This window comes from Apium graveolens, chromosome 8 (genome assembly GCF_009905375.1).
Source record: "Apium graveolens cultivar Ventura chromosome 8, ASM990537v1, whole genome shotgun sequence".
Lineage (NCBI taxonomy): Eukaryota > Viridiplantae > Streptophyta > Magnoliopsida > Apiales > Apiaceae > Apium > Apium graveolens.
This window is the reverse complement of record NC_133654.1, coordinates 206,594,065-206,738,243: the sequence shown is the minus strand read 5'-3', so window position 1 is coordinate 206,738,243 and position 144,179 is coordinate 206,594,065.

Here is a 144,179-nt window from a genome sequence, read left to right as displayed (position 1 = left end):
TAACTTTATTTTATTATTGAATATTATTTCGAATATTATTCGAAGGCGTATGACTCCTTTATATTAAATGAATATTATTTTGAATATTCATTCGAGGACTTATGACTCCTTTTATTTTATTGAATGAATATTTTTGAATATTCATTCGAGGACTTATGACTCCTTTTATTTTATTAAATGAATATTATTTTGAATATTCATTCGAGGACTTATGACTCCTTTTATTTTATTATCTGAATATTATTTGAATATTCATTCGAGGGCTTATGACTCAGTTTATATTTTTAAATGAATATTTTTGAATATTCATTTGAGGATCTATGACTCCGATTATTTGCTGAGATTTGTTCTTTATTTTATTAAAGAATAAGGTGTAAATAATCAAACTTATTTTCGATTATTCAAATAAAGATAGTACTTTCATATAAGTATATCTTTGGTTATTTAATACTCGTTTCAAGTATAAGTTTTAATACTTTTACTTCAATTATTTTTATAAAGATTATTCTTTATGGGAATATTATTTAAATAATAATATTCAGTCATTTTCTAAATATTCTGGGGACTGATTTACTTCATTAAATCAGCTTTACTCCAAACACTCTATAAAGTGTTTTCGAGTCTTCAAAATGATTTTTAAAAGATAGAGCGGATCCCAAAACTCATTTTTATATTTAAGATCTTCCTTTTAAGGGGATTTAAATACTCGCTCAAAACCTGAGGGATCCGGCTCTGTGGTGTGTTTTATATTCGCAACAAGGTTGTTGTTTTGTTAAATGAATTGATTACTTACCCAACACTCGGGAAGTAAAATTCTTGGAACAAGTTAATCCATTAACAGGCATCGCTTGGGAAATATCGGTGAGTTTTCCTTTCCAACTAGATACGACTTCTTGGTGGAGCCGTATCAACAAGTTCTACTTGGGGAAAGGGGGAACGAGCTTTACGTTTCAGAGTCATGGATTTCATCTGAACTAGGAGTGGCGTAAGTGGTCGAGTGGCGCCGGCCCAGCCTTATTATATTGGCCCAAATGGCCTGGAAGTTCCGCTAAGGCGGTCCATTCCTTAGGAGTTCAGTGTTCGGTTGACAAGTAAATCCGACAGGTTCTCCTCTACATGTAGAAAATGGTGGGGTTGTACTACTACGACTGATCATCGTAAGTGGTCTTCCTGGCGCGGCAAACTCCCGTAATGAGTTCATCATCCATTTGGATAATTCTGCAACACTACCCGTAGCATTTCGATCGAAAGGCTACTAATGGGTGGTTGCCGAAGCATTGACAGGGTCAAACATTTTTATTGGTGTATCCATTGAATGAAGTATCTCGTAACTTCATTTCTTTTCAAAATATTTCAAAGATCAAATATTTTCAAATTTTATTTGTGGTCTCATCTATGGGATGACCTCGTGAATTTTATTATACTTTGAACAGTGGTAGTTCAAGTAGCTTTATAAATGATATAAGTATAGTGAAGTATTTGGTAACTTCATCCCTTGTTTTTACTTATATCTAGTAAGTAATTATCTTACTCATGATAAAAGATTCTAGTAAGTATCCATTTAGATACTTATATTATTGTTATCACTATATATTATCTTGCGAGCTGTAAGGCTCACTCTTGCTTTATTTCTTCATCACACAACAACAGTTAGGAAAGATGGTCAGACTCCAGCAGACCCAGCGCAAGCGCGTGGGAAGCATCCCGCGTCTTCCCGATGATGTTGTGGCTGCTATAGCTGCAGAGGTAGATCCATTGGTAGATCAGGCATTCTATTTTGAGAATCAAATTATGTATAATTATAACTTATGGCAGATAATGGCAATTAACTGTAAATTTATCAAGTAATCATTTTGGGTTGTAATAACTTTTAAATTGTGGATTCAAAGACTTGATTTAAATTTCATCTCTGAGACTATAACGGGTTGTGGTGTGTGTTAGTGTGGGGTCACATCATAAGGTTATTATTATTAATTAAGTGAAGTGATATTGTGGAGAGAAAGACCGTGACGACCCGGATCCCCGACCCCGGATCTGGGGGTGTTACAAATCCCCCACCGGTCATCACCATGGCCTCATTAGGATCAAGCAGTTGTATGAAATTGGGCATTACGACGACTATGTTTACGCGATTACCAAGTTTTAAACCACTCCAAACAACCACCATTCAACTCACAACCAACAATACAACCAACCCTCATCCAAACCTTACTACATCAGTCCCCAAACCTCAAGATTTTCCAATTTATACATCGCCACACACGAACTACTAGCTATACTTAAGTTTCATTAACTATAAACAAGATTTCAACATCCAAATCACTACAAATCCAATCCAAACTCTAAACACACAAGCATCATGCTTCTCATTTACTATATCCATCAAAACCATCGTAATACTCAAAGTAAAGTTAGGGTTTGGAGGTGTTATACCTTCCTTAGAGTGATTACAGTAGCTAGGAAGTCTTAGGGAGCCTCCTACAAGCTTGATCTTTCCAAAGAAATCAAGAACCCAAAGTTAGGTTTTGAAGTTTCTAAAAGTCAGGTTAAAAGAACTGTCAAAACGAGGGTCTTACATTACTTATTTGGACAAAACTTGTGAACAAGAGTTGTAGGACATCTCAATACCTTTCCAAAGAGCTATAGAACATACTATTTGAGTGAGTATTGAAGGAGATATGGTAGTTTGAAGTTGCTGCTCTGGTTTTGGCCGAGAGCTTGCTTCTTTAAAATGAAAAGTCAAGTTTGTGTTATGATTTTTTTGTTTTGTTTCTTTGTTTATGGCTTGGCTAATTTTGAGGATTTACCATGGTAAAAAATGAATGGCTCACAATCAACCAACAACACACTTCTTTTTGTCATGCTTAGGTCATCATTCTTATGTCATCCAATTGCCACATGTCTCTTCCTTGTGGTTTGATGATGTCACAATCTTTGGCTTCTTGTACAAGCTTGTCTCTTGATCGCTTATTTGTTTTACGGTTCACTTAACTTTCGTTCTCGTTCGTCGTTGAGGGATCATATCTGGGATCTTATTACTTGGGTTTCCCTGAACCTTTCTCAATATTTTATATTCCTTTTTATGATCCCCTCTTAAAATCCTTGAATTTAAATCATTTTTATCCTGTCACCTTATACTCAATTCTTTCGGTATCTGGTGGATTTTCAGGAAAAAATCAAAGTGTTCGGATTTGGATTCTGACGATCTTTACATACACTTATTTACTTTATGGAGTACTAATACGATCTTAGAATTTCCATAACAGTACTCCTATATAGCGTGGTCTGATAATTTTCCTCAATCAGCATCATCAGCAAAAGTTACTATTCATCCGTGTTTCAAAATTTTCCAAAAATTGGGGTTATTACAGAAGAAGAAATGGTTTTTGACAGAGAAGAAAGGGCACGGGAAGGAAAAATCAGACTTGCTGTTGACAAAGCAGATCAAGTATACAAAAATATGCTTAAAAGTTCTGAGAGGAATAGATTGAGGAGTACAGATATGAAGATCTTACATAAAATAGCAGAAAGGAGAGCTCAAGTATTTCCAAAGATCAAGAACAAATATAAGTGGAGAAAATTTGTTGATCTCATTTGTAATGATAAATTGAGCTTTACTCCTGGAAGAATAAGGATGGATGGTTTACTTGGTTCTAATACCATAGGAGATAAGCATTCTTTGTTAGTACAAGCCAAGAATCTCAAGTTGATTGAACCATTCAAAGAGCTGGAATAGGACATCATGAAGCTAAACTCGTCAAATTAAAGTTGTTGAACCTCACACTTGCTGATAGTCCTGGTCAGGAAGTAACTGTTGATCATCTTGATAGACTTGAAGTTGTGAAGATTATTATTGATAAACATGATGGTTCTGAACCTAAACAGAATATCTTACTCTTATTGTAAAATGATCAAATTCAAGTTCTTTCACTTGATGAACTGATAATCATGTCTACAAAGGAATTGAAGTACATTCACTATTTTCTAAAAGTTGAAGATGAAACTTCAAAGTTATGGTCAAACATGATTCTTGACAATATCAGAAGAAGGGTACTGGGTGATTGTCAATATTATTTTGGATCATATATTCCTAAATACATAAATTTCAAAGGGCAAGAAGTCAACATGAAGAAAGAAGAAGTTGTCATTGAAAATGTTCTTACTCAGAGGCATATAACCATGAATCCTGATGGAAGAAAAACTTGATATGTGTCACTGGAAGACATGATGATAAAATGAGCTCAAATCAGAAATCTGAGAGCTGCTATCTATCAATTATCTGATAAAATAGAGTATGAGAAAAATTTGAAGATCAAGTTAGAAGATATTCTGTTGAAAAAGATTGATGATAAGAAATATGAAGATCAAAGTCTGAAACAAAGTAAGCTTTACACTACTTATTTTGTCTATCTTTTTTTTGGCAATAGACAATTCTATTAGAATTTATGATTAATCTGCAAAGCATAAATTGGGGGAGATTTTTGAGAATTGGCTAAGTCGAGAATCAGGATATGTCTAACAATCAGGATATGATAAATTGTTGTAATATGATTATCCATTGGAAGCTTCATTATCATCCGTTGACAATCTTTAGTCATTCGTTGATATATACAAATGATTATCCGTTGAAGCTATAGCATTTATCTGTTGATCAGGTTATCCGTTGAGAATGACTTGGAGGATAAGTCAGGACTGCGAGATAAATCAGAAGGTGTTGATTTATAGAATCGTGGTTGATTTAGGTATGTATAGAAAGTGTTAGAATTATACTATAACATATCTTGTAATTGACAGAGGATTGATTGTAGTTGTGTAGTATATAAACACATAATAGGTTACACATAATAGGTTATTTCTTTGTAAGAGCTGAACTCGAGTATTCGTATAACCTAGAAGCTCTTAAGAATATTGTTCTTGAGAGAGTTTTGTAACAGTTTATTAAAGATCAATATAAATTGTTATTTGATTCATCTGTTCTTATTTTACTTTCATAATACATCAATTTGTTTAGTAATTGTATCCAACCCCTTTAAACAATTACTTTACTAGGTAACACAAATATATTTGGTAATTTTCTCTTTATTTTATAAAATTCAAATTAATTAGGCTTAAATTAAGGTTTTTAGATTTTGAAGTGTTGGATGTGATTTGATGTTTGTATGTTACGTAAAAATGAATTCTGAGCATTTTGGTATATCGTATGCTTGATTTGGAGTTCAATAACATGTTCAAATGTGAGTTTAATCTTCGAATTTCAGAAATTAGGGTTCTTTGTGTTTGAATGTCCTGAATTGAAAATTGGGGTTTTTAGTTTGGATGATTCTAGGCAAAATCGAAGGGCATAAGCATGTAGATCGTTTAAAGTAAATCAATTCATGTATATAGTGCAATATCCGGGATATATCGTGTAATTATTTTTGCTATTATATAATTATTATGTATGTTCAGTATCTATTCTGTGAGATAATTGTTAAGTGTTATCTGTACTTGAATATTCAAAAATAATATTAATTAAGTATTTTAATTTTTATATGTCCAAAATAAAATATAGATAATTGTCATATCTTCCTAATTATTTTTATGTTGGTTTATGGATTTATAAGAATCATATGAAATTTCTAAAATCTTTTTCCGGGTAATTAAAATCTATTTTATAAAAACGGGAAGCAACCGGCGTCAACCGTTGTTACGTTTTTGGAACCCGAAACTCTTTCGAGAACTCCTTCCTAACCTAATTGTAATATTCCGAGCATATTCCATGTTTCGACTTTTTCGATCCGGCGTACGGTTTGTCCTGCGCGGGTCGCGGCGCAACATTTTCGATACAATATTCGTTTCGGTAAATCAATAAAACCCGTATTTTCGATAAATGGGAGCTTTTTTTTAAACTATCCCAATTATCACTTCGTAATACGTGTAACCAGGCGCTGACACCAAGACCGCAGTACAAATTGTACTGATTTGGATAATTATCCCGAAAACCGATACCGTTTGGATCAGTTTTTACAAATAAACGTACCGTTTTATATCCGGAATGATCCAACGGGATACTAATTTTCCGTAATTATAAATAGCCTTTTACCGTATTTTATTTCGTATCAAAATCATTTGCAGATAGATAATTATATAATTTTCAGAGAAAAGCCCTAATTACATAAACTGTTCTAAGAATCAAACAGCAAAACGAAGGCGTTACCGATCTCTGTTTTCAAAGCTTGAGTAACCAAAATGAAGGATTTGAAGTGTTCTATCAGATTCTGAGCTTTGTTTCACTGCAGAAATCAAGGTTATTTTTCTAAAAATTTATTTATTTTCGAATTTATTTTATTAAAAATATGAATTTTTGTTCGGATGATTGTTTGTATGATTTGATGATTGCATGTTGTAGAGCCTGTTTTCCTGATTATTTTCATATGTCATACGTCTGATTTGGAGTTCAATAACATGCTCAAAAGTGGGTTTAATTTTCGAATTTCAAAATTAGGGTTTATAACCCGTATGAATGTTCTTAATTGAAATTTGGGGGTTTCTTATTCTGTGATAGATTGATGTTGTGTTATAGTGGGTTGTGTTCTCTGTGAAATTTGCAATCTAGTCGTATAAGTTTCATGAACCAACGAGCTCTGTAGAGAAGGGAGTTGTGTTTTGAAGTTTTCCGATGTTCGCCAGAAACTGGAAAACTTCACGGCCAAATTCCGGCCAACTCAGGGATTGTTAGGTTGTTTTGATTGCATGATTGTATTCCTGGTAATTTGTAGATGTGATCTGGAGCTTGTGGTAAGGTGAGGAGGTCGGAATCGTGTTCTCCGGTGAACCCGACTGTTTTCCGGCGACGGGGTGTAAAATTGCAGTTTGGTCCCTGGACTTTTGGGGACGATAAAGTTAGGTCCCTGAAGTTTCCAGACTTTGCAAATTTAGGATTCCTGTTTATAAAATGTTTAAAAATCATATTTCCTATTTATTTTTATTATAAAAATTCGTTTTTAATTTCTGAAAATTCTAAAAATTATTATTTTAATTTTGAAAATTATTTTTAATTCATAAATAAATCTAAATTAATTAGTTAATTAATTTCAGTTAATTTATAATTGATTAATTGGTCAATTAATTCGAAAATTAATTATTAATTGATTTTAATTAATTATTTAATTAGATTTAATTATTTAAAAATGATTTAAAAATTCCGAAAAATAGTTTCGAGCTTTAAAATATTATTCTAAATTATTTCCAAGGCTCAATAATTATTCTAAATTATTTCGGAGCCAGAATTGGCCAACCGAACCCTGTTTATTAACCCGAAATTGATCCAACGACCCGTTTTAATTTCGAAAAATGTTTTAAAAATCATTTTAAATACCAGAAAGCCTATTTATGACCCGAGACTTCTTTATAAATAATATATCATTGATGACGTGATGTATTATGTGCTATATGTGACTTGTTAATTGACTATCGGTCTATATATTCGGTGTTTACTTGATTATTGCATAACTTTCAATCCGTTAATCGGATTTGGGTAAAACAAAGGGTAGATAGAAGTATGTGTTGAATAGAATTCCATGAGTAAATTATTGATAGATGCTTATGATATATGAACAGAAGAGGCAAGACGTAGGAAAGGGAAACAGGTAGTTGAGGCGTAAGACGCTTGTGATTGGAAGCGAGTGCAGTGTAGTAAGCTAATATCAGGCAAGTGTTCTGAACTTTCTTAAGATATTGTAGTATTTGATAGTCCGATTGATATTGCAAGTGCTTTGAAGCACTGAAACCTAAACTCTGATTCCAGTTATTGTTTTTGAGCCATAAACCTTATTCTTTCTAGACCATTGATTGTTGTATACCTAAACACAAATCTCAAGTATACGATACTACTCCACAAATACATGTAAATAAAATCCCAAACACTGAACTGAATTACTTGTACATTCAATCATTGTATCCTATGCTTTGAAAGCCCAAATCTTTGAAACCCTAAAATATTGATTCCTTTGTTATCCAATTCTTTCATTACCCAGCATCCAAGCTTTTAAATTGCCTTATTGATCCTTACAAGGATTGAAACCCTTTCATTGTTAAACATTTATTGTTGTTAATGATTTCGGTTATTGTTTATTATTGCATATTCTGTTATTATGTTAGAATTGGATTGTTTTTATAAAATTGTGGACCAGATTCGTGGTCAGACCATATAATGGTCAAGTTAGGCCAATGTGTGCCTTGGATCCAGTAGTTAGAGCAATGATGTGTGCCTTGCTCGGGGTTAGTGCGTGACTGATCAGCAGTCTAACCTTGGTTTTTAAATTAAAAGTATAGTATCCAATTCTAAATCATAATCCATTGTTCACTTGATATCATAACCATATTCACCTGATGATCATTATTCTCAGTTTTGTCATTGTGACTTGCTGAGCTAGTTAGCTCATTTGTGCGAAGTTGTTTATATTCTTTCCAGTTAAAAAGGAACCAGTTGGTAAAGAGGATCCCCAGTCCAGCGCGAGAGCTAGGGGTTCAGGTTGAGAAAGCGGAGCTAGTAGGCTTCTTTTGGAATAAGTTAAATTTGTAAAAGTTAGTAATAATGTTTAATACTCAGTTTGAGTTTGAAATAGTTGGGATTTGAACGGTTTGTAATATATTAGTGTGTTTGGCTTGTGTGCATACTTTAACCTGTTGCGGTCCGTGGTGGTTGGTAAGTAGGGTCACTGCATATATTATTATTATCTTTATTATTGTTATAAGCAGGTTATAATTAAGGTGTGTGTGTGGACCCCAAACTTCTGACCCGGGTTTGGAGGGCGCCACAGGTTTGGTATCAGAGCTACAGGTTATAAGTCACTGACACAAGCCTAGGTTGACGGGAATGGGTAGAGGGATAGGATTAGAAGTAAGGTATAGGATGATAGAACGTCGAGAGGTTGAGTGTTATGGTATAACCGTTATTAGTATAGTTTGCGTTATGGTACGAGATTCTTATATTACGATATGATTTCAGATAGCAGAGATGGCCGACTCTTTTATTCCCGTATCAGCTGATCACTCAGAGCCTTCAGTTGGAGCACCAGCATCGGATCCATGTCCTGTTATTCCACCAGCATTGGCTATTCTACCTCCACCGGTGTTGCAGCCCGTACCATTGTAGGCTATTCCACCTCCAGGCATGAGGCCACCTGTTAGAGGACCCCCACCAGCTGATTCAGATTCCACTGGGCATTCAGTAGCGAGTGCCCCATTCCAGTTTACATTGCCCCCAGTTCCTTATTACCGGTATGAGGCTCTTCTATTGGAGCGTGATTCCTTGTTGGCTCAGATTAGAGAGTTAGAGCATATCATTAGGACTACAGATGTTGATCGTGGTGTAAGGGAGCTTCGAGAGGAGATTCATGTGACACGGAGGGTTATTGAGGCTAGGCTACATGGAGCTACACTACCTGGCAGAGGCCCTGATGCACTGCTGGGCTGGGCTACTGAGGTGATGGAGGACTTTGAGAGGCTGGCAGGACCAGAGTTTCCTTGGAGTTGAGTTAGAGATTTTGAGATGGAGATGCTGAGCAGTGTTGTTATGATTATGTAGTATGGACAGTAGTGTGTAGTGTGTATCAGTAGACTTTTGAGTTGTATTTATAAACTAGCGATGCTGACTAGTGAGTAGGTTGTTGTACCCTTTTTGCTTTTACTTCCGAAGCATCTTTACGCTTGTACTACCTAAAACTTTTGATCTATATATCAGTACTTTTTCCTTTCCAACACTGTCATTTACTTTATTGCACCTGTTTTACTTTACCTTATTTATTGCACCAGTACACCCTGTGATACCATGTACCCTGTTTTCCATAACTGTTTATATTCTGTAAAGAAGCATGCAATTTACTTAGTTACAACTGTTTTCAAAAAGAGATATTCCTATTTTACAAAACTTTTCTTTTATACAAAGATTTGATTCAAAAGCTAAATAAATTGATTGATTCTTTACAGAAAATGCCTCCCAGAAGAAATACCCGCACCAACACCCAGAATGAAGAAACCAACAACAACAATAACAACCAAGATGATACAAACCAGAATATGAACCCAGGACCCATGGACCCAGCAATAGCCCAGATTCTTCAAATCTTGGCCCAACAAACAGTTCACCTAGCACAACAACAGCACAGACAAACCAATCCCCAGGTAACTTTCAAAACTTTCCAGGCAGTAAACCCACCAGAGTTTAAGGGTTCCTTAGAGCCAATTGAAGCAAATGTGTGGTTAAAGGAAATAGAGAAGGCATTTGCCTTGGTAAAAGTGAAAGAGGAGCAGAAGGTTGAATTTGCAAGTTACTATCTAAAGAATGAGGCCACCTATTGGTGGGAGATGGTGAAGATATTGGAAGGTACAGATATTATTACTTGGGAAAGGTTTAAGGAATTGTTTCTAGAAAAGTATTTTCCTCAGTTTGTTCAAGATCAAATGGAGCTGAAGTTTTTAGAATTAAAGCAAGGGAACATGTTGGTAACAGATTATGAGGGTAAGTTTGAGGAATTGTCAAGGTATGTGTCGTCGTATGTTGATACTGATAGAAAGAAAGCTAAGAGATTCCAGCAAGGCTTGAAGCCATGGATCAGAGGGAAGGTAGCTATTTTTGAATTGGATACCTATGCCGGGGTGGTACAGAAAGCTATGATCGCAGAGACAGAGAGTGAGATGTTCCAGAAAGAAAAGGAAAGCAAGAAAAGGAAAGTTGAGGGAAGTGAGGGTCAGTCACAAATAGGGAAGTTTCCAAATTTTAAGAAGGGCAAGTTTCAGCCAGGGAGAAATTTTAATTTCAGGAGACAAAATGCAGGAGACGGAGGCCAGGGCAATCGTTCAGCTAATGTGAATCAGCCGAATCAGTTAAGATTAACTTTTCCAGATTGTCAAGTATGTGGAAAGAAGCATGGAGGAGTTTGTAACAAGTTGAATGTGGTATGTTTTAAATGCAACCAGAAAGGGCACTACTCGAGGGAGTGCCGAAATCAGCCAGCAAGAGAGCCAGCAAATAAGGATCAGCCTATCCGGAATCCAGCAGTGAAGGTTCCAGCCATTGGATTTACATGCTTTAAATGTAGGAAGCCAGGACATATGGCCAGGGATTGCAAGACACCAGCCCCAGTCAGTAATGCATTAAGGATTATGGGATCTACCCCAACAGTGAATGAGACTCCGAGGGCTAGAGTTTTTGACATGTCGGTGAAGGATGCGATCCAGGATGCGGATGTCGTGGCAGGTACGCTTAATGTGAATTCTTTATGTGCCAAAGTGTTAATAGATTCGGGAGCAACTCGATCGTTTGTTTCACAAGATTTTGTTAGTAAGTTAAATTGTCCAGTTGGGTATTTAAATGAAATAATGACGGTGGAATTAGCAAATCAAGAACGTGTAACTGTTAACCAAATTTGTGGGAATTGTGAGATTGAGATTTCTGGTAGTAAGTTTTGTGTAGATTTGATACCATTTAAGTTAGGAGAATTTGACGTTATATTAGGAATGGATTGTTTATCTAAGCATGATGCTCAGATAGATTGTCGAAATAAGAAAGTAATGGTAAAAACGCCAGACAAAAGAATAGTAACGTTCAAGGGACAGAAGCAGGTAAAGAAGTTCTTAATGATGATTCAAGCCAAGCAGTTACTACGACAAGGATGTGAGCATTTCGTAGCATATGTGATCGACAGAAGTCAGGAGCCAGCAAAACTTGAAGATATTCCAGTTGTGAAGGAATTTCCAGACATGTTTCCCGACGAGTTACCAGGACTTCCTCCAGATAGAGAAATTGAAATTGCAATCGACTTAGCACCTGGAACCGAACCAGTATCCAAGGCCCCGTATAGAATGGCGCCCGTTGAGATAAAAGAGTTAGCAAAGCAATTGCAAGAGCTGTTAGAGAAAGGAGTAACCAGACCCAGCGTATCCCCGTGGGGTGCATCGGTATTATTTGTCAAGATGAAGGATGGAAGCATGAGACTGTGCATCGACTATAGGGAGCTCAACAAGTTGACGATTAAGAATAAGTATCCGTTACCCAGAATTGATGATTTGTTAGACCAATTAAAGGGAGCCAAGTATTTCTCCAAAATCGATTTAAGATCGGGATATCATCAACTGAAAATCTAACCAGAAGATATACCAAAGACAGCTTTCAGAACAAGGTATGGACATTACGAGTTTTTAGTGATGTCTTTTGGATTGACCAACGCCCCAGCAGCGTTTATGGACCTGATGAACAGAATTTTCAAGGAATATTTGGACAAGTTTGTTATAGTATTTATAGACGATATTTTGATCTATTCAAAGACGGAGGAGGATCATGCGGAACATTTAAGGACAGCTTTGGAGATTTTAAAGAAAAAGAAGTTATATGGTAAATTGTCGAAGTGTGAGTTTCGGCTACAGGAAGTTCAGTTCTTAGGACACATAGTCAGTAATGAAGGGATCAAAGTGGACCCGGCAAAGATCGAGGCAATTACGAATTGGGAAAGACCGAGAACACCCACTGAGGTAAGAAGTTTCTTGGGATTGGCAGGATATTATCGACGATTCGTTCAGAATTTCTCAAGAATTGCAACACCATTGACAAAGCTTACATGAAAGAATGAAAAGTTTATATGGAATAACAAGTGCGAAGAAAGTTTTTAGGAATTGAAGTGGAGATTAATTACAACACCTGTTTTATCACTTCCAGACGATCAAGGGAATTTCGTAATTTATAGCGATGCTTCTTACAAAGGATTAGGATGTGTTCTTATGTAGCACGACAAGGTGATTGCATATGCGTCAAGGCAATTGAAACCACACGAACAGAAGTACCCTACTCATGATTTGGAGTTAGCAGCTATAGTTTTCGCTTTGAAGATTTGGAGACATTATTTGTATGGAGAAAAGTGTGAGATTTTCACGGATCACAAAAGTTTGAAATATATATTTACCCAGAAGGAACTTAATATGAGACAAAGGAGATGGTTAGAATTGATTAAGGATTATGATTGCTCAATTAATTATCATCCCGGTAAGGCGAACGTTGTAGCAGATGCGTTAAGTCGGAAGGAAAAGTTAAATGTATTATCCGTACCCGAAGAGATATATAATGAATTTCAAAAATTGGAATTGGAGATTAGAATTTGCAAGCCTAAGGAAGCAAAAGTGTATGGTATGATTTTCCAACCGGAGTTATTGGAGAAAATAAAGAAATGCCAAAAAGAGGTAATGGATCAAGATATAAATAGTTTGGTAGGTGAGGAATTATGCATGCAACAAGATGATCAAGGTATTCTTAGGTTTTCTTCAAGAATTTGGATTCCACCAGTAACGGAGCTAAAAAATGAAATTTTACAAGAGGCACATAGTTCAAGATATTCCATCCATCTAGGAAGTACCAAAATGTACAGAGATGTAAAGAAGAATTATTGGTGGCCAAATATGAAGAGGGAAATTGCGGAATGGGTTAGCAAATGCTATACCTGTCAGAAAGTTAAAGTAGAGCATCAGAGACCAAGTGGATTGCTACAGCCATTGGAGATTCCAGAGTGGAAGTGGGAACATATTTCCATGGATTTCATAGTTGGATTATCAAGGACAAGGGCTAATCATGATGCCATTTGGGTTATAGTAGATAGACTTACCAAGTCAGCTCATTTTCTGCCTATAAATGAACGATTTTCGCTCGACAAGTTAGTTCATATGTACTTGAAAGAGATCGTAGTTCGTCATGGAGTTCCAGTGTCTATTGTATCTGATCGAGATCCAAGATTTAATTCAAGATTCTGGAAGAGTTTTCAAGAATGTTTGGGAACAAGATTGAATATGAGTACGGCCTATCACCCCCAAACGGATGGCCAAAGTGAAAGAACGATCCAGACAATCGAGGACATGCTACGTGTTTGTGCTATTGATTTTAAAGGAAGTTGGGACGAGCATTTACCCCTGGTAGAGTTTGCCTATAACAACAGTTATCACGCCAGTATTGGGATGCCACCTTATAAAGCCCTTTATGGACGTAAATGTAGATCTCCAGTATATTGGGATGAAGTAGGAGAATGCAAAATACTCGGACCCGAATTGGTACAGCAGACAAAGGAAGTTGTTGAAATTATCCAGAAAAGATTAATAGCCGCACAAGATCGTCAAAGGAAATATGCAGACCAGTCAAGAAAGGACATGGAATTTGAAGAAGGAAGCTTGGTATTATTGAAAGTATCACCATGGAAAGGACTAACAAGGTTTGGGAAGAAAGGGAAGCTAAACTCAAGATATGTCGGACCTTTTGAAATCCTAAAGCGTATTGGCAAAGTAGCTTACGAATTGGCGTTACCTCCGCACATGGAGCACATTCACAATGTTTTTCACATATCAATGCTTAAGAAATATAATCCAGACTCCAGGCATGTAATAGAATATGAGCCAATAGAACTTCAAGCAGATTTATCATATGTAGAGAGTCCGATAGAGATTCTAGAGGAAAGAGAGAAAGTATTGAGAAATAAAGTGGTAAAGTTAGTAAGAGTATTGTGGAGAAACCCAAAGGTTGAAGAGTCAACCTGGGAGTTAGAAAGTTATATGAGAAAAAAGTACCCTCATTTGTTTTCTTAGAGATTCTGAGGACAAAATCCTTTTAAGGGGGGAAGGATGTAATATCCGGGATATATCGTGTAATTATTTTTGCTATTAAATAATTATTATGTGTGTTCAGTATCTATTCTGTGAGATAATTGTTAAGTGTTATTTGTACTTGAATATTCAAAAATAATATTAATTGAGTATTTTAATTTTTATATGTCCAAAATAAAATATAGATAATTGTCATATCTTCCTAATTATTTTTATGTTGGTTTATGGATTTATAAGAATCATATGAAATTTCTAAAATCTTTTTCCGGGTAATTAAAATCTATTTTATAAAAACGGGAACCAACCGGCGTCAACCGTTGTTACGTTTTTGGAACCCGAAACTCTTTTGAGAACTCCTTCCTAACCTAATTGTAATATTCCGAGCATATTCCATGTTTCGACTTTTTCGATCCGGCGTACGGTTTGTCCTGCGCGGGTCCCGGCGCAACATTTTCGATACAATATTCGTTTCGGTAAATCAATAAAACCCCTATTTTAGATAAACGGGAGCTTTTTATTAAACTATCCCAATTATCACTTCGTAATACGTGTAACCAGGCGCTGAGACCAAGACCACAGTACAAATTGTACTGATTTGGATAATTATCCCGAAAACCGATACCGTTTGGATCAGTCTTTACAAATAAACGTACCATTTTATATCCGGAATGATCCAATGGAATACTAATTTTCCGTAATTATAAATAGCCTTTTACCATATTTTATTTCGTATCAAAATCATTTGCAGACAGATAATTATATAATTTTCAGAGAAAAGCCCTAATTACATAAACTGTTCTAAGAATCAAACAGCAAAACGAAGGCGTTACCTATCTCTGTTTTCAAAGCTTGAGTAACCAAAATGAAGGATTTGAAGTGTTCTATCAGATTCTGAGCTTTGTTTCACTGCAGAAATCAAGGTTATTTTTCTAAAAATTTATTTATTTTTGAATTTATTTTATTAAAAATATGAATTTTTGTTCGGATGATTGTTTTTATGATTTGATGATTGAATGTTGTAGAGCTTGTTTTCCTGATGATTTTCATATGTCATACGTCTGATTTGGAGTTCAAGAACATGCTCAAAAGTGGGTTTAATTTTCGAATTTCAAAATTAGGGTTTATAACCCGTATGAATGTTCTTAATTGAAATTTGGGGGTTTCTTATTCTGTGATAGATTGATGTTGTGTTATAGTGGGTTGTGTTCTCTGTGAAATTTGCAATCTAGTCGTATAAGTTTCATGAATCAACGAGGTCTGTAGAGAAGGGAGTTGTGTTTTGAAGTTTTCCGATGTTAGCCGGAAACTGAAAAACTTCACGGCCAAATTCCGGCCAACTCAGGGATTGTTAGGTTGTTTTGATTGAATGATTGTATTCCTGGTAATTTGTAGATGTGATCTGGAGCTTGTGGTAAGGTGAGGAGGTCGGAATCGTGTTCTCCGGCGAACCCGACTGTTTTCCGGCGATGGGGTGTAAAATTGCAGTTTGGTCCCTGGACTTTTGGGGACGATACAGTTAGGTCCCTGAAGTTTCCAGACTTTGCAAATTTAGGATTCCTATTTATAAAATATTTAAAAATCATATTTCCTATTTATTTTTATTATAAAAATTCGTTTTTAATTTCTGAAAATTCTAAAAATTATTATTTTAATTCTGAAAATTATTTTTAATTCATAAATAAATCTAAATTAATTAGTTAATTAATTTCAGTTAATTTATAATTGATTAATTGGTCAATTAATTCGAAAATTAATTGATTAATTGATTTAATTAATTATTAATTGATTTTAGTTAATTATTTAATTAGATTTAATTATTTAAAAATGATTTAAAAATTCCAAAAAATAGTTTCGAGCTTTAAAATATTATTCTAAATTATTTCCAAGGCTCGATAATTATTCTAAAATTATTTCGGAGCCAGAATTGGCCAACCGAATCCTGTTTATTAACCCGAAATTGATCCAACGACCCGTTTTAATTCCGAAAAATGTTTTAAAAATCATTTTAAATACCAGAAAGCCTATTTATGACCCGAGACTTCTTTATAATTAATATATCATTGATTACGTGATGTATTATGTGCTATATGTGACTTGTTAATTGACTATCGGTCTATATATTCGGTGTTTACTTGATTATTGCATAACTTTCAATCCGTTAATCAAATTTGGGTAAAACGAAGGGTAGATAGAAGTATGTGTTGAATAGAATTCCATGAGTAAATTATTGATAGATGCTTATGATATGTGAACAGAAGAGGCAAGATGTAGGAAAGGGAAACAGGTAGTTGAGGAGTAAGACGCTTGTGATTGGATGCGAGTGTAGTGTAGTAAGCTAATATCAGGCAAGTGTTCTGAACTTTCTTGAGATATTGTAGTATTTGATAGTCAGATTGATATTGCAAGTGCTTTAAAGCACTGAAACCTAAACTCTGATTCCAGTTATTGTTCTTGAGCCATAAACCTTATTCTTTCTAGACCATTGATTGTTGTATACCTAAACACAAATCTCAAGTATACGATACTACTCCACAAATACATGTAAACAAAATCCCAAACACTGAACTGAATTACTTGTACATTCAATCATTGTATCCTATGCTTTGAAAGCCCAAATCTTTGAAACCCTAAAATGTTGATTCCTTTGTTATCCAATTCTTTCATTACCCAGCATCCAAGCTTTTAAATTGCCTTATTGATCCTTACAAGGATTGAAACCCTTTCATTGTTAAACATTTATTGTTGTTAATGATTTCGGTTATTGTTTATTACTGCATATTCTGTTATTATGTTAGAATTGGATTGGTTTTATAATTGTGGACCAGATTCTTGGTCAGACCATATAATGGTCAAGTTAGGCCAATGTGTGCCTTGGATCCAGTAGTTAGAGCAATGCTGTGTGCCTTGCTCGGGGTTAGTGCGTGACTGATCAGCAGCCTAATCTTGGTTTTGAAATTAAAAGTATAGTATCCAATTCTAAATCATAATCCATTGTTCACTTGATATCATAACCATATTCACCTGATGATCATTATTCTCAGTTTTGTCATTGTGACTTGCTGAGCTAGTTAGCTCATTTGTGCGATGTTGTTTATATTCTTTCCAGTTAAAAAGGAACCAGTTGGTAAAGAGGATCCCCAGTCCAGCGCGAGAGCTAGGGGTTCAGGTTGAGAAAGCGGAGCTAGTAGGTTTCTTTTGGAATAAGTTAAATTTGTAAAAGTTAGTAATAAAGTTTAATACTCAGTTTGAGTTTGAAATAGTTAGGATTTGAACGGTTTGTAATATATTAGTGTGTTTGGCTTGTGTGCATACTTTAACCTGTTGCGGTCCGTGGTGGTTGGTAAGTAGGGTCACTGCATATATTATTATTATCTTTATTATTGTTATAAGCAGGTTATAATTAAGGTGTGTGTGTGGACCCCAAACTTCTGACCCGGGTTTGGAGGGCGCCACATATAGACGTGGTGTTAGATTCTGGAATCGAGTCGCTAGATTTTTGAGCTTTGTCGGCCGGCTTTAATGGCGTTTTTCACCGGAATCGGAGTTGCAAGAGTGTTGTTGAACTGTTAAGGCCTCGATGATGATGTTGTAGTGATTTCGAATGGATTAGCATTAAGAAACGATTGAAATCAGAAGGATTGAGGCCGGGAAACGGGCGTTGCTGGAAAAACGGGGTTGCCGGATTCTGCAGATTTCCCGGCGTGATCTTGGTGACCCGGTTCTGTGACCTGTTTACCCGCCTTCCCAACCCGGTTTCGATTCTGTTTTCCCCAAATTCTCAAACCAAAAACTGTTTCTGCCTTTTATTTTTTAAATATAATTCAAAAAAATCATATTTTAATTCCAAAATTCATTTTTATTATTTATAAATTCAAAAGTAAATCTGAATTACTTAATACTTAATTACTTAATTTTAATTAGTAAGTAATTATTTTAATTGGTTAATTAATTTAAATATTAATTGATTCAATTATTTAATAATTGAATTTAATTGATTATGGATTTAATTTATTCTTTTGATTCAAAATTTTCTGAAACTGGTTTTGAGGGATAAAATATTTTTCTAAATTATGATAACAATTGGTTAATCATTATTAATTGTTCCAAATTTATTTTCAGTCAATCAGACTTGATTATGTATTTATAAATTTAGTCTTATATCCATTTTAATTCCGGAAAATGTCTAAAAATTCTAAAAAAAATCTGAAAAATTATTCTGAACCCGAGACTTGATTTGATAATAGATGGGATGGGAAATATTATGTGATATGTGATGTATGCTACCTGTTTAGTGTGTTATATGTTGATAAAGTCAGAAAACTGTTTTAAACATTTTTTATTTATAATTCGGAGTCGAGTAAAACAAAAAAAAGGATTAAAGCATATAAAGTCATTTTTAATTTGATATGATAATATGACTGAGTCTAAAATGTGATTATATGTTGATAAACATGCATAATGTGGACATATATGATCTGTTTTCCTATAAAAGAACGAATATGTGAAGCATATGTGATAGATGATTTGAGTAAGATGATATTGTGTTTGAAATAGAATAATATGGGAATAGTCTAATAATTAGACGAGATAATGTCAGATTTTTGATATAATTTGTACAAGCATTAATTTAGAGAATATTGTGATTAAAATGGTTTGACTGTAAGATAGAGTCAAAGCATGTTTATGTGTTAACTGATAATTGGTAAGTTGGAAGGGTTATATATGTTGACTTTTGATTATGTGCTAAGTGTTTATTGGTATACGTGATATGTATATGTGAAGAGTTATAGATGCAGAGTTTGATAGTTATAGGTTAGAATCGATAGACTGTTTAGTGATTATAGTATTGTCTTATTCTCATAAAGGATACGGACGAGACGTGCAATACCGAAGACGTACAAAAGGTCCAATGGTGTCGTAAAGTGAATAAGGAGTAAGTCGAGAAAGCAATGATGTATTGTAGATAGAGTATAGTCAGAGGTTATCAGTGAGTTATGATATACATAGATTATGGAGTATGAAGTATGAGATTGAGCTGTGTTTTTGGAAATTTAAGGCAAGTTTCCTAAATTCTTTTCTTATATATATTGCATAGATTATGATGTTTCTTTCATGATAATGGTATCATGTTTATGTTGTGAACCACATCTAGTAAACCTTTACTTCTGAGAATGAAACCCATGATTTCTTTCTACCTTCAATTTTTGAAAATTCAAACACTTTATCATATCCTATGAACACATACCCTACGATACGATACCACTTCAAAATCACCAGATACTTTTCATTCAATGAATACACACCCATGTATACCTAATTTCATTTCATGAATGCCAAACCTTTGTTATTACAAGGTTAAAACTCTTGTTGCATATGATTTGATTATCAAATGTAAATGTTGTTTTAGTTAAATATTTTTATAACTGTTGATTATGATTCTATTTATTAAAATGAATATTTTTATTGAATTGAATTATTAGAATTGGATTATTTTATAAAATATGTGGACCAGATTCGTGGTCAAATGTAGGCCAAAGTGTGCCTTGGATCCAGTATAGAGAATAAGATTGTGTGCCATGTTCGGGCTTAGTGTGTGACTGATCAACAACCTAACCATTGGTTTTTAGTTAAAATGAGATAAGTCCAGTTCTATAATTCTTTGAATAATTGAATTTCCTAGTTTTCAATTGATACAAAGATTGATGAATCCTTGTGTATAAAACCCTGAGCTTATGAATTCTTGATAAATTATTTCAGGTCATTATTGCTATATTGGTACTTACTAAGCATTGTTGCTTACCATTGCTTTTCTTATAACCATTTCAGAAAGGCGTGAAGATGAGTTGCTCGAGTATGATAGCATTTAATGCTAAGGCTAGGCGAAGAGTATGAGTGATTAAGTTATCCAGAGGTCAAAGAAGGTATCCAGGGAATATGTTGAAGAAGGTTCGAGTTAGAATTATTTATTGAAATTCAGTTAAAAATCATGTTTGTAAATAAATTAGTAGTGATTCTTCTTATCGAAGATGGCTTGATATTGTAAAAGATGTTGTTTATTAATAATAATGGTTGATTCTAATTTCAATGTTGTAACCTGTATGTGATTCTATTTTTAGGGGGTTAAACTGTTTTCTTTTAAATTCTTTTCAAATGTTCAAGTTTTTAAATTCTTTGATTTTTAATTATCTTTTCAAAAATATAGGTTTTTAAAAGTATTTTAAAAGTATTTTCGTGTGATGACATTAAATTCAGACCCACGAATTTGAGGGGCATCACAAATTTCCTCGTATTGACGTGCATATACGGGACCCCGATCAAGAGCACTATTCGGTTGCTAAGGAATGAGCCTATTCTACTTATCAGGGTCTTACAAAGAAGCACGGAAAGGGAGGTCCTCACCATAGTTTACTATTTCATAGGGTTGAGTTTGATGGTGTTGCTGGAGATGAGGTGGTTTGGAAGCCATATGCTAGATTCGAGGTGCTTATGGACTAGGAGATGATACAGGCACATGTAGCTGGGTGTGGTCAAATGTCCCTCGTATGCTATGATATGGTTGAGTGGTAGCATCCGGATAGGTTGAGTTGATAATTTAGTTCTAGTCCCAGATTCCGCGGAAGCCAGTGAACATGCTTGGTTACAGGGGGCCTAAGGAGGCAACGTTTGTAGGAGAGGATTGGCTTTTTTGGTGGTTTACTTATATTGGCAGATGGGCTAGATTATGTTCAGACTTAGATGGGCTTGTTGATGACATAGTTGGAATTTCTTGTGAGGCTGTTTACATGGCGTGGTATGCTGATGTATCTCGTATCCGAATAGGGAAGTCGGATCTACACCCTTAGCAAGAGTACAAGACCAAGGAGTTGATTGATAGCCTCAAGGGATATGAAGTTCTATATGTTCTATATATTTTCAAATTTTGCATTACACGTATTACATGACACATTATCATATTTCATCCTTCACACATACTATTCTTGAGAAATTAATATTGAACTGTATGTTTTTCTTTGTGGATGGTTGATGGGCTTAATATGTTGAAGCAGTTGGATGATAGGATTTCTACAGAGTTTATGAAGGAGTTTGAGAGGATTTCTGGTACCTTCCTTACTCCTTTCATACGACTGATGAAGAAGATTAAAGAACCCGCATATAGACCTCCCGCATTTGAGAATATCAAATCAGATTCCATTGACGACATGACATTGTAGCCATTCCTGCTCAGGATGTCATTGACATGACATGGCCAACCCAGCATGTGTCTCAGCCTATATTGTATTTTATTGCTTTGATCCTAATTTCATTGCTGTCATGGTTTTTGCAGAGACTATTGGTTATGGTACATCCAGTCAGGGATGTGACCTTGCTTTAACCGAGGTCATACCTCTACCATTTAGACCGAAGCAACAAAATTACAGTGATTGCGGTATATATGTCATGATATTCATGGACTATTTCACTCAATTTTATAACTTAGCTTATGTAGCGAATTGGTCACAAGAGGAGGTGGACACCTTTAGGTATAGGATAGCGAAAGAGCTTAATCTTGGTAAGGCAAGGGAATATTCGGGATTTGTATGCGCAAACGTCAAGAATCTTCTAGGAGTTATGTTTATTTCTGATTCCTAGCACGTTATTTCTTTTCATATGGATAATATAGTTAGCTTTTCGGTCTCTTTATATTTCGATTATGTACTTGGATTTGACGTTACTTTTTAAATTTGGATAATATAGTTGTATTATGTAGTTGGATTATAAATTGCTTTTAAAATTTGTATCGTAGTTAGATTATGTAGTTGGAATTTATTTTTAATTTGTTTTCTGAATATTGATATTGTAATTAAAATTGTAGTAAGTTGATTTTGGTTGCGATTGAAGGTGGATTGGAGTTGAATGTTTGGTTGTGATTGGTGATGTGTAATTGGTAATGTTTGGTTGTGATTGGTGATGTGCATTGTAGTGGCTGAGGAGGAATTGCAGAGCCTGTTTTGATATATGCATGGTTTGGTTGTGATCGGTGATGTATATTAGATTGGCCGATGTAGAATTTTCCAGTACCAATCGCGGAGATTCCGTCCCGGAAAAATTTTCTTCTGCAGGCTGTAAACAGAGCACCAAAATAGAGTAAAAACAGTGCAATGCAAACAACCTTCTGCTAATTTTTTTTAAATATTGGAAGTTGGTCTTATACCAACTTAAAATTGTGGAATCACTTCCTGAAATCTTAAAATACATTAATAATAGTTTTTTGAAAAAAAAATATTTTATAAATTTTTACAATAAAATAAAAATCCTTGAAAAAGTAAACATAGTGTAAAAATAATAACTAATGACAAAAAAAATTCCAATTTTCCTAGGAACCAACTTTTAAAAATTTGAAAATACGTAAACATGGTTTTGCAATTTCAACATTTACGTTGGAATATTTCTATTATTTTAAATCCATTAAAATTATGTTATATTTTTTATTTTAAAAAATTCTAAAGTCGACATAGTTATTGACAAAATTATACAAACGTACTTCAAGTACAAAAAATGATGAAATATTTAGATTCACTTAATATAATGAAATAGTTAAAATCCACTGAAAAATACATAATAGTAGAACCCATTCAAAATTACATAATAGATAGAATCCATTGAAATTGCAAATTATAAAGTAACAAATGCTTGGTCCTCTAACCAAAAATTACTAGTATGTTAGAAAGACCTCCAGATAACCGGAATCGAGTAACTCCGTGAGTAGTATCCAGTGCCATGAAGCATGCAATATAGTAGAGCATAACGAAACAACTTTCATGGATATGCCCTTCCGTAAACATCCATTGGTGTGTGTTGCAGTCATTTCAAATGGCTACGGGAATGGTACTCGAGCCTTCATAGAGACGAAATATTGTAAAGCATGTCCCGCGTTCCCACTCCGTACCTCCTATTATATGTGAAACCCAACCCTTCATATATTTAATGCGCATTTGGTCCCTATTACAACCCTCACGAGGCCTCAACTTTTTAATATCGGCAATCCGACCACATTCAACAAGATTACCACCATCTCATCCGGATGTTTTCCATTGGCCATCAGGCATGTTGTTGCCCAAATTCAATATCGGAAGAAAGTAGGGCGTTGAATGAGAGATCACCAAGTATTGTTGTTCAATTCCACTCATCCAATGACATGCCTCGGTATAATTTTTTGCCCTATAAGCCTCATCATCGGGCGGGTACTAGTCCATTTCTTATTCCTCCACAAGGGGCGGCTCATCATTGTACATAAGGGGTGCTAACTCGCGAAACATCTCATCCATCTGACTAAAGGTTGGTGAGATTCCAACTCCCTCTCCCTCATACCATGAGTCGCTTGGTTGGGAGTCCGAGAATGCATTGCTAACATGGGATACAAATCATAACTATGATCGGAATTGTTGTCTCCACTATACTCCCTAGCCGTTTAACATGTACCAAAATAACATAAAAAGAAAGCAAAATTAAATACTTAATTACAGTTTCTTTTATCATGGCCTTCCTTCCCACAATTTGTGCACTTAATTCGAGCCATCTCTTTTTTATTAAGTGATTTTATGGGACTTTTGAAATGAATGCTTGTTTCCTTTCTTTAGTTTGGGACACAATAAGGTCAAGAATTGGTTCTTCTTGAGCATAAGGACTACTTGCATTGAGAGCATGATAATTGTTTTCGTAAGAATTAATTTCATAAACGATCATTCTTTCGAGAATCGGTATATATAGATTCATCACTTCGATGGCATAATCATACCATTCTTTAGATTTAAAGCTACTTGATAAAAACTCATGGTGAGCATTATCTTGCTATTAAATCTATCAGTTGGGGTCATCGCATAACTTTCTCCAATATCCAAATTATAAGGCAACACATCTTTTACTCTATTAGTATGCATTGTCCACCTCCAGAGTATGAAAGGATCGAGAATTTTCGAAATTCATTTCTTAGTGAAAACCGCTAATATGTGTCTACAAGGTAGGCCCGAATGTTCAAACATCTACACATACACATTCTTGTCAAGCATACATTGTCAAATGCAATAAAATAAAATTTTCTTCTCCTAGCCTCGTACATGGGCCTATAACAATAATAATATATATACATATCCCCATCAATCTCCCCATCTTCACAAGCTTTTCGGTCTTTTTAAATAAAGTATTTTGAAGCCTTAACCAATTCATCCTGAAATCTTCTAAACATTTCTTAGGCGTTAAGACAAGAAGCATGATACTCCAATGTGGTATGCATATTCATGGAATGCTTTAGATTAATCATGATATAATCTTTTTCCTTCTCCCTTGTGAATTGCCTTCCCGTTGTTTTTTTGGTATTCTCAGTGAATTCATTCGACCAGTTTCTGAACTCACATAATTATCAGAAAAAGAATTCATCCTCTTACTCCTCGATGTACTATTTTAAAACATAGAAAATTTGTTCCTAGTATATGAAATTATCCACTTGCTCTTCAATTCATATAGCCCCTGTAACCATTTATGCTTTTAAAAGTCATACTTAGCCACCAAGGATTCCCATCTAGCCTTAAAGCATCTTTGGCGAGGTATTTCTAAATACAATCATTAAATTCGTGCTTGAATTTTGGGAAAGATGAATAAATGAGCTAACATCTCAGGGAATTTTTGACTTATGTGCCAAAAACACAATAAATGGGTAGTATTCGGGAGTACATCCATAATAGCGCTTACCATAGCTTTTTTTGACCAGTAATTATAGTCATTGGATGCTTATTCCCTACACCTTCAAGCCAAGTATGAAGAATCCACTGAAAATTCATTGTGTGTTCATCCTGCATTAGTGTAAATCCAAAAATCACTGATTGATAACGATGGTTCACTCCAGTAAAAGGGACAAATGGCATGACATTTTTATTTGTCCGATAAGTCATGTCAAAAGCAGCAACGTCACCAAAAGTTTGGTAGGCCATTAAACATCTTGGATCAATCTATACAGGATACTTCAAACAATTCTCTTCATCGACTTGGGTCTTAATAAAATATTTAGAATCACACTTGTGCATCACTAATTTCAAACATTTTCTTCCTCTCGTCTCTTATCACATTCCTAACATGTTGAGCACGAAAACTAACTTTATCATTACCTCCATGAATGTTACCAATGACATTCATCACTTGAAAATTATGAACCCTTGAATCATAAAGAGTTTTAATCAAACCACGGGTAGCGGTGTTCACATGTCTTTTGCGTTGTACCAAATTCATCTTTCTAGGGTAAACAAGACCGTGATTTTATACCAACTTGAGGCTAGTTATCTCCCAAAGACTTATATTCTTTTGGTAATTCGTATACATTCTCACCTTGCACTCATTTTTAGAAAGAATCTCTCCACGCCGTTTAGCTTTACTATTTCACCGACAACACTTTTTCCAGAAAGTCTACAAACATATAGACGACCATATATATCTTTTTCTTCATTACGTCTATGGGTCGCTTAAATTATAATGGCAAACCCATTTCTTAAAGCATAAGCCCTAAACTTCATCCAAAGTTTGAAACAATCGATTCATATAAGGAATTCCATTACCATCCACATTTTCATACAAATTTGCACCCTCTACATTATCATCTTCATCATCACCCTCAACATTTTCATTTTTGAGCTCATCATCACTTTCTAAATTTTTCATCTTCCTCAACATCAACAAAATCTTCATCTAAATTAATAAACTCTTTATTTTTCCCAATATTATCTACAAACTCACCATTTTCAACAAATTGAGGGGTTCTAGGTTTTCCACTCATACTTAAATCATCAAGATGTAAAACATGACCAACATTCTTTTTTTTTTCATTTACGTTTATGAAAAAATATACGAGCAAATAAATTATCTACCATGACAAAATAAAAATTAAAGAGAAGAAATATACCTTAGATCTGAGAAAGTTGCTTAATTTTCTTCCAAAGATCGCCTAAGATTGGAGCTTTTGGGGGAGATCATATTGTGTGGTTTAACTGAGTATAAATGAGTAAAAAAATGGGGCTTTTTGGGATAAGGGAATAGGTCTCAACCGCATACAATATCCGTGGTCCGTAGTTAGGGGAAAAAAGTAATTTCTCCAGATGATAGACAATATTCGCGGTCCCTGTGTCTATTTTTTTAATCAAAACCGTTGGATGGTTGATCCAACGGCTAGAAAATCATTTGTTATATTACGGTTCCCTAGCAAACCGTTGTCAGGGACCGTCCCCCAATATTAAGGTCGGTGTTCCTTAAGCCATGAAAAGTGAATATAATGGGAAAATTAACAATATTCTATATATCTAAGCTTTATATATTGCTTGGTTGTCTAAAGTGGTAGCAATATGATAGGCCATCTTGATTCTTTCCTAGGTGATGCGTAGCAGTTGAACTCAAATGGAGGATCACAAAAACAAAGTTAAACTACCAGACGTCCAGACCTTTCTAGTCAGATTTTTTGTTTTTTTTTTTGTTTAAAAATTTGTTACTTTTCATGAATCCATTAAATTTTAGCTAGCATGAGGAGATTTCATGTTGCTCATTTTACATATGAAATCTTTAACAAATATTTTAAAATCCAGGACTTTTACAAATTTATTGAAATTTGAATACCTTGACATTTTGTTTGATTTTTTAAAATCCAGATTGAATACCTATAGATTTTGAAAGATAGTTTTTAATCTCTACTGAATACTCACGGATTTACATTGAATTATTTGAAATCTGAAATGAATATCATCAAATTTTAAATAATTGTTTAAAATTTATATTGAACCAAAATCTCAAACCAATGTACCCCACTTACTATATCTTGATATTAAAAATTTTAAAAATCTTTTAAATCTTGAGTGAATATGTACCCTATAGTTTTGAGCTAAAATATTAAAAAGTTTGAGCTACGTAGATGTATCAAGCCTAATATGACAGATGGAACTGCACATCAATCTAATACAGCAGAAGAAAATACCTATATGTGGGGTGTTTTGGACTAGCTTCCTGGATGGGATAGACATGCTATATCTTTATTTTAGTCCATTTTGTGCCATCACCCTTATTTATACATAGTTATCTCAAATTTAATCGTCAATACCTACTATCTATAGTTGTTATGGATTAAAAACTAATATATATAATTGTTGTATTTATTACTAAGGAACGTGAGCTCAAGGCCTTTAATGGCTGCTCTCGTGTTTCGTAGCTTAATTTTGCCTTTACGAGATGCCTACGTATCTCTGTGAATTAGAGAATCAAGCCAAAAAATGTAGTTCTGATTTGTGGGGTGAGACCCCTTATATAGATGTGGGAGTCCTTGAATTGGACTTGGTATAGGAGACTTGGTGAGCAAGTCTCATAGTTAGAATGGACTTCGGAGTCCTAGATAGTAGGAAACTGATTCCTTATCCTTTTAGGTCCCCTTGGGGCTAATCTGCAAGGATTTATATCCTTATCCAGACTCTTCTCAATAGCTGATTTCTCCTTTATTAATTAATTATGAAATTAATTAATATACAGGGTTTTTGGGCCTTCTTTGTTCCATCTGGCCTGATCTGGTCCATCAGGCCTGATCAACATGTTAACCTTTCTGGTCTGAATGTCATACATCTTCTTATTGGGCCTTGCAGCCCAAACTGTAATATTTTATTATGCAATCAGGATTTATTCATCCCTATCATTTGCCCCCCAACTTTTGAGACACCGTATAAGATTTCGCGAAAGTTAAGTTCGATTATTCCCTTACTGGGTATCGTTTTGCGTAAAGTGTGGAGCGACCTACACGTTTACAACGATTTACTTTTATTCCCTTTATTCAGGAATTATCTTAATTTTCAGGAATTTTTCCCTTGACTCCGGGATTTTTTCTTAATTTTCTGGATTTTTTCCTTTAATTTCTGGAATTTATCCTTATTTTTCTGGGATTTTTCAGATTTTCAGCCCTTTTTCGACCAGGATCCTAGTCGAAATTTCGACCTGGATCCTAGTCGAAAATATGGGTCAGTCTTGCAATTCTGGTCGAAGGAGTTCGACTAGGATCCACTGTAATAACCCCAAAATTTTGAACTTTTTGTAACCCTTATGAATAGTGTTTTTGCTGATATTTCTGAACAAGAAAACTTTTCATGCCACACTATGTAGGGGTTCTTATATGGATATTCTGAGATTTTATTGGTACTCTATATTGTATATAAGTGTATGTAAAGATCGTCAGAATCCAATTCCGAACACTTTGATTTTTCCCAGAAATCCACTAGATACAGAAAGAATTGAGTATAAGGTAACAGGATAAAAATGATTTAAATTAAAGGATTATAAGAGAGGATCATAAAAGGAATATAATGTATTGAGAAAGGTTAAGGAAACCCAAGTAATAAGATCCCGGGTATGATCCCTCAAACGAGAAATGAGAACGAAAGTTAAGCGAACCGTATAACAGATCAGCGGTCATTAGGCAAACAATTAGGAGTTAATCAAGGAGGTTAGGGATGATGAGGTCATCCAACCAATAAGAAGAGGGCAAGTGAGGGAGGATGACATCACAAGGTGACATAAGCATGACATAAGGGGAAGGAGGTGTGGTTGATTTAAAACCACACAAAGTTCAAGGTTAAAAAGGTAATTAACCAAAAACAAATCAAAAGCAACCAAGCTAGGCAAAACAACTCACAAACACAAAAATCATTTCACTTCTTCATCAAGAAGCTCTCGGCTTTTCTCTTCATTTCAAGGAGGAAAATTCAAAATTCAAGTTCCAAGCTTCCTTAATTAGTAAGGTAATTATCTAATACTCCTTATGCATAGATATGGCTATCCTATAAGTTTAAGCCTCCAATTCATTCTCAATCTTTTCCAAGAAATCAATGAAGAAGATAATGAATAGTGATTTCAAGATTTTTAACTTGATTTTTCTTGTTTTTCCTTTAAGATCCAAGCATCCCTAAGACATCTCAAGGCTTCTTAAGGCTTCTGAGCTACTCACATCACTTCAAGGAAGGTATAACATCTCCAAACCCTAGCTTTACTTTGTATATTAGGATGATTTTGATTGTTATGGTAAAAGAGTAGCTTGATGCTTGCATGTTTAGAGTTTGGGTTGGAGTTGTAGTAAATTGGATGTTGAAATCTTATTGATTAGTTAAAGGACTTAAGTATAGTTTTAAATTCATGTTTGAGAATAACATAAATTGGAGAACTTGAGGTGTTGGGGCTGTTGTAGTATGGTATGGATGGATTTTGGTTGTATGAATGAATTGGGGTTGATTGGTGGTTGAATTGGAGTGTTTTAAATTTGGGTAATCGCGTAAATATAGCCGTCGTAATGTCCGATTTACTTTAGGCTGTTTTTGTTCTTAACATTAGGACCCGTGAACTCACTGCTAGGTTTTGACCATTTCCATTATTAGATAGTTCATGTTACGAGCTTCGTTTTGATATGTACTTCGTTTGATTCCGATGTACGGTTTAGGAGAAACGGCCGTTTTAAGTAACGACGTTTCGCGAACGAATCATTATCCCTTGCCTTACTTTGAAACATAGGTTAAAGACCTAAAAGGGCTAATTGGAGTATGAAACATTTATGTAAAGTGTGTTAGGCAGTTGGTAAGACACTCGCGAAAGAATCTCCTTAAAACTCGTAATGGTTAATTTATTAAAAATGGTGGAGCCGAGGGTGCTCGAGCGACGTAAGAGAATCATTAAGCGCAAAGCGAGCGTTAGAGTCTAAATTGGTTAAAGTATAGATTTACAAGTGACTTTGGTTTAATTCCAACTTATATGTTGTTTATAGGTTACCAGACTCGTCCCAAGCCATTTATAACCCCCTGTCGCTCAGGCAAGTTTTCTACCCGTATAACTGTTGTTGTGATGTATATGTGTATATGCATGATCTTGTGATAAATGCATATTTGTTATTAGCAAATTCTTGCGATATATTGGAGCATGTAATATGGTATATATGCATGCATGTTTCGTATTCTTGATTTATATATCTATTGGTTGAAATGCTTATTAGTTGCATAATACCTATGCTAGAGATAAGCGGTATATGAGTATACCCTTAGTATAGGGGATAAAAAGGTGAACTTTTTCTAAAACCGGGAGGCGAGGCTCCCGAGTATAATATATATATATATGAATAGTTTTTAAAACTATTAATCGAATAAGTTTTATTCGATAACTTTATATTATTTAATGAATATTACTTGAATATTCATTCGAAGACTTATGACTCCTTTTATTTTATTTATGAATATTATTTCGAATATTCATTCGAGGGCTTATGACTCAGTTTATTTTATTAATTGAATATTATTTGAATATTCATTCGAGGGCTTATGACTCAGTTTATATTAATTAATGAATATTATTTGGATATTCATTTGAGGACCTATGACTCCGATTATTTGCTGAGATATATTCTTTATTTTATTAAAGAATAAAGTGTCGATAATCAAACCTATATTTGATTATTCAAATAAAGATAGTACTTTCGTACAAGTATATCTTTGGTTATTTAATACTCGTTTCAAGTATAAGTTTTACAACTTCTACTTCAATTATTTGTATAAAGATTATTCTTTATGGGAATATTATTTAAATAATAATATTCAGATATTTTCTAATATATTGGGACTGATTTACTTTATTAAATCAGCATTACTCCAAACACTCTTTAAAGTGTTTTCGAGTCCTTAAAATGATTTTCAAAAGTTAGAGCGGATCCCAAAACTCAATTTTTTATATATTTAAGATCTTCCTTTTTAAAGGGGATTTAAATACTCGCTCAAAACCAGAGGGATCCGGCTCTGTGGTGTATTTTATATTCGCAACAAGGTTGCGGTTTTGGTAAATGAATTGATTACTTACCCAACATTCGGGAAGTAAGTCCATCTATCGAGTCGGCATAAGCAACATGGGCTCAGTGGGCGTCCATGATAGTGTAAGTGGCTCAGTGGGAGTCCATCAAATGCGTAAGTGGCTGAGTGGCAGTCCAGCATAAGGTCCTATTGCGACCAGGGTGATGACCAGTGGGGAATTCATCCATCTACTAGTAGAAAAGGTTACTTATTGGTATCTTTGCCTGATCAGCAAGATATCAGGTTTATGCCAAAATTCTGCTTTTCCAAATTCATTGGATATTGCAACTCTGTTTATAATTTTCATAACAGAGGTTTTCAAGGAGTGTATGAAATGTATATATATATAGGTGTATATATATATATATATCGGGACTTAATGAAGTATCTCGTAACTTCATTTCTTTCAAATGATATTTCAAAGATTGAATCTATTCAAGTCTTATCTTGTAGTCTCATCATTGTGATAAACTTTTGAAACTGATTATAACTTGAACGGTGGTAGTTCAAGTAGTATTTGCGAAAGATATAAGTATATTGGGGTATCTTGTAACTTCCTCTTTTCAACTTATATCTGATTATTGATTATCTTATGCATGGCAAAGATTTTCAGAAAAACGTTGAGACAAGGTTAGATATATGAGATCACCTTGCAACGATATTTTTTATACAGTTATAAACGTAAACTCTATGTATATTATACAGGTCAGAGAATTTCAAAGATTGTGAAAAGTATATATGTATATATACTGAATATTTTGTGACTTGGTCGCATAAGAGATCAAACTTGGTTCATTTCTTTTGACCAAGACTTTTACGAGTACTATGAGAATGCTCATATATTGTTAATTATTCTACATATTATATTGGTGGGCTTGTTGCTCACCCTTGCTTTCTTCTTTCATCACACAACAACAGATAGAAAAGATAAACAGGGCCAAGCTCCCAATTCGCGAGCGGATAGGAAACGTTCCACAGTTTCCTATAGGCGTTGATGTCGTTGTAGCTGAGGTAGGAACTACCAATAGGCTAGGCTTTCAACTTTTGATGTACCAGACTTATGTATCTTTATCAATTTTAATAATGGCAAAGAAATGTAAATCTATTCAGAAACCCTTTTAAGGTGTAATGGCATATAATTTTGGAATAAAATGACTCGTGTTATTTTTGGATATTCATCTCTGAGACTATAACTTGTGGTGTGTGTGTTTATTGTGGGGTCACAGTACAGAGTAGTTGATTGTTTATTAAGATTGGGTGTTATTAAGGGAAATGGAACTCGTGACAACCCGGATCCCCGACCCCGGATTTGGGGGTGTTACAGAAATGGTATCAGAGCTAAGCGTTATAAACCTCAGAGATGATGTGACGTTAAGATAATAAGTTCATTAAGATAATAAGAACTCTTGCCAAGTTCATAGTCGGGCTACCTAACGTAGTACTGACAGTTAAAACCCTTATGGGAACCCTTATAAATATCATGATAGAAGTATAGTTAGTTATCGTATATGGTAGCGGGACTCCGAACCCTGAGGTTGAGGAGCAACAACGCGATGATGTTTTATTAGTTATTGGAGATCAGATTGTGGATCCGATAGAGCGTCCTAACACAAGACCGGATGATGTTCATATTGAGGATGTAGCGGTTGAGGATGTTGTCCTAGAAGGGATTATCGCTGAGAAAGATCCTGTGAAGGATCCTGACAAGAATGAATAAAGGACCACTAAGGAATTGATGACCATGGTTAGGGCAACTACCAGAGGTAGGATTGGCCGGTCACTACCAGAGGTTCGTTCAAGTTTGTAAAGATAGTAGCCCCTTTAACGCGGCTTACTCGTAAGACTGAGAAGTTCTAATGGACAGAGAAATGCGAGAACAGCTTTTAAGAACTGAAGCAAAGATTGGTGGCGGCCCCTATGATGGCATTGCCGGATGGAAAAGGAGATTTTGTGATGTGTAGTAACGCTTAGCATAAGGAATTAGGGTGCTTCTTATACAGCACAACAAGGTAATCGCGTACGCGTCAAGACAATTAAGGGAATATAAAAAATTCGATATCCCCACCCATGAGCTTGGGCTTGTGGCAATAGTTTTGCCCTAAAGATTGGAGGCACTACTTGTATGGAGAGAAGTGCGAGATTTACCTAAGCCATAAGTGCTCTAGTGCATTTTCACGTAGAAAGAGCTCAACATACGCCATAGGTGGCAGTTAGAGCTAATCAAGAATATTGATTGGGAGATTCTTTATCATTCGGGGAAAGCCAATGTGGTGGCTGATGCCCTTAGTAAAAAGGAGATACTCAAGATGATAATGTCTTTGGGAAAGTTTATAAGAGATTTTGAGAAAATGGAAATAGAAGTGAAGGTAATCAGAGCCGGTACCGAAAAGATGTTTGAGATTGCAATACAGTCCGAATTATCGGAAAAGAACATATTGTGCCAGAAAAAGTGATGAATGAAGGCAGAGAGCCAACAATTAGATAAAAGATTAATGCCGAGAAAGATGATAAGGGAATAATGAGGTATTCCTACAGAATTTGGGTTCCAAATATTCAAGAGCTTAAAGATGAAATCTTAGATGAAAGCTAGTTTGAGGAATAAGATTTAGAGCAAACCCTGAATGTGATAGTCAGGGAGGTCGCCATCAAGATAGAAGGAACCCATAACATAATGGAGTGGAAAATGAGGATTTTAACGTATAAGATAACCCCAAGTATGGGAGAAGGACGAAACATTTCATACTAAGGAAACAGAAAGTCGAGTAAGGAAAGGAGACCCGAGACGGTACTCGTATACGGCAATTCATGGACCTGTCTAAAAAGAACTTAGACTATTATCCCCAACCACCATCTTGAGGAGACAATGCGGTAGGAAATTCTTTTATGACCTTTAAGTCGCTAAGCTCTCAGAGTTCCAAGGAACAGGTTGACCCAATCGAGGCAAAGAGCCTGGCTAAAGGAAATACAGGAATCATTTGAGATTCTAAATGACTGACGAATCACAAAAGACTGTTTTTGTCACTTACCCTCCTAAGAGAGAGACCACCCACTGGTAAAAGACCAAGAAAGGCACGGAGCCAGAGGTCATAATAAATTGATTAAAGTTCAGACAATTGTTTTCGGTAAAGTACTTCCCAAGGTTATGGAGGTAGTGTAAAAGCTTTAGAGCCAGAACAAAAGCGGACGAGTATGATGAATTATGAACCTAAGTTGTAAAAGTTGTCAAGATTCGTTCTGAGGACATGAATCCAGAATAACGGGATGTTTGAAATCAATGCTTATGTTGTGTTGGTTCATGAAATAATGATAAGAGAAAGGAAAATAAAAAGGAATTGAAGTGGAAAGGAATATAAATGCAATAGAGTTTGAGGAATGATAAGGGAGTTGGGTTTGAGGAAACCCTAAAGACTCGTAGCAATAGAAATAGAGAAGTATGTAATCGTCAGGATGAGGGTGATTCACCATGAGTTAAAAAAAAATTGATGGTTGAAGGCATAAGAGATACATATATTTTATTCCCTGTAAGTTGGGAGGATCCGAGGAAACCTTGAGATAGTTCGAAGGATGAATAATAAAATGCGCATAGACTAAGGAGACAAGAAAGTAAGAAATTAGGAAAATTGGATGAAGGAAGTGACCTTCAAGAATGTGAAGTGTAAGACCGGTGGCTTGATACCCAGAAAGGGAGACGCTGGGTATGAAAGATATCCCAACATTGAGGTGACTATTGAGATAAACAACAAAAGTAAATAAGGAATTATTAAGAAGATGTTCACGTTGAACACGACCAATATCTTTCAGAACATCCTTGTTATCGTTACCAAATTAGGCAAGAAAAGCGGATAACCGTTGATATCTTTTGGAGGCCATATTGATTGACCTCATTTTGAATACAAATGTTATTGTGAAATTAGGCATATACTATCGAGGTGGGAATGATTGAATAAGACACCCTTATCAGGGATATATGACTTGATTTATCCATGGAAGGATGCATGTACCTTTTTAAAGGTGGAATTAAGGATAGAACATCGGTAACTTAAAACGAATCATAGGGGAATGCATAAAGGTTGGCATTTCACCCTTAATAGGGATAGTATGAGTTTTGACAGTATGAACTGGAAAGGATTAAGGTAATAACAACCTTTAAGAATCAGTGGAGAAATTTTTTCAGAAGTATATAGACAATGATTCTGGTATTAATAAATGGTATCTTGATATGCCCTGTATCTAGGGAATACAGGAGGAACAATTTAAGGATAACCTTAGAGGTTTTACAAGGAGAAAGGTAATATTCAAAATTCTCAAGAATAGAAATGTTGATAAAGGAAATGTGACGTAATTATAATGATGCCAAGTGGGGCACGTGTTAAACCACGAGAAAGTATGGATCGAACCAGTAATGGTCGAAATTGTTCAGGGCAATTAGGACCTAAGATAAAAGATGTTCTAAGTATGATTGAGAGTCAGTCGTGACAGTGATTAACCTCTAAAGATTGAGGCAATAACTTATAGAAAAATGGTGATATTTTTTTACTCATCAGATTTTAAGGAAAATATCTTCACATAAGCAGTGATTGAAATGAGGTAGAAAATTTATTTGGAGGTGGTTAAAATAACATTGACTGTAAGAAAATTTTACTATCAGGAAAAGACAAAGAGGTGGCCGATACTTTAAAGGTAAGAGGATAATTATAGGCTCTTGTGCCAAAGGAATACAGTGATGATGGTTAAAGCTGTGATGGTTGTATTATGGTTTGGAAGATTGACATTCCTTCTGATGACTGTGCAATACCCAACCGTAATAGTAGTTGGTAAAGGTTTAATTCGTGTAATCGCCATGAGCGGGCTATCTATCTCAGAATGTACTATCTTGAGATAAGTCATGAGTATGTTTCAAAAAGGACTAGAAGAACCTTTGAGTTAAGTCTTCTATTTAAGGCATATGATTAAGAATGGAATTAACCTGCTATCGTTGCTTTGATTGAAACTCTTCTGCAATTTTATCTGCTTCATGTCATGAAAGTACGTTAGAATTTGGAGTGTTCTTCATGAATTATGAATGGTGATTATGTTAACTCCTTAGAAGAATTCTATACGACATGTATGGACTCCGTATGGTTAGATATTAAGATTTCATGGAAAGTGAATGACGACAGTATGTCAGTGGTGGACCATAGTAATGCAGCAATGATTCTGCGAGTAATGAGCTGATTACAACCGTGAGAGTTGTATTGGAATGGATGTTGAGATTGAGTACCACTAATCGGGTCGTGTTGACGTATAAGTTATCTTTGATAGAAAAACTAGGTCGATTATTTACCTATTAAATATTTATTCCTTCTTATCAATAGAGAGTCGTATTACTATACGAGGAAGGTTGCAGTGCAAACATAGAATTCTAGTAACGATGATGTCTAGAATGAGATCCCAGATTCAATTTTCGATATCGAGGGAGTTTCAAAGGTGATTGTGTATAAGCTCGAGGAAGAGCATGGGTCCATAGAATGATGGACGGAATAGCGAAAATATTTAGGCATGTGAAATACGATGCTATAATACTTGATGTTGATATAAATACCTATATGTTTTATTCTCCTATGACAAACCTCTATAATTCAGAGGTAGATTCCAAGCCAGATATTTTATGGCAATAATTTTTTTTTTTACGTATATACAATTCCCTTCAGTTCGTTCTTTTCTTTTCTTTTCATTTCATATAAGCTGAGAAGAACAACCCTTCCAGAAGGGGAGGTATTGTCGAATGACTATCTATCTGTGTGATAGAAGCCTAGTAGGATACCACATGTTGTTTACTTGCTTGTCAAGTACTAAAGGATGGCCACCTTCTGTACTAACTATGCAATAGAACAAGTGTTCATGATCATAGTGATCTCTCAATAAATTCTTTTACTTCTATACGATAGATCAAGCTTTCGAAGATGGAGGCAGCTAGAGAGGAAGTGGTACCAAGTATGGTGGTATTCCGATTCTAACGCGTTCGTGATACTAAGGTTGACGCGATTATTAAAAGGTTATAGAATGCTAACGAGTAAAGGTGTAACCAGTATAATATTAGGAACGGAAGGTAGTAGCGATTACGAACTGGAAAAGAATGGGTATTGAGAAGCAAAAGCTCTAATGCTAAAAGCTATAATGAGAGTCTGTGCAATAGACTTGAAAGAATTTGAAATGATCACTTAACACGGATTGAGTTTTCTTACGACAATAGATCATATGTCAGTATTGAGATATCGCCTTATGAGATCCTTGAGGGAAGACAATGTCGATCTCCCTTATGTTAGGATGAAGTTGTAGAGCGCAAGATGCTCGGACCCGCAGTAGTCCAAAGGACCAGGGATATAATAGATCTGATCAGAGGACGGCTGGTAGTAACCCAAGATGGACATAAGAGGTATGTTGATTTGACTCGAAAGGACAAAGAGTATGAAATAGGGGACCTAGTAATGTTATAGGTATCCATTGGAAAGGATTGATGAGGTTCGGAAAGAAAGGAAAGCTAAGTCCACAAATTGTTGGACCCTTGGATATATTAAGACGTATTGGGAAGTTAGCATATGAGCTAGCCCTACCCCCGAACATGTAGCAAGTCATAACGTGTTCCACGTATCAATGTTAAGGAAGTATAATTCGGATGCCAGACAAATAGGGGCATATGAGCGCATAGGCATGCAACCAGACGTAACCTATATGGAGCAACCAGAAAGGGTTATAGATCGAAAAGGAACAAGTGCTTAGGAGAAGGGTTATCAAACTAGGCAGAGTTTGGTGGTAGGACCACAATGTGGGAAAATTTACTCGAGAGTTAGAAAGTGTAATGCTAAGAGAGTATCCCTATTCATTTTCTATCTGATTCCGGAATCCTTTTAAGGAGGGGAGACTGTAATAACCCCAAAATTTTGAACTTTTTGTAACCCTTATGAATAGTGTTTTTACTGATATTTCTGAACAAGAAAACTTTTCATGCCACACTATGTAGGGGCTCTTATATGGATATTCTGAGATTTTATTGGTACTCTATATTGTATATAAGTGTATGTAAAGATCGTCAGAATCCAGTTCCGAACACTTTGATTTTTCCCGGAAATCCACTAGATACAGAAAGAATTGAGTATAAGGTAACAGGATAAAAATGATTTAAATTAAAGGATTATAAGAGAGGATCATAAAAGGAATATAATGTATTGAGAAAGGTTAAGGAAACCCAAGTAATAAGATCCCGGGTATGATCCCTCAAACGAGAAACGAGAACGAAAGTTAAGCGAAATGTATATATATAGGTGTATATATATATATATATATATATCGGAACTTAATGAAGTATCTCGTAACTTCATTTCTTTCAAATGATATTTCAAAGATTGAATCTATTCAAGTCTTATCTTGTAGTCTCATCATTGTGATGAACTTTTGAAACTGATTATAACTTGAACGGTGGTAGTTCAAGTAGTATTTGGGAAAGATATAAGTATATTGGGGTATCTTGTAACTTCCTCTTTTCAACTTATATCTGGTTATTGATTATCTTATGCATGGCAAAGATTTTCAGAAAAAACGTTGAGACAAGGTTAGATATATGAGATCACCTTGCAACGATATTTTTTATACAGTTATAAACTGGAACTCTGTGTATATTAATATTAATATATAAATTCAAACAAAGCAAATATTAGTTATTTTAAATGTTACTATAAATCATATTGTAACTTTATAAAATAGGTGTGGTATGGGCTACTGAAGGGTTCAGCTAAGAATTTATGCATGAGTCGTCCATAAGAATTTTTCTGGCGTCCAGATGCCACAATATGAGTCAAACAATCTGAATAATAATAAATGAAACAATCCAGTTCAATTAAATTCATTCACTTGTTAACAAATGACCCCTAAATTACAATAATCCCTAAAGTTAATAACAGAGTCAATCAAGATAGTGCTATTCAATTTTGGAAGTGCAAAAAAAGGAAAAGTGCAAAAATAGGTAAAATGTTTAACATAATTTGTATAATTACTCACAGATTCTTGTAACAAGCCAGATCTATTCAGGTGACTGATAGATGTTTAATGCAAAATCAATAAAACCAAAAACCTAATTGCATTTACACAAATAGATGTCACAAAGTTAAATTTTTAGACCAACTCCAACAGATGTCTAAAGGTTCAAATTTAAACCGATTTCAGTTAAAATTTATCCAATAATGATCTAAATCTTTGTTCAAATTTGGATCGATGAATAGTTCCGGCCTAATTTGGACTGACACTATTTCGACCAAGATTAAAATAATAAATTTTAACTTTTCTTATTTAATTTATTACATATAATTTTGATTTTAGATATTTATAAATGTAATTAACTAATATTTGAATTAATTATTATTTATTTATATTTTTATATTAATAAAATACTAAAGCATAACTAAATTATTCGAATTAATTACAAGGACGCAGATATTTGTTTACATTGACATTTGAACTTTGAAATATGGGAAACAAATTGGCTTAAGCCAACTTAGACACTCAAGGAAAAGGAAAAATTATAACCTCAGGTTAAGGTTAGCTGCAAGCAATGTCCGAGTGCTCCGCAAACTTGCTTCTGCCTTTGGATCCATGTCCACACCATCTACTAAGATGCCAAAACTCCAAGCTTGTAACATACTCCCTACAAGATAGCGAATCAAAGTACACACAATATGTGATATTTTGATGCTTATTATAAATATCTAAACTAAACATATAATTTCCAATCAATGTGCATATTGCAAAAACTCTACTCTCTCATTAAAGTATATAGAATTTTCTATATTCCTGGCGCATATATGTGAAACTGGCGTAAAAATAAGTAACATTATAAATCTCTTGAACGATACATGTTCATTTCTGTATAAACAAACAAAAAAACATAAAAATAAAATATTTGCAAAATGTGACAATTTTAATGACTCCACATACGCAAACTAGGCTCCGAAAAAAATCAGCAAGAATTCCACAATCCCGTTATTAAAAAATCAAATTCGACTAATTAAGCTAACAACCTCAGATTCATAACCAAATAATCCAAAACTAAATACACCACTACAACAGATAGTAATTCAACATTTCATCACTATAACATACTCACTCTGTCCCTCCCAAATGTTTACATTTGGGTTGGGCACGGATTCTTGTGGTTCAATTATATTATATATTACTATTTTATTTGTATAAATTTTTATTTATTAATTTATACTACTATATAAATATTTATCAATATTCATTAGTTTTTTCAATAAATACAATATAAACATTGTCATTCAAATTTTTTTTACCAAACAACATCATTCATTCATATTCAGATTTGTTACGGTTCAGAAATCTCGACTATTCAAAAATTATCGTTCTAGATTCGTTAAGAAGCTATGGTTTGTTGATCTTCATCCATCAATTTTTAAACTACTCCCTCCGTCCCTTTCAATTGTTTACGTTTTTTAGAGAGTGTCCGATACGCATTTTAAGGTGCATATAAAGTATAGTTATGTAATTTTTTTTATAATTTTGTTTTTCTGAATAAAAATTAAAACATTCAACTTTTATTCAGAAAAAGAAAATTGTAAAAATAAGTTACATAACTATACTTTTTATGCACCTTAAAATACGTGCCGGACACTTACTCAGAAATGTAAACAATTGGAAGGGTGTGAAGAAGTATTTATTTTGTTGATTTTATTTCTAATTTTGGGAAGCAAGTTTTCAAGGGACATGATGTATGCATTCAGGATTTATACAACCTCGGGGAAGCAGGGTGCCCCCTAAAGGATAACACGATATATTTTTTATTATTAATATTCAAGTAAAGGTTTTTATGTATGCCATCACTACACCAGAAAGGGTATTTTCTATAAAGCAAATTTTACCGGAAAAATTTGGTAGAAGTATGCCATCACTACACCAGAAAGGGTATTTTCTATAAAGCAAATTTTACCGGAAAAATTTGGTAGAAATTGTTGTACCATTTCTTACCAACATATAATATGTTATGTATGAATTGCTCTAGATGGGGCCCATTTTTTATATAGGCAAGCAACAAAACATACCAATATTGGTAGGAAACACAAAACCTACCAATATTGGTAGGTTTTGATAGCATTTTATACCGGTAATGCCCCACCGTCGCTTAAATACGATTTATTTTGGTTCACGTGGTTTGCAGGTTATTGCGGAACCCGTGGGGTTTACCCACCCAGTGCGCACCCGAAGGGTAGCCGCTGCGGGTTCCTTACGATAAAAAAAATAAATTATAATTAATATTAAAAAAAATCATTAAATATGAAAACGTTTCAATAAATTAAAACTTTAAAAGTGAATTGTCATTTTATAATGAAAAAAACAAAGAAAAAAATTGAACAAGAAAATAATTATAAATAAAAAATTGTTTGGAAAACGGAAGAGCAGGATTGTTCGATGTTTGAGTTAGGTTTTATACTCATAATTTAGGGGTTGTTTAGGGTTACAGAATTTGACTTTTTTTAATAACCCAACCTTGCGGATGTCAAGATCTGTATTTTTAGAGATATGATCAACATTTATAATAAAATAAATATATTTTGTTTGCTATTTAACAGTCAAATTAGTTTGACCAGTATTTCTTACTATTGTTTAGTCCCATGTTGATATTTCAATTTTTTTAAATCTTTATAAATGATCCAACCATAAGGATATCAAGGTCGCCAACGATTTAGTCGAACAGCTTATATAGTAAATAAATAGAAGTGGAAGAGCCTTTGGTCGATATTATTCTATTGTTGCGGCTTCTGGTTGTTCATGTTATACTATTCATTAAAAAAACTAAGAGTAGCCCAAGGAATAAGGCCTATTTATATAAATGTATTTGATTTGCTATATTAATAGTCAACCAGTAGTTTGACCAGTTCTTTTTACTAGTGTTTAATTCTATATTGATTTGTCGATTCTTTTAAAAATTTAATGAATGATCTAACGGTATGGATGTCAAGATATATATATTTTAGTGACATGCAAAAAAAATAGAAATGAATAAATGTATTTGATTTGCTATTTTAATAGTCAACCAGTAATTTGACCAATACTTTTTACTGGTGTTTAGTCTCATATTGATGTTTCATTTTCTTAAAATATTTATAAATTATCCAACCAAACGGATTTCAAAATATATATTTTAGTGATATGACAAAAATTTTGGAAAAATATAAATTTATTTTGCTTGTTATTTTAGCAATCAACCAATAGTTTGAATAGTACTTCCAACTAATATTTAGTCTCATATTCAGGTTTTGATTTTTTAAAAAAATATTTATGAATGATCCAAATGTTCAGATGTTAACTTCAATATATTTTAATTATATGATAAAATTTTGAGAAAAAAAATGTATTTGGTTTGCAATTTTAATAGTCAATCAGTACTTTGACTAGTTCTTCTTACTAGCATTTAGTCCCGTATTGATGTGTCAATTTTTTTAAAATATTTTATGAATGATCCAACTGTATGAAAGTCAATATATATATATATATATCATAGTGAAATAAAAAAATAGAAATAAATAAATGTATTTTATTTGCTATTCAATAGTCAACTAGTACTTTGAACAGTATTTTTTACTGGTTTTAGTCTCATATTGATGTTTCCTTTTAAAAAAAATATTTATAAATGATCCAACCGTAGGGATATCAAAATATATATATTTTAGCGATATAAAAAAAATTTAGAAAAAAAATAACTTTATTTTCCCTTTTATTTTAACAATCAACCAATGGTTTGAATAATACTTCCAACTATTGTTGAGTCCCGTGAATGATCCAACCGTACGGATGTCAAGATCTATTTATTTTTAATAACTGCACTCACACTAAAAATTCAAAAAAATCGTTAAACCCCATTACCTCCCTATATTGGTTGTAATTTCACGAAAATTTTAAACATAAAGGCAAAAGCAAAATTTTTAAATTTAGAGCAAAACCCAAAAATTCAAAAACAAATCCAAACTCAAAACCTACCAATATTGGTAGGAAATGAACTTTAGTTTCACGAAATTTTCAAACATGGAGACAAACCCAAAAATTTCAAATATGGAGCTAAAACCAAAAATTCAAAATTTTCTCCAAATTCAAAATCTACCAATATTGGTAGGAATTGAACCTTAATTTCACAAAAAATTCAAATGTGGAGCCAAAACTAAAAATAAAATTTTCAAATACTGAGCCAAAATTAAACCCAAAAATTTAAAAATTTTGCCCGAACCCATAACCTACCAATATTGGTAGGAAATAGGTGATTTGAACCTATAAACCACTATCTTCTTCTTTTCGGTTTCAATTTTATCCACTTCACCAAAATTTTATTTTACAATTTCTCCATCTTCTTCTTTTCTTTTAGTAATTATCGCTATCTTATTCATTTTAACCATCTTCTATATATGTATGCATTTCAATATTTTTAAAATATTTTTAATCTTAATTTGTTTATGTAATTACTTCTTTGTTTTTTACTGAATGTATTAATTTGTATATGTGTGTTAATTACTACTAACATTTATTTACTCTTTTTATGTAGATTTTATATACTAATATGAAGACCGTTTTCAGCTATCCAAGTTCCTATGACTTTTGATAGATCATTTATTCATACTTACAAATTTAACTGAATTAGTGATGTTAATAAGACATTCTTATCAAACAGTTAAAGTATTACCAGATAAGTACTTACAGTAAGAAGGCAGGAAACACAAACATACCTTATACTCAAAGAAAACACACATTTTTCATACTTACAACAGTTGTATCTTAGTTGTAAAATAAGGGTTTGTTTATCAAACAACAAATAAATCAAAAACTTTTACTTTAATCCAAGAAATGTGTTTTAGTTTATAATTTTAAAATAAACCTTTAACTCTAGTGAATTCCAATGATTTATCAAATCCACATCATAAAACCATTTCAACTTCATCAAACACCAGTTACTCATTACACTAGATTCTTAATAGAATTTATATATATATAAGACATCATGAATCAAGTTGTTAACTAATCAATATATGAGTTAAGTTTGAATTTAGATACTTAATTTTATATTTATTTTTCACTTCAAATATTGAAGCCAAAGTCCACATGCACATCATTGTCGAATAATTCAAACACAACAAGAAATTATATTCGAATTCAACTTGACTATGTCACAAGTAATATACACAATAATCAAATCCAACTTAACCAAGTAATATCAACATAAATTATAAGCACTAGTCATAAACCACATCCCAAGTTCATGTTCTTAATTTGAAGAAAAATCAATTAATCAATCAATTTGAACACAGATTTACATGGATCGAAATGTGAACAACACACTTTAACATTATTTAAGAAACTAATTGATGAACGAATTCATACCTGAGCCTAAAGCCTGGCCTGGCTATTAGGTCGTACCTGGTTGACTAAGTCGCGGACTGAGTCAACATCCAATCGCCGATTTACCTCGCATGCAACAGTGTTTCATCTTCTTCGAGTAGTTTTTTTAATCTTCTCCTGTAATTAAACTCAACAATCATGTTAGGGTTACATAAAATTGAATCAAAATAGAATTGAAAGTATATAAATATATATATATATATATGAGTCGATCAATCTAATGTCCGATTTGATGATTCTCGTTCGACTTATATATAAATCATCGATTTTTATCATCAAAATCGTTTTATTTTCACCAACCCAAACAAGATTAATCATAAACGTATGTAACAAACTACAAATGATGATTAATAAGTATAGTATCTGTATGATTTCATCGAAATATATGGGTAATTGAAGAATTTTAGTTCTAGGGTTTTCGAAAGAGGCATGGAAAGGAGAAGAGGTGAGAGGATTCAAAAATTAGGGTAAAGAGTGAACCGTGTAAAATGACAGTGTACAAACTTTGTTTGTATATATATTTTATTGAACGGATGGTCAGGATTAACTAGGTTTGGGAATGCGGCCAGTATTTGAAGAAAAAGAACTGGGCTTTGGATAAAAAAATGGGCTGTATTAAAAAATGGATTGGGTTTGGTTTTTAAAAATAGATGTATATATAAATATTTGTAAAACGTATATGGGCTTGATAATGAATTGGGCCGGATAGAATTTTTGTTTGGGTCGGATACATATATAATAATAAGATTATATATATATATATATATATATATTTATATATAATTATAACCTATAAGAATTTTTTTATAAGAGCCTTTATAAATCTCACTGAGAAAAAATATTTACTCGAAATAGTTTTATTTTCCCCGTTAATCTAAGCTATTTAAGATTTCATTAAATCCGATCAATAAATATCTTTAATAAAAAATATGAATTTACGAGACTTAATAACTTGATCGGGAAAATATGTTTTTGTGAGATGGCTTAAATAAACCAAGAAGATAGATAATATAATTTCTTTTATTGTCTATCTATATTATTGATTCCAGCATTCCTAAATCCATACGGAGTTTAGTGAATCTTTCGAAATTCAATGGTTTCGTGAATATGTCAGCGAGATTAAACTTAGTATCTATATGAGTCATTTTCATATCGCCTTTATTGACATGATCACGTAAGAAGTGATGTCTCACATCTATATGTTTAGATCTTGAATGTAATACGGGATTTTTTCTAAGATCAGTAGCACTCGTATTATCATATAAGATTGAGATCACATCAAACTTTATATTAAAGTCAGGTAGTGTCTGCTTTATCCACAATATTTGAGAATAATACTTTGCAGCTGCTATATATTCAGCTTCTGTTGTCGAGATGGATACAGAATTTTGTTTTTTGAAAACCAAGAAAGTAGGCATCTACCAAGAAAGTGACAAGTACCGCTAGTACTTTTTTTGTCGACTAAATATGAATTTATTAAAAAATATGAATTTACGAGACTTAATAACTTGATCGGGAAAATATATTTTTTGTGAGATGGCTTAAATAAACCAAGAAGATAGATAATATAATTTCTTTTATTGTCTATCTATATTATTGATTCCAGCATTCCTAAATCCATACGGAGTTTAGTGAATCTTTCGAAATTCAATGGTTTCGTGAATATGTCAGCGAGATTAAACTTAGTATATATATGAGTCATTTTTATATCGCCTTTATTGACATAATCACGTAAGAAGTGATATCTCACATCTATATATTTAGATCTTGAATGTAATACGGGATTTTTGCTAAGATCAATAGCACTCGTATTATCATATAAGATTGAGATCACATCAAACTTTATATTAAAGTCAGGTAGTGTCTGCTTTATCCACAATATTTGAGAACAACACTTTGCAGCTGCTATATATTCAGCTTCTGTTGTCGAGATGGATACGGAATTTTATTTTTTGAAAACCAAGAAAGTAGGCATCTACCAAGAAAGTGACAAGTACCGCTAGTACTTTTTTTGTCGACTAAATGCCCGACATAGTCTGAATCAGAAAAACATACTAAGTCAAATGGTATTCCTTTTGGATACCAAAGACCAACATCAGTGGTTCCTTTAAGATATCTCAATATCCTTTTTACCGTGGATAAATAAGATTTTTTTGGTGCTACTTGAAATCTAGCACACTTACAAACACTATATTGAATATCAGGATGACTTGCAGTGATATAAAGCAAGCTACCAATCATTCCCCAATATTTCTTTGTGTCTACATGAATTCCTTTTGGATCTTTCGTTAATTTATCGGATGTAGACATAGGAGTAAAGATGGGTTTGGCATTATCCATTTCAAATTTTTTCAACATCTCTTTACAATATTTTGATTGAGAGATATGGATGCCTTCATCAGATTGCTTTATTTGCAATCCTAAAAAGAATTTTAATTCTTCCATCATACTCATCTCGAATTCTTTACTCATATTATCACAGAATTCTTTACAAAGTGCATCATTTGTTGACCCAAATATGATTTCATATACGTATATTTGTAAGAGCAGTACATCATCTTTTTCTTGCCTCGTAAACAAGGTTTTATCAGCCGTTCCCATCTTGAATTTATTTTCGAAAAGGAACTTGATTAACCTTTCATACCAAGCTCTTGGAGCTTATTTTAACTTATATAGAGCTTTATATAATTTATAGACATAATATGGATGGTTTACATCTTCAAAACCGGGAGGTTGTTTTACATATACTTCTTCTTATAATATCCCATTCAAGAATGCAGATTTCACATCCATTTGATATACTTTAATATTTTTATGATATGCATAAGACAATAGCATTCGAATTGATTCAGTTCTTGCTACCGGTTCATATATTTCATCAAAGTTTATACCTTCCATTTAGGTATATCCTTGTGCGACTAATCTCGCTTTATTTCGAACTACCGTTCCATTTTCATCTAATTTATTTTGAAATACCCATTTTGTACCAATTATAGAGGTATCACGAGGCTTTGGGACAAGTTCCTAAACTTTACTATGAGAAAATTAGAGTAATTCCTCTTGCATAGCAAAGATCCAATCTTCGTCTAATAAAGCCTCTTTCGCGGTCTTAGGTTCTATCTGAGATATAAAACTAAGATGATTCCCAACATTTTGAAATTGTGACCGTGTTTGAACTCCCTTCCTTAAGTCTCCAAGAACATTATCTAGTGGATGACTTTTTATAGTAGAAATTGCTTTGGGAAGTTCATTTTCCTTTGCGTCTATTTCTAATGGATTTTTATGAACGGGAGTCCCGATATCCATATTTTTGAATTGTTGAATAATATTTCAATATCATCTTGTTCAACATTTTCTTGGTTAACAAGATCTTTATATTCCGCGGGTGGTTTACTTTCATCAAATGCCACATTCATTGATTCTTCCACCACAAGCGACTTTAGATTAAACACTCGATAAAATTTACTATTATTCGAGTATCCAAGAAATATGCCTTCGTCCGATTTCGGATCAAATTTTGTAAGGTATTCTTTTGAATTTAATATGAAGCATTTGCTTCCGAATACTCGAAAGTAGCTTAACTTCGGAGTTTTTCCAGAATAGAGCTCGTAAGGAGTCTTTTGCTTTATAGGTCGTAGCAAAACCCGATTAAGAATATGGAAAACTATTGACATAGCTTCAGCCCAAAAATATTTAGGTCAACGATATTCATTTAGCATTGTGCTAGCCATTTATTGGAGTGTTCTATTTTTCCGTTCAACTACTCCGTTTGATTGTGGAGTATATGGAGCGGAAAAATTATGTGTGATGCCATGTTCATCACAGAAGTTGGTAAAATTAGAATTCTCGAATTCCTTACCATTATAAGTCCTTATATAGACTAAGATTTTATTTTGTTGATTTTGAATCCTTTTACATAAATAAGAGAAGGATTCAAAAGTGTCACTTTTAGCTTCGAGAAATTCCGTCCATGTAAATCATGAATAATCATCTATGATTAATAATGTATATGAGCAACCTCCGAGACTTTGTATAGGAACCGGACCGATAAGATCTATATGTAATAGCTCGAGATGTCAAGAGGTAGATACTATGAATTTTGCTTTGTGAGAGGCTCGAATTTGTTTACAAATTTCACAAGCTTCACAAGTATGATCTTTATGATAATTTAACTTTAGTATACCTCGTACATGGTCTTTAGTTGATATATTCTTTATCAACTTCATGTTGGGCTGTCCTAATCTTCGATGCTATAGTCATGGATCATCATTTATAGTGATTAGGCATACGCTCACTTGCTTGCTCATGTCACATGTATAAACATTTTTATTTCGAGGGCAAGTGAGGACCAACTTTCTGGATTTATCTAGAATTGAACAATGAGTAGTGTAGAAAATTACCTTGTATTCATTGTCTCATAGTTGAGTAATGGAGAGAAGATTGTACTTTAATCAGGTGACTAGTTGCACGTCGGAAATTTTAACTTTATCATTACTGATATCTCCGATGCCAACAATGTTTCCTTTGCTATTATCTCCAAATGTTACTTTCCCCGCGATGACCTTTTTAATGTTATTCAAGAGTGACTTATTTCCGGTCATATTTCTTGAACACCCGTTATCAAGGTACCATATGTCTTGTTTCGCGGCAATACAAACCTACAAAACCGATTAATTAAATTTATAGGTACCCTTTGTCTTGAGGGTCCTGGGGTTAGTACATCATACATAACATTTGATTTTTCATGAAAGAATCTAGGCATGGTATATTTATCATTAGGCACATAAATATTTGTAGATGCATAATGCCTAGTTTGAGGTTGATAATACCTAGAGCTATCATGAAATCTGGGTGGATCATGATAAAAAGTACATATATTATTAGCATGGTAATTATCATACATATTCTTATTATGAGGTTGTTATTTTCTAAATGCATTATCATTGACATAATATTTTATGTTTCTATTTTGAAACATGGGAGGTTGATGAGACCTTTATTGCCTTTGATCTTTATATTCCCTATTCTTGTAAGGCATTCATTTATCATCTTTCTTGTATGATTTCTTGTGAATCCATACATGTTTCCCCTTAATTTCACCATTCTTGAATTTGCAATATTGAACGGTATGTCCAATCTTGTTGCAATATGAACATTTATATGATGGTGATTCGGGTGAAGTCTTTATTGGTGATACAAATCTCCGAGGATTCCTTTTAGGAGGAGAATTCTTATCATATCCCAAAACTTCATAATTATATGAGGTTTTTTTATGCACCATTTGATCCAACATATTATTGCCTTTTGTAAATCTTTGAATGACAATTTCAAGATTTTCATTATCTTTCTTCAATGCATCAATCTTGTTGTTAAGGAATCTTTCTTGATTCTTAACTTGAGCTATGAGTTTATGATTTTCTTCTTTTAACCTTTGAGCTTCAATAGTAAGCTCATTGGTTTCTAATGGCTCTTTTTCTTTATCAAGATTGTCTTTTGAAGATGTTTGAACATTTGATTCATTTTGAATCTATAAGTTCAATAGATCGACATGAAGTTTATATATATTATCATTCAATTGAATCTTTTCACGTACCATCTCTTCTTCTTGAAGAATTAGTGATAGATTTTCCATTTCAAGATTGAGTATATTTTTTGTAAGTTTATTTACCTCAATCTTGATAAGATGGTTTTAAGTTTTTAAAGAGGTAATCTCATTTTATCTTGGACTCTTAAGTCCATCATCCTAGTATACTCTTTATTTTGAGTATGATGCATTTTTTCTATTTTCATTTTCTCCGACCACAATAGGTAAAGCCTTCTTTCAACATCTTTATATTTATCTTTATAGTCTACTACAAGTTTAATTAAAATATGCTTATTCATATCTATAAGGGATACGTTGGATTCATCTAATAATGACTTAATTTAGATGTAGTTAGATGTTACCTCTTGATTTGTAGTGGAGACTTCAGTTGAGGTAGTTTCGACACCGAGAACCATCAAGCATAGATTAACCACTTCTCACTAGCTTCCGGAGCTTCTTCATCTTCACTCAAATCCCAACCATTTTCAGCCATGAGACTTCGTCTTTTTAAAAGTTTAGGACATTCTCTTCTGTAGTGACCGGGTTGTTTACATTCAAAACACACATCTTGTGTTTCCTCCGGAGATGCATCTTTTGGTTTTGGAGGAGTGTATACGGGATGATTAGTGGAGATAATGGGATTACTATAAGTATTCATATTTTGATTGCCTTTTCCTTTGTTGTAGCTCGTTGACGGAAAATTACTCTTATATTTGGAAGAATAATTTTGAGAGTAATTTGGCCTTCCGTTAGAGTTAAAAACTCTTTGTTGATTGTTTGATTTAAGGAAGCCTTTTTTGTATCTTTGAGCTTTTCTTTGAAGCATACGACGAAGTTTTCTCGTAAGGAAATCAATTTCACTTTCATCGAGATCTTGGAGTTCTTCATTCAACTCCTCGTCGTTGTCATTTTAATCTATCAATATGGCCTTTAAAGCCATGTTTTTCTTTTTATCATTCACTTTTGGAGTTACCTTTTCCAAAATATTATTTTCCTCGTAAGCACGAAAAATTCCGAATAGGTTATCAATCTTATACTCATTTAGATTGTGCATCTCTTTTTATAGTAGTAACTTTGACTTTCCAACTTGGAGGTAGAGATTTGAGAACTCTTCTATTCTTTTCAATTTGAGTATAATTCTTTCCAAGTTTAGATAATTCATCGATAATACGAGTAAATCTTGTTTCCATATCGATGATATTTTCTCCTTCTTGGAGTTTAAAGTTCTCATATTCTTGGATCAATGTTTCCATCCGGGAATCTTTTATATCAGTGGTTCTTTCATAGGTTACCACTAATTTACTCCACATTTCTTGTGCCGACTTGAAAATATTTACTCTTTTATATTCTTTTTCTGCAAGTGCACTTGTGAGAACCATTTCCGCCTTCGAGGTTATATTCATTGTGGCTTCTTCCTCTAGATTATATTCACTAACCTTCTTTTCGACGATGAAGTCATCGACAGTTTTGGTAGGAACGCGAACACCATCTTCGATAGCCATCCCAACTTTGAATCCTTGAGACCTAGCATAGATGCGAAACCTCATTTTCCATGTTGCAAAGTTGGTGCCGTCAAACAGAGGAGGTCGTGAGCTTGACAGACCTTCACCACAACCAACGAGATTAATATACGCCATTTAGGATCACTTTTTATTGTGTCTGTAAATCTATAAATCACTTAACACACATGTTAAAAAGAACTGCTTTGATACCAATTGTAAGGTCCCGTAAAAGGGCTATATTAAGCTAAAAGAGGGGTTGAATAGCTTAATTACCAATTTAAAAATGATTATGGCATTTTAAAATAATTTATCCCTTTTTATAACTTTATCGAGTAGTTATGCAGTCTATATGTGCGGAAAATAAAGTGCAAGGAAAGAAGATGACAGAACCTCTAATAGATTCGCTCACCCCTACGTCCAGTCCCCGAGCTCCTCTCCCGGACTCGGGATTTTCCCTTATAATAAACCCGCTCCTTTAGTAGGCGGAAAAGCCTTTACACCTTTACAAATATTTATCTTGGTGGGTAATACACGGGTCACCACCTCAAAATAAATGTAATACCTACACAACTTATCTTAGACAATAACTCCCAGCTATTTCTTCAAAGTTGATGTAGAACCCTTGTGTAGACTTGGCTTCCTTAGATTTTGTCGGTCTTGGATCTTAGTGATCTGGTCTTGGGTCTTTTCTCTTCTTCACGGTGCAAATACTACTAACTCCCCGTTAGTACGTATAGGACTTGGGTCTTAGAACGAGAATCACCTAATGTCACTTCACCTCACTACAAAACTAATAAGACAATCCACAAAGCAACACGTATAGAGAAAATATGGGTTGAAATAGTATGTTACGGTACTAGCCCACAAAATAATATAATATTCAAATAAGAATATTAAATATCAACTATGTATACTTGAATAGAGATATAGAATAATATGTCAAGTATGCTTTCAATTACTCCGTCTTTATAGAATATATGTTTGTCGGAGTAATATAAGAAGTCTTTTATATATATAAGAAATTTAGCTTATGACTTCTCTAGTATTCTTCTTCGTTTGATTATGTATTTATAGATCGAAGAATACTTTAGATACAATCTCGGAGTTGTAACTTATCATTTTTAAGCTCGTAGGCTTAAGGATTTTAGTATACTTATATTTTGACAATTATAGAGCCAAAGTATACATTTAAGTTCGTGCACAATTTATAGGTTATATATAAGCCAAGATCGAGATAAAAGAAGTGCAAGTAATTGGCTTTGGATTTGTGCTTTTGAAGTTTAGAAGGATGATTACTAAGTTTATTATTTATCGATTTATAATCCAACGGAAAACTAAAGATGTTAGTTAGGATTATACGGTACTTTTTGTAATGATACTATATAGACACGAACTATGCATTGGCCAAGATCCAAATAAATGAAGTGCAAGTAATTGGCCAACTCGTGTGATTAAATCTGTCTTTGATATTTGACAAAATTATGAATCTTACTATTGATCGAATTATAATCCCGCGGAACATTAAAGATTTTAGTGAGGATTATACGATACCTTTTGTAATTATTTCTATATTCACAAAATATGTTGGCCATGATCGGGATAAATAAAGTGCAAGTAATTGGCCAACTCGTGAGGTTTGTCAAATATGAAATCTCACTCGTGAAGAGTTATAGAGATTTATGAAATCTCACTCGTGAGGAGTTATAGAGATTTAGGTACTTGTAATATATAGATCTTCTTCTTTATATGTTTCTTTTTGAAGATCAAGTACTTATTTGAATTCCAGTTCAAATCTTTGTTCCCTTTTCTTTGAGAACCTTCTTTATAGGAGATCTAGTATTAGAGCTTGAGATGAAGTATAGAAATTAAGTACAAAGCTCAAATAAAAGAAACTCAAAGAAGAAGCTATAAATTACCACTTTTGGAAAACGGTCGAAGAAGTTCGCCGGAAAAATTCATCGGAGGTTCGTCCGGATTTTGGTACTATATTCGAACTTGGGCATCCCTTCGGGAGGCCGGAGAGTGGTAGTGGATAAGCTCACTTGGTGGAATAAAGCTTGGTCGGGTCAAGCTAAGCTTGTATGTCAAAAACCTTGTATATATGTAAGTATATAAAAGAGAGAGAAGGTTTTTGAGAAGAAGTATGTGTTAGATTTGAAAGAGATGAAGAGATGATACTTCTTGAAAAAATCCCACAAACTTTGTGACTCTTTAGCTTGATTGGTATGAGGTTGGGTGGGGGTTTATTTATAGGAGAAGTTAGGTAGTTTGAATGGTGGAGATTTGAGGAAAATGGATGGTGGATGATGTAAGTCACATGGATTGATGACAAAAAAAGCAAAGTGTGTTAGTTGTGTTTCTTTTCAACTTTCCATATAAGACAAACAAGTTTGTGGAGCTCAAATCTCAGCTGATTTATTTGATTAAAAAAAATATTTCCCTTTTCTTTTAATCATTGTTTAATCATTTAATTAAGCATTAAGTACCATTAAATATGACCACCCCAAAAACTCTTAAATAAATACCATAAAAAAATATGATAATTATCTAAATATTATAAAATGATGTCCTGAAAGTTTTGGTCAACCTTGGTCAATGGTAACTAGGTCACATGTGGTCAACTGTGGTACCAATTATCTCGAAATTTGTGCTCGGACAAAAATTCTCGAAATGTTACGAAATTTTTACCATGTATAGAAAATACTATTTAAATGATCCATGCCAAAGTTCAAGTCATTCTAGTATGTGGAAGTATTTTATCTATAATTGAAACCGTTATGTCAGTCTTTTCTTCCGAGTAAAAATATCATGGGTCTTGAAATTAAATATATGGATCTTTGGCCAAAGTTTTGACTAGAATAAATACTTAAAATATATTTCCTAATATATAAAATATATTTGGATGGTAGGAAATATTTTTGAGTATTTTTGAATAATTTTCTCCGAGAAATGCTGATTTTACCAAACGTGAGATAATTACTCCAAGTATGCATCGAATGGGTTATAAAAATGGATATTAATATTTCAATCATTAATATTATTATAATTTGAATAAAAACTATTTTGATGGATGTAAAAATATATTTTGGAGCGAAGAGTAAAATATTTTTGATATAGCACGAGTCTTCTAAGGAATATTTCTGATATATCCCTTTTTCGAGCTTGTTACCTTATTGATGTTGCAACTGAGATCTAAGTTATATTATGTCCTGATATTTCTTATTTGATCGTATTGTCTTAGAGATATATTCCATAACGATATAATTTTGATATTTCAGAATAGTGGAATATCTCTTTTATATGAATATACTTGAAAACAATTTTGCTAGTTTGACCATTTTGACTTTGATTTGGATCAATTAAAGTCATGTCTTAATGGAGAGGATCTACGAATATTTAATTTTTATATTTAATCGTACAAATACCAAAATAAATAATATATCGAAGATATCCTTTCATGGTTTATGATGAATTTTTCAATTTTGGTTATTGTTATTTGCTTATGATTTAGATATTAATTTATGTACAACTTGTTATACATAGATATCAATAAAATAATTCTTTTTTTTAAAAAAACTGTCCAACATTCCTAACACATTCAAACCATTTTCTACCATATTTAAGTTAAACAGTGATAGGAAGTGGTTGGTAGAAAATGCTCATATTCATGCCTTCTAACATAAAACCTACCATTCGCCAATCAAAACTTATCAATTATAGTAGAAAATACTCACTCAAACCTACCAATTCTAGTAGGAAAAAGGTTGTGTCAATTGCCACATGGCAGGATACATGGATGGGTCCCACATGCCAACTCATCAATCTGACCCTATTTTGTATGACATTGCAGGTGATGTGGCCGATCATGTGGCATGCCAAATGGGCAGCCACTTGGAAAGTGGAGGCCATTTGAGATACAAACTCCAATTTCTACCAAGGAGCAATTCCGACCTGAGCATTTTCCACCAAGCCGTTGGTAGGAATTTACCCCTTTTCCTACCAAATTTGGGTCATTTCCTACCAAAATGTTGGTAGAAAATGACCGTTTTTCTTGTAATGCATTCTTAACACTCCTTTTGTTTAGTATACAGATAACTCTCTTTCAGATGAAAATTAGCTTTATAGGCTGCTGCTGTTGCACACTCTCTTCTGCATGTGTTACAAGTTCAATATGCAAGTTGAGAATGCTAATGTTCTTCTTTTGCTAACCAAGATCCACAAGATAAATTGATTATGTATCAATCTTTAATATCTTTTTCTTGGATCTTGGTCTAAATTTTTAATTAGTCTATTACTCTTATTAATTATATGATAATTTTGATTCATCCCAAGTCCTAATCCAATCGATGGGTCCCAGACAAAAATCCGGTCAAAGGATCGATGGATTTCTTTTAAGTCCTAAATATGTACTGTATCAAATCGCTTTACCAGTCAAAAAGACATTAGTTTTATTTAGTGGTTGATGATCCAAGTATAATATGTGAAATATTGTACTTCGTCCAAGTATTATACTTAGTGGTGGCTGGTGCCAGTGTAGTGTTTTGATTTTGTAACTAATATTTCAGTCAAGGGAGATATTTACCGGAGCTGTAAGAGAAGTTATGGAAAAAACTGGTGTAAGAACTTTGTACATAGTTCCTTGATTACATTTCTACTATCTTTTAGTAGACAACAATGTAAATAAATCCTTGTTTGTCATTTATAAAATCAAAGTAGTGGGCAGATGTAAGTGGAAGCTAAAAAATAAGGGTAATTATACAATATTCTTGTTAAAAAGGGCACATTAAAAAACTGCCAATTTCTCTTCTTCATGTATTTTGATATGTATAATCATGAATGATCATCTTCCCTTTCTCTTAAAATAAAATATACTTACACGCTTGTACACATAAATATATTTAAATTCCATATTCTTCAAAGCATGTCACTAATCTAATTCATATGGTTATTGGTTTAGTCACTTCTGTCATTGTCTTTTTTTATCAATTTGGTCAGCAAATGCATTATGTGAACTATGAAATACTTGGTCCGGTTTTATTTTCTTCTTATTTATTTCTATTTCTTAGAAAGCTTCACAATATATACAAATGCACTATGTGAATGTTATATTTCATGTCTTAATAACATTATGTGAATTTCTCGGGGACCAGTTGACGACACGGAGAAAGACTCCTATGAGGTTAACGATCATTGTGGGACTACAATCAAAAATATGTTTCAAGAATTGCTGCTTGTTCTCATGTTTATATGGTGGCTTCCATCTATGAAGTGAATGCACCGCTTTGTAAGTGTAATCCAATCATGGAAATTTCCATGTGTGCAATAATTTATCTTGCTGATTATTCTATTAGTATAGTTCAGCTTTATTAACAATTATCAATATAACTATATTACTATATTTGTGTAGTAAGCTTATTCTATTTATCTTGGAGGGATGGTGTCTGATGTAAGCAAGAAGGCTGCCTTGAAGAAAGCAGCTACAACGATTATAAAGAGTAAAAAATTAGTGGTGGCTACTATTGATAAGATTGTGTGCTTTTACAGAACTTGATATAATTTATGTTGATACTAGAATGTAATTTTTACTGAACTCGATTCATCTATTTATAATAATTCATGAATTTTACATTTGTTAATTTAATTTGAGTTTTTAGTCATATTATTCTTGGAATATTTTTATTTATATTTTAGACTTAAATATTCATTTTTTTATTATTATATTTTTGAAAATTGAAGGAAAATAAGCAAGAAAAAAAATATTAAATATAAATTTTTAAAATCTATTTAGGTGGGCCCCACATTAATGGGATCCATATGAGGTTATGTGGGGTCTACTATTTTTGTAATCAAAATAGGTATTGCAACTGCAACATGGCATTATATGTTGCTATAGGATGTTATTACAACATCTCTATGGATCTATTATAACATCCAGAGCTATGTTAACTTAGATATGTTTTGATATTGGTATAGATAGCTATAGTAACTAGCTAAGAGCCAAAATAACTTTGGTGTTGTCATAACCTTTTTTGGCCTATAGCAACATCAAATAGGGTCTATAGAGATATAATTTTGGTGTTGCAAGAAGCCATCTATGACGTAATGTATCTTAACCAATGATTTTCTTCACATGGTACTTACCTATACAGTGAAAATTTTTGTTCGTTAGATGAGTTAACCGCTTCGCGTGCGACCAGTTTGCCGTTAAAGCCTTTGTAACACCCCCAGATCCGGGGTCGGGGATCCGGGTCGTCACGGTCTTTCTTTCCACAATATCACTTCACTTAATTAATAATAACCAACCTTATGCTGTGACCCCACACTAACATACACCACAACCCGTTATAGTCTTAGAGATGAAATTCAAATAAGTACAAGTCTTTGAATCCACAATTTAAAAGTTATTACAACCCAAAACGATTACTTGATAAATTTACAGTTAATTGCCATTATCTGCCACAAGTTATAAAATATACATAATTGATTCTCAAAAGCAGATGGTCTAATCTACAATAGATCTACCTCTGCAGCTATAGCAGCTACGACATCAACGGGAAGACGCGGAACGCTTTCCACGCGCTTGCGCTGGGTCTGCTGGAGTCTGGTCATCTTTCCTAACTGTTGTTGTGTGATGAAAGAAGAAAGCAAGGGTGAGCAGCAAGCCCACCAAAATAATATGCATAATTATTTACAGTATATGAGTCTACTCATAATACTCATGAAAGTCTTGGTCAAAAGAAATGAACCAAGTTGATAACTTAATGCGATGAAGTCGCAAAATATTCAGTATATATATATATACATATATACTTTTCAAAATATTGGAAGTCCTCTTCCATGCATAATATACACAAAGTCCCAGTGTATAACTGTATATAAAAAATATCGTTGCAAGGTGATCTCATATATCTAACCTTGTCTCAACGTTTTTCTGAAAATCTTTGTCATTCATAAGACAATTATTAATTAGATATAAGTTTAAAAGATGAAGTTACCAAATACTTCACTACACTTATCTCATTCCCAATTACTACTTGAACTACCACCGTTCAAGTTATAATCAATTTCAAAAGTTCATCCCACTGATGAGACCACAAGATAAGACTTGAATAGATTCAATCTTTGAAATATTATTGAATGAAAAAGTTATGAGATACTTTATTTAGTCCCGATATATATATATATCCACATACATATATATCCCGAAAACATTTCCCGGAACCTCTGTTATGTGAAGTATGAACAGAGTTCGAAACATCCAATGAATTTTGGAAAGGAAAAGAATTTTGGCATAAACCCGATATCTTGCTGATCAGGCAAAGATACCAATAAGTAACCTTTTCTACTAGTAGATGGACGAATTCCCCACTGGTCATCACCCTGGTCATAATTAAGACCTATGCTGGACTGCCACTCAGCCACTTATGCATTTGATGGACTCCCACTGAGCCACTTACACAATAATAGACCGTACCCCGGCCTGTCGCTTATGCCGACTCAATGAGAGGGGCTTACTTCCCGAACGTTGGGCAAGTAATCAATTCATTTACCAAATCTGCAACCTTGTTGCGAATATAAAATACACCACAGAGCCGGATTCCCCAGGTTTTGAGCGAGTATTTAAATCCCCTTAAAAGGAAGATCTTAAATATAAAAATGAGTTTTTTTTTTGGGATCCGCTCTGACTTTTAAAAATCATTTTGAAGACTCGAAAACACTTTAAAGAGTGTTTGGAGTAAGGCTGATTTAATGAAGTAAATCAGTCCCCAGAATATTTTAGAAAATGACTGAATATTATTATTTAAATAATATTCCCATAAAGAATAATCTTTATAAAAATACTTGAAGTAGAAGTATTAAAGCTTATACTTGAAATAAACATTAAATAACCAAAGATATACTTATATGAAAGTATTATCTTTAGTTGAATAATCGAAAATAAGTTTGATTATTAACACCTTATTCTTTAATAAAATAAAGAATATAATTCAGTACATAATCGGAGTCATAGATCCTCAAATGAATATTTAAATAATATTCATAATAATATAAAGGAGTCATAAGTCCTCGAATGAATATTCAAATAATATTCAGATAAATAAATAAAAGAGTCATAAGCCCTCGAATAATATTCGAAATAATATTCAAGTATAAAATAGAGTTTAAAGTTATCGAATAAATCTTATTCGATTAATAGTTTGGAAAACTATAACCATATATATATATAAATATATATATAAATAAATATCCAAATCCATATATATAAAATCTACTCGGGATCCTCGACTCCCGGTTTTAGAAAATATTTTCACCTTTGAGTCCCTATACTAAGGGTATATGCAAGATACAACTATCCTCTAGCATAGGTATTATCGAATAAACCAACAGATATATATCTCAAGAATATAAAACATGCATGCATATATACCATATCACATGCTACAATATATCGCAACATTTGCTAAATAGCAATCATGCAATATCACAAGATAATGCATATACATATATTTACATCACAACAACAGTATAACGGGTAGAAAACTTGCCTGAGCGACTGGGGGTTACGAATGGCTCGGGACGAGTCTGGTAACCTATAAACAACAAGTAAGTTGGAATTAAACCAAAGTCACTTGTAAATCTATACTTTAACTAACTTAGACTCTAACGCTTGTTTTGCGCTCACTGATTCGCTTAAGTCACTCGGGTACCCTCGGCTCCACCATTTTTAATAATTTAACCTTTACGAGTTTTAAAGCGATTCCTTCGCGAGTGACTTACCAACTGCCTAAAACACTTACCATAAATGTTTCATGCATTAATTAACCCTTTTTGGTCTTTAACCTACATTTCAAAGTAAGGCGAGGGGAAAAAGTTTCGTTCGCGAAACGCCGTTACTTGAAACGGTCGTTTCTCCTAAACCGTAAATCGGAATCGAACGAACTACATATCAAAACGAAGCTCGTAACATGAGCTATCTAAACATGGCAGTGGTAACAATTTAGCAGGGGGTTCTCGGGTCCTAATGCTATGCACAAAAACAGTCCAAAGAAAATCGGACGTTACGACGGCTATGTTTACGCGTTTTCCCATTTTTTAAACTATCCACAATCAACACAAACCATCCTCAAATCCAACACACAACAAACACCCATCCTTATCAAATCATAACAATCCCAACCAATTCAATTTTAATCATTCATACATATGCTTAAACCTAACTTTAATCATACTTAAGTTTCTTTAAATCAAAACCACAAAATTACCATCTCATTTCACTACCATACCAAACCTCAAACTCTAATCATAACAATAAGATACCATAACATCCTACTCATCAAAATCACTTATAATATATATGAACCTAGGGTTTGAAAATGGTATACCTTCCTTGGAGTGGTGGGTTGAGCTAGGAAGCCTTAATAAGCTTGGAGAAGCCTTAGGGAAGCTTGGATCTTCAAGAAAAACAAGAAAAGTTCAAGTTAAAAACTTGAAAACACTATTCATTGTCTTCTTCATTGATTAAATGAAGAAGCTAGAGAAAGAATTAATGGCTTAAACTCATGATATAGCCATAACTAAGCATAAAGATGGTTAGGGAATTTTCTTACCAATTAAGGATGCTTGGATCTTGATTTTGGAAATTTTTTTCTTTGAAAAAGGCAAAAAGCCGAGAGCTAATATGAAGAACAATGCCTTGGCTGATTTTTTTTTGATTTTTGATGAAATGATTTGCTAGTTGGTTGGCTTGGTTTTGTTTTTGATTTAGCAAATTACCACCTTGCCCTTGAATTTGTGTGGTCCTAAATCAACCACACCTCCTTCCTTCCATGTCATGCTTATGTCACCCTTATGATGTCATCCTCCCTTCCTTGTCTCCTTTCTATTGGTTGGATGACATCACTCCCATTAATCCCTTTGATTAACTTCCTAATCGTTTGCCTAATGACCGCTGATCTGTTGTACGGTTCGCTTAACTTTCGTTCTCGTTTATCGTTTGAAGGATCATACCCGGGATCTTATTACTTAGGTTCCCTTAACCTTTCTCAATACATTATATTCCTTTTTATGATCCTCTATTATAATCCTTTAATTTAAATCCTTTTTATTCTGTTACCTTATACTCAATTCTCTCCGTATCTTATGGATTTCCGGGAAAAACCAAAGTGTTCGGAATTGGATTCTGACGATCTTTACATACACTTATATACCACATAGAGTACTAATAATATCCCATAAGATCAATAACAGAACCCCTACATAGCGTGGCATGAAAAGTTTTCTCGTTCAGCAAAAACACTATTCATAAGGGTTTCAAAAATTCCCAAAAATTGGGGTTATTACAGTCTCCCCTCCTTAAAAGGATTCCGTCCCGGAATCAGATAGAAAACAAATGGGGACACTCTCTTAGCATCACACTTTCTAACTCTCGAGTCAATTTTCCCACATTGTGGTTCTACCACCAAACTCTGCCTAGTTTGATAATCCTTCTCCTAAGCACTTGTCCCTTTTCACTCTATAACCCTTCCTGGTTGCTCCATATAGGTTACGTCGGGTTGCATATCTATGCGCTCATATGCCTCTATTCATCTGGCATCTAAATTACACTTCCTTAACATTGATACGTGAAACACGTTACGAACTTGCTACAGGTTCTGGGTTAAGGCTAGCTCATATGCTAACTTCCCAAACGTCTTAATATATCCAAGGGTCCAACAAATTGTAGACTTAGCTTTCCTTTCTTTCCAAACCTCATCAATCCTTTCCAAGGGATACCTATAACATTACTAGGTCCCCTATTTCATACTCTTTATCCTTCCGTGTCAAATCAACATACTTATCATGTCCATCTTGGGCTACTACCAGCCGTCCTCTGATTAGATCTATCATATCCTTGGTCTTTTGGACTACTGCGGGTCCGAGCATCTTGCGCTCTACAACTTCATCCTAACATAAGGGAGATCGACATTGTCTTCCCTCAAGGATCTCATAAGGCGACATCTCGATAATGACATATGATCTATTGTCGTAAGATAACTCAATCCGAATTAAGTGATCATTCCAAATTCTTTCAAGTCTATTGCACAGACTCTCATCATAGCTTTTAATATTAAAGCTTTTGCTTCTCAATACCCATTCTTTTCCAGTTCGTAATCGCTATCACCTTCCGTTCCTAATATTATACGGGTTATACTTTTGCTCGCTAGCGTTCTATAACCTTTTAATAACCACGTCAACCTCAGTATCACGAATGTGTTCCCATTCCGCATACTACCACCACTTTATTACTCCTTTTTCATTTGTTTCTATTTTCCAAAATTTGATCAATCAAATAGAAGTAAGGGAATTTGTTGAGAGATCACTATGATCATGAACACTTGTTATATCGCATAGTTAGTACAGAAGGTGGCCAGCCTTTAGTACTTGACAAGCAATTAAACAATAGATGGTATCCTACTAGGCTTCTATCACACAGATAGATAGTCATTCGGCAATACCTCCCCTTTCTGGAAGGGTTGTTCTTCTCAGATTACATGAAATGAAAAGAAGAGAAAAGAACGAACTGAAGAGAATTATATATTCATAAAAATTTTATTGCCATAAAATATCTGGCTTGGAATCTACCTCTGAACTATAGAGGTTTGTCATAGAAGAACAAAACATATACGTATTTATATCAACATCAAGTATTATAGCATCGCATTTCACGTGCCTAAATATTTTCGCTATCCCGTCCATCATTCTATGGACCCATACTCTTCCTCGAGCTCATACACAATTACCTTTGAAACTCCCTCGACATCGAAAATCGAATCTGGGATCTCATTCTAGACATCATCGTTACTAGAATTCTATGCTTGCACCGCAACCTTCCTCGTATAATAATACGACTCCCTATTGATAAGAAAGAATAATAATTCACTAGGTAGACACTCTACTTAATTAGTCTATCAATGATAACTTATACATTACCACGACCCGATTAGTGGTACTCAGTCTCAACAACCATTCAAATACAACTCTCACGGTTGTAATCAGCTCACCACTCGCAGAATCATTGCTGCCTTACTATGGTCCACCACTGACCTACTGTAGTCATTCATTTTCCATGAAGTCTTAATATCTAACCATACGGAGTCCATACATGTCGTATCAAATCATTCTAAGGAGGTAACATAATCACCATTCCTGATTCATGAAGAACACTCCTGATCCTAACATACATACATGACATGAAGCAGATAAAATTGCAGAAGAGTTTCGCTCAAAGCAACGATAGCAGGTTAATACCATTCTTAATCATATGCCTTTAATAGGAGACTTAACTCAAAGGTTCGTCTAGTCCTTTTGGAAACATGGTCCTGGCTTATCCCAAGATAGGACCTTCTAAGATAGATAGCCCGTTCATGGCGATTACATGAATTAAACCTTTACCAACTACTATTACGGTTGGGTATTGCACAGTCATCAGAAGGAATGTCAATCTTCCAAACCATAATACAACCTTCACAGCTTTAACCATCATCACTGTATTCCTCTCGCACGAGCGCCTATAATTATCCTCTTACCTTTAAAGTGTCGGCCACCTCTTTGGCCTTTCCTGATAGTAAAATTTCCTTACAGTGAATGTCACATTAACCACCTCCAAATAAATTTCTACCTTATTTCAATCACAACTTATGTGAAATTGCTTTCCTTAAAATCTGCTGAGTAAAAAAAAAAAAAATCACCATTTTTCCATAAGTTATTGCCTCAGTCTTTAGAGGTTAATCACTGTCACGACTGACTCTCAATTATACTTAGAACATCTTTTATCTTAAGTCTTAATTGCCTGGAACAATTTCGACCTTTACTGGTTCGATCCATACTTTCTCGTGGTTTAACACGTGCCCCACTTGGCATCATTATAATTACGTCATATTTCCTTTATCAACATTTCTATTCTTGAGAATTTTGAATATTACCTTTCTCCTTGTAAAACCTCTAAGGTTATCCTTCAATCGTCCCTCCTGTATTCCCTAGATACAGGGCATATCAAAATACCATTTACTATTACTAGAACCATTGTCTATTTACTTCTGAAAAATTTCTCCACTGATCCTTAAAGGTTATTATTACCTTAATCCTTTCCAATTCATACTGTCAAAACTCATACTATCCCTATTAAGGGTGAAATGCCAACCTTTATGCATTCCCCTAGGATTCGTTTTAAGTTACCGATGTTCTATCCTTAATTCCACCTTTAAAAAGGTACAAGCATCCTTCCATGGATAAATAAAGTCATATATGCCTGATAAGGGTATCTTATTCAATCAGTTCCACCTCGATAGTCTATACCGAATTTCACAATAGCATCCTTATTCAAGTTAAGGTCAATCCACATGGCCTCCAAAAGATAAAAATGGTTATCCGCTTGTCTTGCCTAATTTGGTAACGATAACAAGGATGTTCTGGAAGATATTGGTCGTGTTCAACGTGAACTTCTTCTTAATAATTCCTTATTTACTTTTGTTGTTTATCTCAACAGTCACCTCAATGTTGGGATATCTCTCATACCTGGCGTCTCCCTTTCTGGGTATCAAGCCACTGGTCTTACACTTCACATTCTTGAAGGTCACTTCCTTCATCCAATTTTCCTAATTTCTTACTTTCTTATACCCAACTCCCTTATCATTATTTCATGAACAAACACAACATAAGCATTGATTTCAAATATCCCGTCATTCTGGATTCGTGCCCTCAGAACGAATCTTGACAACTTTTTACAACTTAGATTCATAATTCATCATACTCGTCCGCCTTTGATCTGGCTCTAAAGCTTTTACACTATCTCCATAACCTTGGGAATTACCTTCCCGAAAATAATTGGCTAAACTTTAATCAGTTTATTATAATCTCTGGCTCCATGCCTTTCTTGGTCTTTCACCAGCGGGTGGTCTCTCCCTTAGGAGGGTAAGTGACAAAAACACTCTTTTGTGATTCGTCAATCATTTAGAATCTCAAATGATTCATCTATTTCCTTTAGCCAGGCTCTTGCCTCGACTGGGTCAACCTGTTCCTTGGAACTCTGAGAGCTTAACGACTTAAAGGTCATGAAGAATTTCCTACCGCATTGTTTCCTCAAGGTGGTGGTTGGGAATAAAGTATAAGTTCTTTTAAGACAGGTCCATGAATTTCCGTATAGGAGTACCGTCTTGGGTCTCCTTATCTCGCTCGACTTTTGTTTCCTCAGTCTAAATGTTTCTTCCTACTCCCCCTACTTGGAGTCATCTTTTAATTTAAAATCTTCATTTTCCACTTTATTATTTTCCGGGTTCTTTATATCTTAATTGCAACCTCCCTGATTATCACGTTCAGGGTTTGCTCTAAATCTTATTCCTCAAACTAGCTTTCATCTAAGATTTCATCTTTAAGCTCTTAAACATTTGGAACCCAATTTCTATAGGAATGCCTCATTATTCCTTTATCATCTTTCTCGGTATTAATCTCATATCTATTTGTTGGCTCTCTGCCTTCATTCATCACTTTTACTGGCACAATATTTTCTTTTCCAATAATTCGGGCTGTATTGCAATCTCAAACAGCTTTTCGGTACCGGCTGCGGTTACCTTCACTTCTATTTCCATTTCCTCAAAATCTCTTATAAACTCCCCAAAAGACATTATCATCTTGAGTCTCTCCTTTTTACTAAGGGCATCAGCCACCACATTGGCTTTCCCCCGAATGATAAAGAATCTCATAATCGTAATCCTTGATTAGCTCTAACCGCCTCCTCTGGCGTATGTTGAGCTCTTTCTACGCAAAAATGTACTAGAGCTCCTATGGTTTGTGTAAATCTTGCACTTCTCTCCATACAAGTAGTGCCTCCAATCTTTAGGGAAAAACTATTGCCACGAGCCCAAGCTCATGGGTGGGGATATCGAATTTTATACTTCCTTAATTGTCTTGACGCAGACGCGATTATCTTGCTGTGCTATATAAGAAGCACCCTAATTCCTTATGCGAAGCGTCACTTACAAATCACAAAATCTCATTTTTCATCCGGCAACGCCAACATATGGGCCGCCACCAACCTTTGCTTCAGTTGTTAAAATCTTTTCTCGTATTTCTCTGTCCATTCGAACTTCTCAGTCTTACGAGTAAGCCGCGTTAAAGGGGCTACTATCTTTACAACTTGAACGAACCTCCGGTAGTGACCGGCCAATCCTACCTCTGGTAGTTTCCCTAACCATGGTCATCAATTCCTCAGTGGTCCTTTATTCATTCTTGTCAGGATCCTCCATGGGATCCTCCTCAATAACTATCCCTTCTAGGACAACATCATCAACCGCTACATCCTCACTATCAACATCATCCGGTCCTGCATTAGGACACTCTATCGGATCCGCAATCCGATCTCCAATTAGTAATAAAACATCATCGCGCTGTTGCTCCTCAACCTCAGGGTCCGGAGTCCCGCTACCATATACGATAACGAACTACGCTTCTATCGCTACATTTATAAGGGTTCCCATAAGGGTTTTAACTGTCAGTACTACGTTAGGTAGTCCGACTATGAACTTGGCAAGAGTTCTTATTATCTTAGTGAACTTATTATCTTAACGTCCCATCATCTCTGAGGTTTATAACGCTTAGCTCTGATACCATTTCTGTAACACCCCCAGATCCGGGGTCGGGGATCCGGGTCGTCACGGTCTTTCTTTCCACAATATCACTTCACTTAATTAATAATAACCAACCTTATGCTGTGACCCCACACTAACATACACCACAACCCGTTATAGTCTCAGAGATGAAATTCAAATAAGTACAAGTCTTTGAATCCACAATTTAAAAGTTATTACAACCCAAAACGATTACTTGATAAATTTACAGTTAATTGCCATTATCTGCCACAAGTTATAATTATACATAATTGATTCTCAAAAGCAGATGGTCTAATCTACAATAGATCTACCTCTGCAGCTATAGCAGCTACGACATCAACGGGAAGACGCGGAACGCTTTCCACGCGCTTGCGCTGGGTCTGCTGGAGTCTGGTCATCTTTCCTAACTGTTGTTGTGTGATGAAAGAAGAAAGCAAGGGTGAGCAGCAAGCCCACCAAAATAATATGCATAATTATTTACAGTATATGAGTCTACTCATAATACTCATGAAAGTCTTGGTCAAAAGAAATGAACCAAGTTGATAACTTAATGCGATGAAGTCGCAAAATATTCAGTATATATATATATATACATATATACTTTTCAAAATATTGGAAGTCCTCTTCCATGCATAATATACACAAAGTCCCAGTGTATAACTGTATATAAAAAATATCGTTGCAAGGTGATCTCATATATCTAACCTTGTCTCAACGTTTTTCTGAAAATCTTTGTCATTCATAAGACAATTATTAATTAGATATAAGTTTAAAAGATGAAGTTACCAAATACTTCACTACACTTATCTCATTCCCAATTACTACTTGAACTACCACCGTTCAAGTTATAATCAATTTCAAAAGTTCATCCCACTGATGAGACCACAAGATAAGACTTGAATAGATTCAATCTTTGAAATATTATTGAATGAAAAAGTTATGAGATACTTTATTTAGTCCCGATATATATATATATCCACATACATATATATCCCGAAAACATTTCCCGGAACCTCTGTTATGTGAAGTATGAACAGAGTTCGAAACATCCAATGAATTTTGGAAAGGAAAAGAATTTTGGCATAAACCCGATATCTTGCTGATCAGGCAAAGATACCAATAAGTAACCTTTTCTACTAGTAGATGGACGAATTCCCCACTGGTCATCACCCTGGTCATAATTAAGACCTATGCTGGACTGCCACTCAGCCACTTATGCATTTGATGGACTCCCACTGAGCCACTTACACAATAATAGACCGTACCCCGGCCTGTCGCTTATGCCGACTCAATGAGAGGGGCTTACTTCCCGAACGTTGGGCAAGTAATCAATTCATTTACCAAATCTGCAACCTTGTTGCGAATATAAAATACACCACAGAGCCGGATTCCCCAGGTTTTGAGCGAGTATTTAAATCCCCTTAAAAGGAAGATCTTAAATATAAAAATGAGTTTTTTTTTTGGGATCCGCTCTGACTTTTAAAAATCATTTTGAAGACTCGAAAACACTTTAAAGAGTGTTTGGAGTAAGGCTGATTTAATGAAGTAAATCAGTCCCCAGAATATTTTAGAAAATGACTGAATATTATTATTTAAATAATATTCCCATAAAGAATAATCTTTATAAAAATACTTGAAGTAGAAGTATTAAAGCTTATACTTGAAATAAACATTAAATAACCAAAGATATACTTATATGAAAGTATTATCTTTAGTTGAATAATCGAAAATAAGTTTGATTATTAACACCTTATTCTTTAATAAAATAAAGAATATAATTCAGTACATAATCGGAGTCATAGATCCTCAAATGAATATTTAAATAATATTCATAATAATATAAAGGAGTCATAAGTCCTCGAATGAATATTCAAATAATATTCAGATAAATAAATAAAAGAGTCATAAGCCCTCGAATAATATTCGAAATAATATTCAAGTATAAAATAGAGTTTAAAGTTATCGAATAAATCTTATTCGATTAATAGTTTGGAAAACTATAACCATATATATATATAAATATATATATAAATAAATATCCAAATCCATATATATAAAATCTACTCGGGATCCTCGACTCCCGGTTTTAGAAAATATTTTCACCTTTGAGTCCCTATACTAAGGGTATATGCAAGATACAACTATCCTCTAGCATAGGTATTATCGAATAAACCAACAGATATATATCTCAAGAATATAAAACATGCATGCATATATACCATATCACATGCTACAATATATCGCAACATTTGCTAAATAGCAATCATGCAATATCACAAGATAATGCATATAAATATATTTACATCACAACAACAGTATAACGGGTAGAAAACTTGCCTGAGCGACTGGGGGTTACGAATGGCTCGGGACGAGTCTGGTAACCTATAAACAACAAGTAAGTTGGAATTAAACCAAAGTCACTTGTAAATCTATACTTTAACTAACTTAGACTCTAACGCTTGTTTTGCGCTCACTGATTCGCTTAAGTCACTCGGGTACCCTCGGCTCCACCATTTTTAATAATTTAACCTTTACGAGTTTTAAAGCGATTCCTTCGCGAGTGACTTACCAACTGCCTAAAACACTTACCATAAATGTTTCATGCATTAATTAACCCTTTTTGGTCTTTAACCTACATTTCAAAGTAAGGCGAGGGGAAAAAGTTTCGTTCGCGAAACGCCGTTACTTGAAACGGTCGTTTCTCCTAAACCGTAAATCGGAATCGAACGAACTACATATCAAAACGAAGCTCGTAACATGAGCTATCTAAACATGGCAGTGGTCACAATTTAGCAGGGGGTTCTCGGGTCCTAATGCTATGCACAAAAACAGTCCAAAGAAAATCGGACGTTACGACGGCTATGTTTACGCGTTTTCCCATTTTTTAAACTATCCACAATCAACACAAACCATCCTCAAATCCAACACACAACAAACACCCATCCTTATCACATCATAACAATCCCAACCAATTCAATTTTAATCATTCATACATATGCTTAAACCTAACTTTAATCATACTTAAGTTTCTTTAAATCAAAACCACAAAATTACCATCTCATTTCACTACCATACCAAACCTCAAACTCTAATCATAACAATAAGATACCATAACATCCTACTCATCAAAATCACTTATAATATATATGAACCTAGGGTTTGAAAATGGTATACCTTCCTTGGAGTGGTGGGTTGAGCTAGGAAGCCTTAATAAGCTTGGAGAAGCCTTAGGGAAGCTTGGATCTTCAAGAAAAACAAGAAAAGTTCAAGTTAAAAACTTGAAAACACTATTCATTGTCTTCTTCATTGATTAAATGAAGAAGCTAGAGAAAGAATTAATGGCTTAAACTCATGATATAGCCATAACTAAGCATAAAGATGGTTAGGGAATTTTCTTACCAATTAAGGATGCTTGGATCTTGATTTTGGAAATTTTTTTCTTTGAAAAAGGCAAAAAGCCGAGAGCTAATATGAAGAACAATGCCTTGGCTGATTTTTTTTTTGATTTTTGATGAAATGATTTGCTAGTTGGTTGGCTTGGTTTTGTTTTTGATTTAGCAAATTACCACCTTGCCCTTGAATTTGTGTGGTCCTAAATCAACCACACCTCCTTCCTTCCATGTCATGCTTATGTCACCCTTATGATGTCATCCTCCCTTCCTTGTCTCCTTTCTATTGGTTGGATGACATCACTCCCATTAATCCCTTTGATTAACTTCCTAATCGTTTGCCTAATGACCGCTGATCTGTTGTACGGTTCGCTTAACTTTCGTTCTCGTTTATCGTTTGAAGGATCATACCCGGGATCTTATTACTTAGGTTCCCTTAACCTTTCTCAATACATTATATTCCTTTTTATGATCCTCTATTATAATCCTTTAATTTAAATCCTTTTTATTCTGTTACCTTATACTCAATTCTCTCCGTATCTTATGGATTTCCGGGAAAAACCAAAGTGTTCGGAATTGGATTCTGACGATCTTTACATACACTTATATACCACATAGAGTACTAATAATATCCCATAAGATCAATAACAGAACCCCTACATAGCGTGGCATGAAAAGTTTTCTCCTTCAGCAAAAACACTATTCATAAGGGTTTCAAAAATTCCCAAAAATTGGGGTTATTACAGCCTTAACCAAATCGATCAACATGATAACATCGTTTTCTTTTTTTGAATTCAGGAGGTGGGTATGAAAAGAACCGAGACATGATTATTATAAAAATAATATTCAATCAATCAATTAAATGATTTGATTAGGTGGGTGATATGAAATTTAATTCCTAGGGTTAGGGTTTGCCTTGTTGCTCTTTCGAAAAGTTTTTGACGTGTAATAAATGGTTAATTAACATAATGATCGGGCATAAAAAAATATTTAGGATGTTAAAAAATTTTCGTGATGATTAAATGTATTATTCAAGAATAATTAGAAATCAGTATAAATTTTATATTATGAAACATCAATACTTCTTTCTTATGTCATATGTTATATGGATGTCCTAGTCATAAATGCTACGTTATGACATGTTTACATATATACACAAATATAAATATCGAATTTATAACAAAAAAATTATTTTATGCAGATCATAAGCCAACTTTTTCTAATGCATTTCAAATATACACATTCACGATAAATGTTGAGTTTTGATATGGGAAAGTATATAGTTTAAATGTTTTGATATTTGTTAGGTTCTGCTTTCATTTGGTATGATCAAGGAATAATGTACGAATATGTGGCGTTCTTTATTTAAAGAATATGTAATTTTATAGGTTTTTTTGTTAAGGTTCATGGATGTTATGGTTTGCGATTGGAGTTAGATTATGGGTTTTGATTGGGTAAGAGTATTAGTAACTATATTTATTAATTAAAATAGTAAAAAATATATAATATTTAAAATTTGTTAAACCCGTAAGAAAATGTACTTTTAATGATATTATCTATATATAGAACGATTAGCCATATTTAAAAATCAGTTTTCATTATTTTTCTTAAATTTAAACGGTTGTATTTTAATGGCTATCTTTTGATAAACAAATATTTATGGAGGAATTATTAATTACATTTATTTTAATATTTTTTATTTAATATATGTGAAAATAAAATATACAATTAATAAATTAGTAAATATATAATCAAACCAAACCAAATGTACTCAGTATAACCCGTTTAGAGTGGCGTCTAGGATGGGTAAAATGTATGAAGCCATGCCCCTACCATGAAAGTAGGGAGACTAGGCTAAGTGCATCATAAAAAGTGTGTATAGTAATTTCGAGAAAATACCTTAGGCCGTGGTGTTATTCATACAGGACTTAACGTTAGGGGAATGCATTTTCACAATTAATACCACTTACTTTATGGTTAATGAAACCCTAACCAAACCTCTTTTTCCGATCTAACTATTTGAAGACAATCTAACTATTTTTAAGACAAGACAACCGTAAAGAAAGCTATTTAGAAGTCCATATTTATTAAACCCATTTTAAATATGAAGATAATAATGGATTGGAGTGTTCCAAGACGTGGTTACAAAAATGATATAAGAATATGACTGTTGTCCATAAAATCATCCAACCCATCCCGATCTCATGCCCTCATGTCGCTCTTCATATTAGACTTATCTAGAACTCTATGCATTTTTCTATGGTCCCATGTGTGAAGCATTTCACACAATCGTGTGTGCAACCCTTAATTAAAAAACAGGTCCGTTTGATTTTACCAAACTTTATAGGTTAAATGCTAACTATGGTTGATTTTACTAATTGTATAATAGAGATAAACTAAGAACAAAGTAAATGAAAACGACACGAAGAACTGTTGACGCGAAAAACCCGTAAATGGGAAAAAACCGCGGGTGGGATTGATTACCCAACCAAAATGTGTTCTACTAGATATTCGAGGAAGATTATAAGATATTTTACATGGTACATCGCATTGATTACAGGTCGAGTCTACTTCTATTATATTGTTTGTGAGCTTTGTTCTTGGTTGGTGTGTTTCTGTATGTTCCAAGCTGTTCTCTTCGATGAAGGAGATTAGCTTGAGTTGTATTTGTTTGCTGTGTGTTTGTGTGTAGTGTTCTTCCCTCTCTTATCTTTTAGATTGTTTCCTTATTTTTCTCTAGCCTCTCCCCCTTTTTCTCCCACTTTGAATTATGGTTATTATCTTCGCTGCATTGTTTGACTGGTTCTCCTTCAAAATCGGAACAAAGCTTGGCAGAGTCTACTGGCTTTTCTCGCTATTGACATTGTAGTTGTTGTCGTGCAAGACGCCTTCTTACTCCTCCTGTCTCGACTTGGCCCCAGCTAGCTTGTCGTCTATACGTTGATCTCGTCTTGTCATGACAGATAATCCTCACATAATAATAGTCCCAAATTTTATAGATTAAGAAACTTAATTCATAATATCTCTAATTTGAAATTTAAATGAAAAGTTACCGAAACAACTAGATTTGCGTGAATAAACTCTACATCTCCGCTAGGTAGTCGCGTAATCATCCATATTGATATGCATGTATTGGCTTTTCATTTATTAAAAAACCATCTTTCATGCTTATCAATAACTCTACCACTTCCCTATATACACTCCTTCAGTATCTCTTTGCTAGGACTCTTTAGTAGCCTCTATATACCCCCCTCTCATAATTCATCCGCCATTCTCTCCTCTTTTCTATCATCTCCAACCTGTTTCTTCTTCTTTGTTACTAAAAAATGCCCAAAAAATAGAGCAAAAGTTTTGAAAGTCGTACTGACGAAAACCCCAACTAGTCACCCAACAAATCTGATTGGATTGCCACCAATTTGTTGGACCCAAAAGATAATCGACATAGTGAAATTAAACCCGAGAAATTCGAGGAGGCTAAGATGTTATTTAAATCCAATGTCGTTGCCATTGCTCTAGATTCCTCTGTTCATGCTAATTTCTTTTAAAAGGATGGGTTTGTTTCTATTACTATCCTTTTGATGTTGAACTTATATTTTCCTTCTCCAATTTTATCGTTGGTGTGCTGAATACATTGAAAGTATCCCTTGGTCAACTTATGCCCTTTGCATGGAGGGTTCTTGCATGTTTGGATTCCATCGAAGAGAAAAACAAGTTGGGTATTGATGTTGAGGTCGTCAAATATTCTAATAGCTTGAAAAAGTTTAGTGGTTGTAGGATCGACTTTACTAACAAAGATACTGAGGACCCTCTAATCCTTGATAACGATACTGTCAATGACCGCAATTGGAAGAAAGACTATTTTTTGTTGAGAAGCCGAGTCTGGGAGATGATGTTGACTAATTGCTGTAGCATTGGAGCAATACTGGTAATGTTTTCACTTATCATTACTATTTTTGTTTTACTTCATTCTTTACTCCATAGATCTATACCTTTAATGTCATTTATGCCTGCCTTCACTCTGTTACCCACTCATTCCATAGTATTTAGGTCTTCTTTAAAATATATCCCAACTTCTCCTATTTTTCAAGATAATCATCCCTATTATTAACACCATATTTCAATTGGTTCTGTTCCCTGTAGTTTTATATCTCTATCTGTGATTTTGTTGATTATTTTCTATACTTGTAGATTGTGAGTTTGATTTTGACGAGGATAACTGTAACAACCCAAATTCGGGGGTCAAGATTTGGTGTCACGAAATAATCTTTACATAAAATAAAATAATATTCAATTAAACCCTTGAATCCGAATCATTTACAGGTTATGGCATGAAACAAGAATCTAACCTTCTACATTTCACAACAACTATAATACAAGTGTAAATACCTTTATGCTAATGCCATTGTCTTATTTTTCTAATATCTTTGTCCTCTCGCAGCGGAGATCTCTCTAACTTCTGCTGTCTAACGAAAGCTATTCACTTTTATCCTTATCTGCTTCTGAAAGAAATAAGAATTTACAAAGCAAGAGTGAGCCAAAAATGCCCAGCAAGTATATAATTTGAGTTTCAAGCATTAGTATCAAAGGAAAATTTCCGGACAAATCTTGAAGCAATTTTAAAAAAATTTATTTATTTAAGAGAGTTGAGCAAATAAACATTGGCTGTTACGAGCCTTTAATTATAAATCCAAAAACGACAAGTGATTCCCAGATTCATCTCCTGAATCCGGGTTTTGTCCGGTTTTGGAATCATAAACTTTTCGAGAGAGAATGCCATTAATGGTGATCAACAACAAATTAGACTGGACACTAGTTCACACTTATATCCTGCTGATCAGTCAGGATACAGTGTAAATCTATACCCAACCGTATAGATCCATTCAGGTACCTAGGCACTATCGCCCAAGGGTCCGGTCCATCCCCGGCCCATAGGGTCCAGCTCATCACTGGCCCTTACAGTAAACATCCAGCCCGTAGATTATTTTGATTTTAAATTATTTTGAATTCAAAACATCCCAATTCAGGGTTCGCAAATAACCCGAAAGAATGGGTATTTGCTCAAGAGAGCAATCGAATTATAGGAACAATAATGAAAAGAGCATGCATAATAAGAGTAATTACAGCGAACTGTAAAACATTTAACTATTCTGAATTTAGAATAGGAATGAAGAAATATTTGCAGTATTTTAAAAGAAAGTTCAGGAATACTTGCCTCAATAAGCTTTAATCGCTATTACTAGTTGACTTTGATTTGACTTGAACGTTCGACTTTATTGTCAAACTACTATTCCATTTTGGATACGATCCCAACATTCTGGCCCTTCGATTAGAACTTCATTGATCTCGACGTCTAATCAATAGATCATTCCTAGTCCGATGTTGATACTCGAGTTTTCCGTCTAGGACCTACAGGGTTGAAATACCCTATTTCAGATAATCACTTAAGCTTAACATCAAATCGTTATCACTTCTACCCATACGATTTCATAACCCCATTCGTATTTATATGTATAAATGTATTATTGAAATACACATCACATTTAAGGTTCACCTCATCGAATTTTGGTTCAGGGCTTATTTTCAGGAAAATACGTTTACTCGTCGTTTTGAAAAATAGTAGGGTGATTATAAAATATTGTGTCACAACACATAACTAAATTCGTATAATATAATTACATACATTCGTTCGACGTCTCCGATAATTATAGGTTACATTCTCGCATTTTCGGAATTAATTTCTCAAAAATCGGGCAGCGTCTCCTTTATTTATCGGCCTACCCGTCGAGTCAATCGACGTCAAAACACAACAATAATCGTAATGCAATCCAATCCACAATCCTATTTTACCAATCCCATCCACCAACACAATTCACATTATTAAATATTATCATTCATTTTGGTTTCGAAATTTATTTCACAACTAATTTAATTTCTTTATAATTTAGGACTCAGAATTAATCATCATTGTCCACCATCGGCTCGCCGAGGCTTATCGCCGAGGACGGTAAAATTCGCGGGTACCCAATTAATTCGGGTTTCCGACACGAATTTCACCAATTAATTTTTATAATTTCCGCACAAAATTTATTTATTTCACAAAAATCAATCAAATAATCTGCAAAAATGAAAAATTTGGTCAGTAAATAAAAATAAATAGTTAAACAACCACAGCACACGCGTATACGCGCAACCGGAGCAGGAACAGGGCACGACTCGGAAAAATAACAGAAAAATATCCAGGCGGAAAGAACACATACACGACTGCATATACACACACATGATAACACACACATATATATACGAGTCCGTATATATATACTACCAGGAACCAAAACGAAGTTGGAGAAATCACCGGAAACTGACTGGAAAAAGGGACAGAATCGAGGCGATGGAATCAACAGGAGGCAAGAGAAATAAGGAAGGGGGAAGGGGGAAAGAAAAGAAAAAGAAAGAAAAAGAAAAGGGAGGAGAGAATCGGGAGAGATTGGGGAAAAAGAGTGACGAGCGAGAGAAAATTGAGAGATTAAGTTGAGGGAGAGATTGACAAGTCGAGGGAGGAGGCGGTGGTGACACAGTATATATTTTTGTTATAATCGTTTTAATGTGTACTTATTATCTCGTATCCCTACCTGTATTTTAAACTGATTTTAATTTTAACGATATCTATAGGTGAGTAAATATTCCTTGCAATAATTTTAAAAAAAATAAATCTAAAATTTTTAGAATATTTAAAGGTTAACAAAATAAAAGTTTTATGATTTTTGAAGTATTTTGGAATTAAATATTGATTTTACAATTGAATGAAATCATAAAATCATTTAGAGATATAATCAATAAAATATTAATTTCTAAATTTTACAAACTCCTAAAAATAATAAATAGAATTATAAAACAATAAAAATAATTTTAGAAACAATTTTAGCATTTATAAGAATAAATATTCAATAAAATCACTTTAAAATGAATTAGATTCATACAGCTCGATAATTAATTATAAAATTAATCCTCGCGTCCAACAAATCACAAACAATTAATAATACAGCAACACATAGCCGACAGACCCGTCACATATTTTATTTATTGAATAATTCAATAATTACACTTACATACCGGATCCGAAAATAGGTTACTTAGCCGCTAATTAACTATATAACGATACAATTTTAATACCTGATTTGGATAATTATCAAAATAAGTGTTAGGTCATACAACACTGTAGAAGGGGGTTGAATACAGTGTTTTAATACAATCAAGTCGATTTCGAACACAAGTAACAGTAAACAGATATATTCAATATAATAAACTCTGTTACAATGGAACTGTCCTCTCTCAGTGATGAACAAATATCACGAGAGCTGCTAGGTTACAATGTATGATCTTCTCGATAATGATAACACATATAGTATAAACCTATGTATGTGTTTATATAGTATACAGTTACAAGATAACTTCTAATTAATATGGAATATAATTCTGTCTCCTAAAATATATCAATAAAATATCTTATACAAGTCTTCTTATCTTCTAACTCTTTTCATGCATATCTTCTTTTGTATTAGTCTCGATCTTCTTTCCTGTAAATCAGCTTCCTTCCTTAACTGTAAGTCCTCCCGTACTTAAGTTCTGATATCTATCTTCTGATATTTATCTTCTGATAATCTAAGTTCTGATATCCTTAAGTTCTGACTTCTAGTAAGTACTGATTCCAGTAAGTACTCATATTTCATGTTTGTTAAGATCTGAAAACTAAACATGAAACACATTATACATGACATCTCAAATATATCTAACAATCTCTCCCAACTTGTAAATTATGCAAAATATACAAGTTAACAGATTTGATGATGTCAAAAACATTTAAGTTCAAATGTAATGAGATTTTAATAAGACTATTAAATACAACTTACAGTCCTTGTAGCTTTACCAACATTATTGGATCAATCTAAATCCATAATGATTCTTAACAAAATCTTTTACCAGCTTATCTTCAGCTTTATTCAGAACTTCAACTAACTGTGCTTTGACCTGCATCAGTTCTTCATCTTTACTATCACCAATTTGATAAATGGCTATTCTGAGAGCTTGAATTGATGTTCTTTCAAGTCCATCACTAAGTCTGATAACTCTAGGATGTGAAGATTTTTCATTATAACAGAAGCATCTTCCTTTCAGAATAACTTCCATCTTAGCAGAGTTCTTCTGCATAGGAATTTCTCTTCCATCACCTTCCGTAATCATTGGTATATACTGAGAAGTCTTTGTACCAGAGATTCTAAGTAGATCTTTTATAGACTTTAAAATGTATTCTGACCATCTTCTTGTAACATCAGATTTTACTTCCAGAAGATAGTGAATATGTTGTAGCTCTCTGACAGACTTCTTTAGCACATCAGTATCAGCTAGTTTGTAAGTTAGTCCATCATTCAGAAATAAAATCAATTTCTCCTTTAGATTATCTTTATCATGAGCATCTATCACAATTTGAGCAGATAACACTTTGTCAAGGTGCTTTTGTTTGATTTGTTCATATGGTTTGTCTGTCAACATGAAAGGATCTCTTAGAGTAACTTCTACTCCTATTTGTATCTTCTCTTCATCAGAACCTAATCCAATTCTATCTCTAGGTTGCTTGGATCTCAACCCAAAAGTTGCGAGTTGATTCATCATAAGATTGGATTTTGGTTCAACTGGAGTAGCTTTCTTCCATAACAGCTTCTTCTTATCAGCAATTGTCATCTTTTCCAAATCAACTTGATCAGAATTTGTTGTTTCTTCTGTAACTTATTGTTCTTCATTCTGAACAACTTGTGCAATGCCAGAGGTTGTTTTAGATTCTTCAATTATCTTTCTTCTCTTTAGAATTTGAATAGTTTCATCTTTTATCAAATCTTCATCATGCGTTGTAGTTTAATAGACTGGAACGGAAGAACTTATCTTTTTCTCAATCTTTAAAGGTTCACCAACCTTTTCTTTTCCTTTTGACTTAGGATTAGTCTCAGTTTGGGATCTAGTCTTGGACTTTGAAGTCTTAGAATTTGACTTTTCTCTAATCACAATGCCTTTTTCCTTTGGCCTTGGAGGTTTCTTTGCATCAGAAGTTTTAGACTTAAGATTTGTCTTCTCAGCTGCAAATCTAGATTCTTCCTTCTTGAGAGTTTCCAAATCCATTCCTGGATTTTTTTTCAGAAATAATCTTCTAGCTATCTCCTCATCAAGTGTCTGGATTTTAGGATCTTTGTAATAAACAATATTCTACTTCCCCTTTAGCTTCAGAGTTTGTAAAAACTTCTGAGAGTCTTTAGATCCTGACTGAATCAGAATATCAGAACTTGACATCAAACTTTGCTTATCAGAACTTGACTTCAGACTTTTAGCATTCACAGCATCAGAACTTGACTAATTCTGTGTAAAAGATTTTCCTTGAACCTTTCCTTGACCTCTGCTCTTATCAGAGTTTCCCTGGTCATCACCTTTATCATCCTTCTTCTTAGAATTTGAGTAGGTGAGCATTTTGACTTAACTACCTTCTCCCCCTTTTTGCCATCATCAGGAAGTAAGAGAGAGAGAGAGAAGAAGTTCAACTGAAGATTGGATTTCATCCATTTGAGCTTTCTGAGAAGCTTGGTTAGTCAGGACCTCATCAATTTGGGCTTGTTGCTTCTCTTGAATCTTCTTAATGGCTTCAACTTTCTCAAGAGTAGGTCATATATATCTATTATTGTCAAGCTTGATATGTAGATCTAGCTTATCATCATGTTCCTTTAGTGTATCAACCTTTTCATGAGTAGAAGAATGTAGACCTTGAAGATGTTTGGTAGATAGAGCACTGATCTTGAGTTGTGTCTTGAAATCAGCATTTGTGAGCAACTCATTAGCTTTAGCACTATGCTCTGTCAGAATGTTAGATCTTGAAATAAAATCAGTGTCATTCCACTTCGTGGTCCACTCCACACCTCTGTGAGTATCCTCCCAAGGAATAGGTGCTTTCTTTTCAACAAATTTCTTCACCAATTCTTCCTTGCCTAGTATGGGAACTGGAGTCTCAACAGAAACACTGTCTTCAGAACTTGAGGAAGACTCAAAATGTTCTGACAGCACAACAGTGTGTGAACCAACTGGAGATTCAGGAACAGCTTTATTTAAATTCTGAGCATAAGAATTTATCTCCAGAGCTGGTGTGGTTGGTGTAGATGGTATCTCAGCATTTAAAATTGGAGAGTTGACTGTACATGGCTGAGCTTCTGTAGATGGAGCTTCCAGATAAAGAACATTTGGTATATTCAAATTATGAATATCTATTTCAGAAGTTTTATCTTATTCTTCAGCATCATCTGTAGCTTTAATAGGAGAGACAGGAGGTTTGACACAGTATCCTGAGCTTCAGTAGGGAATGGCAGTGCTTCAGTTACCACTGGTTCTGATGAGATCAGAGATTCCTGATCCCCTTCCTCAGCTTCAGTTGAATCCTCAGATATAGGCTTGGCATTGTACCTTTCTACCCTCAATTTCTTTAGTCTGCTTGCTAGTGAAGGAGTTGCTTTAGCAGCTTCAGAACTTACAGATTTCCTCTTCAAAGTATCAGAACTTTGAGCTGCAGTTTCTTTCTGAGAAGTAACATTCTCAGCTTCAATTATCACAGGTTCTGATGCATGAACCTGTGCATCAATTGTGTCCTCTTCATCACTATCAGATTCATCTTTGAGAATCATCTTCCTTCTCTTTTGTGGAGGTTGAGGAACAGACTTTGTCATTTTTGGCCTGGAAGATGAAGATCTGATGGTATGTACTGATGGTTGAGGTTTAGATGGTTGGACATCAGGATATAGTGCAGTGTATGTAACTGGATCATAGGTTATTAAGGCTTGTTTGATAGATAAAGGAATTTGGAGGGGACCTAACATAACCTTCTTATTATCAGTAGATAATAAGTCACTAAAAGCTCTTTTAGCTAGTCTAAATGGTGAAATTGATTCGCTAGCTAATTGGGGCTTATCAAAATAACAAACACTATAGATAAGCTGACAGAATCTAGCAAAATAGACAGTACTCCTATCTTCTGTCATCCTATCCCCACTAAAGCCTAAAACAGCACTTGCATAATCAAAATCAGTTTGATTAATGAGAGCATACCCGATTTGTTGACTGAGTATGGGGATTGCATCGAAATTAGAATATTTGTTTATGAAGGTCTTTGTAATGCAGTCAAAGAAGAAACTCCATTCCCTCCTTATGAAAGATCTCTTCAATTGACCCAGCTTGGCCAATGTCTTTTCATACCCCAGACTAGCCATCATATTTTGAAGAACTGGCTCCTTAATAGTTGTATAAGCGCAGTTCTCAGGCAACTGCAATGCTTGGCGAACTGTAGCCAAAGTCACGACATGCTCATCCTCCCCTGTTGTAAAGATAATACTTGGGGACCCTTTGAGCACCACCATCATCATATATTCCACTTCTCCAAAACTCCAGCACTTGGGTTCCAGAGATTACTTTAGGTTGGATCAAAGCATACCCAATATAAGAATTAGCAAGGAAATCCTGAATAAAGTGAAGTTTCGATGGGGCTTCAGCCTTGCTAAGAATAGACGAGTAATTGTTAGGAACAAACTTAGCTCCATTGAAAATCAAGTCTTTTGGTGCCATCTCTGTAAGAAATTAAGTGAGAAAGATAGTGTTTGCAAGGTGTTTGATAAAAGTCCTGTAAGAAAACGCTTCAAAGAATATTAGAGAGAGAGAATAAAAGAGATTAAGAATAGAAAAGTAAGTAAAAGATTAGAAAATCTTTTAACTCCCAGATATATACTCTCTCCACTCAACAGTTATATTTTTGAAGCATGGGATACACTTTACACCTGGAAACGTGTGAACAGTCAGTAAAAAGTTAAAATAGGAGTTAATGGGCACGTAAAATAAGCAATAATTACCGTGCACATGTAGTTTTTCAGGACAGACACGTTTACCACTAACCCATAATGATTATGATTGTTTTTATCTCACCTAATTATATTTTGATTAAATATGACCATTTAGTATTTACCACAAATAAGTCAAGTAAAGAATAATGTCACGTAAGCATCAAGGATTCCCTCAGGATTTAATATCAGAACTTAACTTATATCAGATTTTAACAGTCATCAGAATATGGCTTATCAACTCAAAAAGTGAACATTTTTTCTGTGATTCTTCATACAAATGCTGACTTGATTCTTCATATTTTAATCATCAGAACTTGTCCTCAAAATTTATGCAAATAACACTTAATTGTTTGTCAAAAACAACTTAATCACCACAGTAATTTTCATTATTCATATGGAGTGAAAGTGTGTGCATTCAGCAGAATATCATATAAAGATTAAAGTCTGATAAACTTCAGTACATCTTAGAAATAAGGCATAACTATGAAAAGTGCTTAAAATCTGTCATCAATCATGAAGTCTACTATAGAACAAATTTATGCAAGAGTCCACCTCAACTGTTTGTGCTCATTTTATACATCTTTTGAAATTCTTTTTAACAGTGGCTTCTCAGTGTAACTGAGTCACAACTGCTTATCAGAATTTATGCTATTATCAGAGTATTTCTCTAGTAATCAGAGAATGTGAAAAGTCACCAAGAAAAAATTATTTGCTTTTCTAATGCATATTACTTAATACCAGCAATGCACTTGGGTCTTCCCTTCCACATTATTTTCTCTAGATCTCAAAGGAGTACCTTACTTTTTTTTTCTTTTGATAAGTGAGGCTTATCAGCATTTAGTTCATCCTTAAGATTTACTGACATCAGAATCTGACAAATAAGAAGCAAGAATCTAGTTTGTGACTTAGTAATAAGTTACACAAAGTAAACTTGACTAAGCTCAAAATCAGAATTTGCTTGTGTTAATGAGTTTCCACATAAACAACTAATTCAAAAATGGGATTTCTAGTATGTTAAAGACTACTAGGTCAACATCTAGCACAGTTATCCTCATTGGATGAATAGTCACAGAACATTCAAAACACTATCAGAGTTTAAAGATCCACATCAGATAACACTCAGCATTTAATGAATTTTAATTAAAGCACATATTATATGAAAATAAAATAATCTGTAAACAGTGATCATAAAGTCTGATGCATGAGAACAAAAACTAAGCAGATTTAGAGAAAGAACCTGAAACCATTCCAAGTTCTTTTACCAGTCTTGTAAATGTAGCTTCACATAGTGGTTTTGTGAAGATATCTGCTAGTTGTTGATTTGTTGGAACAAAATACAATTCCACTGTACCTTCCATCATATGTTCCCTTATGAAATGGTACCTAATGATGACGTCCTTTGTCATTGAGTGTTGAACTGGATTACCTATCATAGCAATAGCACTTTGATTATCAAAGTAAATAGGGATTTTAGAAAATTCTAACCCATAATCCAGTAGCTGATTCTTCATCCAAAGAATCTGTGCACAACAGCTTCCTGCAGTAATATATTCTTCTTCTGCAGTTGATGTGGAGATTGACTTCTGTTTCTTGCTAAACCAAGAAACCAATCTGCCTCCAAGAAATTGGCAGCTTCCACTAGTGCTTTTCCTGTCTATTTTGCATCCTGCAAAATCTGCATTTGAGTAACCTATTAGCTTAAAATCTGATTCTCTAGGATACCACAATCCTAGATCAGCTGTACCCTTAAGGTACTTGAAAAATCTTTTCACAACTATTAAGTGAGGTTCTCTTGGATCAGCCTGAAATCTTGCACAAAGACAGGTAGCATACATGATATCAGGTCTACTTGCAGTTAAATAGAGTAAAGAGCCAATCGTACCTCTGTAGTTAGTAATATCTACTGATAAACCAATATCTTTATCTAACTTGGTTACAGTGGCCATGGGAGTGGATGCAGTTGAACAATCTTGCATTCTAAATTTCTTTAGTAAATTTCTGTTGTACTTGGATTGACAGATAAAAGTACCTTATTCATTTTGCTTGACTTGAAGTCCCAGAAAATAGCTGAGTTCTCCCATCATACTCATTTGATATCTTGACTGTATTAGCTTTGCAAACCTCTCACAGAGTTTGGCATTTGTAGAACCAAATATGATATCATCAACATATATCTGTACCGAAAGTAAGTCCTTTCCATGGTTGAGGTAGAACAGTATTTTATCAATTATACCTCTGTGAAATCCACTTTCTAGAAGGAATTGAGCTAAAGTCTCATACCATGCTCTAGGAGCTTGCTTAAGCCCATAAAGTACTTTTCACATCCATTTGAAAGACTTTAAACTTTTTGTAAGCAGTATAAGCCAAAAAGAATCTTATGGCTTCTAATCTAGCAACTGGTGCAAATGTTTCATCATAGTCAATACCCTCCTGTTGAGAGTAACCCTTAGCAACCAGCCTTGCTTTATTAATTGTGATTATGCCATCACTGTCAGTTTTGTTTCTGAACACCCATTTTGTGCCAACAATTGATCTGTTATTTGGTCTTGGCACTAGGGTCCAGAATTTATTTCTTTCAAATTAATTTAACTCTTCCTGCATTGCTTGCACCCAATCAGCATCTTGAAGAGCTTCTTCCACTTTTTTTGGTTCAGTCTGAGATAGAAAAGAATGATAGAGACATTCATTTGATGTTGCAGTTCTAGTTCTGACACCTGCTTTAGGATCTCCAATAATTAAGTCAGGTGTATGTGATTTGGTCCACTTCCTTGCATATTGAAGTTGACTTCTAGAACTGGATCCTCCCCTATGATCCATGCTATCTCCATCATCATTTTCTGATGCTCCCCCTGTAGTTATGCTCTCTAAGACTTCAGAATTTGACTTGGATCCTTCAGGATTTAAAGTATCAGAGTTTCCAGAATTATCAGAATTTGACTCATGAGAACTAGATCAATCAAAACTTGAAGAGCCAGTGACAGATTCTGATGTTTCTTGAGAGTCTTGAGATGTGGTAGGATTTTGAGCTTGCTCCCCCTGGACAGGTGCATTTTCCTTTAGAGTTGTTACCACAGTTTCAATGACATCAGTACTTACATGATCAGAGTTTAAGTCATCAGAATTTACAGAATCAGAATTTAAGTGTTCATTTTCAAATCTCAACTGATCGTGATCATTGAAATCTTCAAGTCCAACAATCTTCTTATCATCAAAAGATACATTGATAGATTCCATGACAACCCTTGTTCTTAAATTGTAGACTCTGAAGGCTTTTGTGGAAAGTGGATATCCAACAAAGATTCCTTCATCAGCTTTTAGATCAAATTTTGACAGCTGTTCAGGATGAGTCTTAAGAACAAAACACTTGCATCCAAATACATGAAAGTATTTCAGATTTGGCTTCTTTTTCTTTACCATCTCATATGGTGTTTTTCCATTCTTGTTTATGAGTGTTGCATTCTATGTAAAATAAGCAATCTGCATAGCTTCAGCCTAAAAGTAGGTTGGTAGCATTGCTTCATGAAGCATAGTTCGTGCAGCTTCAATGAGAGTCCTGTTCATTTTTTCTACAACTCCATTTTGTTGTGGAGTTCCAGGTGCAGAAAATTCCTGTTTGATTTCATGCTCTTTGCAGAACTCTTCCATGATTGAATTCTTGAACTCAGTGCCATTATCACTTCTTATAATTTTAACAGAATCTTTGACCAACTTATCCAGCTGTCTGACATGATAAATTAGAGTAGATGCAGATTCATTCTTCTTGTGCAAGAAGTACACCCAAGTGTACCTTGTGAACTCATCCACTATAACCATAGCATATTTCTTCTTTGCAATAGACATGACATTTACTGGACCAAATAGATCAACATACAGTAGGTGATAAGGCTCAAGAATTGATGACTCAATTTTGCTCTTGAAAGAAGATTTTCTTTGTTTTGGCTTTTGACATGAATCACAAAAGCCATAAGAAGCAAATACTGATTTTGGAAGTCTTCTCACAAGATATTTCTTTACAAGCTCATTTATGTTGTTGAATTTTAAATGAGAGAGTCTTTTGTGCCAATTCCAGCTTTCTTCAATTGATGCTCTACTCAACAGACAGATTGTAGAACCATAAGTATTTGTTGAAAGTCTGGCTTCATAAATGTTACCATGCCTATAACCTTTCAGAACCACTTTGCCTGTAGAATTGCTTATAACTTCACAGTATTCTTCAAAGAAATCCCCATGATAACCTCTGTCACAGATTTGACTCACACTCAGCAGATTGTGTTTATGTCCTGAGACAAGAGCTACTGTTTCAATGATGACATTCCCAAGATTAATATTTCCATATCCCAGAGTTTTTCCCATGTTTCCATCTCTATAAGAAACTCATGGGCCAGCTTTCTCCACAAAGTCTGAGAGCAGGGCTTTATTTCCAGTCATATGTCCTGAACATCCACTAACCAGTACTAGGATGTTTTTCCTGTTGCCCTGCAATCACAAAGACCACTAATGGTTAGTTTTAAGGACCCAAACTTGCTTGAATCCTTTGTCCTTTTTAAGTTTGTTAGTATTTGCAGCAGATTTAATATCAGAGTTTATGCTAACATGCTGTTTATCAGAACTTATATAAGACTTTGCATCAGACTTTATACTAGAAGGAATTAAAGTAACTTTCTTCAAATAAGGTTTTATTTGATAATAATCATAGTACAAACTATGATATTCCTTATAAGTATAAATGGAATGCTATAAACTACCACAACGAAAACAAGGATTTTTGGCTTAAATCTAACAGACTGACTCTTAACTCCTGACTTAGGAGGTAAAGAGTTTATATTCTTATTCTTCCTGCAAAAAGAAGCAAGATGGTTAGAGTTTCCACAGTTATAACATTTCTTTCTAGGAGCATTAGGAACAGGCATATAATTACTGCTTTTATTCACACCTTCCTTTCCATTCCTATTTTTCCTAGCTGCCTTTACCTTGTTGACATTCCTTATTTCTTTCAGCTTATGTTTAAGCTGCTTCTTTGTCATTAAGCCTATGTTAACTTCAGCTGGTTTATCCTGTTCTAATTTGTCAGAAGTTGAATTCTCCTTAACTTCTGTCACAGACTCTTTCATCTTTTCAGAATCAGACTTTACAGTTTTAGCTACAAACTTAACAGGATTTACGTTTGGCTTAGCAGTTTGTTTAACAACAATCGACTCAATTTGTTCAGTTCCTTTTTCACTTTTATCATCTCCATAACATAAGCCCTCTTTCCAGTTTCCACTACTTAATAAATTCTGAGTTGTTCTGCCAGAGTTAGTCCAACTCCTGATAATCTCTTTTTCTTTTTCTAACTCAGTTTTTAGAGATTTATTCAATTTTAGCAATTCATCTCTAACATAAAAAGCATCATCTCTTTCTTTCTGAGTTTGATGGAACATAACTAACTCTTTTTCTAAATAATCATTCTTTTTCTTAAAAGCAAGATTTTTAGAAGTTAATCTTTCAAATGCTAAAGTTTGATCTCTGTAGCTAATAAACATGGTTTTAAGATATAATCTCAATTCAATAATATCATCAGTATGAAAAGCATAAGTTGTTTGAGGTACCTTCAATTCAGTAGTTTCAGGGCTGCCATCAGCATTTGCCATTAAAGCATTATTCACTTCATCTTCAGAATCTGAAGAGTCTATCCAGCTTTTCTTCTTTGTGACAAGTGCCTTTCCTTAGTCACTCTTTCCTTTCTTGCAGTCAGGAGATATGTGGCCTCTTTCACCGTAATTGTAGCATTTGACATTTGAGTTGTCTCCTCTGTCAGACTTTGCACTTTTGCCTTCATACTTTCGGAACCCTTTCTTATCAGTACTTCCACCTTTCTTGAAAAACTTCTTTCCCCTTCTGAATTTCCTGTAGGCTATCTTTGTGATACCCTTCACCATAAGAGCACACAATTTCATCATCTCTTCATCAGCATCTATTTCAGGTAAACTTTCAGTTTCTGAATCATCATCATCAGAACTTGATGATTCTGAATCAGACTTTATGATGAGAGCCTTTCCTTTGCCTTTCTTTGAGACAGCTACTTTGGGGGATTCCTCCTCAGCTTTAAGAGCAACTGTTCTTGACTTTCTCCCATGCCTCTTGCTCCGTTGATCCATCTCAAGTTCATAAGTCTTGAGCATACCATAAATTTCATCAAGAGTAGTTTCATCAATAGCATAGTTGTCTCTTATAGTAGTAGACTTCAAATCCCAACTTTCAGGAAGAGCTAAAAGGAATTTTAGATTTGAATCTTCAAGATCATATTCTTTGTCCACCAGTGACAGATCATTCAAGAGTTTGACAAACCTGTCATATAAGTCAGTTAATGACTCATCACCTTTTGAGTCAAAGTGCTCATACTGTTGAGTGAGTATAGTCCTCCTGTTCTTCTTGATTGCATCAGTTCCCTGGCATCTTGTCTCCAAAGCATCCCATATCTCCTTTGCAGTCTTGCAATGAATTATCCCGTTTGACATGACATTATCAATGGCACTATGCAGGAAATGCCTTACCTTTGCATCCTTAACAATGGATGAGATATCTTCAGCTGTATACTCACTTTTCTCCTTTGGTATGGTCTTTGCTGGCTGATCTGCAATTATAACAGAGAGCTTGGTTGGATTATGTGGTTCTTCATTAATTCTGTCAAGGTATTCTGGATCTGTAGCTTCCAAAAACATAGCCATCTTCACTTTCCATATGGGATACTCAGAAGGTCTCAGTATGGGAACCCTAATAGTTTCATATCGAATATTTAAAGATTAAAAAAATAAAAGTTTTATGATTTTTGAAGTATTTTGGAATTAAATACTGATTTTACAATTAAATAAAATCAAAAAATCATTTAGAGATAAATAATCAATAAAATATTGATTTCTAAATTTTATAAACTCCTAAAAACAATTAAAAGAATTATAAAATAATAAAAATAATTTTAGAAACAATTTTAGCATTTATAAGAATAAATATTCAATAAAATCACTTTAAAATGAATTAGATTCATACAGCTCGATAATTAATTATAAAAGTAATCTTCGCGTCCAATAAATCACATACAATTAATAATACAGCAACACATAGCCGACAGGCCCATCACATATTTTATTTATTGAATAATTCAATAATTACACTTACATACCAGATCCGAAAATAGGTTACTTAGCCGCTAAGTAACTATATAACGATACAATTTTAATACCAGATTTGGATAATTATCAAAACAAGTGTTAGGTCACTCAACACTATAGAAGGGGGTTGAATACAGTGTTTTAATATAATCAAATCGATTTCGAACACAAGTAACAGTAAACAGATATATTCAATATGATAAACTCTGTTAAAATGGAACTGTTCTCTCTCAGTGATGAACAAATATTACGAGAGCTGCTAGGTTACAATATATGATCTTCTCGATAATGATAACACATATAGTGTAAACCTATGTCTGTGTTTATATAGTATACAGTTACAAGATAACTTCTAATTGATATGGAATATAATTTTGTCTCCTAAAATATATCAATCAGATATCTTATACAAGTCTTCTTATCTTCTAACTCTTTCCATGCATATCTTCTTTTGTATTAGTCTCGATCTTCTTTCCTGTAAATCAGCTTCCTTCCTTAACTGTACGTCCTCCCGTACTTAAGTTCTGATATCTATCTTCTGATATTTATCTTCTGATAATCTAAGTTCTGATATCCTTAAGTTCTGACTTCCAGTAAGTACTGATATTTCCTGTTTGTTAAGATCTGAAAACTAAACATGAAACATATTTGACATCTCAAATATATCTAATAACAAGGCCTCTTATAAAACACTTTATACAAAAATAAGGCAATAATGCCTCGCCTTTTGAGAATACAGATTTTTATTGATCTATAGAATGATTAGCGTATCAAAAATTTCACGCCGGGACTCGTACGGGTCAAACCGTACTCCGGACCGAAAAAGTCAAAATATGAAAGGTGTTCAAAATTATCAGATTAGGTTAGGAAGAAGTTTTCGGAAGAGTTTCGAGTTGTAAAAACGCAAAAACGGTTGAAGTGGAACGATTTCTGATTCTAAAAAGTAATTTTATAATTACGTAAAATAATCATTATTAATTCTATAAATCCTCATAAAATCACATAACAATCCAAAAATTCCCAGAAAATTACCAAAATTATCTATATTTTATTTTGGATAATTAAAAATTAAAATATCCTTATTTTATTTGATATCCACACCCAAATATTAATATCAGTCATCAAATAATTCACCAAAAATTCACATAATAGTCACATAATAATTATTTATTGATAAAAATAATTACATAATATTTCTCAGACGTTACAATAACACCAAAGCTAAAGCTATTATTGACAAGATCTGTGTTTTGCCTATTGGGGAGAGGTTGTGGCTAAACCTTTTGGGTAAACCCATTCGTAACGCCAACTGAATCAATGTTGATGACTTTGTTTCGGGTTTGAAGAAATCCCTATTGCGTCATGAGACCACAGCTTTTGAGAAATCTTTGCAGAGGTCTGCTGCGAACCGAACCCGTAGTAAACAGCTCTCAACCCCTGCAGTCCAACCATCCTATTCTGCCTTGAGTTTGTCGTCCGAATCCCAAGACAACCCCAAAAGTGTCAAAGATGGTGAAATGAGCTCCAGGAGAATTTATCGTCGAGTATCTTCTTTTTTGGCGTATTTCCTTTTCTTTTTTTTTCTGTTTATCTCTTATTATATTGACGTGGATCGAACCCTTTTTCCTTATTGTAGAATTTAAACCTCTAGTAATTAAACCCTTGATCATTTCTAGTAAAGACCTCTTTTCCAAAAGAGCTCACGATAAAAAATCTACTGAGACTGATTCTTCTAAGGCCCCCATGATGTTGAGCCCTGTTAGTAGCCCCCTTTCCAAAAAGGTTAAAATTTATCCATCTGTCACAATCACTAAATATGAAACTGTTGTTCCTTTTGCCATCCAAAGCTATGACATGGCTACTGACCCCTCTACTTTTGCTCATCTACTTAATGATATGTTGCTTCCCCAATCTATGGAAGCCCTCTCTGCTTAACCTGTCGCCTTTATCTTGAGTGATGCTGCCGGCTATTCTTTTCATGTGAGTATCATCATGGTTTCCATAAATTGTATTTTCTCTTTGATCTTTACTTGATTAGTAATATATTTTCTTTCGTAATCCGTTATTTATAATACAAACTCTGTAAAACGTCATGGTAGCCCGCGAGATTTATGAGCACGAAATGCAAAAGCTCAAAGACTTAGAAGATGAGCACAAAAAGTATGCAGGCAAGATCCAAGAGGCTGAGGAATTGGTGTTTAATAATTTGAAAGCCATGAAAAATGTTCAGAATGAGCTGAAAGAATTTGCTTCTAAAATACAGACATTAGAGAAAGATATGCGTGATGAGGCAGCGAAGGTTGTGCATCAACAAATTATGATAACTCGAGTTGGAATGATGCTTGAGTACCATAGGGGTGAATGGAGTTCGCGGGACGCTTCTGAGACTGTCAAAATCTATAATAAAGCTTTCCCGGATGATGCTTTTCCTATAGATGAATTTGGTGGCCCTTTTAACGATGGTGATGAAGTGAAATCTCCTAAAGATGATGCTCATGAGGACATGTAACAAAATTTTTTATTACTGCTTTTGTTTACATATTTCAATTTGTCAGGTTTTTACCCTTGAACTTTTTTCCTGCTTTTCGTTGTACTTATATTGCTACGTTTAATCCTTGTTCCACTTTATAGTGGGGGTCTAGGTTATATTTTTGTTGGTTTCCGGTTCAAACTTTTGACGCAACATTTAGTCTGTTGCTTATAAATAGAATTTTGTCATCATTGTATTTTACATTTCTACCTGTGTTTTTAAATGTACTCTATCACTTTGAATGTAGTTGTCATCTCCGTAAGATGTCACATACCTTGATAGTACTTTGTAGATATTCGTTATATATGTCGATTGCTATATAGTTATACACCTTATGTGGTAGAATTATTCAAGATAATTCTTAGGAAACCAATGCATCCAGATGAGTCATGTTGTCTAAATGGATGTCTAACTTGCATAATCAAAACAAAGTTTTTCCTTTGTCGTTATCATGTATTTTTACAAGTTGATTTATGTACTAAATGTAACACTAATCGTAAATGTATTTTGTTTAATTCGTTGTCAAAGTACTTTGTTTAATTCGTCAACATACGTCGGTGTATGCACTCGTAGAGTGGTTAAGATGCCTTATTCCCTCCTGAAACTCACCAAATTTATTTTTATATTAATTTGTAGGATTATGTGAACGTGTATAAATGTTACTTTTTGCTGTAATAGACGTGACAGAATGTTCATGTTGATTACATTCATTTTTGAAGTAGCACAATTGTAGTCGGGTGATCAGCCCATATGTTTGTAATTCACATGTTTGTTTAACATGTACTAGCGTATAGTTATATAATTGAGATAATTCTAATAGAATGAATTTGCGTAAGCAAATCTAATAAGAAAACATAATTGATAAAAATTTATTTGCGTAGCAATGTAATTTATAATGTAAATCAGAAGGAGTTGAAAACATAAACATGGAATCAAACTACCACAAATAATACGTCATAAACAAAGATCAATGATAAGCAAACAACGTCATATCAAATGTAAGCAAACAATGATAATTAACTATGTCTTAGTGACTTATTAATCAAGGATTACTAAGAACTGAATTTTTAAAGATAAGATAGGAAACTTTACATGTGATAAAGTTTCAAGTGCAAAGAATTCCAGCTTCTTGGAACTTGTGTGTCGTCCATGCTTGACAACCGGTAAGCCCCACCCACGTCCAGCGATAACATCGATGAAATAAGGACCTTCCCAGGTGTCAGCGAATTTCCCTGCCGTCACGTCCATATTGTTTTGGAACATTTTTCGTAACACCATGTCACCAACACGGAAAGATCTTATATGAACATGCTTGTTATAGGTGTTGGCCACCCTTTGTTGATAAGCAACCAAACAAATTTTTTCCACTTCTCATAATTCATCCGCAATATCCTTGTCATGTGTTGTTCACGTCATTCATCAAGAGTCCATATCTTGCTGTTAGCATCATGATTTTTATCGGTAATACAGCTTCAATGCCATAGACTAGGCTATATGGTGTCTTTCCCGTTGACGTCTTAGGGGTTGTTCTGTCCGACCACAACACCCAATGCAATTCTTTAGCCCATTTTCCTTTACACGACGTAAACCTTATTTTGAGATTATTGATTATAATTTTGTTGCTTGACTCGGCTTTCCCATTAGCTTAAGGATATATCAGTGTTGACTTAATCAGATTGATGTTCCATCGCTTACAAAATGCATCTATCTTATCACTTATGAACTGTGATTCGTTATCACAAATGATTTCGGACGGTACACCAAACTTGCATAGAATATTCCTTTTAATGAATGATATCACTTCCTTTGATGTCACTTGCTTAAATTCCTCTGCTTCGATCCATTTTGAGAAGTAATCTGTCATGGCCAACATGAACACTTTTCTGGCCCCCACTGGTCATCAACCTGGCCGCAATAGGACCTTATGCTGGACTGCCACTCAGCCACTTACGCATTTGATGGACTCCTACTGAGCCACTTACACTTTCATGGACGCCCACTGAGTCCATGTTGCTTATGCCGACTCAATAGATGGACTTACTTCCGGACGTTGGGTAAGTAATCAATTCATTTACCAAAGCAGCAACCTCGTTGCGAATATAAAATACACCACAGAGCCGGATCCCTCATGTTTTGAGTGAATATTTAAATCCCCTTTAAAAGGAAGATCTTAAATATAAAAATGAGTTTTGGGATCCGCTCTAACTTTTAAAAATCATTTTGAAGACTTGAAAACACTTTAAAGAGTGTTTGGAGTAATGCTAATTTAATGAAATAAATCAGTCCCGATATATTAGAAAATATCTGAATATTATTATTTAAATAATATTTCCCATAAAGAATAATCTTTATAAAAATAATTGAAGTAGAAGTTGTAAAACTTATACTTGAAATGAATATTAAATAACCAAAGATATACTTATGCAAAAGTAATATCTTTATTTGAATAATCAAAGTGAGTTTGATTATCGACACATTATTTTTTAATAAAATAAAGAATAATAATTAGTAAATAATCGGAGTCATAAGTCCTCGAATGAATATTCAAAATAATATTCATTAATAAAATAAACGAAGTCATAAGCCCTCGAATGAATATTCAAAATAATATTCATTAATAAAATAAACGGAGTCATAAGCCCTCGAATGAATATTCAAAATAATATTCATTAATAAAATAAACGGAGTCCTAAGCCCTCGAATGAATATTCAAAATAATGTTCATTAATAAAATAAACGGAGTCATAAGCCCTCGAATGAATATTCAAAATAATATTCATTAATAAAATAAACGGAGTCATAAACCCTCGAATGAATATTCAAAATAATATTCATTAATAAAATAAACGGAGTCATAAGCCCTCGAATGAATATTCAAAATAATATTCATTAATAGAATAAACGGAGTCATAAGCCCCCGAATGAATATTCAAAATAATATTCATTAATAAAATAAAGTTATCGAATAAACCTTATTCGATTCATAGTTTTAAAAACTATATCTATATATATATATAAATATATATAATATACTCGGGAACATCGACTCCCGGTTTTAGAAAAATGTCCACCTTTGGGTCCCCTATACTAAGGGTATACGTAACTACTGCTTATTTCTAGCATAGGTATTATGCAACTATAAGCATTTGAATCAACAGATATATATCAAGATTACGAAACAGACATGCATATATACCATATCACATGCTCCAATATATCACAAGATTTGCTAATTAACCATCATGCATCTATCACAAGATAATGCATATACATATGTATACATCACAACAACATTATAACGGGTAGAAAACTTGCCTGAGCGACTGGGGGTTATAAATGGCTTGGGACGAGTCTGGTAACCTATAAACAACATATAAGTTGGAATTAAACCAAAGTCACTTATAAATCTATACTTTAACCAATTTAGACTCTAACGCTCGCTTTGCGCTTAATGATTCTCTTAAGTCGCTCGAGTACCCATTTAAACAAGCTCTCAGCCAAGAGAATAAGCCAAGAGGGATAGGGACACAAGTTCACCACAAACAAACACAAGAAAGAAGAAATCCAAAACCCTTGGGGATGCACAGGGTACACACACAGTGCAGACTGGAGCTAAAGACCCAGTCACTGCACCATCTCAAAGTCAAATTGATCTGGCTTCAACAAATGTGGAGTCACAGCCAAAATCTGTACAAATTGAAACACCTCAAACACCAAATTCTCCCACACAATCTTTGGATGTTGACATGATTCAAACATCAGAACCATATTCTCCATCTTTAACTCTGTTGGAGAAGCCAAAAATCCATGCAAGTGAGCATCATCTTCTAGATGATTTGTTGGCTCACTTGCCATTTCTTTCTGAGACTGTTGAGACATCTGTGCTAAAATTCTCCTCAATCTGCATAGAGTCCACAATAGTCTCCACTCCAAACTCATTTATTTCTACTCACTCGATGGATATTGTTCATCCGTCGAGTAGTGATTTTATCCCGACGGATGTGCCTAAGAGCAGTCATCCGTCGGTTAGCCAAATTACTACCCCGATGGATGTTTCTCATCCGTCAGGTGTCTCTGCACAACTCCAAAGTTCATCTATAGTCACAAGTGCAGATGACTTAGTAATTGTGCAATCACTATTAGGATTGAGGGAAGGTAGTGACTTGAGTGAGAGTCTGGGTTGCTCCCAGGAAAAAGGAGAGAAAAAGAGTGATCCAATGCAGTCCATTTCTTCAGGACTGGCAAAAGTGAGTGTGAGGAGTCCCACCTTAGATGGTGAAGGTGAGGGTGTGAGGGTGGGGAGCCAAGGTGAGACCTTGATGCAAGAAAAAAGAGATCATGAGAGAAATGCAGGTACATGAGTGATAAGGATGGAAACCATTGCAAGTGAGTCAATGAATGTCAATGATGCAGAAAGGAAAAGGCTATTTTAGCAAGAATATCAAGCTGTTATAGATTCTATTTTCCTAGATGCTGAGACATTTACTCACCCTATTACAGCTTAACAAACTCTAGTTGTAAAGGGCAATGAGGAGGCTGAAAAAATACTAAACTTGGTGCATACTACACAATCTTTACAGAGAGCAAAGGATGCAATCACTGCTATGCCTTCCACCATTGGCAGTGATTTTGAACTGGATGAAAATTCTTTTAGGGATGCTGGTGGGGATGATGAGGAAGATAGCATGAGCATAGAGGGAGATGCAGATGTTCCTTCCTGGATGCTAACAAAAAAATGTTCCTACTCACATCTCCAATCAACACTATTCAAGCTAATTCATGACACCCAAACAGCCATTCAGGCATCTTCTAATGCCAGCACAAAGAAGCTACTTACAGCACACCTTGAAGCACTCCAGCTGCATAAAATTCAAGCTCTCCAACACAGTCAGAGTGTATATGAAATCAAGAAAGAAATATCTGAAGTAAAACAAGATGTCATAGCAAGGTTGGATTCTAGACTTCCTGCAACCACCATGACTAAAATAGTTCAAAATCTAAGGAAGGAGGCTGGTCTCAATAGGAAAGTTGAGGCCATGGACTCAAGATTATCTGCTGTAGAGAAGTCAATGGCCAGATACTTACCAATCAAGAAACTCATACTGCTCTACTCCAACAATTGGTGGCTACTCAACTCCCTCCCATACAACTTGATGATAACAAAAAGGGGGAGAAAGGCTCAAGTGAGGGGGAGAAAAAGCTCAACATTCAAGTTAGCAAAGTAATTGTGCCTACAATTGCTTTCAAAAAGCCACCAGCTAAGAATATCATTGATCTAATCAATGAAGCAGCAACCACTTTGAGAGCATCTGAGAAGAAGCAGTTTAGTCCAATAAAATGGGAGAAAATTGATGAGGATATTCAAAAGAATTTTGGTCTAGCAAAGGAGCCGGAAAAATCAGCCATTCATCATTCTCAAATCAGGCAAATTTCTGTGAATGATATAAGCATGAACAATCTGGAAAGAGGCCAGACATCTTGCATCAAATCTCCAAAGGAAGATCTAATCATGAAGCCAAAGATGAACTATCCAAAATCTTCACTAAAGAATCCTTTGGACACAGTGTATGTGTAATAACCCCAATTTTTGGAATTTTTGAAACCCTTATGAATAGTGTTTATGCTGATATTGCTGAATAAGAAAACTTTTCATGCCACACTATGTAGGGGTTCTTTTATTGTTATTCTGAGATCGTATTAGTACTCTATATGATAAATAATTGTATGTAAAGATCGTCAGAATCCAAATACGAACACTTTGATTTTTCCCGAAAATCCACCAGATACCGAAAGAATTGAGTATAAGGTAACATGATAAAAAGGATTTAAATTCAAGGATTTTAAGAGAGGATCATAAAAGGAATATAATGTATTGGGAAAGGTTAAGGGAACCCAAGTAATAAGATCCCGGGTATGATCCCTCAAACGATAAACGAAAACAAAAGTTAAGCGAACCGTATAACAGATCAGCGGTCATTAGCCAAGAAATTAGAAGCTAATCAAAGAGGTTAGTGAGGATGATGTCACCAAACCAATAAGAGGAGGACAAGTGGGGGAGGGTGACATAGCAAGGTGACATAAGCATGACAAAGAAAGGTGTGTTGTTGGTTGATTTAGAACCACACAAAAGTTACCATGGTTAAAAGTAATAAAACAAATCAAAAGCAACCAACCAAGCCAAAACAATTCATTTTCACCAAAACACAAAGTTGACTTCTCTTTTCTTCATAAAAGCTCTCAGCCTCTCTTGGTTTTTCAAGAAGAAAAATTCAAAATCTTAGTTCCAAGCTTTGTTAATTAGCAAGGTAATTATCTAAGACTCCTTATACATAGATATAGCTATCCCATAAGTTTGAGCTTCTAATTCACTCTCAATCTCTTCCTAAAAAATCATGGAAGAAGAGGGTGAATAGTGTTTTTCAAGAACTAAAATTTTTGTTCTTGAGTTTTTGTTTAGATTAAGCTTGGATAAGGACTTTTAAGGGTGATTCCAAGCTAATTACTTGATTCTCCACTCTCCAAGGAAGGTATAACCCCTCCAAACCCTAACTTTACTTGATTATTAGGTTTAGTTTTGTTGTTATAGTTCATGAGAGGCTTGATTGTTGTGTATGTAGAGGTTAGTTGGTTTTGTGATGTTTTTGGAGTTGTAATTCTTGGATTGTTGATTAATGAACTTAAGTATAGTTTAAATTCATGTTTGAGAATAGTATAAATTGATAATATTGAGTTGTTGGGGCTGTTATGGTGAAATATGGATAGAGTTTGATTGGGATGTTGATTGTGGGTTGATTGTGGGTTGATTTGGAGTGGTATAAATTTGGGTAATCACGTAAACATAGCCATCGTAATGTCCGATTTACTTTAGACTTTTTTTTGTTCTTAACATTAGGACCCGTGAACTCACTGATAGATTTTGACCATTGCCATGATTAGATAGTTCATGTTACGAGCTTCGTTTTGATATATAGTTCATTTGATTCCGATGTACGGTTTAGGAGAAACGACCGTTTTAAGTAACGGCGTTTCGCGAACGAACTATTACGCCTCGCCTTCCTTTGAAACATAGGTTAAAGACCTAAAAGGACTAATTGGAGTATGAAAAATTTATGTAAAGTGTATTAGGCAGTTGGTAAGGCACTCGCGAAAGAATCTCCTTAAAACTCTTAATGGTTAATTTATTAAAAATGGTGGAGCCGAGGATACTCTAGCGACTTAAGAGAATCAGTAAGCGTAAAGCGAGCGTTAGAGTCTAAATTTGGTTAAAGTATAGATTTATAAGTGACTTTGGTTTAATTCCAACTTATATGTTGTTTATAGGTTACCATACTCGTCCCAAGCCATTTATAACCCCCAGTCGCTCAGGCAAGTTTTCTACCCGTTATACTGTTGTTGTGATGTATACATATGTATATGCATTATCTTGTGATAGATGCATGATGGTTAAATTAGCAAATTCTTGCGATATATTGTATCATGTGATATGGTATATATGCATGCCTGTTTCGTAATCTTGATACATATATCTGTTGATTCAGTTGATAATACCTATGCTAGAGATAAGCAGTAATTACATATACCCTTAGTACAGGGACCCAAAGGTGAATATTTTCTAAAACCGGGAGTCGATGCTCCCGAGTATATTATATATATTTATGTATATATATATAGATATAGTTTTCAAAACTATGAATCAAATAAGGTTTATTCGATAACTTTATTTTTAATAATGAATATTATTTTGAATATTCATTCGAGGACTTATGACTCCGATTATTTACTAATTATTATTCTTAATTTTATTAAAGAATAATGTGTCGATAATCAAACTCACTTTTGATTATTCAAATAAAGATAGTACTTTCGTATAAATATATCTTTGGCTATTTAATATCCATTGCAAGTATGAGTTTTAAAACTTCTACTTCAATTATTTTTATAAAGATTATTCTTTATGGGAATATTATTTAAATAATAATATTCGGATATTTTCTAATAAATTGGGACTGATTTATTTCATTAAATCAGCATTACTCCAAACATTCTTAAAAATGTTTGCGAGTCTTCAAAATGATTTTAAAAGTTAGAGCGGATCCCAAAACTCCCTTTTTTATATATTTAAGATCTTCCTTTCAAAGGGGATTTAAATATTCGCTCAAAACCTGAGGGATCCGGCTATGTGGTGTGTTTTATATTCGCAACAAGGTTGCTATTTTGATAAAAGAGTTTTTGATTACTTACCCAATACTCGGGAAGTAAAATTCTTGGAACAAGTTAATCCATTAACAGGCATCGCCTGGGAAATATCGGTGAGTTTTCCTTTCCAACTAGATACGACTTCTTGGTGGAGCTGTATCAACAAGTTTCTACTTGGGGAAAGGGGGGACGAGCTTTACGTTTCAGAGTCATGGATTTCATCTGAACTAGGAGTGGCGTAAGTGGTCGAGTGGCGCCGGCCCAGCCTTATTATATTGGCCCAAATGGCCTGGAAGTTCCGCTAAGACGGTCCATTCCTTAGGAGTCCAGTGTTCGGTTGACAAGTAAATCCGACAGGTTCTCCTCTACATGTAGAAAATGGTGAGGTTGTACTACTATGACTGATCATCGTAAGTGGTCTTCCTGGCGCGGCAAACTCCCGTAATGAGTTCATCATCCAATTGGATATTTCTGCAACACTACTTAGAGCACTTCGATAGAAAGGCTACGGTTGGGCGATTGTTGAGTGTTGGCAGGGTCGAGTTTTCAAAATGATGTTTGCATCAAATGAAGTATCTCGTAACTTAATTTTATTTTGATGAATACAAGTTTTGTCTTGTAGCTTAATCTATGGGATGAACTATTTATACATTGAACGGTGGTAGTTCAAGTAGTATACGGAAAAGATATAAGTGTATTGGAGTATCTTGTAACTTCATCGTTTAAACTTATATCTAGTAAATGATTATCTTGTGCATGTCAAAGATTTTCAGAAAAACGTTGAGACAAGGTTAGATATATGAGATCACCTTGCAACGATATTTTTATACAGTTATAAAATGGAACTCTGTGGATGTTATACATGTTAGAGGATTTCAAAGATTTTGAAAAGTATATATATCTATACTGAATATTTTGCGACTTGGTCGCGTTGAGATATCAACTTGGTTCATTTCTTCTTGACCAAGACATTCATGAGTACTATGAGAATGCTCATATATTGTTAATTATTATACATATTATTTCAGTGGGCTTGTTGCTCACCCTTGCTTTCTTCTTTCATCACACAACAACAGATAGAAAAGATGAACATGACCAAGCTTCCAATTCGCAAGCGGTTAGGAAACGTTCCGCAGTTTTCTGGAAGCGTTGATGCCGCCGTAGCTGAGGCAGGAGCTACCAATAGGCTAGGTTTTCAAGTATTGATGAACCAGACTTATGTATATTTATGAATTGTAATAATGTCAAAGAATATGTAAATTATTCAGAAACCCTTTTTAAGGTGAAATGGTTTATAATTGTGGAATAAAATGACTTGTGTTATTTTTGGATATTCATCTCTGAGACTATAACTTCTGGTGTGTGTGTATATTGTGGGGTCACAGTACGCAGTAGTTGGTTGACTGTTAAGATTAAGTATTGATAAGGGAAATGGAACTCGTGACAACCCAAATCCCCGACCCCGGATTTGGGGGTGTTACAGTAATGGTATCAGAGCCAAGCGTTATAAACCTCAGAGATGATGTGACGTTAAGATAATAAGTTCACTAAGATAATAAGAACTCTTGCCAAGTTCATAGTCGGGCTACCTAACGTAGTACTGATAGTTAAAACCCTTACGGGAACCCTTATAAATATTATGATAGTAACATAGTTCGTTCTTGTAACACCCCCAAATCCGGGGTCGGGGATCCGGGTTGTCACGAGTTCCATTTCCCTTAATAACACCCAATCTTAATAATTAATCAACTACTCTGTACTGTGACCCCACAATAAACACACACACCACAAGTTATAGTCTCAGAGATGAACATCCAAAAATAATCACAAGTCATTTTATTCCACAATTATCTGCCAATACACCTTAAAAGGTTTTCTGGATAAATTTACATTTTCTTTGCCATTATTACAATTCATATTATACATGAGTCTGGTACATCAAAAGTTGAAAGCCTAGCCTATTGGTAGTTCCTACCTCAGCTACATCGGCATCAACGCTTCCCGAAGACTGCAGAACATTTTCTAACCGCTTGCGAATCGGGAGCTTGGTCCTGTTCATCTTGTCTATCTGATGTTGTGTGATGAAAGAAGAAGTCAAGGGTGAGCAACAAGCCCACCAAAATAATATATAATATGATTAACAATATATGAGCCTTCTCATAGTACTCATGAAAGTCTTGGTCAAAAGAAATGAACCAAGTTTGATATCTTAATGTGATGAAGTCGCAAAATATTCAGTATATATACATATATACTTTTCAAAATCTTGGAAGTCCTCTTCCATGCATAATATACACAAAGTTCCAGTTTATAACTGTATAAAAAAATATCGTTGCAAGGTGATCTCATTTATCTAACCTTGTCTCAACATTTTTCTGAAAGTCTCTGTCATTCATAAGACAACCATTAACTAGATATAAGTTTAAAACGATGAAGTTACAAGATACTCCAATATACTTATATTTTTTCCAAATACTACTTGAACTACCACCGTTCAAGTTATAATTAGTTTCAAAAGTTCATCACATAGATGAGACTACAAGACCAGATTTGAATAGATTAAATCTTTTAAAATATCATCAAAATACAATGAAGTTACGAGATACTTCATTTGATGCAAACATCATTTTGAAAACTTGACCCTGCCAACACTCAACAATCGCCCAACCGTAGCCTTTCTATCGAAGTGCTCTGGGTAGTGTTGCAGAAATATCCAATTGGATGATGAACTCATTACGGGAGTTTGCCGTGCCAGAAAGACCACTTACGATGATCAGTCGTAGTAGTGCAACCCCACCATTTTCTACATGTAGAGGAGAACCTGTCGGATTTACTTGTCAACTGAACACTGAACTCCTAAGAAATGGACCGCCTTAGCGGAACTTCCAGGCCATTTGGGCCAATATAATAAGGCTGGGCCGGCGCTACTCGACCACTTACGCCACTCCTAGTTCAGATGAAATCCATGACTCTGAAACGTAAGGCTCGTCCCCACTTTCCTCAAGTAGAAACTTGTTGATACGGCTCCACCAAGAAGTCGTATCTAGTTGGAAAGGAAAACTCACCGATATTTCCCAGGCGATGCCTGTTAATGGATTAACTTGTTCCAAGAATTTTACTTCCCGAGTGTTAGGTAAGTAATCAAAAACTCTTTTATCAAGACAACAACATTGTTGCGAATATAAAATACACCATAGAGCCGGATCCCTCCGGTTTTGAGCGAGTATTTAAATTCCCTTTTTAAAAGGAAGATCTTAAATATAAAAATGAGTTTTGGGATCCGCTCTAACTTTTGAAAATCATTTTAAAGACTTGAAAACACTTTAAAGAGTGTTTGGAATAATGTTGATTTAATAAAGTAAATCAGTCTCAATATAAAGAAATATCTGAATATTATTATTTAAATAATATTCCCATAAAGAATAATTGAGGTAGAAGTTGGAAAACTTATACTTGAAATGAATAGTAAATAATCAATGATATACTTATACGAAAGTAGTATCTTTATTTGAATATCAAAAGTAAGTTTAATTATCAAACATTTTTCTTTAATAAAATAAAGAATATTAATAAATAATAAGCGGAGTCATAATACCTCGAATGAATATTATAAATAATATTCATTAAATAAAATAAAGGAGTCATACATCCTCAAATGAATATCCAAGTAATATTCAATAAATAATCTAAAGGAGTCATAAGTCCTCGAATGAATATTCAAGATAATATTCATTAATAAAATAAAGTTATCGAATAAACCTTATTCGATTAATAGTTTTGAAAACTATAACCATATATATATATAAATATATATATATATATATATAAAATCTACTCGGGATCCTCGACTCCCAGTTTTAGAAAATGTTTTCACCTTTGGGTCCCTATACTAAGGGTATATGCAAATTACCGCTATTCTCTAGCATAGGTATTATCAACTGAACCAACAGATATATATGGCAAGAATACGAAACAGGCATGCATATGTACCATATCACATGCTACAATATATCGCAAGAATTTGCTAATATAACCATCATGCATCTATTACAAGATAATGCATATACAAGTGTATACATCACAACAACAGTATAACGGGTAGAAAACTTGCCTGAGCGACTGAGGGTTACGAATGGCTCGGGACGAGTCTGGTAACCTATAAACAACAAGTAAGTTGGAATTAAACCAAAGTCACCTGTAAATCTATACTCTAACCAACTCAGACTCTAACGCTCGTTTTGCGCTTACTGATTCTCTTAAGTCACTCGAGTACCCTCGGCTCCACCATTTTTAATAATTTAACCATTACGAGTTTTAAGGCGATTCCTTCGCGAGTGTCTTACCAACTGCCTAACATACTTAACATAATTGTTTCATATATTAATTAACCCTTTAAGGTCTTGAACCTATGTTTCAAAGTAAGGCGAGGGGAAATGTTTTGTTCGCAAAACGCCGTTACTTAAAACAGTTGTTTCTCCTAAACCGTACATCGGAATCAAACGAACTACATATCAAAACGAAGCTCGTAACATGAACTATCTAAACATGGCAATGGTCAAAATCTAGCAGGGAGTTCTCGGGTCCTAATGTTATGAACAAAAGCAGTCTAAAGGAAATCGGACATTACGATGGCTATGTTTACGCGATTTCCCAAATTTAAACCATTCCAAATCCACCACAATTCAACCCCAATTCACAACCCAATCAAAACTCCATCCAAACTACATTACAACAGCCCCAAATCAACTCATTATAATCAATTTACTTAATCTTAAAAATTGAATTTAAACTATACTACATTCTTTAACCAAATCATAAGATTTCAACAATCCATTCACCACCATTCCAACCCAACTCTAAACCAACAATCACTAAGCTACTCTAATACCATATCAACCAAAATCATCCTAATATACAAAGTAAAGCTAGGGTTTGGAGATGATATACCTTCCTTGAAGTGGTGTGAGTAGCTAGGAAGCCTTAGGAAGCCTTGAGGAGTCTTAGGAATGCTTGGATCTTAAAGGAAAAGCAAGAAAATCAAGTTAAAAACCTTGAAATCACTATTCATTGTCTTCTTCATTGATTTATTGGAGAAGATAGAGAATGAATGGGATGCTTAAACTCATAATATAGCCATAACTATGCATAAGGAACACCAGGGAATTATCTTACCAATTTAGGAAGCTTGGATCTTGGATTTTGAAAATTTTCCCTTTGAAAACTAGGAAAATCCGAGAGCAATGTTCTTGGTGATGAAAATAAAATTTTGTTTCGATGAAAAATGATTTGCTTGGCTTGGTGGATGTAGTTTTGGTTTTTGTTTTAGTTAATTACCTTTTTAGCCTTAAACTTTGTGTGGTTCTAATTCAACCACATTTCCTTCCTTCCTTTGTCATGCTTATGTCATCATGTGGTGTCATCCTTCCCTCTTTGTCCTCTTCTCATTGGTTGGATGACATCATCCCCTCTAATCTCTTTGATTAACTTCCTAATTGTTTGCTTAATGACCGCTGATCTGTTATACGGTTCGCTTAACTTTCGTTTTCGTTTATCGTTTGAGGGATCATACCCGGGATCTTATTACTTAGGTTCCCTTAACCTTTCTCAATACATTATATTCCTTTTTATGATCCTCTCTTATAATCCTTTAATTTAAATCCTTTTAACCCTGTTACCTTATACTCAATTCTTTCCGTATCTAGTGGATTTTCCGGGAAAAATCAAAGTATTCGGAATTGGATTCTAACGATCTTTACATACACTTATATACCATATAGAGTACTAATAAAATCTCAGAATATCCATAACAAAATCCCTACATAGTGGGGCATGAAAAGTTTTCTCATTCAGCAAAAACACTATTCATAAGGGTTTCAAAAATTTCCAAAAATTGGGGTTATTACAGTTCTCGTATAGGGCAGCGGGGCACCGAACCCTGAGGTTCAGGAGCATCAGCATGAGGATGTTTTACTACATGTTGGAGATCAAATTGTGAATCCGATAGAGTACCCTAACAAGGGACCGGATGAGATTCATATTGAGAATGTTGCGGTTGAGGATGTTATCCCAGAAGGGATTGTTGCTGAGGAGGATCTCGTGGAGGATCCTGGCGAGAATGAAGAGAGGACCGCTGAGGAATTGATGACCGTAGTCAGGGCGACTACCAGAGCAAGAATGGCCGCGAGGGTGGCACTAGAAGACGAAGAGTTACCAAGGGCACAAAGGTTAATGAGGGAAGGAGGAGTGGGGCCTTCCACGACACCAATTACACCAGTATCAGACCCTATTTCAGAGGTTCCGGAAGACATCCATGAGGTTCCACCAATTCCTGTTCCCTCCCCTGTACAGAGCCCAGCACCTACTGAGGAAATGCCACTTTTATCTCCTGCACCATTGTCACCTGATACCGTGCTTGGTTATCCATTTGGATCTCCTGGGTCTGCACCACCTGCACCCCATGGACTGCTAGATGTTACCACTCAGGCTTCTCTTATCGCCAATTATCATATGACTTGGGGTGGCCTGTCTGAGGCCCGTAATGTTAGAAGTGATCTGTTGGACCGACTTACTGCACCAAGAATTGAGGGCAGGGTACTTCCGGCAGGATTAGCTTATAGCATGGAAAAGATTGAGGCTACCACCCGAATTACAGCTAGAGGCCATCTTGAGGGTCAGATTGATCCAGCTCTACTTGCGACTATCTTAGACCTCATCACCTCTGTGATGGAGCAGGTTAGGGATGTCGTGCGTGCCCGCATTTCTTGATCCATGGTAGTGTGCAGAGCCAGAGCGATCAGACAAGGGTTTCATGTACCACCGCTTTTGGAGGATTAGCCTAAGTTATGAATGATTAGTTTTAATGACTAGATGATTATCTATGGTAGTACTTTTGGGATAGAAGCGATCAGATCAAATGATGTAATTCTCTTTAATGTGTTCAGTTGTTGTACCCTCGAACAAATGGTTATGTATATATTCGTTAATTTCAGTTCAGATCAGTTTGTTTGTGATAAGATTATATTGTTAATTGCACTATTAACACTTAAGAGAGTGTCATGAAGTTTATAGAACTTGAGAATTCATAATTTGCAATCATGCAAGGACTGAACGAGGGAAAGACTTAAGTAAAGTGAGTAAGACAAATATCCAGAGATTCTCAAAATTTTTCCAAGTATTATGCCCCCACAAGGAATAATATTAGGGGAAAACCTTGAATGTGATAATCAGGGAGGTCGCAATTAAGATATAAGGAACCCAGAACATAATGAAGTGGAAAACAAGGATTTTAACGTATAAGATAACTCCAAGTATGGGAGAAGGATGAAACATTTCATACTAAGGAAATAGAAGGTCAAGTAAGGAAAGGAGACCCGAGACGGTACTCCTATACGGCAATTCATGAACCTGTCTAAAAAAAGAACTTAGACTATTATCCCCAACCACCACCCTGAGGAGACAGTGCGGTGGGAAATTCTTTCAGGACCTTTAAGTCGCTAAGCTCTCAGAATTCCCAGGAACAAGCGAACCCAGTAGAGGCGAGAGCCTGGCTGGAAGAAATATATGAATCATTTGAGATTCTAAATAAATGATGAAGCACAAAAGACTGTTTTTGTCACTTACCCTCCTAAGAGAGAGACCACCCGCTGGTGAAAGTCCAAGAAAGGCACGGAGCTAGAGGTTACAATAAACTGATTAAAGTTCAGTCAATTGTTTTCAGGAAAGTACTTCTCAAGGTTATGGAGATAGTGTAAAAGCTTTAGAGCCAGAACAAAGGCGGACAAGTATGATGAATTATGAATCTAAGTTGTAAAAGTTGTCAAGATTCGTTCTGAGGACACAAATCCAGAATGATGGGATATTTGAAATCAATGATTATTGAAAGGCATAAGTCATAGCCTACTCGTTTATTCGAGTATTTAACTCAACTCAAATAAGAATGTAATAAGTAAATAGTGGATCAAGCATCAGAGAGATCTCACAAAGTAACATCTGTCAAAGAATAAAGAAACATTGTTCATCTGCAGTCTTGAAGATTCACTGGAAGAAGTTCAAGAAGTTGATCATGCCTCAGTGATATAAATCAAGATCGTGGAATTAATCAAGTGACAGAGATCTCGTCAAGGTATCATTTATTACAAGGATTCAATCAGAACAACAAAGTCAAGACATGAAGAAACGTCACGAAAGTTAGTCACTCATGAACCAGACAGTACATCGAGTGTCAGCATTGAAGTGACGGAATTGATTCATAAGTCTCGAAGATTGTCTGAAGAATGGATGCTGCTCAGAGATAGTATTAATTCTCTATTAATTTAATTAAGTCATATAATTTAATTAAGAAAATAAATTCTATCTGCAAGGATTAATTTATTGATTAATTGAATTAAAGTGATTAATTAATTTAGAATTAATATTAAGGATTTTCAGAATATTAATTGATTAAAATCTGTGATAATTCTAAAAAGACAACTGATTGAACTAGCATGACAATCGGTATGACAATTGATAGTCATACCGAATGTCTTGCTAAGTCAGTTAATTGAATTGATAGAATTTTCAATTAGAATAAAATCAATTAAGTATTCAGAAAAACAATTTCATTTGAACTAATATGACAATCGGTATGACAATCAATAGTCATACCGAAAGTCTTGCTAGTTCATTTTAATTGTCTTCCTAGCTCTAATGAGATTGTCTCACCGAAAGTCATTCAAGCTTAAAAAGATTGTCACTGCAGTTCAACAACTTCGACTGTTTTGATAAATAGAAGCAGAAGACATCATCTCAATATAACACAGCAAAAACAGAGCAGCCAAAAACAGAGAACAAGAAAACACAGCAGAAAAATAAGAGAAAATATTTCATCCTTAATCTGCTTATTCAAGATCAAATATTCTAGCTTGTTAATGTTAAATCCAAACCACTAGAATTACTTATCTTGTTCTTGTATATCAATCTAGCGGATTAAAATCCCTAGAACTTAATCTCAAATCGCTTTTAGCATTTGATCTTTTAATTACAAAAATAGAAAAAGTTCATGTCGAATTTATTCTAAATTTGTAATAATTGATTTGAGATTAAACCCTTGTAATCGATACCGTAGTTGTAACACCTTTCAAGTTTAATAAAAGTTTTATTTAACTTGAATTTTGTTTCACAATTTTATTCCGCATTTTATTCGACGAAACGGTATTGTTTGCATTCAACCCCCCCTTCTACAAACAAATTGGGACCTAACAATTGGTATCAGAGCCTTCTGATTAACGTACAAATCTAGATCCTAGACTTTTGTGTTTCTTTCACTTCTTGAATTTTTATTCACTCAAAAATTCATAATGACTACACAAAAAGTTGGAACCGTTAAAATTCCACTTTTCGATAAAGAAAATTATGTGATGTGGAAGAAGAAGATGCTACTGTTTTTACAGGTTGCTAATCCCAAATATTTGCAAGTATTGAAGAAGGGTCCAAAAATACCTATGGTTATTGAACCAGAGGTAATAGAGAATGATGTGGTGATCACCCAAGCGAGAACTTATGTGAAGGATCCTGAGGACTTCTCTCCTGCTGAAATAGAAGAATCTTCCCTGGATGCTAGCCTTCAATTAATCTTAGTAGATTCCCTTAATCCCCTAATGAATAGACATGTGATGAATTGTAAAGATTCCAAACATATCTGGGAAACTATTGAGATTATTAATGAAGGCACAGAGGAAGTTAGGGAGAACAAACTAGAAATCCTAACCTCTGAGTATGAATACTTTAAATCCAATCCAGGAGAAGGAATCACTGAAGTGTTTGAGAGGTACAATGCATTGATCAATAACCTGAATATTAATGGTAAATACTATTCCATCAGGGAGGTCAACAAAAAGTTCCTTTTGACACTGCCAACTCATCTCGAACATAGAATCACTGCCATAAGAGAAGCAAGAGATCTGAGTGAGATTTCTTTGGAAAGGCTCTATGGTGTGTTAAAGACTTATGAGTTGGAGCAGATTCAGCAGAAGGAGGTTTACGGGAAAGGAAGGGTGGTCAGCACGTCTACTGCTCTGGTAGCTGATGAACAACAACAACAACAACCACTATATCAACAACAATCTCAACAGTCAGACAGAATGGTACAGTCTTCCAAGGTTGAAGACAATGTTATAGTAGCAGAATTTGATTCTCCTACTACCAATCAATCAGGAGATGATTATTATTCCTTGGAAGAACTGGAGCAATTGGAGGATGAGTCAATGGCCCTGATTGTCAAGAGATTCTCAAATGTCAGATTCAAAAGGAATCCCAAGTTCAAGTACAAGTCCAACTACAACAGATTCCAGAAAGGTGGATCTTCATCCTCTAACACCAGCAGTGGTGGGTATAAAACAGGGATGGTTGATCGAAGCACCATCCGATGCTTCAACTGTAATGAGTTGGGACACTTTGCCACAGAATGCAGAAAGCCAAAACAGGCAAGGAAGAACTCTTATGATTCTAATCAGAAGAGTAAATCTGAAAGGGCGTACCTGGCAAAGGGAAGAAGTTGGGATGATACTGACAGTGAAGATGAAGAAGTTGGGAATCTTGCTCTCATGGCTAGTGATGCAAGCACCTCATCGTCAAGAAAAGAGGTAAAACTTTCTGATGCTGAAATGGTTTATCATCTAAGAGGTAACTTAGATTGTGCTCGTCGTGATAATGAATTGTTAAATCAACAAATCAAAGACCTTGAGAAAGAGGTCAATGAATTAAGACTTGTGCACATTAATCAAGATAAACTTAAAGACCAAGTATCTTTTCTAGAGAATAGAGTTGACTGTTATAGACAACTCGAAACTATTCTCAAAGACAAGATCACCGGTCTTGAGGCTAAGGTTAAAGCTTACTTTAATTCTTGTTCGAAGTCCAAAGAGTTTTACAATAAGCAAGCTGTTAATCAAACACATGGAATAGGTTATGATTACAATGCTGCTATTGGAAAATTAGGCATAAACTCCCCTCCTCATGTATGTGCTAAAGGCAGGGAAGTACCACATGTGCTTAAGGGTGTTGATGAACCCCTCTATAAGGAATCAATTGCTGAACCATTTGATGAGACTTCTTTTATTATTCAAGAAGAAATTCGTGCTGAAGATAATGCTAATGGGAAAACTGTCTCCAAGTCAAGTGTGTCAAAAGTTCCAGTCAAGGTTGTGAAAGCAACTGAGACTAACTCAGACACACATGAGTTGGATAGCACAAATGCCATGTCTACCATGCATAAGTTGCCTATTGTTAATCCTTCTCATAAAGCATGTGGTGTTCCTGATTGTATGTCTTGTGCTTTTAATCTGTTGTTTGCTTATTTTAATGGTAAGCATGCTTCTAATGATAAGACTACTCCTCGTCAGCATGTGAATAATAGAAAGCATGATAGGTCTAAGACTGCTAGTCCTCCTAAAGTTAGAAAGGAGACATTTGTGCCTAAGCCTAAACATAAATCTGATAAGGCTGTTTTAAAGGTCAAATGTTCAGTCATTGAGAATGTTGAGAATAGTGAAATTAAGAATGTTGTTTTGCCTGATAAAGGCCAATTTTACAAGTATGCCGGACCCAGCCAAGCTTGGGTTCCGAAGAAGTTCTAATCCATTTGTATTGCAGGGCATTAAACAGGTACAACCGGTAGTGTGGATTCTTGACAGTGGATCGTCAAGACATATGACCGGAGATAGAGCCCTGCTATCAAATGTGGTTGAGAAAGCTGGCCCAGTGGTTACCTTTGGAGATAACAGCAAAGGTTTAACGGAGGGATATGGCTGTTTGCAAGCTGGAAATGTTATCATTGAAAATGTATATCTTGTGCAAGGACTTGAACACAATCTGCTTAGCATTAGTCAGTTCTGTGACAACGGCTACAATGTTTTATTCGACAAGCTGAAGTGTCAGATTCTGCACAAGAAAAGTGAAAAACCCTCTTTAATGGGAATACGGAAAGGAAATCTGTTCGTAGCTGACATGAACTCTGGAAGCAATCTTGAAGTCAATTGTTTCTATGCAAAAGCATCGTCAAATGAGAGTTGGCTATGGCACAAGAGACTTTCCCATCTCAATTTCAAGACAATGAATTCTCTTGTCAAAAGAGAACTGGTAAGAGGTCTGCCTCAGCTGGAATTCTCTCCAGAAGGACTATGTGAGGCTTGCCAGAAAGGAAAGTCAAAGAAAGCAAGTCACAAAGGCACTGACACATCTTCCATAACTGGTATTCTGCAATTATTGCACATGGATTTATTTGGACCAGTTAATATCCTTTCTATGTCAAAGAAGTGTTACTGTCTTGTGATAGTTGATGACTATTCCAAGTATACGTGGGTTTTATTTCTTCACTCTAAGGATGAAACACCACAAGTTGTGATTGATCATATCAAGATGATTGAGTTAGATTCTAACGTCCCTGTTAGAGCAATAAGGTCAGATAATGGAACAGAATTCAAGAATGCACTTCTAAATGGATTCTGTACAGACAAAGGGATTACCAGACAATTTTCAGCTCCTAGAACCCCTCAGCAAAATGGAGTGGTAGAAAGGAAGAATCGTACATTGATTGAAGCTTCTAGAACGATGTTAAATGAATCAGGTCTTCCAATGTACTTTTGGGCTGAAGCTGTCAATACTGCATGTTATACTCAGAATCGAACTCTAATCAACAAAGACTTCATGAAAACTCCTTATGAGATTTTGAATGAACAGAAACCTTCTATCAAATACTTTCATGTATTTGGTGCCAGATGCTTCGTGCTCAAGGATGGAGATGATCGTCGTGGTAAGTTCGAGGCAAAGGCATATGAGGGTATTTTTGTTGGATATGGAAGAAGATCATATAGAGTGTATATCATTGATCAACACAAAGTAACTAAAAGTGTCAATGTTACTTTTGATGACACTAAACTCCCTAGTATCCAAACTGAAGATCCTTCTGAGAAACTGAAGTTTGATGATATGTCAGATTCAGAGTCAGAACATGGTCAAGAACCTGAGGTTGTTGCTGTTGAAGAACCTGTTAATCCTGATAATACTCAAGGTAATAGTGATGGAAACTCTGGAAACAATGGAGATACCACTGCTACTGACGGAGAATCTTCAAGTCAACATGGCAACAACTCAGGGGGAGATGCTGAAGGATCATCTAGTAGGACACAACATCACAATGAATTTCAAGGCGAATCATCAAGATCAAATCTTCCAAGACAGACAGTCTGGAATAAAGCTCACCCTTTTGAGTTGATTATTGGTGATCCAGATGTTGGAGTCAGAACTAGACGTGCTACTCAAAATGAGTGTCTGTTCTCAGGATTTCTTTCTGAGATAGAACCTAAGAAAATTGAAGAAGCACTAACTGATCCAGATTGGGTGATTGCTATGCAAGATGAACTCAATCAGTTTGAAAGTCAACAAGTCTGGAAACTGGTACCTAGGCCTGTACACAAGAAAGCTGTTGGTACAAGGTGGGTATTCAGGAATAAACTAGATGAAGATGGTGTGGTTACAAGAAACAAGGCAAGACTGGTAGCTAAAGGGTATTCTCAAGCTGAAGGTATTGATTATGATGAAACCTATGCTCCAGTGGCTAGACTTGAGGCCATAAGGATATTTCTGGCATTCGCAGCATTTTCAAACTTTAAAGTTTATCAAATGGATGTCAAGAGCGCCTTTCTGAATGGAAAGTTGGATGAAGAGGTATATGTAGAGCAACCTCCTGGTTTTGAAGATCCAGATCATATGGATTTTGTCTTCTTTCTTTTCAAGGCTATCTATGGGCTAAAACAGTCACCAAGAAAATGGTATGACACTCTCTCTGAATTTCTTATTGAAAATAGCTTTATTAGAGGTGTCATAGACAAAACTCTCTTTTCTAAGAAACATAAGAATGATACTATATTAGTCCAAGTCTATGTGGATGATATAATATTTGGGTCTACTAATGATAATCTCTGTAAGAGATTTGCTAAGTTAATGCACAGCAAGTTTGAAATGAGCATGATGGGAGAGCTGAAGTTCTTTCTTGGATTACAAGTAAATCAAAGGTTAGATGGAACATTTATTTGTCAATCCAAGTATCTCAAGGAACTCCTCAAAAAGTACAATCTAGAGGATTCTGCATCAGCAAGAACTCCATCAACTACAGCTGTCAAGCTTGGACCATGTGAAAACTCCATTAAGGTAGATGTCACAAGCTACAGAGGTATGATTGGCTCGTTACTCTATCTTACTGCAAGTAGACCAGATATTATGTATGCTACATGCCTATGTGCAAGATTCCAAGCGGATCCTAGAGATATTCATCTCGTTGCTGTTAAACGAATCTTAAGATATCTTAAGGGAACACCAAATCTAGGTATTTGGTACCCTAAAGAATCTGGTTTTAACCTTGTTGGATATACAGATTCAGATTACGCAGGAAGTGTTGTTGATAGGAAAAGCACCTCAGGAAGTTGTCAATTCCTAGGAAGCAGGCTAGTCTCATGGTACAGCAAGAAACAGCAAACAGTTTCCAACTCAACGGCCGAGGCTGAATATATTGCTGCTGGAAGCTGCTGTGCTCAGATCTTGTGGATTAGGAATCAACTACGAGACTATGGCTCTGTATTGAACAAGATTCCTATTTTATGTGACAATACAAGTGCAATAGCCATCACCAACAACCCTGTGCAGCACTCGAGGACAAAGCACATTGACATCAGGTATCATTTTATTAGAGAGCACGTCATGAATGGTACTGTTGAACTATTTTTTGTTCCAACAGAAGAACAAATAGCAGATATTTTCACTAAACCACTTGACGAATCCACATTTACCAGATTAGTTGGTAAATTGGGCATGTTAAATAGTTTTAGTGATTAACTTAATTAATATCTGGAATCTGTTCTTGAATGAATTTACAAATAAATTTTTTCATAAATGAAAAATTCATTTGCAAATTTATTTTATCATTTTATCATATTTCTTGCTTATTTCTATGTAATATATATTATCTTATCTATGGTTATTTACTCTACTTGTTAATTGAAAATATCTCAGAATATTTTATTTCCTCTAAAAATATTTTTCTATGAATTTTATTTGCTAAAATTCAACAGAAATCTATTTTTTATAAAAATAATTAATTCTGATATATTATCTTTGTTTCTGTAAAAATTATAAGTTTTACTATTTCAGTTTTACTATTTCAGTTTTACTATTTTTGAAATGAAGGTTCAGTACTTAATTAGATGTCTGTACATATTCATTTTATTTTAATACTGCAAAGACTATCGGCAAGACAATTAAAATTGTCTTGCTGAAAATCATTTCAGTATTCATGTAAATATAAATATGTTAATAGTTATTTTATATTAATACTAGAAAGACTATCGGCAAGACAATTGAAATTGTCTTGCTGAAAATCATTTTAGTATATAATGATTGCTTATTTTAAAATATCAGATTAATTTTATAACTGGCAAGACAATCGGTAGGACTATTGATTGTCATGCCAGTAATAAAATTAATATCAGAATTATTTTGTACTGGTATGACAATCGGTATGACTATCAGATTGTCATACCAGTTATATTTTTAATACTCTTTTTATTTGTTTTATTTTCCTTCTTTTTGCCTGGTATGACAATCGGTATGACAATCCCGGATTGTCATACCAGCTGTTATATAAGGCTTGTACTGCTTTGTTTTCAACCATTTCAATCACAGCAGTTCATTTTCGAAAAATTCTAACAGTTTTTTACTCTCTTCTCTCTCCTCGAACAAGATCAAAACCAAACCAAAAAATCTGATTCATTTCTTTGCTCGAGTTTTTACTCAGCACACTTAATCATCACTTTGTGATATATACATACAAGTATATACATAAAGAAGTGCTGCTGAAATTTTCTTACTTGTGTCTTTTGGTGTATCAAAATTGTGCTTGTGAGTTAAGAATTTTAACGAGATACATTTCGGTCTAAATTTTTCGATTATAATTAATTTAATTCGAATTATTAAATTAATTTAATTAATTCGAATTTTCTTAATATTATTCTTAAAATTCTGAAAAGCTTGTGTCTTATTATTTTTCTTTAAAAAAAAAAAAAAAAAAAATAAATGGCTCTCAATTTCCAAATTGTCGCGCATAATCAAGTTGGTTATTTTAATCCGGAAAAATGTGATGTTGAAAAATTTAAGCCGTGGATTAGATTTTTAAATGATCATTCGATTGTTAGCTCTGCTATTAAATCAAATGTGATTTTAAACGTCGATCTTCTTAGACTGATTTGCACAACTTCTACTGTGGCCGATGATTCAAAATCTTTTTCATTCACCATCGCAAACACACAGTATGTAGTTGATGAAACAGTCGTCAATCGTGCTTTAAATTTTCCACTAGACAATTTCTGTAATTTACCCTCTGAAAATGATATCACAAATTTTTTCAATGCCATTCACTATCAGGGGGTGATCAATTTAACCAAACTTTCTAAATCGAATTTGGTGTCTGAATGGGATATATTCTTCGATACACTTTCCAAAGTGTTTGCCAACTGCACAAAATCTAATTTTCATAACATTACTTCCACCCTGCAGTATATTGGTCTTGCGGTTGTTTTCAATCAAAGGATCAATTTTGGCAAACTACTTTTTCCCATTCTCCTGAGACGTCTAACTTCTGCTTTACGTGATCATTCTACAAATCGTAGGGTATCATGTTACTATGCTCGTTTTCTTATGCTCATAGCAGATCATCTACTCACCCCCGAACACAAATCACTTTTTGCTAACTCTGCTGTAACTGAACCCCCACCAGTTAGCAAAAAGATTTACACTCGCCAAGACACAACCTTCAAATTTATGCAAGTACCAGTACTTGTATCTGCTTTCATGGCCAATTATATTCCATTACCTATTTTTAATCTACCCGGCCATGAACAGCAACCTCAACCTCCAGTGGTACAAGCCACCCAGACTCTTCCATTACAGGTAGTAATTCCTCTCTCTCACTCTCTTCCTACTTCTGTTAACAGACCCTCAGTGGTTGATAGGGCTGACCATGAAGTTGTAGAACCACAGCTTCAATCCCAGGTCATAGAGCCAAACACAGAGTCTCATTCTATCTCACCCTCTCCCCCACTGTCAAAAATGTTACCCAGAAGATTATTAGGAAGTAGTAAATTGTTAAATATGAGTGAACCCTCAGCTCTGCCTCCTCCTAAGAAAAGAAAAACCTATTCTGAGGCATCTGAAAGCCCATCCTTGTCCTCCCAACAGGACATGGACTTTGAAATGGCCAATGAACAGTTTCTAGAGGCATTCTCTCAACAGGATGCATCTATTGAAATTCGCCATCGGGCCATGGCATCCTGTACTGAGTCAAGCACAATTCCATTACTCACAATGGAACCATACACTTCCCCAGATAATACTCAGGACACCCAGCGAGGAGTGCACGTCGAGTCGGTTACAGTGCCTGCCATAGTTACGGCAGAAGAGCATTCACATGCTTCAGAGGGAAAATCTGACTCTCCGCCATCTTTAATAGAGTCATTTTCTCCCCTCCCAGATCCAACAACTCTGGCTCCCTTATGGGATTCTCCACTCGCAGATTTATCTGGAGAAAGTGGAGGGCAACTCGGTCAATCTATCCCTGAAGCAATTCAGACATCTATTCCAAAAGATTTGATAGCATTGACTGAGGATCGGGACTCGCGAATTCCCATTGCACCACCACTGACCTCTCTTGAAGAGGCTAGGGTGATTTTTAATGCAGGTACCCAAGGACAGCAATTGGAAGACTCCTCACGAGCAATCATATTGAGAGAAACACATGCACGTGAGATGAGTGAACCAAATATGAGTGAACTTCAGGTGAGAGCACACACAAACACTGATACTGTCAACCTGTTAGCTCAGATTGCTGCCCTGAAAGAAGAACTTGCTAAAAGTCAAGCTGAAGCTCAAGCATTCAAAGAACAAGTGGTTGAACGGTCTTCTTCTTCCACCTCTGTCGACAATCAGCTTGCAATCATAAGGAATGACATCTCAGATTTAAAGACTGCTGTAATACCAAAGCTCAATTCTATTCAGGACACTCCAAACTTATCAGCTGATGACATATCCAACTTCTGCTCCCTACATACCAGGATGACTTCTCTTGAAGACCTCGTTGAGATGAATCATTCACTAGACAACTCAAGATTTCTAAAGATAGAGACGGGCATGGAACATCTGAATGAAGGCATGAAGCACTTATATTACATGATCAAGAATTCTCATTGCCCTAATGAAGAACAAAGAGCTTATTTTGAAGGACCGTCTGGTGGAGGATCAGGCTCTGGAAGTGGTGGAGGTTTCAAAGGAAAGTCTGTAGAGGATCCCTCAACTAAGGGGGAGAAGAAAGGAGGGAGTAGTTCCAAAGGGAAAGAAAAAGATACTTCTGCTGGAGATAAAGGAAAGGCTGATGATGCCTACTACAGTGGAGAACAGGATGACTTCGATATTTTTGACATCCCCACTGAACCAGTTCAGGAAGATAAAGATGGGTTATTTGAAGCTGAAGAAGAAAGTGATTTTGAAGATTGGGAAGAAGAAGATACAGTGGATCCTAGGTTTGAGAAAGAATTTCAGAAAGAACAGTCAGAAATGCAAAGAAAAGAAGCTGAACTCAAGAAGGTCTCACAGATCATTGATAGGAGAAAAGACATACAAAGGACAGAAACTCTTCAGAAGCAACGTCTTCATGACATTAAAGCTCAAGAAAGGAGAAGAGATGTCAGACTGAAGATGGGTGTAAAGTGGGATGAAGCTAGGAGAGTACTCGATATGCCTCAGCTATGCACTAACAATGATAGGCAGTTCTTACATCTTCTTGACAAGCTGGAAATATCAAATCCTAACAATGACATGTACATGAATGCTATCAAGACTGAAGTCTCAAGGATCACAGCTGCTTTTGATAGATCCCTAAATGAGATGAGCATTTTTGTATATTGTCAGAGTGAAGGATCATTCAAGGTGTCACTTCATCTATTCGAGAATCGTTCGTTGTCAGAGATTTGGGTTCTTTTAAACAAAGTGAAAAGAAGCTCAGAGTTGAATGAAGTTCTTCGGGAAAGACTTAAAGAGTTTGCCAGCAGGGCTAGTCCTCAAGTGGTCAACAATCCTCATCAAGTGAGATTCTTTAAGTCTGATTGTCTTCAAATCTGTCAGCTAGATGTACAATCTCTTAAAGACTACTCAGCTAAGCATCTGGTCTGGATGGAACATCATTTGAGAACAGCTGGATATTCATCCATGTTGAAGACTCAAGCTGCTGACTTGATTCAAGCTTATTGTGAGAAGAATGTTAAAAGGTACAATCAACTCAAGAATAAGTTGAAGACAGTTGGAGTTCAACCAGTCAGACCTGCAAGCTTCACTTCAGAAAAGGATCGTGTTTTTGACAAGGAATTGCTTCAAGATTTGGAAGAAGGTGAAGTCAGAAGAGAAGACAACTAAAGTCAATTAGCTCAAACTCAATGTAATATGATTAGAGCGTTATGAATCAAGATAGTCTAATGTAGTTATATGTTCAGGCTAGAGGAACATCTATCTTGTATTCACTTGTAAATTTCATTTGGAATCTGGAAAATGTTAAATATAATCCAGAACTTTTCTGCTATTTACTTTACATTACTGTTCATATCTTTTTCTTATTTGTTAGTTGAGTTATCCTCTAGGTATTTGTTGTTATTGTCTAACAAGCAAATAGGGGGAGATTGAAAGGCATAAGTCATAGCCTACTCGTTTATTCGAGTATTTAACTCAACTCAAATAAGAATGTAATAAGTAAATAGTGGATCAAGCATCAGAGAGATCTCACAAAGTAACATCTGTCAAAGAATAAAGAAACATTGTTCATCTGCAGTCTTGAAGATTCACTGGAAGAAGTTCAAGAAGTTGATCATGCCTCAGTGATATAAATCAAGATCGTGGAATTAATCAAGTGACAGAGATCTCGTCAAGGTATCATTTATTACAAGGATTCAATCAGAACAACAAAGTCAAGACATGAAGAAACGTCACGAAAGTTAGTCACTCATGAACCAGACAGTACATCGAGTGTCAGCATTGAAGTGACGGAATTGATTCATAAGTCTCGAAGATTGTCTGAAGAATGGATGCTGCTCAGAGATAGTATTAATTCTCTATTAATTTAATTAAGTCATATAATTTAATTAAGAAAATAAATTCTATCTGCAAGGATTAATTTATTGATTAATTGAATTAAAGTGATTAATTAATTTAGAATTAATATTAAGGATTTTCAGAATATTAATTGATTAAAATCTGTGATAATTCTAAAAAGACAACTGATTGAACTAGCATGACAATCGGTATGACAATTGATAGTCATACCGAATGTCTTGCTAAGTCAGTTAATTGAATTGATAGAATTTTCAATTAGAATAAAATCAATTAAGTATTCAGAAAAACAATTTCATTTGAACTAATATGACAATCGGTATGACAATCAATAGTCATACCGAAAGTCTTGCTAGTTCATTTTAATTGTCTTCCTAGCTCTAATGAGATTGTCTCACCGAAAGTCATTCAAGCTTAAAAAGATTGTCACTGCAGTTCAACAACTTCGACTGTTTTGATAAATAGAAGCAGAAGACATCATCTCAATATAACACAGCAAAAACAGAGCAGCCAAAAACAGAGAACAAGAAAACACAGCAGAAAAATAAGAGAAAATATTTCATCCTTAATCTGCTTATTCAAGATCAAATATTCTAGCTTGTTAATGTTAAATCCAAACCACTAGAATTACTTATCTTGTTCTTGTATATCAATCTAGCGGATTAAAATCCCTAGAACTTAATCTCAAATCGCTTTTAGCATTTGATCTTTTAATTACAAAAATAGAAAAAGTTCATGTCGAATTTATTCTAAATTTGTAATAATTGATTTGAGATTAAACCCTTGTAATCGATACCGTAGTTGTAACACCTTTCAAGTTTAATAAAAGTTTTATTTAACTTGAATTTTGTTTCACAATTTTATTCCGCATTTTATTCGACGAAACGGTATTGTTTGCATTCAACCCCCCCTTCTACAAACAAATTGGGACCTAACAATTATGTTGTGTTAGTTCATGAAATAATGATAAGAGAAAGGAAAATAAAAAGAAACTGAAGTGGAAAGGAATATAAAGGCAATAGAGTTTGAGGAATAATAAGGAAGTTGGGTATGAGGAAACCCTAAAGACTCGTAGCAATAGAAATAGAAAAGTATGTAATCGTCAGGATGAGGGTGATTCACCATGAGTTAAATTGATGGTTGAAGGCATAAGAGATACATATATTTTATCCCCTGTAAGTTGGGAGGATTCGAGGAAACCTTGAGATAGTTCGAAGGATAAATAATGAGACGCGGATAGACCGAGGAGACAAGGAAGTAAGAAATTAGGAAAATTGGATGAAGGAAGTGACCTTCAAGAATGTGAAGTGTAAGACCGGTGGCTTGATACCCAGGAAGGGAGACGCCAGGAATGAGAGATATCCCAACATTGAGATGACTGTTGAGATAAACAACAAAAGTAAATACGGAATTATTAAGAAGAAGTTCACGTTGAACACGACCAATATCTTCCAGAACATCCTTGTTATCGTTACCAAATCAAGCAAGAAAAGTAGATAACCGTAGTTATCTTTTGGAGGCCATATTGATTGACCTCATTTTGAATACAGATGTTATTGTGAAATTAGGCATATACTATCGAGGTGGGAAGGATTGAATAAGGCACCCTTATCAGGGATATATGACTTGATTTATCCATGAAAGGATGCATGTACCTTTTTAAAGGTGGAATTAAAGATAGAACATCGGTAACTTAAAATGAATCCTAGGGGAATGCATAAAGGTTGGCATTTCACCCTTAATAGGGATAGTATGAGTTTTGACAGTATGAATTGGAAAGGATTAAGGTAATAACAACCTTTAAGAATCAGTGGAGAAATTTTTAGAAGTACATAGACAATGGTTCTAGTATTAGTAAATGGTATTTTGATATGCCCTGTATCTAGGAAATACAGGAGGAACGATTCAAGGATAACCTTAGAGGTTTTACAAGGAGAAAGGTAATATTCAAAATTCTCAAGAATAGAAATTTTAATAAAGGAAATATGAAGTAATAATAATAATGCCAAGTGGGGCACATGTTAAACCATGAGAAAGTATAGATTGAACCCAACAAAGGTCAAGAATGGTGAAAATAAGAAGGACCCAAGATAAGAGACATCCTAAGTATGATCGAGAGTCAGTCGTGACAATGATTAACCTCTAAAGACTGAGGCAATAACTTATGGAAAAATGGTGGTATTTTTTTTTATTTATTACTCATCAGATTTTAAGGAAAACATCTTCACACAAGCAGTGATTGGAAATGAGGTAGAAAATTTAGTTGAAGATCGTTCAAACGACATTGATTGTAAGGAAATTTTACTATCAGGAAAGGCCAAAGAGGTGGCCGACACTTTAAGTGTAAGAGAGCAATTATAGGCGCTCGTGTCAGAGGAATAAAATGATGATGGTTGAAGCCGTAAAGGTTGTATTATGGTTTGGAAGATTGACATTCCTTCTGATGACTGTGCAATACCCAACCATAATAGTAGTTGGTAAAGGTTTAACTTGTGTAATCGCCATGAGCGGGCTATCTATCTCAGAAGGTACTATCTTGAGATAAGCCAGGACCATGTTTCAAAAAAAAGGACTAAACAAACCTTTGAGTTAAGTCTTCTATTGAAGGCATTTGATAAAGAATGGTATTAACCTGCCATCGTTGTTTTGATTGAAACTCTTCTGCAATTTTATCTGCTTCATGTCATACGTACGTCAAGTTCAGGAGTGTTCTTCATGAATCATGAACAGTGATCATGTTAACTCCTTAGAAGAATTCTATATGACATGTATGGACTCCGTATGGTTAGATATTAAGATTTCATGGAAAGTGAATGACGACAGTAGGTCAGTGGTGGACCATAATAATGCAGCAATGATTCTGCGAGTAATGAGCTGATTACAACCGTGAAAGTTGTATTGGAATGGATGTTGAGATTGAGTACCACTAATCGGGACATGTTGACGTATAAGTTATCTTTGATAGAAAAACTAGGTCAATTATTTACCTATTGAATATTTATTCTTTCTTATCAGTAGAGAGTCGTATTACTATACGAGGAAGGTTGCAGTGCAAACATAGAATTCTAGTAATGATGATGTCTAGAATGAGATCCCAGATTAGATTTTCGATATCGAGGGAGTTTCAAAGGCGATTGTGTATAAGCTCGAGGAAGAGCATGGGTCCATAGAATGATGGACGGAATAGCGAAAATATTTAGGCATGTGAAATATGATGCTATAATACTTGATGTTGATATAAATACATATATGGTTTGTTCTCCTATAACAAACCTCTATAGTTCAGAGGTAGGTTCCAAGCCAGATATTTTGTGGCAGTATATTTTTTTCATATATACAATTCTCTTCAATTCGTTCTTTTCTCTTCTTTTCATTTCATATAAGCTGAGAAGAACAACCCTTCCAGAAGGGGAGGTATTGCCGAATGACTATCTATATGTGTGATAGAAGCCTAGTAGGATACCATCTATTGTTTAATTGCTTGTCAAGTACTAAAGGCTGGCCACCTTCTGTACTAACTATGCGATATAACAAGTGTTCATGATCATAGTGATCTCTCAACAAATTCCTTTACTTCTATATGATTGATCAAATTTTGGAAAATAGAAACAGCTGAAAAAGGAGTAATAAAGTTATAGTGGTATTCGGAATGGAAACACATTCGTGATACTAAGGTTGACGTGGTTATTAAAAGGTTATAGAATGCTAACAAGCAAAAGTAAAACCAGTATAATATTAGGAACGGAAGGTAGTAGCGATTACGAACCGGAAAAGAATGGGTATTAAGAAGCAAAAGCTCTAATGTTAAAAGCTATAATGAGAGTCTGTGCAATAGACTTGAAAGAATTTGGAATGATCACTTAACACGGATTGAGTTTTCTTACGACAATAGATCATATGTGAGTATTGAGATATCGCCTTATGAGATCCTTGAGGGAAGACAATGTCGATCTCCCTTATGATAGGATGATGTTACAGAGCGCAAGATGCTCAGACCAGTAGTGGTCCAAAGGACCAAGGATGTAATAGATCTAATCAGAGGACGGCTGGTAGTAGCCCAAGGTGGACATAAAAAGTATGTTGATTTGACACGAAAGGACAAGGAATAGGAAATAGAGAACCTAGTAATGTTAAAGGTATCCCTTGGAAAGGATTGATGAGGTTCGGAAAGAAAGGAAAGCTAAGCCCACGAATTATTGGACCCTTTGAGGTATTAAGATGTATTGGGAAGTTAGCATATAAGCTATCCCTACCCCCGAACATGTAGCAAGTTCATAACGTGTTTCACGTATTAATGTTAAGGAAGTGTAATTCGGATGCCAGACAAATAGGGGCATATGAGCGCATAGACATGCAACCAGACGTAACCTGTATGGAGCAACCAGGAAGGATTATAGATTGAAAAGGAACAAGTGCTTAGGAAAAAGGTTATCGTGCTAGTCAGGGTGTTGTGGCAGAACCACAATGTGGGAAAATTTAATAAGAGTTAGAAAGTTCAATGCTAGAAAAGTATCCCTACTCATTTTCTATTTGATTCCGGGACGGAATCCTTTTAAGGAGGGGAGACTGTAATAACCCCAATTTTTGGAATTTTTGAAACCCTTATGAATAGTGTTTATGCTGATATTGCTGAATAAGAAAACTTTTCATGCCACACTATGTAGGGGTTCTTTTATTGTTATTCTGAGATCGTATTAGTACTCTATATGATATATAAGTGTATATAAAGATCGTCAGAATCCAAATCTGAATACTTTGATTTTTCCCGAAAATCCACCAGATACCGAAAGAATTGAGTATAAGGTAACGGGATAAAAAGGATTTAAATTCAAGGATTTTAAGAGAGGATCATAAAAGGAATATAATGTATTGGGAAAGGTTAAGGGAACCCAAGTAATAAGATCCCGGGTATGATCCCTCAAACGATAAATGAAAACGAAAGTTAAGCGAACCGTATAACAGATCAGCGGTCATTAGCCAAGAAATTAGAAGCTAATCAAAGAGGTTAGTGAGGATGATGTCACCAAACCAATAAGAGGAGGACAAGTGGGGGAGGGTCACATAGCAAGGTGATATAAGCATGACAAAGAAAGGTGTATTGTTGGTTGATTTAGAACCACACAAAATTTACCATGGTTAAAAGTAATAAAACAAATCAAAAGCAACCAACCAAGCCAAAACAATTCATTTTCACCAAAACACAAAGTTGACTTCTCTTTTCTTCATCAAAGCTCTCGGCCTCTCTTGGTTTTTCAAGAAGAAAAATTCAAAATCCTAGTTCCAAGCTTTGTTAATTAGCAAGGTAATTATCTAAGACTCCTTATACATGGATATAGCTATCCCATAAGTTTGAGCTTCTAATTCACTCTCAATCTCTTCCTAAAAAATCATGGAAGAAGAGGGTGAATAGTGTTTTTCAAGAACTAAAATTTTTGTTCTTGAGTTTTTGTTCAGATTAAGCATGGATAAGAACTAATTACTTGATTCTCCACTCTCCAAGGAAGGTATAACCCCTCCAAACCCTAACTTTACTTGATTATTAGGTTTAGTTTTGTTGTTATAGTTCATGAGAGGCTTGATTGTTGTGTATGTAGAGGTTAGTTGGTTTTGTGATATTTTTGGAGTTGTAATTCTTGGATTGTTGATTAATGAACTTAAGTATAGTTTAAATTCATGTTTGACAATAGTATAAATTGATAATATTGAGTTGTTGGGGCTGTTATGGTGAAATATGGATGGACTTTGATTGGGATGTTGATTGTGGGTTGATTGTGGGTTGAATTGGAGTGGTATAAATTTGGGTAATCGCGTAAACATAGCCGTCGTAATGTCCGATTTACTTTAGACTTTTTTTTGTTCTTAACATTACGACCCGTGAACTCACTGCTAGGTTTTGACCATTGCCATGATTAGATAGTTCATGTTATGAGCTTCGTTTTGATATGTAGTTCGTTTGATTCCGATGTACGGTTTAGGAGAAACGACCATTTTAAGTAACGGCGTTTCGCGAACGAACCATTACCCCTCGCCTTACTTTGAAACATAGGTTAAAGACCTAAAAGGACTAATTGGAGTATGAAACATTTATGTAAAGTGTATTAGGCAGTTGGTAAGGCACTCGCAAAAGAATCGCCTTAAAACTCTTAATGGTTAATTTATTAAAAATGGTGGAGCTGAGGATACTCGAGCGACTTAAGAGAATCAGTAAGCGCAAAGCGAGCGTTAGAGTCTAAATTTGGTTAAAGTATAGATTTATAAGTGACTTTGGTTTAATTCCAACTTATATGTTGTTTATAGGTTACCAGACTCGTCCCAAGCCATTTATAACCCCCAGTCGCTCAGGCAAGTTTTCTACCCGTTATACTGTTGTTGTGATGTATACATATGTATATGCATTATCTTGTGATAGATGCATGATGGTTAAATTAGCAAATTCTTGCGATATATTATAGCATGTGATATGGTATATATGCATGCTTGTTTCGTAATCTTGATACATATATCTGTTGATTCAGTTGATAATACCTATGCTAGAGATAAGCAGTAATTACATATACCCTTAGTACAGGGGACCCAAAGGTGAACATTTTCTAAAACCGGGAGTCGATGCTCCCGAGTATATTATATATATTTATATATATATATATATAGTTTCCAAAACTATGAATCGAATAAGGTTTATTCGATAACTTTATTTTTATTAATGAATATTATTTTGAATATTCATTCGAGGACTTATGACTCCGTTTATTTTATTAATGAATATTATATTTGAATATTCATTCGAGGACTTATGACTCCGATTATTTACTAATTATTATTCTTAATTTTATTAAAGAATAATGTGTCGATAATCAAACTCACTTTTGATTATTCAAATAAAGATAGTACTTTCGTATAAGTATATCTTTGGCTATTTAATATCCATTGCAAGTATGAGTTTTAAAGCTTCTACTTCAATTATTTTTATAAAGATTATTCGTTATCGGATATTTTCTAATAAATTGGGACTGATTTATTTCATTAAATTAGCATTACTCCAAACATTCTTAAAAATATTTGCGAGTCTTCAAAATGATTTTAAAAGTTAGAGCGGATCCCAAAACTCCCTTTTTTATATATTTAAGATCTTCCTTTCAAAGGGGATTTAAATATTCGCTCAAAACCTGAGGGATCCGGCTCTGTGGTGTGTTTTATATTCGCAACAAGGTTGCTATTTTGATAAAAGAGTTTTTGATTACTTACCCAATACTCGGGAAGTAAAATTCTTGGAACAAGTTAATCCATTAACAGGCATCGCCTCGGAAATATCGGTGAGTTTTCCTTTCCAACTAGATACGACTTCTTGGTGGAGCCGTATCAACAAGTTTCTCCTTGGGGAAAGGGGGACGAGCTTTACGTTTCAGAGTCATGGATTTCATCTGAACTAGGAGTGGCGTAAGTGGTCGAGTGGTGCCAGCCCAGCCTTATTATATTGGCCCAAATGGCCTGGAAGTTCCGTTAAGACGGTCCATTCCTTAGGAGTCCAGTGTTCGGTTGACAAGTAAATCCGACAGGTTCTCCTCTACATGTAGAAAATGATGGGGTTGTACTACTACGACTGATCATCGTAAGTGGTCTTCCTGGCGCGGCAAACTCCCGTAATGAGTTCATCATCCAATTGGATATTTCTACAACACTACCCAGAGCACTTCAATAGAAAGGCTACGGTTGGGCGATTGTTGAATGTTGGCAGGGTCGAGTTTTCAAAATGATGTTTGCATCAAATGAAGTATCTCGTAACTTCATTTTATTTTGATGATATTTTAAAGATTGATTATATACAAGTTTTGTCTTGTAGCTTAATCTATGGGATGAACTATTTATACATTGAACGGTGGTTGTTCAAGTAGTATACGGAAAAGATATAAGTGTATTGGAGTATCTTGTAACTTCATCTTTTAAACTTATATCTAGTAAATGTTTATCTTGTGCATGTCAAAGATTTTTAGAAAAACGTTGAGACAAGGTTAGATATATGAGATCACCTTGCAACGATATTTTTATACAGTTATAAACTGGAACTCTGTGGATGTTATACAGGTCAGAGGATTTCAAAGATTTTGAAAAGTATATATATATACTGAATATTTTGTGACTTGGTCGCGTTAAGATATCAACTTGGTTCATTTCTTCTTGACCAAGACTTTCATGAGTACTATGAGAATGCTCATATATTGTTAATTATTATACATATTATTTCGGTGGGCTTGTTACTCACCCTTGCTTTCTTCTTTCATCACACAACAACAGATAGAAAAGATGAACAGGACCAAGCTTCCAATTCGCAAGCGGTTAGGAAACGTTCCGCAGTTTTCTGGAAGCGTTGATGCCGCCGTAGCTGAGGTAGGAGCTACCAATAGGCTAGGTTTTCAACTACTGATGAACCAGACTTATGTATATTTATGAATTGTAATAATGGCAAAGAATATGTAAATTATTCAGAAACCCTTTTTAAGGTGAAATAGTTTATAATTGTGGAATAAAATGACTTGTGTTATTTTTGGATATTCATCTCTGAGACTATAACTTGAGGTGTGTGTGTGTATATTGTGGGGTCACAGTACGCAGTAGTTGGTTGACTGTTAAGATTAAGTATTGATAAGGGAAATGGAACTCGTGACAACCCGAATCCCCGACCCCGGATTTGCGGGTGTTACAGTATGAGACATCAAAGCTTGATGAGAAGAAACTGTTGTCAAGATCTATTGCATTCTACAAGGATCCAGCTGATTCAGCATTGAAAAGGAGAATTGCTAAGGTTTTCAGAAATGGTAAGGAAATTTATTTGGTGGCTGGACACCCTCAATTTGATGAAGCAAAAAGGGAAGAAAATGCAAGATTAAAGCAAGAAAAGAAGCAAGCTGCTCTAGATGCTAAAAAGCTAAAACAAAATAAGGAGCAAGGTGCTATATTGGCCAAGCTGCAAGCTGTGAAACCTACACAACAAATTCCTGAACAATCATCTGAAACCACTGGATCTAAGGATCCGAAAATGCAAGAAGAATCACAGCAGATAAAAAGGTTTAGATACAAACTTCATGCAAAGAGAGAAGTGAACTTTGATGAAAAGGAATTGGAAGATCAGTTTCCCAAAAACTCTATTTCTGCAACAACTCAAACATCCATGCCCTCTGTGGCACATGAAGAATTCAAGTTAAATCCATCCAAGAATTTCCATGGTGAACCTATCATTCCAAAGGATGAGCCAATAGACTGGGATAGTCTACCAAATCCTGAACTTAATCTACTTCATTTCATGAAGCCAAAGAAGACAAAGACCAGAGCAGTCAAGAAAGTGAAGCCCTCAACTCTCAGATCCAAGTCCCTAACCAAAGCTCAAACCAAGGTCAACAAGGGAGATATCATGTACATCTGTCACATCAAGGAATTCTCTAAACTAAACCTTTATCTAGATGAATTGGAAGAAGTTAGAGGGATTGATGCTTACAGTAATTTACCTGAAAGGTTAGTATTCAAGTACAAGGGAGGAAAAAAGAAATCATGGCCACTTCACAGGATTCTTCAAGAGAGCCAATCTGTACTGATAAAAGTTTATTCATCCTTCAAGAAGAACATTGGATTCAATATGACAGCTAGAAGACTAGTTCTAAAGAAGATTGAAGAACTGAGGAGTATTAGAGCCAAAGATGCACACTCAAAGACTTTAACTATTCCTTATACAGGGAATAGAGTGCATCTAAGGCCCTACTGGCTGATGGAATTCATGGATAATAAGGGAGTTAAAAGATTCTTCAGATTAGAGGACCAGTTGAACATCTCTAGCAATGAGACTCTTCTGGAAATGCAAGGAATGCTGGATCTTTCAGAATCTGATGAACTTGAATTCCACAAACAGCTCTAAAATCAAATAAAAGAAAACAACAGAAAGCTTGGGAAGAAATCCAGACAATCAAGGAAATAGATCAATCTGCTCCGACTAGAGGAGCACCTTGAAAATAATTGTGGGCAAATCTTTGGACACTTTGTCCTGTAAATTTTTCAGTAAATTATACAGCACTTTTCAGTTTTATCTACTACTTTTTAAATCTGTATTTTTAGAGTGTTTTGTTATCATCAAGTTTCTCTTAATTTATGGCTACAATTCTAGTAGACATAAATTGGGGGAGATTGTTGGGAATATGTTGTGAACTTGATGATATCACTAACAAAACACCTTAGTAGATTCAATTTAGTGTAAAATGTAGCACTCGACGGGTAACCAAATATAGTCTCGACGGATGACTCAATTACAGTCCCGACAGATGATGATTTGACATCCATCGACTGAGTAGCTTATGTAATAATAAGTCATGTAGCACATTTCTGTAAACACCTTTGTATAGATTCTGTAGTAGCATATAAGTCATGTTGACTTTAATTAGATATGCAGAATAGGTTGATTAATTGTAAATATAAGATGTCTTGTAATTCTATATAAGTGAAATAAAGTCAAGTGTCAAATAGCTACCCGACGGATGATCAATAAAGCCACCGACGGATGATCAACTAAGCTCCCGACGGATGATCAACAAGGAAACCCGATGGATGATAATCATGTACCCGACGGATGATTAATTCAAACATCTGTTGACAGTGATAACACAGTCACATGCAGAAACACGTCACGTTGAGTCCGGGGCAGTTGGGGGCAAGGTGTCCGGGTTGGTCGCACATGTAGCACTTCAGAGGGGCTCTCGCCTGGTTGCACACTTCAAGGTGTCTTTTTCCACATGTTAGACATTCTAGTATTGGGGCGTGGGGTTGGCTATAAAATGTTTCCCTAGATTATCGTCCACCCTGGACAACACTCTCAGCTGGGGCCTTTCTAAATCCGGGGCCTCTCGCAGGTTGGGACACCACTCCCTAGACAAACCTACTTAGAAGACTCCTGTTCCCAGTTCCTCATCCTCCGCCTTGACTCCCTATCTTCCTTTTCCTATTTTCCTTTTCCTTCAAACTTTGTTCACTACCAGCTTCAACAATCGAGGCTTTCTCCACTAAGGTGGCGTAATCTGTCAGCTCTAGTACTGCCACTCAGTTCTGGATCCACTGTTTCAGATAAATTTGAAACACATCCTCGAATTCATTTACTACGGGTATGTCCTATATGTTAGGAACTTCCTTCTTAGTATCCAGCACATAATCCAAGTAGGCCTCATTACCTTTCTTTAACATTCTCTTCGCCTGAAGCATGGCCATAAATTTCTGGGTCTTTCGCTGACCTTTAAACACTATTTCCATTCTATTTTGCACTCTTATCTTTACTCTCTTTCGCTCACAATCTACTTGTGCTCCATTACTGGATAACCTATCCATTACTAAGATTATATCGTATTCTCCTAACGCAAATGGGATTAAGTCAACCTCAAATACTTTCCCTTCTAATTTCAACTTGTATTTAGGGTGTACTTTATTTACAGAAATTATTTCTCTGTTTGCTATTTCCACATGTAATACTTCACGTAAGGGTATGGCCTTAAGTTTTAACTTCTTAGCAAAATCTTGAGATATAAAAGATTTGGTTGCTCCAGAATCAAATAGGACATTTGCATGTTTGGAATATAACAGAAGGGTACCTGCTATTACGTCATTGTTCCAGACAGCTTCGTGAACGGTCATGTTGAAAGTCCTAGCAGTTGGGGGCTGGTTGGATGCAGCTTTGCTCATCCCCGAGGCTGGGGGCTTTAATGTTGGGAAATCCTTCCTCATGTGCCCTATCATCCCACATTGGAAACACGTCACGTTGAGTCGGGGGCAGTTGAGGGCCAGGTGTTCGGGTTGGTCGCACCTGTAGCATTTCAAAGGGGCTCTCGCCTGGTTGCACACTCCATGGTATCTTTTTCCACATGTTAGACATTCTAGAATTGGGGCGCGGGATTGGCTATAAAATGTTGCCCTAGATTGTCCGCCGCCCTGGCCAACACTCTCACTTGGGGCCTTTCTAAATCTGGGGCCTCTCGAAGGTTGGGACACCACTACCCTGACAAACCTGCTTGGATGGCTCATGTTCCCAGTTCCTCCTCCTCCTCCTTAACACCCTATCTTCCTTTTTCTATTTTCCTTTTCCTTCAAACTTCATTCACTACCAGCTTCAACAATCGAGGCTTTCTGTACTAAGGTGGCGTAATCTGTCAGCTCTGGTACTGCGACTCGGTTCTGGATCCACTGTTTCAGACCAAGTTGAAATACATCCTAGAATTCATTTACTACGGGTATATCCTGTATATTGGGAACTTCCTTCTTAGTATCCAGCACATAAGCCAAGTAGGCCAAGTTACCTTTCTTTAACAATCTCTTCGCCTGAAGCATTGTCAGAAATTTTCGGGTCTGTCGCTGACCTTTGAGCAATATTTCCATTCCATTTTGAACTCTTATATTTACTCTCTTTCCCTCACAATCTACTTGTGCTCCATTACTGGATAACCAGTCCATTCCCAAGATTATATCGAATTCTTCTAACGCAAATGGGATTAAGTCAACCTTAAAGTCTTTCCCTTCTAATTTGAACTTGCATTAAGGGTGTACTTGATTTACATGAATTATTTCTCTGTTTTCTATTTTCGCTTGTAATACCTCACGTAAGGGTATGACGTTAATTTTTAACTTCATAGCAAAATCTTAAGATATGAAAGGCTTGGTTGCTCCATAATCAAATAGGAAATTTGCATGTTCGAAATTTAACAGAACGGTACCTGCTATCATGTCAGTGTTCCGGACAATGTCTTGAATGGTCATGTTGAAAATCCTAGCAGCTGGGGGCCGGTTGGATGCAGCTCTGCTCATCCCCGAGGCTGGGGGCTTTAATGTCGGGCAATCCTTCTTCATGTGCCCTATCTTCCCACACTGGAAATCCGTCACATTGAGTAGGGGGCAGTTGGGGGCAAGGTGTCCGGGTTGGTCGCACCTGTAGCATTTCAGATGGGCTCTTGCCTGGTTACACACACCAAGATGTCTTTTTCCACATGTTAGATATTCTGGTATTGGGGCATAGGGTTGGCTAAAGAACGTTTCCCTAGATTTTTCTACCACCCTGGCCAACACTCTCACTTGGGGCCTTTCTAAATCCGGGGCCTCTCACAGGCTGGAACACCACTACCCTGACAAACCTGCTTGGAAGGCTCCTGTTCCCAGTTCCTCCTTCTCCGCCTTGACTCTCTATCTTCCTTTTCCTACTTTCCTTTTCCTTCAAACTTTGTTCACTAACAGCTTCAACAATCGAGGCCTTTCTACACTAAGGTGGCATAATCAGTCAGTTCTATTACAACCACTCAGTTCTGGATCCATTATTTCAGACTAAGTTGAAACAAATCCTCGAATTCATTTACCACGGGTATGTCCTGTATGTTGGGAACTTCCTTCTTAGTATCCAGCAGATAAGCCAAGTAGGCCTCGTTACCTTTCTTTAACAATCTTTTCGCCTGAAGCATGGTCAGAAATTTCTGGGTCTGTCGCTGACCATTGAACACTATTTTCTTTCCTTTTTGCACTCTTATCTTTACTCTCTTTCGCTCACAATATATTTGTGCTCCATTACTGGATAATAAATCCATTCCTAAGATTATATTGAATTTTCCTAACATAAATGGGATTAAGTCAACCTCAAAGACTTTCCCTTCTAATTTCAACTTGCATTTAGGGTGTACTTGATTTACAGGAATTATTTCTCTATTTGCTATTTCCACTTGTAATACTTCACGTAAAGGTATGGTGTTAAGTTTTACCTTCTTAGCAACATTTTGAGATATAAAAAACTTGATTGCTCCAGAATCAAATAGGATATTTGCATGTTCGGAATTTAACAAAAGGGTACCTACTATCACGTCAGTGTTCCGAACAGCGTCCTGGACGGTCATGTTGAAAGTCCTAGTAGCTAGGGGGCCGGTTTGATGCAGCTCTGCTCATCCCCGAGGCCGGGGGCTTTAATATCGGGCAATCCTTCCTCATGTTCGTTATCTTCCCACATTGGAAACACGTCACGTTGAGTGCGGGAAAGTTGGGGGCAAGGTGTCCGGGTTGGTCACACCTGTAGCATTTCAAAGGGGCTCTCGCCTGGTTGCACACTCCAAGGTGTCTTTTTCCACATGTTAGACATTCTGGCATCGGGGCGCGGGGTTGGCAATAATACATTACCCTAGATTGTCCGCCACCCTGGCCCATACTCTCAGTTGGGGCCTTTCTAAATCCGGGGCCTCTCGCAAGCTGGGACACCACTCCCCAGACAAACCTGCTTGGAAGGCTCCTGTTCCCAGTTCCTCCTCCTCCGCCTTGACTCCCTATCTTCCTTTTCCTATTTTCCTTTTCCTTCAAACTTTGTTCACTACCAGCTTCAACAATCGAGGCTTTTTGCACTAAGGTGGCGTAATCTGTCAGCTCTAGTACTGCCACTCGGTTCTGGATCCATTTTTTCAGACCAAGTTGAAACACATCCTCGAATTCATTTACTACGGGTATGTCCTATATGTTGGAAACTTCCTTCTTATTATCTAGCACATAAGCCAAGTAGGCCTCATTACCATTCTTTAACCATCTCTTCACCTGAAGCATGGCCAGAAATTTCTAGGTCTGTCGCTGACCTTTGAACACTATTTCCATTCCATTTTACACTCCTATCTTTACTCTCTTTCGCTCACAATCTATTTGAGCTCCATTACTAGATAACCAATCCATACCTAAGATTATATCGAAATCTCCTAACGCAAATGGGATTAAGTCAACCTCAAGGACTTTCCCTTCTAATTTCAACTTGCATTTAGGGTGTACTTGATTTACAGGAATTATTTCTCTGTTTGCCATTTCCACTTGTAATACTTCACGTAAGGGTATGGCGTTAAGTTTTAACTTCTTAGCAAAATCTTGAGATATAAAAGACTTGGTTGCTCCAGAATCAAATAGGACATTTGCATGTTCAGAATTTAACAGAAGGGTACCTGCTATTACGTCAGTGTTCCGGACAGGGTCGTGAACGGTCATGTTTAAAGTCCTAACAATTGGGGGCCGGTTTGATACAACTCTGCTCATCCCCGAGGCTGGGGGCTTTAATGTCGGGCAATCCTTCCTCATGTGCCCTATCTTCCCACATTGGAAACACGTCACATTGAGTCGGGGGCAGTTGATGACAAGGTGTCCGGGTTGGTCACTCCTGTAGCATTTCAGAGGGGCTCTCGCCTGGTTGCACACTCCAAGGTGTCTTTTTCCACATGTTAGACAATCTGATATTGGGGCGCGGGGTTGGCTATAAAACGTTGTCCTAGATTGTACGCCACCCTGGCCAACACTATAACTTGGGGCCTTTCTAAATCCGGGGCCTCTCACAGGTTGGGACACCACTACCCTGACAAACCTGCTTGAAAGGCTCCTGTTCCCAGTTCCTCCTCCTCCTCCTTGACTCCCTATCTTCCTTTTCTTATTTTCCTTTTCCTTCAAACTTTGTTCACTACCAGCTTCAACAATTGAGGCTTTCTGCACTAAGGTGGCGTACTCTGTTAGGTCTAGTACTACGACTCAGTTCTGGATCCACTGTTTTAGACCAAGTTGAAACACATCCTCGAATTCATTTACTACGGGTATGTCCTGTATACTGGGAACTTCCTTCTTAGTATCCAGCACATAAGCCAAGTAGGCCTCGTTACCTTTCTTTAACAATCTCTTCGCCTGAAGCATGGTCAGAAATTTCAGGGTCTGTCGCTGACCTTTGAACACTATTTCCTTTCCATTTTGAACTCTTATATATACTCTCTTTCACTCACAATCTATTTGTGCTCCATTATTGGATAACAAATCCATTCCTAAGATTATATCGAATTCTCCTAACTCAAATGGGATTAAGTCAACCTCAAAGTCTTTCCCTTCTAATTTCAACTTGCATTTAGGGTGTACTTGATTTAAAGGAATTATTTCTCTATTTTCTATTTCCACTTGTAATACTTCACGTAAGGGTATGGCGGTAAATTTTAACTTCTTAGCAAAATCTTGATATATAAAAGGCTTGGTAGCTCTAGAATCAAATAGGACATTTGCATGTTCAGAATTTAACAGAATGGTACCTGCTATTACGTTAGTGTTCCGGACAGGGTCGTGAACGGTCATGTTGAAAGTCCTAACAACTGGGGGCCGGTTGGATACAGCTCTGCTCATCCCCGAGGCTGGGGGCTTTAATGTCGGGCAATCCTTCCTCATGTTCCCTATCTTCCCATATTGGAAACACGTCACGTTGAGTCAGGGGCAGTTGGGGGCAAGGTGTCCGGGTTGGTCACACATGTAGCATTTTAGAGGGGCTCTCACCTGGTTGCACACTCCAAGGTGTCTTTTTCCACATGTTAGACATTCTGGTATTGGAGCGCGGGGTTGGCTATAAAACGTTGCCCTAGATTGTCCGCCACCCTGGAGAACACTCTCACTTGTGGCCTTTCTAAATACGGGGCCTCTCACATGTCGGGACCCCACTCCCCTGACAAACCTACTTAGAAGGCTCTTGTTCCCTATTCCTCCTCCTCCGCCTTGATTCCCTATTTTCCTTTTCCTTCAAACTTTGTTCACTACCAGCTTTAACAGTCGAGGCTTTCTACACTAAGGTGGCATAATCTGTCAGCTCTAGTACTGCTACTCGGTTCTGGATCCACTGTTTCAGACCAAGTTGAAACCTTCCTGCTTTCTTCTCCTCAGTATTCACAAACTCAGACATAAATCATGATAACTCATTAAACCTAGTTTCATACTCCGCCACAGTCATCTTATCTTGTTTCAACTCTAAAAACTTAATCTCCATCAAAGTTTCGATAAACCTAGGGAAATACTTGTCTAAGAACAATCGGGTAAATCTATCCAATGGAATCACAGCATGAGTCTCGAGGTTTCGTTTGGACTCCCACCAGTAGCTAGCCTCCCCTTTCAGCATGTAAGAGGCAAAAATGGTCTTGTGGCATTCTTCTACACCTAGTATTTCGAAGGACTTTTCTATTTCCTTGAGCCAAGCCCGTGCCACAACGGGGTCGGCAGATCCTAGAAACTCTGGGGGTTTAAGGGATTCGAATGCCCTGAAGGCAGTGGCCATAGTCTGTTGGGAAATATACGGTTGTGGTAAAATGGGCTGTTGGTTCAAAATTGCCCATAAAAGTTCCATAAACTCATTCATGGGGTTCCCTCCCTGATGGGTATCCTCAGCCTCTTCTTCGACATACTCTTCCTCATCATATTCATTATAGTCCAGGTCTTCTTCACTTTCCTCATTTACTATGTGGTCAGGTCCATTCTGTTGTTGGTTAACAGATTCTGCGGACTGTGCCCTGGTTCCTCTTGTACGGGGTGGCATTGTTCTGATAATGGAAATATGTCAATACAGTTGCAAACTTTTTTACATTAAGGTTTATTTATTCATAGGTAAGCACGTCATTTGTTATCTAGCATGTTTTTAATAAGTGCAATAATATAGAAATCAATTTCTTAATAACTGCTAGATATATACCATAGGGTCTCCCAGATTTTATCTTGGGGACAAAATAACTATCCGAGTTCATACATGACCTGAATATAATACATCACCACTTATCCTGAATACTGAAATACAAATATATATACCGGGTACCCTGAAGGGCTAGGGAAGCTATCTACTACTAGCTATCCTAACAAAATTGGTGATAAGTCACCCAACCCTTTACAAGGTCCATAAATAGTCAGTATCCTCTCAGTCACTGTCACTGCGCGTGAGGTCTCGAACCCTCCTCATCGCTCCTACCAACATCAGCTCTGCATCAACTACTGGAATGTATCCTCCCATCACTATCATCCTCATCTGTACCCGGGTACGGAGCTCAATCCAATCAATCTCCCTGCGAGCTATGGCCGGGGAAGCAGCCCTAAAGCCCCTTGGGTATCCTAGCCTGATGGCTCTCTCGGCAGTCAGCGCTTGTCGTAGCTCCATAATGTGGGAAGAAGCTGAGGTGATCTCAGCATTAAGCTGGGCCACTATCCAGTCATGCACTGCTACATGTACGGTCGCTGGGGTGGTAGAGGTGAGTCTGGACACTAGAGGATATGTCATGAGCCTCGTAGGTCTGTGCATCCATCCCATCATCCTTGTCCTCATCAGTGTAGGGAAAAGGGCTCAGCATCCCTAGGTGTGGTGTAGGAGGGCGAACAGTCGGGAGAGGGTACATCTCTATGTCTGTCAAGTCTACGCCATCGCCCTGAGGCATCTCAACATCATCAACTATGGGGGCAGGGAAAACAGTCTCCTTCTCCGGGGGATCCTCAGTAGGGTCATCATCTGAGTCATCAATGGGTGGGTCCTCCGGCTTGGGAGTAGGGTCACGCTCAGGGGCCATAACATCATCAACAGGGTCAACCTCCCCCATAGGCTCCACTGGTACCTGACACAATAGGCAAGGTTTTACTAACTTAGAGTCAGAATTCCCTTAAGGGTAAAACTGTCAAGACTACCCATGTAGCCCGACGACGAACTCGACTTGAGCTCTAATTGATTACTTATTATCCTTATGTCTACGTATTTTACATCCTATCATTTCCAAGATATGATAACCTAAGGCTCTGATACCATTTCTATGGCGCCCCAAAATCCGGGGTCAGGGATCTAGGAGGCCACACCATCTTGAATGCTATATAACACTTATCTCGTATCACAATATATAAATACTCACACATTTACAACCCTACGCTTATCACACACACACACACACACTTATAGGTTATTGTCTTGGAAACGAACCATTCATTTCTAGAGTAAATCAATCCACAAAGTGATAATTATTACAACCCAAAAGTAATTAAGTCTTACTGAGGAAATAACCTCTAAGTAAGGTTAGTTCGTTAGTCAAATATTCGTTTCTTATTTATCATCTTACATAAGTCATACTTGTAAATAAGCCGGAACAAAAACAACTGAAAACCAATCCAGCTTATTCGATCTAACTGAGGTACAACACCAAACATCCTACGGAACAGCTAGCCGTTTCTTACCCATTTCCTGGCTGTGAGTTTCATGATAGGCATCTTGATTCACTATTGTGTTGTGTCAATTTAAGAAAACAAGTGTGAGCTATGATGCCCACCATAATAATGTACAGTATGAAATGACTGTATGATAAACTCAAGTATAATACCATATAGGATAAATATGTTTTATTCAAAAATAGTTTTCCTTGGTGATACACACCTTCTTTTGAAAACAATTCTTTAGTGGATTTATTATCCTACGAATACCTTAATGGTAAACCCAACACCTAGGCTTGGGTTACGGTATTGCATCATAATTCCAATTGGAAGAATAGGATATTCACTTGGAGCTACCGCATACGATGATCAGTCATACTACGGTTCTACTAGTAGAAGGACGACACCTTCGTATTCCGGTTATCACCCTTGCCGCATACGGGCTATGTGTCCTCACTTCGGGTATACACACACTTCGCAGGTCCTTAGGTACATATAGTACCGTCTCCTATGGTATCGACAGTCTATCCAATACACGGAGTACTTGGATTCTACCCCTCCTTTATCCTTTAGGAAATCCTATCATATACTTGGAATCATCGAACTATATCGAGGTTCCCCAAGCGTTTTGCTTGTTGATAGGAGCAGCTTGTCTCATATGTGTATATATATATGTACTTCCGAAAATTTTCGGAGGAAGTACCAAGGATGTGAGTTGACTGTTGTCAATAGATAAATAAATGAGGGGGAGTTTCTTTTGAAACTATATTCAAAATATTTAAAATATGTCGAGATAATATTTATCGACGATCTGGAATTATTCGAATGATTTTATGAATTTCAGAAAGTATTTTAAATTCGGTTTTATGATTTTTAAATCATAATAATCATTTAATAAATAATTCATAATTCATAATAATTATTAAATAATGAAACCTCAAATAATTATATTTTAAAAGAATACTTGAAATAATATACCTCAACTAACTTATATTTGGATAATTAAAGTAATCTTTATTAATTAATCGAGTTTAAAATAAATAATCAATTGAGAATAATTCTAATATATTAAATGAATAAATGAAATAATATTCATTATTCGAGTAATTAAATATAGTTGAGGGAATACGATCGTTGGAAATCGTTTTAATAAAATTTGAGGTATTTAATGTTTCTCAAGTGGACATTGAGTCCCTTGGAATAAAATAACTGCGGACTTTAATCATCCAAAATATCGTCGGAATGATTCCCGAGTTTTCATTGAAAAACCCCGACCGACTCTCGGTCTTATAATTATACATCACGCTCATGGAGGCGTTAAACATTCTACGACATATACATATCGTACAACATCGCTAAATATGCGAAAACTTAATTACTTAGTATCATGGCAAGCATGGAATTTATGCACAAGATAATAAAACAATCCTTTCACAACACAACAGTGTATGGAGTTGGGTTCGTAAACTTGCCTGGCTATTTCGAGGTGGAGGATGCTCTAGGATCCGCTCGAAAATCTATAACCATAAACATAAATCGTTTCGATAGATCCTGTTCTAATTTACGACGACTCATACTCATATGCTACTTATTATTCGTTCTTTCACTTATTTTATCCTTATTATTCCTTTAAGTACTTCTTCATGTCACGGTCGCTTCCTTTTCGAAGTACCTTATGTCCGTTTTCACTTTTATCATCGGCTCCGCTTATGATTTCTAACGGTTTTCTAATCGCGCGGTCTTGGTTCCGATATTTTTATAAAATTGAAAAATCATTATTTCACTGGAAATTTTTAAAGAAGTTAAGGAACTCTATTTAATACTCTCTGTAAAAAATATCATGATTTATGAATATTTTTAAGTCGATCATTTCTATTTCCAAAGTTCGTAATTCGTAGCAGTTTTTGTCGCGTAAATCACTTTTAGTAAAACGGTCATAACTATTGATCCGTAAATCGGAATCAAGCGATTCAAGCACCCAAACGATCCTTATAACATTGTATATCATAATCAACTGTTACTTTTCAAGAAACTACAGTTACACATTCAGGACCTTCTACAGAAACTTAATGTTGTGTTTTGTTCATTTTTAGCGAGATTACGATTACGATCCGAGTTTCGTTTACGCCTTAAATCTCTATACTACCACCAACAATCATCAATCATCATCACCACACTAACTCCTCTCAAGAACATCATGTTCTTGAGGCAACAATCATCAACCTTAGAAATAATTAATCTAAACATCAAGACTACAACAAATCAACCACCAAAACTAAGTTTACAACTATGTTCCAAAAGATTCTTGAACATAAACCTTAAATAAAGATGGGTCAAAGATTTATACATTTATTGAAAGCTTGAGATGTGTTCTTGATGATGGGGAAGTCTTGGGAGTGCTTGGTAGGATTTTTGGAACCTAGATCTACCATTAAAATCAAGAAACCAAAGAAAAGTTACTATTTATACTATTCATTATCATCTTTCTTGAATTTATTTCACCCATCAAACCTTTATAAAATGAGCTTTAAATTTTATCTTACCTTAGTTTAGGATGTATGAAACTTGGGAATTAATGGGGGATTATTGCTGTTAGATATATTTGTGATGTCATGTCTAATATGATTTGTGTTTAGTTTTCAGATCTTACTTAACAGGACGAATCAGGACTTAACTGGAAATCAGTACTTATACTGAAGTCAGGACTTAAGATATCAGAACTTAAGTTGTCAGAACTTAAGTTATCAGAAGATATTTATCAGGAGATAATATCAGGACTTAAGGAGACGTTCAGATAAGGAAGGCGGCTGATTGAAAGGAAAGAAGATCAAGACAAACATAAGAAGAGATATGCATGAAGAAGAATTCCATGAAGAATAGAATAGTTGGAAGAAAATATAACTAGTTGATATATATTAGGAAGCAGAATTATATTCGATATCAATTAGAAGATTATCATGTAACTGTGTATTATATAAACACAGACATAGGGTTTACACTATATGTGTTATCTTAATCGAGATTATTATTCATTGTAACCCTAGCAGCTCTCGTGATATTTGTTCATCACTGAGAGAGGACAGTTCTATTGTAACAGAGTTTATTGTGTTGAATAAAATCTCTGTTTTGTTACTTGAGTTCTTATATTCGATTTGATTTTAGTAAACACTGTATTCAACCCCCTTCTACAGTGTGTGTGACCTAACAAGTGGTATCAGAGCAATATGTTAACATACATACAGTAAAGATCCAAAAACAATCATGTCTGAAGAAACACAAACTCCAACCAAGCCCATCAAAACTGAAGAAACTCCAAAGACTCAAATCCATAATCGATATGAGACTATTAGGGTTCCCATACTGAAACCTTCTGAGTATCCCATATGGAAGGTGAGGATGTCTATGTCTCTGGAAGCTACAGATCCAGAATACCTTGACAGAATTAATGAAGGACCACATAAGCCAACCAAGCTCTCTGTTGTAGTTGCAGATCAGCCAGCACAGACTGTACCAAAGGAGAAAAGTGAATATACAGCTGAAGATATCTCATCTATTAAAAAGGATGCAAAGGTAAGATATTTGCTGCACACTGCCATCGATAATGTCATGTCAAACAGGGTAATTAACTGTAAGACTGTAAAGGAGATATGGGATGCCTTGGAGACAAGATGCCAGGGAACTGAATCAATTAAGAAGAACAGGAGGACTATACTCACTCAAGAGTATGAGCACTTTGACTCAAAACCTGATGAGTCATTAACTGGTTTATATGATAGATTTGTCAAACTCTTGAATGATCTGTCACTGGTGGATAAGGAATATGATCTTGAAGATAATAATCTTAAATTCCTTTTAGCTCTTCCTGAAAGTTGGGATTTGAAGGCCACAACTATAAGAGAAAATTATGCTCTTGATGAAACTACTCTTGATCAAATTTATGGTATGCTCAAGACTCATGAACTTGAGATGGATCAAAGAAGCAAGAGGCATGAGAGAAAGTCAAAGACAGTTGATCTTAAGGCTGAGGAGGAATCCCCTAAAGTGGCTGTCTCAAAGAAAGGCAAAGGAAAGGCTCTCATCACAAAGTCTGATACTTAGTCATCAAGTTCTGATAGTGTTGAGGATTCAGAAACTGAAAGTCTATCTGAGATGGACCCTGATGAAGAGATGATGAAGCTGTGTGCTCTTATGGTG